The sequence below is a fragment of the Cryptomeria japonica genome, chromosome 7 (genome assembly GCF_030272615.1).
Source record: "Cryptomeria japonica chromosome 7, Sugi_1.0, whole genome shotgun sequence".
Classification (NCBI taxonomy): Eukaryota; Viridiplantae; Streptophyta; class Pinopsida; order Cupressales; family Cupressaceae; genus Cryptomeria; species Cryptomeria japonica.
Window position 1 is genome coordinate 789,933,763 of NC_081411.1, and position 128,483 is coordinate 790,062,245.

Below are 128,483 nucleotides of genomic sequence, written 5' to 3' on the forward strand. Positions count from 1 at the left end.
AAGAACAATGAAAGATCATTAATTGTGTGGTATGCTCTGCATGCAAAAGATGAATCGTAGGGAAAGGCCACTTAATGGTGAAAAGTACTTTATGATGCTTGTTGATGATTATTTGCAAATGACTAGGGTTACTTTTTTAAAAGAAAAATCACAAGCTTTAGATAGATTTAAGGTTTTCAAATCTATGGTTGAAAATGACATGGATGATCAGATCAAATGTTTTTAAGGTCTAATAAGAGAGGTGAATTTACATCAAACAAGTTTGAAATATTTTATGAAGAGCATGGTATTAGGAGACAATATTCTGCTCCTAAGACACCATAGTAGAATCAATTTGTTGAAAGGAGAAATGGGATTGTTCAAGAGATGGATAGAACAATGTTGAAAGATTCTAATCTACTGGATATTTATTGGAAGTAAGCTATACATATTGCAATGTATATGCTTAACAAAATGAAGGTGAGAGTTAATCATTCTATGACCCCTTGTGAGAATTGGCATAAAAGACCTACGGCTATCAAGTATTTGAGAATATTTGGAAGCAAATGTTATATCAAAAGAGATAAAGATGATCTTGTAAAGTTTGCTTCAAGAGTTGGGGAAGGAATCTTTCTTGTTATTCAACAAGAAGCAAGGCCTATAGATGTTTCAATAAAAGACTCGGGAAGATAGTTGAAAGTGCAAATGTCAGAGTAGATGAAGACTGGGATTAGATTACACTAGAACTTAAGGATTGTGGACTTGATGTTATTCTCTACACTAAAGAGGAATAAGAAGAAAAGAAGATAGAGGAAAAGGAATTAGAAAAGACCCCCAAGACTTCAGCAAGATATGTTCAAAAGAATCACTTTGAATATTAGATTATTGGTGACAAGAATGAAGGAGTGCAAACTAGAAGGAGACTTGCCAAGGCAAGTGAGCAGATAAATATTTATCCTCTATCAGAAGTTTAGCCGAAAAAAAAATTTATGCTTGCAAGGATGAAGGATGGATGAAAGATATGTTAAAAAAACTTGATCAGGTTGAGCAGAATCGGACATGGGAACTTGTTCCTAGACCTTCTAACAAGAATGTTATTGAAATCAAGTGGGTGTTCTAGAACAAATTGAATGAAAAAGGAAAAGTGACAAGGAACGAGGCTATATTGGTATGTAAGGGGTATTCTTAGGTTGGAGGCATTGATTTTGAGGAGACTTTTTCTTTGGTGGCTAGGATGGAGGCAATCAGAACATTTTTAGCTTTTGTTTCTCACAAAAACTTCAAGGTATATCAGGTGAATGTCAAGTCAGCTCTTCTGAATGAAGATCTAGAAGAATAATTCTAGAATGACTTGACGGATTTTAGTTGGAAAAGGATCCTGACATAATATGCAAACTCAAAAAGGCACTATACGGTCTCAAGCAAACATGGCTTGGTATGCTAGGTTGGATAGGTATCTACTATAGCAAGGCTCTAAGAAAGGTACAACTAATAGCAATCTTCATTTCAAAATTAAAGATAAAATTTTCTAGATAGTAGTTGTATATGTTGATCATATCATCTTTGGAGGAGAATATAAGGAATGTAAAATATTTTTTGAAGAAATGTAGAAGGAATTTGAGATTTCAATGATGGGTGACCTATCCTTCTTTCTTGACCTTTAAGTTGCTTAATTAGATAATAGAATATTTGTCTCTCAAGCAAAGTATGTTAAGGAGAACGGTAAAGAAGTTTGGAATGGAGAATGTTAAACCAGTGAGTGGTCCATTGACTACTATTGTCACTTGAGTAGGGATGATGGATCTCTAGAGGTTGATCAAACTCAGTATAGATCTATGATTTGTGGTTTGTTGCACTTGACTTCTTCTAGACCTGATATTATGCATGTAGTATTTATGGTTGCTAGATATCAAACAAATCCTAAGAAAGCAGTGGTTAAAAGGATATTCGGGTATTTGAAAGGGACTCTAGATTATGGTCTATGGTACAAAAAGGATAGTGATTTCTCTCTCATGGCTTAGATAGATGTTGATTGGGCTGGTTGTATTAACAACAAATGAAGTACTAGTGGTAGTGCATTTCTCTTCGGAGGCAGATTGGTCTCTTGGTTCAACAAGAAGCAAGATTTGGTCTCTTTATCGACTACAAAATCAGAGTAATTTTTTGTAGCATCTTGCTGCACTCAAGTGATGTGGATGAAGTAGACTTTGAAATATGTCACGGTGATTTATACTGAGCCCATTCCTATTATGTGTGATAATAATAGTGCAATATATATTTCAAAGAATCTTATGATGCATTCAAAAACCAAGCATATTACTATCGGGCATCACTTCTTAAGGTAAAAAGTTACAGAGAAGGAAGTCAAATTAGACTATGTGCCCACTAAGGATCAAATTGCAGACATCGTCACTAAGGTACTCCTAAAGGATACCTTTGAATATCTTTGATAGAAGATAGGGTTTATTGCCCCTCCTTCCAACTAAGATGCATATAATGGTGCATCCATCCAAAGGAGATTTTCAAGATATATCCTTAGTACTAGATTGATGTTGAGTGTTGCTCTCAAGGGGATAAAGTGGTTGGTTTATTGTTGTTATAAAGGTATAATGATTTAGATATATAATTCAAGGGGGAGAGATAACAATTAAGGGGAAAGTTATCTAATGTTGATGTTGGAATGATGACGAGGTGGTTTTGTGTGCCCTTTGTCCTTAATGTAAAAGAGGGAGAAATACCAACTAAGGAGAAGAGTTACTACTGATAGGGGGAGTTTATGCTAATATTTTTAATGTTATATATGGTATTGCCATCAATGACAAAGGGTGAGATTGTTGCCAAATTTATGTCAACTTGATGTCTAACAATATGGTTTCCTTGATGATGGGCAATTGTTGTGTGGGCATTGATGTTGTTGTGATGCTGTTGATATCAAGGGGAAAGTGTTGGCAATGTTATCATTTATTGTCAACCTGCAGTTTGTATTGGGTTGTCAGATATGTTTTGGTAAAATGTGAGAAGATAGTTATTGCTAATTGCAATTGCTCTGGGTTGTCGATGTCCACCTTTTTGGTGTCTAATGTCTACATTCAGTGTGATGTGTTAATGGTAATAAGTTGTGGATTTGTAGCATAATGATGATGGTTAGTATGTATTTTCCTTAGCCCTAACACTATTTTTCAAGCTAGTGTTGTTTCCAAAATGTTTGCGGTATGAGGAGATGTGCTATGCAGGAAAGAGTATTTAAAGTCCACATTTTAGAATTTGGTCTTATGGATTTGGACATGATTTTTTATGCTCTAAGGACATTGCACTACTATCTTTTCAAGTTCCTAGCATTGCAACTAATGTGGCTAGTGATTGTTGTTTGTTGATAGTCTAGTTGTTTGTCAAAAGTGGATTTGATTGGTCTAAAAAATGCTTCCCATTTCTCTACATTGTTGTTTCAAGTGCTACAACTTGGAGGAAATGTTTATAATTTTTGTGTGTTTTCTCAATTCCAATTTCAAGTGTTGAAGTGTTCTACAAGAAGATTTGTTGATGTTCAGGACTGTGTTTCCTGGCATTGTGGCAATGAAGTGTTATGTACCTATTTGTGTTGCACTAGCATGTATGGATGTGATAGTGAGAAATAAGTATTTGGCAATTTTGTTAGATGTTCTAGGAATGTCCTTGTGTGCTTTGCTTGGTGTTGGATGTTCAGGTTGGTGTTGCATTTTGTTTGATGTTGTCTTTTTCGGTAATTATTGTGGTTTGGTTGATATAGTTTTGTTTTCCAACTTGTGATGTGATCTTAATGATATGTGCTAACTTTGGAGAGTGTGTTAAATTGTATTTGGGTCCTACCTTTGGCATGTGGGGATGTGCATTAAGTTAATTTATCTAGATGATATATTTTTGGGTCAATTGATTATGTGCTACATTGTTTATCTACACATTACCTTTTTGTTGTCCTTGGATGATGTGCGCCAACATGTATATTATTTGAAGCTAATTAGAGATGTATAATATGATGTTTTATGTCCTCTCCATCTCTTGGATTAGACCGCATTCACCAAAATTATGTTTGGTGGCTAGCTTAATAGGGTCTATGCTTAACCTTTTGTTTTGGTCAACCTAATTGATGTTTGTAATGAAGAAGATGGTATATGTAGAAGATCATTCTGGAGTTGTGAAAGTGTGGTGTTGTGATGTGAGCGAATAAATCAAAGTATGTGTGAATGTGCTATCATGATCATATCACTCGTAGAGTTGTGTAATGTGAAGATAATGACAGTGCAGTGATGATTGTTTTTGGAGTTGGTTGCTTGTCATAATGGTTCAAGTGTAGCTTCACTTTGGAGAAAATTGTGCCATATTGATTCAGTTGTTGTGATATTGTATCTTTCTTTGGAGCAATGAGCTCTAGCCAAAAATTCCTTTTTGTATCTCGCCTTGGAGCAGTGAGCTTTAGCCCGCAAGTCCTTGTGTATCTTGCCCTAGGATAGTGTGGCATGCAAGTCTTTTAGGTGGCAGTGTGCTTCCTTGGTAGTGAGCCTAAAACAAATTTGTAATTATTTCATATATTGTGTGTTGACTCTCACTGTGATTTTTCCCTCATTGGGTTTTTCATGTAATTTGATGTTCTCTTGTGCAATATGTGTTCAACAATTGGGATCGAAGCCAAGTTCCTCTAGAAGAAGCTTAACCATTTGAGGTGGATTGGGGAGGCCACAAGATGGATCTTACAAGATTCTCAAGTTTGATGACACAAACTACTCTTAATGAGGATGGAATCACATCTTAACTCTATAGGTTTTGGGATTTGGAACTCTATTGTAGAAGGTTACATTCCTCCCTCTACTCCTCTTTCTACTCCAGATGAAATTAGGGCACATGTAAACAATGGAAAAGAAAGGAATGCAATCATTAGTGGACTATCTGATAATGAACTCTTGAAGGTAATGAACTACAAATTCGTCAAGGATGTTTGGAACAAACTTAGCAATATTTATGAAGGACACAAGAAGACAAAACAAGTCAAGTTTCAAAATCTCAAAAGCATATTTGAAAGCTTGAGAATGTTAGAAGACGAAAGTATTGATAGCTTTATGCATCAGGTCACTAAAGTAGTTATTGGAATCTAAGGTATTGGTAGAGAAATGAAAGAAGATGAAATTATGAAGAAGGTACTTAGTGATAGTTCTGATACTTAATATAAGTACAGATCTGATAGCCAACAAGATGAGAGGGGGGGGTGAATCATACAAACTTAATCATAAATGAAAACATCAAATTCAACCTCAGTAACATATATCAGTCATAGAATAAAAACTGTCAAACATGCAAACTCAAAAGCATATGAACAATATAAACCTCATAACACCAGATTTAACGTGGAAACCCAAATAGGGAAAAACCATTGTGGGATTTCGGACCCCCTAAGAAATATACTCTTCTAGAGTATGCTTAGTTAAAAGCCAATCCTGTTAAAGATTACAAAACACATTGCTAGATGTGACCCGGTTAAGGGATTTCCCTCAGATCTATTAGGATCTTCACTTTGTTAGAAGTGACCTTGTCAAAGGATTTCAAACACTCATTTAGAATGTCACCTTGTTAGAGGATTTACTTATAAGACTGTTAAGTCCACTCGGTTAAGAGATTTCCTGTTACTTTCACAAGCTAACAGTAATACAATCTATCTGCAACTTTACATCTAAAATGTTAAAGCAGATTCTTATTTGTTCAACACAATCTAGACATAGAACTAATCTTGTCTATCTGCTGGGCATCAATACTCTGTTATTCCAACAGGTCTTCAAGCTTTTGTGCTCGGTGATCACTATGTAGCATCCCTGTGCATACACTTTCCCGCATCCACTATTTATCAACAGTTCCTTATTTATAAACAATCATCTAACCGCTTAATCTCCTTGATCACATTTCCCATGATCAATCATAGCCATCAGATCTTCAATCTTGTCCAGGTTCATTGTATCTTACGATCTAAAAAATGTTTTACCCTGCCTTGGAACTTGCACAATCATCTTGGAACTTGTGTTAGGGTAATGCGGTTCGATCTGAGTTGTAGATCTTCTTGCCAACTTTCCATTGCCTTAGATTTGTTAACAAACTTCTTCCACGGCTTGCCAATCATTGATTCGCTCCAGCTCATCAACTTCTTTCATTAAATATCACATGTAAACATTTAATGCATTATGTTATAGCTCGGTTACAACTCGGTGAATACTAAACTTTACTCGGTAGACATTCTGTCTTCATTAACCGACTGCGATAACCTTAGGGTTTACCGACTAGGTTCCTTAGGGTTTACCGACTAGGTTCTTTGCCTGATAACATAGTGTAGTATTAACCTTTACATTTTACAACATATGTATGATGTTAAAACAATCTAAAACATCAAGATCTCATCATTGTCTGACTCGGTAGAGTTGCCCATTTATCCCTTTATTCATCATATTCTTTCCTGTGTCTTTACCAACTTCTTTATAATCTTCATATCATATTTCTTAAGATATGGCAACATCATACTGAATTAGAAAATCAATTTCTTGACATCAATGACAAAATAATAATATCAAGACAGTAAAACATCTTTAATCAGTTATGTCCATAATCATCAACAACCTTCTCAATATCCTTGTTATATTGCCAACAATCTCCCCCTTTGGCATTGATGGCAAAACCAATTGATTTGACCGTTAAGAATTCGGATTGTTGTGATTCTGAAATGCTAAAATGCTCTCCCCCATACATCAGACTTCTCTTCTGGTTTTCTCTCAATCTTCTCAGTTCTTCTCCTCCTTGGGTAGGTCTTCTCCCCCTGGTAGTCTTCTCCCCCTTTGACAACAATGCCAAAAAGAAAAGAACTAAAGCATAAGTTGTTTCTGTAAGAAGTTATTTCCTGCTGATGTGTATCAACTGAGTCTCGGTCAGAGCATTTGTTTACAATTCATGTTCCCTGTATCATTTTCTGTATTATCCCAATATTGTTCCAGTACACTTTCAGAAAAGCATTCTTAAAGTGTATCACTCCGGCATCAGCTCCCTAAAAGATATTCAATAGATTCTTCGAAGTGATGCTTTCACCGAACTCGGTCAGTGAGTAAGAGATAGGGGTAGGACCCCTAACTTACTTCTGAGATATTCAAAAGTGTCCTTTGGTAGTGGCTTGGTGAAGATGTCAACTATTTGTTCCTTTGTGTTAACATATTCCAACACCACTTTCTTTTCATGAGCTTCTTCTCTAAGATAATGATATTTGATAGATATGTGCTTTGTCTTAGAGTGCATAACAGGGTTCTTTGAAATATTAATGGCACTAGTATTGTCACAGAATATAGTTACTGGCTCGGTAACTTTCTCATTTATACCTTCCAACAATTGTTTGATCCATGCAATGTTGGTACAATTCAGTGCTGCAGCAACATATTCAGCTTCAGCTGTTGACTGAGAAACACATCCTTGTTTCTTGCTAAGCCAACTCACTAGTCTTTCTCCTAAGAAGAAAGCTCCTCCACTTGTGCTTTTCCTGTCATCAATGTTGCCTGCCCAATCAGCATCAGTATAGACTTTCAAATCAAAATCATTTCCTTTCTTATATACTAAGCCATAATCTTCAGTGCCTTTCAAGTATCTGAAAATTCTTTTGATTGATGTCATGTGTATTTCCTTAGGATCTACAGAGAATCTTGCAACAATACCTACTGCATGTGCTATATCAGGCCTGCTATGAACAACATATTGTAGTTTTCCAATCATGGATCGGTAGAGTGTCTCATCAACAGATGCAAATTCATCATTCTTTGATAGTTTGCAGTTTGTAGTCATAGGAGTACTTACTGGCTTTGAATCCTCCATTCCAAATTTCTTCAAGATTTCCTTTATGTATTTGGATTGAGTGATGAAAATTTCATTTTTCATTTGCAGTATCTGTAAGCCTATAAAATAATTTATCTCACTGATTAATGACATCTCAAATTCTTTGCTCATTTCATTACCAAAGTTCTTGCATAAAGAGTCATTTCCACAAAATATAATATCATCAACAAATATGGCTAAGATTAGTATTCCATTTTCATCATTCTTCATGTACATGTTCTTGTTCTCACTTGTCCTTATAAAACCAATCTTAATCAAATAAGAGTGCAGTCTTTCATACCATGCTCTAGGTGCTTGTTTCAGACCATATAAAGCTTTGTTCAATTTACATACCTGATCTTTATTATTGTCTTCAACAAATCCTTCAGGTTGTTCAATGAAAACTTCTTCTTCTAATATTCCATTCAGAAATGCAGATTTGACATCCATTTGATATACCTTGAAGTTTATGAAAGCAACATATGCCAACAATGTTCTAACTCCTTCAAGTCTGGCAACAAGTGCAAAAGTCTCACCATAATCAATTCCCTCTTCTTGGGCATAACCTTTGCAAACAAATCTTGCTTTGTTCCAAATGACCTCTCCTTTCTCATTTAGCTTGTTTCTGAAGATCCACTTTGTACCGATTACATTTTTGTCCTTAGGTCTTGGGACTAGTGTCCATGTGTCATTCTTCTTGATTTGATCAATCTCTTCAGTCATAGCATTTATCCAATCTTCACTGTTGAATGCCTCTTTTACTATTCTTGGTTCAAATTCAGATATCAAACATGTGTTTTGTCTCAGTTTGTTCCTTGTCATCACTGGATCATCCTTATCTCATATAATCTGACTTGGTGCATGATGTCTTCTGACATATTTGGCTAATACAGGCTCGGTAGGCTCTGTATGATCCTCTTCATCACTCGGTAACTGGATATCTTCCTCATTTCCTTCAACAGTTATCTCGGTAGGACTTTTCGGTTGCACATAGACAAATTCATCATAGTCTTCTGGTTCTTTGGAATTCCTGTCATCAGTTCTTTCTGGAAATTCATCAATTTTCACATTTGCACTTTCTACTATTTTGTTAGATGATTTGATCAGACATTTAAATGCTTTGCTTCTAGAAAAATATCCTACAAATGTTCCTTCTTCACTTTTCTGATCAAACTTGCCATTTCTATCATCTTTATGAACATAGCATTTGCTTCCAAAGATCTTAAAATAACTTACGTTAGGTTTCTTGCCATACCAGTTTCATAAGGTGTCTTCAAAGTACCTTTCTTCAATTGAACTCGATTCAAGGTGTAAACAACTGTGCTTATTGCTTCTCTCCAAAATGTTTGTGGAACCTTCTTCTCAATCATCAGTGTTCTAGCACAATCCACAATAGATCTATTTCTTCTTTCAGCTTTTCCATTCTGCTGTGGAGTCCTCGGTGCAGAGACTTGTCTTTTAATACCATGATCATTGCAAAATAGGTTGAACTCATCAGATGTGAACTCTCCTCTATCTGATCTAAATACATTTCAGTTGTCTTCCTGTTTCATTTTCAACTCTAGCCTTGTACCACTTAAACATTTGAAAAGCTTCTAATTTTTCTTTTAAAAACATTACTGACATCATCCTTGAATAATCATCCACAAATAATATGAAATACTTATCACCATAATAACTTTGAACTTTCATAGGACCACAAAGATCAGTGTGTACAAGATCCAAAATTCCCTTAGAAGTGTAGGACTTACTTGTAAAGCTGGATCTTGTAATCTTGCCCATTTGGCATCCTCGGCACATAGCATTCTCAGGTTTTTCAAGACTCGGTAGACCTCTTACTCTGTGCTTCTTACTTATCTTGATCAGATTATCAAAATTAACATGACAAAACCTTTTATGCCATAACCAGGTGTTATCAATCTTTGCATGCAAGCACTTGTTGTGAGTAGAGTCAAGGTGAAATGTATTACCTTTTGTTTGTGTCCCGGTAGCAGCTAACTTTCCATTTTTGTCATGAACTTTGACAATTCCTTTCTGAAATTCTATTTGGTAACCTGTGTTGTTTAGTTGTGCTACACTCAACAAATTATATTTCAAACCTTCAACCCAATAAACATCATTGCATCTTTCTTTATCAAGAAGTGTTATGGATCCTTTACCTCTTACCGGACATGGTGCATCATTACCAAATCTAACATAGCCTCCATCATAATCTTCTAACATAACAAACTTGTGTTTATCTCCTGTCATATGATGTGAGCATCCACTATCTATAATCCAAGAATCATTAGTGTTTATGTGAGATATTAGGCTTTTTCTTCATACCTTTCTTCATCTAATCCATCCTTGATAGCCACATAAACAACTTCCTCTATATCAGTCTCATCTGATTTATCATCTTCAGATTCCTCATCAGCAATTAAGCAGGTCTTTCTATCTCTTCTTCTGAAGTCTCGGTGACCTCTGTAATGATTATCTTTGTCCGTCATCTCGGTAATCTCTCTTTTCAGTGAACTCTTTGTCAGGAAAGTTAGAAGCCATATGTCCAATCTTATCACAATTGAAACATTTCAAGGGTAGTTTTCCCTTATACTTACCTTTGCCTCTTGGTAACCTTTTGGCCAATAGTGCTTCAAACTCTTCTTGCTTTCTGATTTCTTCATATAGTTTGTGTACCTCCTCCATGTTCTTCCGAAATCTTTCACTTGCTCCACTATGATCTCCTCCAGAGTACTTATACTTTCTTTCATTGTAATCATTAGATTCATTCAAATGAAAAGAACTAAATGCAGATTCAACTTTATTTACCGATGACCCATTGTTATCAAAATTACTTAACTCAAATGCATGTAGCTTACCAATAGTAGCATCCAAGGAAACTGGTATATTAGGTATAGGCCTCAATTCATTGATTGTAGAGACTCAGATTGCATAGGCAGGTAGAAGGGTTCTTAACAACTTACTTGTCACATCCTTTTCTTCAATAGTTCCTCCTGCTCCCTTGATTTGATTTACAATCTCCTTTAGTCTTGTACTATACTGGGTTATGTTCTCACCTTCATTCATCCTCATAGATTCAAGTTGTCCTCTTAGACTATCAACTTTTGCTCTTTGAACGTGTTCATCTCCTCCATATACAGATATGAGCTTAGGCCACATAGCCTTCGCATCATTGCAGCCTTCTAGATCATTAAACTCATAATCGGTCAATGCAGATGTTATTTCAATCATTGCTTGAATGTGTTCTTGCTTTGCCTTTATCTCTTCCATAGTCAATGGATAGGTGCTCGGTGTAACAAAATCATTCTCCAGATAGAATATAGCATATTCTCCAACTCTTGATAGATGTAGCTTCATCCTTTCTGCCATGTAGAGAAACTTGACTTATTCAGCTTAGGTGCATCCCTCTTATACATCTTTGGATCTTTAACTCAAGTGCCTTTAAACTTTCCTTTCGGAGTCCAAGGCTCTGATACCAATTGATAGTTCTGATACTTAATATAAGTACAGATCCGATAGCCAACAAGATGAGAGGGGGGGTGAATCATACAAACTTAATCATAAATGAAAACATCAGATTCAACCTCGGTAACATATATCAGTCATAGAATAAAAACTGTCAAACATGCAAACTCAAAAGCATATGAACAATATAAACCTCATAACACCAGATTTAACGTGGAAACCCAAATAGGGAAAAAACACTATGGGATTTCAGACCCACTAAGAAATATACTCTTCTAGAGTATGCTTAGTTAAAAGCCAATCTTGTTAAAGATTACAAAACATATTGCTAGATGTGACCCGGTTAACGGATTTCCCTCAGATCTGTTAGGATCTTCACTTTGTTAGAAGTGACCTTGTCAAAGGATTTCAAACACTCATTTAGAATGTCACCTTGTTAGAGGATTTACTTATAAGACTGTTAAGTCCACTCGGTTAAGAGATTTCCTGTTACTTTCACAAGCTAACAGTAATATAATCTTTCTGCAACTTTACATCTAAAATGCTAAAGCAGATTCTTATTTGTTCAACACAATCTAGACATAGAACTAATCTTGTCTATCTGTTGGGCATCAATACTCTGTTATTCCAACAGGTCTTCAAGCTTCTATGCTCGGTGATCACTATGTAGCATCCTTGTGCATACACTTGCCCGCATCCATTGTTTATCAACAATTCCTTATTTATAAACAATCATCTAACCGCTTAATCTCCTTGATCACATTTCCCATTATCAATCATAGCCATCAGATCTTCAATCTTGTCCAGGTTCATTGTATCTTACAATCTGAAAAATGTTTTACCCTGCCTCGGAACTTGCACAATCATCTTGGAACTTGTGTTAGGGTAATGCGGTTCAATCTGAGCTGTAGATCTTCTTGCCGACTTTCCATTGCCTTAGATTTGTTAACAAACTTCTTCCACGGCTTGCCAATCATTGATTCGCTCTAGCTCATCAACTTCTTTCATTAAATATCACATGTAAACATTTAATGCATTATGTTATAGCTCGGTTACAACTCGGTGAATACTAAACTTTACTCGGTAGACATTCTATCTTCATTAACCGACTGCGATAACCTTAGGGTTTACCGACTAGGTTCCTTAGGGTTTACCGACTAGGTTCTTTGCCTGATAACATAGTGTAGTATTAACCTTTACATTTTACAACATATGTATGATGTTAAAACAATCTAAAACATCAAGATCTCATCATTGTCTGACTCGGTAGAGTTGCCCATTGAATAACTTATCCCTTTATTCATCATATTCTTTCATGTGTCTTTACTGACTTCTTTATAATCTTCATATCATATTTCTTAAGATATGGCAACATCATACTGAATTAGAAAATCAATTTCTTGACATCAATGACAAAATAATAATATCAAGACAGTAAAACATCTTTAATCAGTTATGTCCATAATCATCAACAACCTTCTCAATATCCTTGTTATATTGCCAACACTTAGGACTCTTAAGTCTTTTGTTCCTAAGGTGTTTATCATTGAAGAAAATAGAGATTTGGATACTTATATTGTAGATCAACTTTATAGAGCCCTTGCTAAATTTGAGATGAAAGAGATTGAATTGGATAAACCAAAGAAGGAAGTTGCATTTAAAGCAAGAAAGTTTAAGATGATGTCGATCTAGATGACGCAAAACCAAACTTTGTGAGAAGATTATCGAAGGGTACTAGTAAATGGAATGGTAAGTTACCTTTGAAATATTTCAATTATGGTAGGATTGGTCATTTTGTTGCTAGATGTCCTTATAGAGAATAACGCAATAGAAGAAGAGATGATAGAAATAAGAAAATAGATGACAGGGATAATGGAGATAAGCCTAAGAGAAGTTCTTACTCCAAAGAGAGTACCTACTCATCTAAAGATGAGGACTATGATGATTCTATTGAAGAGACCTTGTTCATGGTTGTGAAAGTTGATGATGACGAGGAAACCAATTTCCTACAATCTGATGAGAACAATGAAAGATCGTTAATTGTGTGGTCTACTCTGCATGCAAAAGGAAAGTTGAATGCATGGGTGATTGACAGTGGTTGGTCAAACCACATGACATGTGATAAAAGAATATTTATCAATTTTAAAAAGAAAAATGGTGGATCAGTTAAATTCAGTGTGGTGTAGAATCTACTCAGGTTTGTGGCAAAGGGACCATATCCATTGATGGGAAAATCAAGACGGGATGTTCTATATATTAAGGGCTTGAGGCACAATCTTCTTAGTGTTGTTCAAATGTGCAATAGAGGATGCAAACATTTAATGACAAGGGTTGTGAGATCAAGAAAGGTGACTCTAGAAGACTGATTGTAGAAGGAACAAGAACTAATGGAAATATGTACTACTTAAAGGAAGCTATTGTTGATAGTCATTTAATTGCTCAAGGCAGTAATGCAAAGTAGGGGTATGAATGATGTAAAAAACTCAATCAACAACTTGGAATGGCATTTTGGCCATTACACAACGTACTTCCTTCACAAACCACCACTAGTCCTTGTAGCCCTCCTTAAGGCTCTATTCCCCCATAACTTTTGAGGCATGAATGATAATAAAAATGTAAGACCAGTTTTGGATACCCTTTTTGGCCTTATTTAACATATCCCACATTTAGGGTAGGTTGTTTTGTACAGACAAGCCCTAATTTTGATTGTCCTATTTCTTGACTGTAAGGCATGGTAGTAGCAAATTGGGTTTTTCGACCATTAAATTCAAACCAGACTTGATATCAAAATTATAAACATAGTCCTAGATACCCATTTGGATATTTTATAACATATCTTGAAATGGGTAGGGAGTGTTTGGAACAAAGGACTCAAATTTCAAGATATATCCTTAGTCCTAGATTGATGTTGAGTGTCGCTCTCAGGGGGAACGGGTGGTTGGTTTGTTGTTGTTATGAAGGTAAATGATGAAATTAAAAAGAGAAGAGATATATATATATTGGATCAATGATGACATGTATTTATGCGCCCTTTATCCTTGATGTCAAAGGGGGAGAGAAACCAGATGAAGAGAGGAGTTACTCCTGATGGGGGGAAGTCATGCAATGTTATATATGGTGTTGCCAATATATGTTATATATGTTATCATGCAAAGATGAAGATTGTTGGCAACATATGTTGTCATTGATGTCAACCCGATGTCTCACAATATGTGTTGTCCTTGTTGAATGTTGATGTTGATGTGGTCATTGTTGTTGTGGAGATTGTTGGCAATATGTGGAAATTGTGTTGTCATTAATTATGTTGAGGTTGTGTTGCTATGATTTGTTGAGACTGATGTTATCATGTTTGAAGAAGATGTTATACAATACAGATGGTTCATGGTTACAATTGCTTTGGGTTGTGGATATCCACCTCCTTGGTGTATGATGTCTACATTTTGTATGAAGTGTTGATGATAATATGTTGTGGATTTGTGGCATGATGATGGTGGTGAAGATGTGCTTTCTTTGGCCCTTGCACTCTTGTTGAAGTTAATATTGTTTTTGGATGTTTTTCAATATGAGATGTGATATGCATGAAAGAGTATTTAAAGTCTAGCTAGAAGAATGCTCTGCATTCCTCTGCATTTGAGAATTTGGTCTTGCAAATTTGGACGCAATGTCTATGCTTTGTAGACATTACACTTCTATCCTTTCAAGTTCTTGTTGTTGCAACTAAAGTGGCTAGTGATTGTTGTTTGCTAACAATCTAAATAATTGTTAGAAGTGGATTTGATTGGTTTGAAAAATGCTTTGCATTGATGTTTTAGGTGATGCAACTCGGAATACATACTTGTAATGCTTGTGTGTTATCTCAGTTCCAGTTTCAAGAGTTGAAGTTTTATGGATGTTCTATTGAAGACTATGTTCCTAGCATTCTAGTAATAAAGAGTTTTGAATCTGTTTATGTTGCGTAGAGGCCAATGTGATTATCTTTTATCCATGTCCAATCCATGTTGGCAGTCACAAGAATGTAACAGCTATCACTGTAAATGCTCTTGGCAAAGAATGACAATTATGTCATAATGCAACTCTTCCAATTTTATTGGCTTTTGGTGATTATGTTATTGCAGCATATGCATCCATTACCTCCATTATGGTTCGATTTCTATTTTATTTTGTGGTATTCTAATTTATCTTTCAATATGACTACATATTGTAGTGTGTACACACACATATATGAAGTTCAATATGTTTTAAATGATTATTTTATATTGTGGCACTTGCAATATCATAATGAATGTGCCTAGTTATATAATTGACTTCTAATCATCATGGAGCTTATAGCATAAATCATCATTGGTTTATTTGTATGGGCATGTGTAAGCGTGTATATACCATCATAGTGTACAAATATTGATTGCAAATGTGTACGTACAATGTGTACCCATATACTTGTATTTGTATGGTGATGTATCCATACCTATATGTGAACATATAAGTAATCTATGTATATTCCTAATATAAGAATAATGTATCACATTGTTATTTGCATCATATAGCATCCATGGAAAGCAGAGATAATAGCATATTTTCATAACACTCCAACATGTACCTGTCATCGAGCAAATGCATAAGGTAAATATAAAATATGTGCTTTATTTTTCTTTTCTAATTTATTTATTCATAAACATTAAAGTTCAAACCCATAATATTAAATAAATCAAAACATTCATTTGAATTTATATGCATGATCTACGTGGTGTGTGCTTTGATTCCCATCATGAACAATGTTACCCAAATGACTAGTACTCCTCTCCTCGACCATGTTCTCGTCTTTGATTTTTCCTACATCCACTTAAACTCATTTGTACATTAATAGGTCAGCCTAGAATAAAACAATATATATACATATACATTGTCTAATCACCATATTAACATTGATCATTAATAAATCCTAATTAATCATTTTAAATTGAACAAATTATCTTCTTTCTAATTGAACCCATAGATTATAAATTATCTAAATAAAAGTTTAAATCAATTTTTATGCATTATTTAAATAAGCAAAAATAGTGAGACGTGACAATTTGGGTGACTTGGGTGAGTTGCATGACCTCAAGAAAGTCAAAATTTGGGAACATGATGGGTCAGTGGTGTTAGGGTAAGGATTGGGGTCAAGTTTGGGGCCAACCTACGTGACTTTGGGTATCAAGCTAGCTTGGGAGACCTAGGTGACCTCGTGAGTTGGGTGACTTTGGTTACCTAGCTTAAATTCAAAAGATGGAATTCTTGCAAAAATGTTGGCAATCTGTTCAACTGCTTGCACTCATGGAAATCAAAGTTGCCCTATCAAACTGCACAATCAATCATGTCTTCCCGCTTGACAAAATCCCAAGTATCACGAATGAGAACAGAAAATCGAGGTCATCATCTATTCAAGAAAATATAGCAATATAAGCCAAGAAAGCATTTTGATCCCACACTATACATTCTTTTAATTGACAAAAAAAAGTGTATATGAATATTTGTAAGGGAAAATGTTGAGAACAAAAAACAGAAAATTTCTGTAAAAAGAAATTTTCGATTAGTCCATTGTTGTTTGAGCTAGGATATACCAGAGGAACCTGAGACTGTGGTTTAGACTAGAGAACAAATCATTGCTACATGCACGACTTGCATTACTTGTGCGGACAAGATATGTTCTCTATAGTTATACTGCCCATACCAAACTATTATATTATATATTCAATGGACCTCGAACCAGACACTAAAACAAAAAAGTTTAAATTCTATTCAAGACATTCTTCATAAGAGACAATTCAATGCTTAAGAAGGTCCATTGTGCATGTAATTGCAACCTAGTTCTCCTATAAGGGTGCTTGTCCTTCCCAAATAGTGAGATTGATCATCTTTGTGGGTTTTGCTGGTAAAGTCTCCATATTCACAGCACGGGAGGATCGTCATGCAAGAATAGAAGCATATGCTTCTATAAAGGAGGAAACGATGTTACAAATGGTTCAGTAACAACATGAGAATTGTAGTATATTAAACTGAGAAATCATCCATTTGATAATATCATGATTGGCATAAATGCATAACGTACATTAGACATAGATTGTTATATAAATAACAGCATGCGCTACTCAACAACAAGCTTACACGAGAAGTCAATGCACAAAACACGGTAGCACAGGTTTAGTCAGACTTTTTCAAGATTAATCTTAGGAACTACAGTTAGCTTGTCAATATAATAACTGTTGATTACAAGGGAAGAGATTATAAAACACATCCCTTAATCAGCAGTACGAACCTCCTGAAAATAACTTATTACAATTTCTTCGAACATTAACTAACTAAATAAAAATCAGGTCTGGTGAAATTTGTGTAGGGCCAAACATCTCAGATTCTGAACAACCTTGAAACTAATTTGAGATAATCAGTCAAGATAGTCTAATGTCTAGAAGCACTTAAAGCTTATAAGTTGAAAGTGAAAATTCCAGTAAATAAAAGGCTTTAAGTAGCCTATCCAAGGAATAAATAATACATACACATGAAAAAGATCATATTCATACATGTCAACCCAGAAAACTTTTTAGTAAAATGGCTAGACCAGTTCAATCGAGATGTTGATTACATTGACATCATTATCAAGCTGCATGAATGGAAGATATATCACCCAAAAGACTTAGTGTACAAATACATAACCTAGGAGCAAACAAGAAAAGGGCAACCATTTCATCAGAATAATAAAAAAGTACGTATCCCCTCATATTTGTGAGGCATGGCTATATTCTTTAATGAGTTGCAGTCTGCAGTATGAACAAAGAAAAAGAGTGAAAGCTCTATTGTCCTCACAAATTCATACATGTCAGCCCAGAAAACTTTTAAGTAAAATGGCTAGGCCAGTTCCGATTGAGATGTTGATTACATTGACGACATCATTATTAAGCTGCAAGAATGGAAGATACATCAGCAAAAACAGTTAGTGTACAAATACATGTCCTAGGAGCAAACAAGAAAAGGGCAACCATTTCATCAGAATAACAAAAAAGTACATATCAACCTCACATTTATAAGGCATGGCTATATTCTTTAATGAGTTGCAGTCTGCAGTATGAGCAAAGAAAAAGAGTAACAGCTCTACTGTCCTCACAAATCATATCAGGCAGAGAGTGTGTACCCATTTAAAACCCTCCTTGTCTTGGAAAGAAGCACCAATTTGGCTTTCGCAAATGTTTGCTAGTTGTGAAGAAATGACACAAATTATAGCCCCTGGACCATCTATCTGTGTGAAGAATGAAAAACAAACAGAAAAAATGTTAGAACTCTTACCTTTTTGATAAAGATTTGCATAATGGGCATTGCAAAGTAAAAGAACATTATTTTGCCTGTCATCCACATTTTACTGTTCTCGCTACTTGGTAGAATTACTTTGTCGAGCATACCTAGTAAATATCGATTAGCAAAATAGTGCTAAAAAAGCACACCCAAGTTTGACTTGGGAAAATGATACGACCATGATAAGTTTGCATGAACCACTTTAAACTGTTCCGTATCAACAACAAAACAAACAGTAACAAGGTGAGTGAAAATGTAGGGACAATAGCTGACTGTTTTACTGGTTTGGGCATGTAAAACCTTAAGGCTGAAACAGATGCAAATCTGCCCAGGCATTGTTAGTTTGATAGAAATATCCTTATCTTCTTCATTTGTGTTGAAAATGATGATACTTGAAATAAGATGAGAACTCCTACTTATGGATGGAATCTTGTAACGTCATCTAATACTTATTGAAAATGGTCATGATGAAATGACATCATATTTATGTTTATTTGAGTTTGATTTGAAAATATTAATACAATGATAAAAATGTGGGATGCAGCTTTATGATGAAAGATATGATGCATGAAAAGGGATGCTTGTACACAAGGAACAATGTTTCTTCAAGTTTCTGGGATGGTATACACACACACGCACACACAGAGTTCATCTTTGCCGAAAATTAGAAGGCTCTACCACAGGCGATACATTAGTCATTAACAAAACAACCACTAATATTCATTCTACTGTGGCAATTTCCAGCTTGGAGTGCAGATGAAAAGTCAATTTACAAGGAGAGTCAGTCATGGTTTAGCTGTATCACATACAATCAAGATGATAGGGATCCCAGCCATAGACAAAGATCCAAAATGCCAAAATGCTAAATGTGTAGGCATTGAAGTGTAAGATCCCGTGCCAAATGATATGCCAAATTTTCCATTATTCCAAATGCTCAAGATAGGTAATTTGTCAAACAGTTTGGATGAATACATTGTTTTATGAAGGGTTTCAGATTAAACCCAATGGTATTCAAATTACATAGAAATGGAAAGACATTACAAGATATCAAATTAAATGTTTTCATTCTGTTGGCATTTTTGATGTTTATGTTGTGATTGTCATTGATGGACACACACTTGTATTGAGATCCCCTTTATATGTATGAGCTCATGCTCAACCGGTATTTGTTCCAACCGGTATGTTGTATTCTAGTCTTTAGACTAGTAGTGATTTTGCAGAATGTGTTTCCCGGTCTGAAGCGGCATGTCGACCCCAAGCGGTTCGCAGATCACAAGCGGTACGAGGAAGCAAAGCGGCACAACACATTCTTACCAGTCTTCATTTTTGTCAAACCGGCAACCGGCATTTTTGATGTTTATGTTGTGATTGTCATTGATGGACACACACTTGTATTGAGATCCCCTTTATATGTATGAGCTCATGCTCAACCGGTATTTGTTCCAACCGGTATGTTGTATTCTAGTCTTTAGACTAGTAGTGATTTTGCAGAATGTGTTTCCCGGTCTGAAGCGGCATGTCGACCCCAAGCGGTTCGCAGATCACAAGCGGTACGAGGAAGCAAAGCGGCACAACACATTCTTACCAGTCTTCATTTTTGTCAAACCGGCAACCGGCATTTTGTATAAACCAGTAATACTCTGTGATGAGTTACCAACCGGCATTTTGTGATGAGTTACCAACCGGCATTTTGTGATGAGTCACCAATCCACCGATTGTTTGATGGTGTCGACACATTGACGGTGATTCTTGTGTCGTGTTACTAACTATGTCTAGATTCACTGAACCTAGGAAATTGTAATGTAATCCTATTGGACTGACATGAAATCAGATTCCTTTAAAAGGACATCATGTCTAGGGTTTTTGAGTTGTTGAAAAAGTTGCGAAAAGGGTTAATGTTGAGCTAGGGTTTAAGGTGGATGTTGAGTTGTTGGAAGAGCGATCTTATCTGAGAAGATCGAGTTGTAACTGAGAGAGATAGAGAAGACTGAAGTAATGCTGGAATGCATTAGCTATGAGCAATACTGGATCTAACCAAGCAGTTTGTGCTATTAGATAGATCAAACACTTGTTGATTACTCACATCTTTGACAAGTCTGTAGCCCTTAACCGGGTAGGCCTCAAAGCCTTTGTAAAATCCTCTAACAAGGTAGTCTTTAATCGGACTTATCTCCTAACAGAGATTGAGATTCCTAACAGGATCTATTCTGGTGAAGAACATTGTAAGACCTTAACCGGTCTGGTTTCTATTCTGCAGATAGTGACTTGTGAGTTCCATCTCACCATGGTTTTTCCCAGTTGGGTTTCCACGTCAAATATCTTGTGTTATGGTTGTATTGCTTTTGTGGGTGAATGTTTTATTCGCATTTTGGTTTGTATGTGTGGTAACCGGTTTGATTGTCAGACTGCTTTACTGGTTTATCTTTAGACTGTGTAACTGTTTTAGTGCAAAGATTTTTGGCATACTAATTCACCCCCCCCTCTTAGTATTCATCAATTGGTATCAGAGCCAACCTTTCTATAAGTTTAACCACTTGGAACGAGATATGGGGGAATACACCTTGAGGGAACTTACTCAACGGCTCACTAAGTCTAAGCAAGCCTATGATGATCTTATGGTCAAATACAAGGCATCTCAAGCAAAAAGAAGAGAACATGCAGAGAGGCTGATGGAACTATTTGAAAGTAGTTCTGAAGATGAAGCTAACATGGAAGCTATGATTGCTGAAGTGAATAAGCTGAATGATTCAAACTCCAATTTGAGAAAGGAGTTGGAAGGACTGACTATTCGGTTTAGCCAAGAGCTTGAGAACCGGAGAAAAGCTGAAGATCTAGTAAAAGACAGAGATCATGAGATTTCCAAGTTGAAACATGGGATTAGTGCACTAACTGCTCGCCTTCATGAGAGTAGAATGGAAAAAGAAGACATGCAAGGAGAATTGAACATTGCCATCTCTAAAAATGCAAGTCTTATGGAGACAAACACTGCTATCTCCAAAGAACTCTTTGAGTCAAAGGAAATACTTGCTAAGTTTGGCAAAAGTACAATCAGGCTAGAGCAAAAGCTTGAGTCATCTAGACCGGCAAAGAATACCGATGGTCTTGGTTTTTCTGGACATGAGGAAGGAGAATCCTCAGGAACAAATGCTGAAGCATCAAAGAAGAAACCGGCACTCAAAGGAAAAGGTAAGCAAAAATTCAAACCTGTTTGCTTTAACTGTCTTAAAGAAGGACACACTGCCAATGTATGTAGGAGCAAAGCCTACAATAATTTTCCTTATTTTATCAACAATGTACCTAGATCCAATAAGTTCAGTGGTCATTGTTATGCATGCAACAAGTTTGGGCATAGAGCATTTGAATGCAGGTCTGTAATGGATAACACTGGAAGATATCCTCAGAGGACCCAAGGAACTGGTCCTGAATCTTTTATGAACTGGAACCACAACCGGTTTAATATCTTCAATCATCAGTCAAGAAGCGGTGGTCATCAAGAGGCAAACGGATGGAGAGAAAGTTGTATGATCTGTCATGGTCATGGTCACACTGCTGCAACATGCAGAAGGAAGAATGGAAATATGTACAATGGACCTTGGAGAGCACCTGGACTTGTTTGCTATCACTGCAACAAACCGGATCACATTGCAAAATTCTGCAGAAGCAGAAAAAGTATATCTGATGATATACCGGTCACTCAGGAAGGAGAAATAGATGTTGAAAAAGTTCAAGGAGACATGAAGAAAACATGGAAGAAGAAACCAATATTATTGGAGGAGGAACCGGTTTCTGCACCTAGTGTGGAAATATCGGAACCGGCAAACTAAGCCACAAAGGCTTAGGGGGAGCAAATGGCAAAATGCTTTCGAACACCCAATTAACACCGGTAAAAGACATTAACCGGTATGCTACACCTGTCACTTGGCAAAAGACCGGAAACGGTAAAAAGTCAAATTAGGGTTTACGCCCTAATATAGGAGCATTAATGATGGTAGGTGAGAGACATGTATAAATGCATTTTTCAAATCATTTCTCACTATCTGTTTTCGAGCGAAGAAAAGTTTTCAAGTGCAGAGCGAAGAAAAGGCGATTTGAGCTTAGATTTCGAGAAATTGGAGAGCTTTGAAAGAGATTCAAATATAGTTTGCAAGCGGTAGTGGAGAACTCAAAGCGGTGATTTGGCATCCGATGGAGAGCGAAGTAAAGCAGAATTAGGAAGCCCTAATTTCGCGTTAGAAAGGTATTTTTCGTGTTCTTGAAATAATCTTCAATGGCTTCTGCATCTCATACCAGTTCAAGCACATCTATTGAGTCAGAAAGTTTTATTCAAAGGAAGGGCAAATATAATGCTTTGTCACAAGTTCCAGCTGGAGTCATAGTCGAAGAAGGAATTTCAAACTATATTGATTGCAAGATAGAAGACCTAGGGTTCTTAGCCATTCATACTCAATTAGGTCTATTTTGCGGAAAGGACAAAAGGATCAAACCGGAGTTCAGTATCTTAGAGAAGAAGAAACTCCATAATGCGGTGTATTTTCTGGAAGACTTCACAGAGGATCACATCAGGATCATCTTGAGCAGAGTCCATGGTGACAAGATGTACCTGGAGAGAACGCATGATATCACGCCTGAGGCAATTCATGCAGTCACCAGTTTTTGCAACACAGGGGAAGTGCCAACCCTGAGAACGGTAAGCAAAACGGAAATGACCAAGCTCACCGGTTCGACAAGTGATTCACGAGGTATGACAGTTAATCCTATCAAGGATGAAATGGTAAAATACGCCTGCATGGTGATAGGCTACAGAACATTCTCAGCCAGCAGGATTAATTCTGTATCTGCTGCAGCGGTAAATGCCGCTTACCGGATGATTATAGAGGATAAATCATTTGACTTATGCACCGGCATGCAGAGGCAACTCCTGTCAAACCTTAAGGCAATCAAAAAGGACAATTCACTGAAATTTAAGTTTGGACAACTACTGGTAGGGTTGTTTTTCTATTTCCAAGGCTACTTTCCGAGTGTAGGAGATGTCCAGTGGTCCCCTGACCAACCGGTAACCAAGCAGATAAAGGAAAGTGTGCAAGCCATTGGAACCAGCTACCCTGAGGTACTAAACAAATACTTTGATGAGTTCAGAAGAAAGATGAGTCAGAGGGTACGAATCTCAGGTGACATAGTGAAGAAGTATGAAGATGACATCTGTTTCACCATTCAGGTGGACAAATGTCTAATGGAGGCTGTTGAGCCTAGAATGGAGGAAGTGGAGCCTATGGGCTATGAGGTCATGTTTGACATGCTGGAAGGGTATGCTTCAACCCTTATTGCCTCGCCTCTTGATCCAAAGGCTAAGCGAACCGGAACCTACTTGGAGAGGATCGCACCGGTTGAAGAACCATCAGTGAAGAAGGGAAAAGAACCGGCAGCTAAGAAAGCTAAGGCAGTGCCTGCAGCTTCGGCACCGGCTACCACTACGACTCCAAGAGTGACCAAGCGGTCACCGGCAAAGAAAAAACCGGAGGTAACACCGGCAAAAGTCTTCGAAAGAAAGAGGAAGACTAAGGCAAATGAACCGGACTCCGAAGAAACTGAGTCTGATGAACAGCCAAAGAAGGCTAGATAGACCAAGAAGGTGAAGAAGAATGAACCGGCAACATCCGCCTTGATAAATATAGATATCTCCTCTTACAAACCTTTGACACATTGTCAAAGAACAGTAAAGAATATTAGGAGAAAGTTACTTCATGATTTAATTGATTTTTATGATGAATTCAATAGTGAAGAAAAAGATGAAGTACTGCAGGAAATCATTCTTTATTTATGTAAAAATGACCGGTCACCATCAGAGATTAAATCTCAAACACCGGATTCATTATTTAAAGCATTGGATAACAAATGGCGCATTGCCATTGAAAAGGAACAAGAGATTAGGGAGAAAGTTTTTGCACAGTACTTCCCCGAACTCTCAAATTCAGAATTATTTGATGTATTGGATCAAAATAAAGGTCTCTTCTTCACAAGGAGAAGAAGACTCTGGTTGTTGGAAGGGAGAGTTGATGGTGTAGAAAAGGATACACATCAACACATGGCCCATGCTATCAGCTCTCACAAAGCTCGAATGGCCAACCTCCAAGCGGAAAAGGAACCGGTTATTTCCAAACCGGATGAAGTTTTTGATGAGGAAGGAAACCTGGTGGAGGAACCAATCGACACCATAGATGTCAATGCCCTGGATATAGAAGATGTCACTCAGGACATACCTTCTGAGGGAACTGAACAGGGGCAACAGGCCGATCAGGGTGGTGAACAAGTTGTGGACACACAGCAAACGGCAAAAGAACAGGAAGAGAAAAAGAAGAAGGATGAAGATGAGAAACAGGAAAAAGAGGAAGAGGAGAAAAGAAAAGATCAAGAGAAGAAGAAGCAAGAAGAAGAAAGAAAGAAGAAAGAAGAAGAGGACAAGGAAGAAAAGAAGAAGAAGGAAGAAGAAGAAAAGAGAAAGAAGGAAGAGGAAGAAAAGAAGAAGAAGGAAGAGGAAGAGAAGAAAAAGGAAGAGGAAGAGAAGAAGAAAAAGGAAGAGGCAGAGAAGAAGAAGAGGGAAGAAGAAGAAAAGGAAGAGCAGAAGAGGAGAGCAGAGGAGAAGAAAAAGGCAGAGGAAGATAAGGAAGAAGAGAAGAGAAGAGAAGCGGAAAAGAAGAAAGTTGAAGAAGCCAAGGAACAAGAAGCGGCCAAAAGCTCTCAGGTGGAGACTCCGAAGGCAACCGGAAGTCAACCCTCACCGGTTGATCTTTTTAGTCCTATTGATCTCCAATCTGCAAGTGAGTCGGAACTTATGCAGACCATCAAGGTTGCTGAAGAGCGCCTTGAAATCATTCGCAGGAAAAAGGAACAGGACATCATTCAGGCAGCTGTAGACACACTTACCGGTTTAATCCCCAGTACTAATCTTCCTGACACTGATTCATCACTAGCACAACTCAAACTTTTGTGTACTTTAGTGGATGATCAAGTGCAGGGTCTAGAAGAAGTAGCAGAGGCCAATGTAAAGAAAGAGCACCAAAAGGCTCTTAATGTTGCTCTCGTGAAGAAATTAAATGAGCTTAGGACTGAACTGTTAAAGGATCAAAAGGACATAAGGAGTGCTTTGGATGAGGGAAACTTGTTACTCAGCAAAATCTGTCAACCTCATCTGTTCTGTGATGATGTGCTAGCCAAGAAGCAACAGCTTCAAACGGACTTACAGTCCTACTTAAGCACATTCAAGACTCCTTACGACTCCTTTGCAGCATATGGGCAAACCGTTCACCGGTTCCAGATCCAGTCAGCCAAGATAGAGCAAGAGATCAGCACAAGGTCTAGGGATTTGTAGGAGCTTCGACTGGTATTACTTCCACGACTGCAAATTCTCCAGAAATGCTATCTGAACCTAGATGCCCTGACAGTCACCCAAGAACTGAGCACAATAGATGCCATGGAGGAACAGGTATCACAAATGCAGACAGAGAAGGAAGTGGCGATCTCCCTACTTGAGTCCTGGTCTCTTTCCATGAAACAATTTTTGCAGGACTACAAAGTGGTTTTTGACAAGTATTATTCATTATTGTCATAAACTTTTTATATGTACATGGAAACAGTTTTTTTTTCAGCGGTACTTTGTCATTGTTGGCAAAGGGGGAGAAGTATATGGTTTTAAAATTTTGAAATTTTGATATATCAGGGGGAGAAGTATATCAGAGGGAGAAGTATCTGTTTTCAAATTTTGATATATGCTGTGATATATGCTATATGCTCTGATGATTATGCTCTGAATGCAAAATTGCTATACACTCTGTTGATTAAGGGATAGTATATATTCTTAAGGGGGAGCAATTTTGTTAACGGCAAGTTCTTGTTGTAAAACACTTAGATGTCAAAATTTTATTTTCCTAAGTGTTGCCATCAATGCCAAAGGGGGAGATTGTTGGCATTTTTGATGCTTATGTTGTGATTGTCATTGATGGACACACACTTGTATTGAGATCCCCTTTATATGTATGAGCTCATGCTCAACCGGTATTTGTTCCAACCGGTATGTTGTATTCTAGTCTTTAGACTAGTAGTGATTTTGCAGAATGTGTTTCTCGGTCTGAAGCGGCATGTCGACCCCAAGCGGTTTGCAGATCACAAGCGGTACGAGGAAGCAAAGCGACACAACACATTCTTACCAGTCTTCATTTTTGTCAAACCGGCAACCGGCATTTTGTATAAACCAGTAATACTCTGTGATGAGTTACCAACCGGCATTTTGTGATGAGTTACCAATCCATCGATTGTTTGACGGTGCCGACACATTGACGGTGATTCTTGTGTCGTGTTACTGACTATGTCTAGAATCACTGAACCTAGGAAATTGTAATGTAATCCTATTGGACTGACATGAAATCAGATTCCTTTAAAAGGACATCATGTCTAGGGTTTTTGAGTTGTTGAAAAAGTTGCGAAAAGGGTTAATGTTGAGCTAGGGTTTAAGGTGGATGTTGAGTTGTTGGAAGAGCGATCTTATCTGAGAAGATCGAGTTGTAACTGAGAGAGATAGAGAAGACTGAAGTAATGTTGGAATGCATTAGCTATGAGCAATACTGGATCTAACCAAGCAGTTTGTGCTATTATATAGATCAAACACTTGTTGATTACTCACATCTTTGACAAATCTGTAGCCCTTAACCGGGTAGGCCTCAAAGCCTTTGTAAAATCCTCTAACAAGGTAGTCTTTAATCGGACTTATCTCCTAACAGAGATTGAGATTCCTAACAGGATCTGTTCTGGTGAAGAACATTGTAAGACCTTAACCGGTCTGGTTTCTATTCTGCAGATAGTGACTTGTGAGTTCCATCTCACCGTGGTTTTTCCGAGTTGGGTTTCCACGTCAAATATCTTGTGTTATGATTGTATTGCTTTTGTGGGTGAATGTTTTATTCGCATTTTGGTTTGTATGTGTGGTAACCGGTTTGATTGTCAGACTGCTTTACCGGTTTATCTTTAGACTGTGTAAGTGTTTTAGTACAAAGATTTTTGGCATACTAATTCACCCCCCCCTCTTAGTATTCATCACATTCCATTTGAAGACTAGAATTGAGCCATGAAGAATTGACATTAACCATCCAGCATTACAAATAATAACAATATGCAGGTCTGACTTGTGCAACAGCATGGAGTAAATAATAATATTGATATTGAATGTCTTCTATGACTCAACCGTTGCCAAACAGATCCACGTTCCTCCAGCAGGTGTGTTCACCCAGCCCTAAAGACTCTAACATCTTGCCTAAGGCCTTCAACCTTCATGTCTGGGCCTAAATATGCTTCACCCAGCTTGAAAACCCTCACATCCAGCCACTTAAAGCCTGCAACCATCAACAAGACCTCTAAACACTCCCCTGGAACTGATCTGTGGTCACTAAAAAAAGTCGAACTGTCAGCAAGACCTCACGTCAATCTTGATTACAATGGAGGCCACCAAGGAAACACCTATTCGTCCACAACTCAGCCCTAACAAACTTCAGCAACAAATCATACCAGTAAATGGAGACCACACATCCCTCATAAAGACTATGAAATACTCACGTCCACCTTGCTTCTATTAGTAGACAGAAATGGCAAGTATTCTCTCATAAATACCAAGCTTCAAATGCCTTGTCCATTCCCTTCATACCATGGTGTTCATGTACTCTTGCTCCTAGCAGCTCTTCATTCTTTCACAGGCCCTGGTAATTTGTCTTGGTTAAAAGACTTCACAAATTATCCCATCGATTAATCCAAGCATGAAACCTGAACGACTCCACTTGCAATCAGCTAGGGAAGATATAGCACCACCGAAACTAATTTCCCCTGGGGTTTTCATCCTAGAGTTTGCTCCAGCAAGAAGCTCCAAATCCACAATAGAGGAAAAATAAAAAAACATACCAAATGAGCTCCCAATTCTGCTTTTTTATATTTTCCTTAGAACATTCCCAATGGGCTTTTTAACTTCCCGCTTAAAATAATTCATTAAAAGCACATTAATAAAGTTACTTTTTTAATATTTCCATTTAATTTCACTTAAGTCACTTCATTGAATTGATTAAAATAAAGCTATCCATAAAATTCATGGTATTGGACAACTTTAATTAATTAATTTAATTTAAACCCTAATATCCTGAAATTAGCCTACGAGAATTAAATAGGCTAACAAGTCATCTCCAACTACTCCTCAAAAGGGCACATTATTGTCCGCCCTTCCCAAAATTGCTTTTCCTCAATCAATCAAATATTCAGATGCTACAAGATTTGTTCGCCTTCCCAAGTAGCATCCTATAAGGGCAAGTCCTTCCATCTGATGAGATGCTCCTTGATTGCTCCACTCCTCAACCTCCTCTCTCTGACATCTGGAATAATATCGAAAACCAAACCAATCTGCCATCCTCACCTAGTGGCGGAAGCTTTGGTGATGAAGTAATATGTTGCCCAATTGCTTTTTGAGGTAAGAAACATTGAACACATTAAGAATCTTAATGTTTTCAAGAAACTCCAAATCGTAAGCTACTTCACCAACCCTCCACAAAAGCAAGGCTTCAACTTCTCAACACCACTCTTCTTCAAAGAAGATTGTAAGATTGTAGGTGCAAGAAGACTAAATCAACGACCTCAAAAATTCTCTAAACTCTATGCCAATCCACTTAAATCTTTTGTTGATTCTATGCACTCTAAAGATTATCCTTAGGTGACTAAAGGATGTCCCGACTCTCCCGAATCCAATCCTTTGCATTAAGAGCTTTGTTGTCCCCAAATGCCAAATATGAAAGACGTAGCATCATACCCATACAATGCTGGAAAAGGAGTCATCCCAATCCACATATAGTAGGTGACATTGCAGCAATGCTCATCCAAATGCAACCACCTAAACCAAGCCTTATGCTGCCCCAAAACATTATTGCATAAATATTCTTCCGCCCATTTGTTAACAATCTCCATCTGACCATCTATTTGGGGGTGGTAATTGGTGCTCGGGATCAACTTTGTGCCAACCAACCTAAATAGATCCTACCAAAAGACACCGAGAAACTTGCTATCCCGATCGCTGATAATGTTCTTTGGTAACCCATGGAATCGAAACACCTCTCTCAAGAACCTGAGGTGCCTTGTACTCAAATGATATGGCAAAGAAATGTGCATATTCGTTATACCTGTTAACTACCAATTGTGAGGTATTCACACATCGCCCCATCGCAAATGGGGACCCCCCCACTTTTTGCTTTCTAGGGTTAGCTCTTTTGGTTTTGTTGTTGGTCGTTTTAGCGTCTTAGCCTTTGCATTGAAGGGTTTGAGTTTCTCAAAGGTCATCAAGTCAGGTTGATCTCCTCAAGGTGGAGAGGAAATCAGGTTAGTTGGGTGATTAAGGGTTATTTAGATCATTCCTAGGGTTTTGTGTACTATCTGGTCAGGCTTCAAGTTGCTAAATCAAACCGTGGTTGAATGCATGGTGTCCTCCTAGGTCCTGTCCTTTACATCAAGGTCAGAGCAAACTCGCTTTACAAGTCTAGAATGTCATCCTGATCCTGAAATGCCCTCAAATTTGACTGTCTGGAAATTTGAAGGATCTTCCAAAAACTAGATTTTGCATTATAACTCCTGGAGGTCTGAAACCACTCTCAAACATCCTGACAATATATATGGAATATAACTTAAAGTATAAGAAAGAGAAAAGATATAAGGAAATGTCAAACAACTTCCTACCTTGACCTTGTCCTCAGAGAAGTCTTAGAGCGAATTTTGTCTTTAGGTACTGTCCTCCCAAAGGACATAGAGCAAAAATTCCATTGTAGGGCTTGTCCTTGGAGAGGACACAGCGAAAATTCCATTTTAGGGCCTGTCCTTGGAGAGGACACATAGCGAAAATTCCATTTTAGGCCCTGTCCTTGGAGAGGACATAAAGCGAAATGCATTTTAGGGCCAGTCCTTAGGCCAGTCAGAGAGTGAACTACTTGTTTCAGACCTTGATCGATCAAATCAAATGAAGCAATTTAATTTTGATCTTGTCCTTAGCAAGGTCAAGAGCGAATTTTCATTATAGGTCATGTCCTTCCTAAGGACGAAGAGCAAATTTTCGTTATAGGTCATGTCCTTCCTAAGGAGGAAGAGCAAATTTTCGTTATAGGTCATGTCCTTCCTAAGGACGAAGAGCAAATTTTCATTATAGGTCCCGTCCTTCATAAGGACGAAGAGCGAATTTTCATCATAGGTCCTGTCCTTCTTAAGGACAAAGAGCGAATTTTCATTATAGGTCATGTCCTTCCTAAGGACGAAGAGCGAATTTTCATTATACGTCTTGTCCTTCCTAAGGACGAAGAGCAAATTTTCATTATAGGTCCTGTCCTTCCTAAGGACGAAGAGCGAATTTTCATTATACGTCTTGTCCTTCCTAAGGACGAAGAGCAAATTTTCATTATAGGTCCTGTCCTTCCTAAGGACGAAGAGCGAAATTTCATTATAGGTCATGTCCTTCCTAAGGACGAAAAGCAAATTTTCATTATAGGTCCCGTCCTTCCTGTTGTGACGTTTTCACACATCGCCCCATTGCAAATGGGGACCCATGTTTTTTGCTCATTTTTGCTCGTTTTCGCTTTGCTTTTTAGGGTTTTGGTTTGAATCCAGTCGGTTTTGGGAGCTTTTTGAATTTCCTTTTCTAGAATGCAAATTTTGAATGCAATGAATTCGCCAGAATGGTCTAATTTTCAATTGGAATGTTGATGCAGAGCTTAAATTTGTCTAAGTGTTGAAGATGAAATGTGAATTTTTGTCCAATTGAATATTTTTTTGACCAAATTTTGACATTTTTTATTTTTGATCCTAGGCATTTCAAATGATTTGTTTTCGCCTTGTGAAGTGTTAAAATGTGTAAAATCATGTTATTTTGGCCTGTAGGAGCAAAATCGCTCCTGTCCCTCAGTGAAGGACGGGAGCTCGTTTTCAAATATTTTACTATTCCTGCAGGGTCAAGATGAATTACGAATTGGAAGTGATGGAGAAAGGCGAGATCTTTCCATTGAATATAAATTGAAGATTTTCATGAGCACAGAAATGCCTCCAGGAGAAAAATCGCTCCTGTCCCTCAGTGAAGGACCGGAGCTACAAATCCAATTTTGCTTTGTCCTTGCAAGATTTTAACGTCTTGACGATGTGAAAAGGTCCAAAGAGGTGCATTTTATCAAATGAATATAATTTGAAGCGCTGTCGGGGAGATCAACAGGGTGGCAAGTCCGGCTTGAGTGAGGTCCTGATCATGAAATTTGGCTAAGTCTGGAATGTCCTGACCCTGAAATTTGACTAAGTCTGGAAACTGAAAAAACCTCCAAAAACTAGATTTTGCAATATAACTCCTGGAGGTCTGAAACCACTCTCAAACATCCTGAAAGTATATATGGAATATAACTTAAAGTATAAGAGCCATTCCTGACCTTGTTTGGACGAATCGAGACATCAAAGGCAAGGAAAGAGGCGAAATGAACGCGTTTAAGACAAATTGAAGATTACCAAATGCCAACAAGGGACCAAAATGCCTAGGTTCGCTCCTGTCCCTCAGGGAGGGACCAGAGCGATTTGCATAGGATCCTTCATTTTCCTTCAAATGCATGTCAAGGCAAGTTTACACAAGATCAAGGACGTCCTTTAAGAGGCAATGAACGAGGAACCAAAGTTGAAAGATGACGCATTTCGGCTAGAGCTTCAAGATCGCTCCTGTCCCTCTCCAAGGGACAAGGGCGATGATCCTTCCAGACATCCATACGCCTTGTGGAAGCCAAGTAAGACAAGCATGGAATGAAGAAATAACACTAATGTTCGCCTTATGATGGAAATTTGAGAACAAAGATGCAAGATCAAGAAGAAACAATGGAGATCGCTCCTGTCCCTCAGTCAGGGACCAGGGCGATGAGGTACGTATTTTCCATTTTCAAATTTTGGCGTTCAAGCATATTTTTGAATTTATTTAAATGCTAGAAAAAAACGATATTTAAATTGAAAGCATTTAAAATTTGCATTTGATATTTATTAATTAATTATTTTTTTGCCTTGTAAAAAATCGAAATTGTTAAATTAAAAAACGTTGGCAAATAATTAATTAAGTTTTTTAATAAAAATTGAGTGGAGCGCTTGATATTTATTTGTTTATTTTACTAAAAGTCGGCCTTTTACTTTATTTTAAAATTCGCTTTTAATTACCAAGTCGGCCTTAGGGTGAATGATGAGAGGCGCTTATATAAGGGAGGTGAAAGATTTTTATTTTCACATTATCATTTTTATCATCTCAAGTGCGATTTAAGGAAGACAAAGGGAGAAGTGCGAAGTTGTGTTCAAGGAGGTGCGAATTTATATCCAAAGGAAGGCGTTAGTACTATCCAAGGAAGTGAGAACTTGTCCAAGGCATTGGAGATCACGTCCAAGACTTGAAGGGTGGCGAAGTTGATAAGAGGAACGTTCTTTTGAAGATCACATCAAGACTATCGAATTTCAATTTTGCCTAGGCAATTTTATTCATTTTGTATTCTAGAGTTAGCTCTCAAAGAGGTATGGCGATATGGATTTTTTGTTTTGATTTTGAGCGTTGATCGTCATTGCCTTAATTTTGAATTTTGAAATTTTGTTTTTCCTTAGCTCAGTCGTTTTTAGGAAATGATTAATAAAGGACTTATCATTAAGTTTCCTAAAAATTGCTCTCTAATTTATGTTATGTATTGCTAAATCATATTACTAATTTTGAAATGTTGTGTAGGCATCAAATGGAGGTCTCTTCAAGGAAAATCAAGCCGGATCAAGGACGGTCTTCGCCAGGACGGTCTTCGCCAGGACGATCAAGCCAAGACATGGGCGACCTCTTTCAATCCAGTGTTCCAAGGCGAGGTACATCATCATCCTGCACATCAAGGACACAAGGAGTTAGGACAAGAGTTAATTAAAGATAGCCTCTCAACGACATCAAATTGAATATCTAGCAAGCTACAAGTGTCAGATGAGGTGGCATCCTAGTCATCACGTCTCCAATCAGCGAGGTCCATCTCAGCATGTCCAGATTCAATGTACTTAACTCATGGAAGGTGGCACAAACTCCGATGTACCTACCCCGGCTATCCATTGGTCGATTTTTCTAGAAGGGACATGTGTCCAAGCAATACAATTTTATCATTGGTCAAGCATTAAATGTTATGTAATGGTTGTAACAAACCCTAATTAGGGTTTTCATTGTAAAATCTTGGCCATTGATCTTGAATTGATCTAAGCCATCAAATTGTATTGTGGGCACTATATAAGCCCAGGCATTTCATTTGTAAAGGCTAATAATTAGCAATTAGAGAGAATTGTAAATAGTTAGAATAGTTAGAGAATAGTTGGAAGCAATTAGAGTAGAATAGGAGGACAAGGCAAGAAATTGTTGCCATTGATTGTAAACAAACTCCATTTTCATTGAAGTAATGGTGAAATATGTCGTTTTCTTGCAATTTGCATGGTTTCTTGTTGAAGTCTTCAATCTTAGATGGTAGATAATTAGATGAATGGAGGAAATGTGCTTGATTAATGGTGAAATTCGTATACCCATACTACTAGCAGTTTGTTGATTGCAGACTTGCCTTGTGTAGTCAACTGGAATCGTTCAGCTCAAGCTCAATTTCAATTTGTCGCCTCTTCATTGATATGCATCAACTTGGATGGTATCTATGCCTGCGGTGATGATTTGAACATCATAAAGCTCCCTTAGAAGATCGCACTAGTCTTGTGTAGATGTTCCATTGATGTCAAAACAAGATCTAGTTAGAGTTTCATCAAAAATCAAATCATTGCTCCTACATTCTTAGTATTAGGAATAGATCCTCTCTTCACCCCCTTCCTTTTTCCCTTTTTTTAATCTAAGTTAGTCAGAGCCTGTGTCCAGCAAAGCAGATCGGAAGTTCAATCATCACATGTAAGTCCCCTTGTGATCCCAGCAAATCACATCATACCACTGGAGCTTGTCCACACGTAGAGACCCTACATCAAAGAACCTTGGAGTCTACCTAACTGATCCTTTACGCGAATCTTCAGCAGTTAGAGACTATTTTCTCAAGAGAGGATAAGATGCCTTTAGGTATTTTATTCTGTGTATGATGGTGTACAAAATACACGTCAACACTTCCTAAGGATGAAGAGCAAATTTTCATTATAGGTCTTGTCCTTCCTAAGGACGAAGAGCGAATTTTCATTATAGGTCTTGTCCTTTCCAAGGACATGGAGCGAAATTTTACTTGGACCTTGTCCTTCCAAAGGACAAAGAGCGAAATTCTCAAAGTCGTGTCCTTTTCAAAAGGCCTAGAGCGAATTTTTTGAAATCATGTATTAAACAAATTCCTCAAATCCAAGAGGTAAAGTCAGCCAGCATGGGAAAGATGGTTTGTTATTTTAAAGTGAGTTGGCCTTATACTCAAAAGACATGACCTTTACCCTAAGCGCCTATAAAGGAGAAGTTAGAACATTCATTCTAACCATCAACTCAAACATTCTCTTCTCTTCAAATGCGAATATGGGAGAATAATTAGCGAACTTCAGCAGAACATTAGTGAATTCCATCAGCATAAGGTCGAATTTCATCATTGGAGATGCAGGTCTAGTCTTTTGGAGCAGGCGAGATTCATCATTTGAGCACCAAAGAGAAGCGAATTTGCTTAGCCAGCAAGCTTATCAGCCAGCGAATTCACCTTACGACAGCCCAGATTTGCTCTAGGACATCAAGTTTGCCTTCCACACAGCAAATTCACTGATTACTGTCAGTCCTTTGATTAGATTTAGAAAGAAATCATCAAAAAAATCAAAGATTAGATCAAGTTGTATATCATGTGTGTTTGATGTGCAATTGTTCATTTTGCAGGAGGTAAGGAAAGAGATCAAATGGGCTAGGTTGAAGGAGGATCGGAACAAGGATCTCAAGGAGAGAATTTCAGCATCAAGGTCAAGATACAAGGAAGAGGCCTTCAAGAAGTTTCATCAACATCAAGAACACCTTGAATGTATGAAGAAGTTTCAAAGTACTACTAAGTTGAGAAACTTCAAGTGTTCAACAATTGCAAGCAATAGCGGGTTATCTTCAAGGTTTTCATCAACATGGAGAGATCATAAGATGGCGAAGGAGAGATCGTGCAATCACTCCAAGAAACACAAGGATGGAAGAAAGACTTAGCTATATCAATACTTCCCAACACTACTACTTTGAGCGAGCTAGATAATGTTCAGTATCAAGAGATATCTCTCAACATCCCTTCATGGTGACAAGTCAACTCTACAAGTGCAAGTTGAAGCAGTGTCCTAATCATCATCCTAGTCACCACTCACCAATCAGGGAAGGTCTACCTCTGCATGTCTTGATTCAATGTACCTGACTCACCAGTAATGGCACAAACTCCGAGGCACCTATCCCTGCTATCTATTGGTCATACCAATGTGTTGTAATTATCTAATTGGCCAAATTGAGTTTGTTGTAACAAGCCCTAATTAGGGTTTTCATTGTCAAATCTTGGCCATTGATCTCAAATTGATCTAAGCCGTTGAACTGTATTGAGAGCACTATAAAAAGATCAGACTCTTCATTTGTAAAGGGGTTAATAGTTGGTTAATAGTTAATAGTGAATAGCTAATAGCAGTAGTTAATAGATAGTCTAAAGAGAATAGAATAGCAATTAGAGTAGAGTAGGAGAAGGCAAGAGATTGTTGCCCAAAATTGTAAATGAACTTCATTTTCCATTGAAGTTATGGTGAAATGTGTTGTTTCTTGCAATACGCATGGTTTCTTGTTGGATCTTCATGTTAAATGGTAAATAATTAGATTGAATGAAGGAATTTGTTGAATGTACTTGTGTGGAATCCTTTAGTCCATACCACTAGCCTCTTACTGATTGTGAGCGTGCCTTGTGTGGTCAACTGGATTGATATGAGCCTAACTTCGAATTGTTCTACACTCATTGCTTATGCATTAACTTGAATGGTGATCAATGTGTAATGGTATTGATTCGAACATCTTCAAAATTCCCTTAGAAGATTGCACTGAGCTGGTGTCGAATTGTTCAGTTTGATGGTGAGACCTAGCCCAGTAGGACTCCACCTAGTCATTCATCTATATTCTTACATTCTAGGTCCTAGAATAGATTCTCTAAACCCTATGCTTTTGATATTTCTTTATCTCCCAATTAGTAGATAAGACTCAAGTTCCAGCAAATCAAACACTTAGGCATTCGAATGTAAATCCCTTTGTGAATCCAGCATAATCACATCATACCACAAGAGCTTATCCACACATAGAGACCCTACATATAAGAACCTTGGAGTCTTCTCGAATGATCCTTAGCAAATCTTCAGCATCCGAGAGATTTTGTTCAAGAGAGGATAAGATACCTTGGTATTTTATTCTGTGTTCGCATGTGCATAAAAAACACATCAACAAAATTGGCGCTAGAAGGAGGGTTGATCATTGTCAAGCCACGATCAGTGAAACTTATTGTCATATTTAGAGGAGTTATCCAGAGCTTTTTACCCTCCTCTCGCTCTCAACAAAATTGAAGCAGAAGAAAGGAGAGCAAATGCAAACTCTTCAATAGGTGAATCCAAGGAAGATCAGCGGATGAGTCACCCTCAACGCTTGACAGAATTGAAGCACAAGGAAGGCATGATTGTGGATACATGAATGAAGCAGTTGATGTTGGAAGTCACCCTTTGGTAGACTTGCGAAGAAAGGAAGCACTTTGCGCAGCTGGAACCAGTTGAGCTTTCAAGTTGAATCTGAGATATTCAAGATCTCTCTTACTCCAAAAAATCCAAAAAAAGTGAAAAAACAGAAAATCAAAAAAAAAAAAAATCAAAAAAAGTAAGATTTCTCAATGGAGCAACAACAGTCTCATGATGAGCAACAAGTTGATTTTCTTCAACTATGGTGGAGACTAAATGCACAACTTTACCCATGCCGCTTGTCCGAGTTTGCAAGGTCGCGGTAGTGTCGAATCCATGAGACAAATGAACATGATGAAATGCATTGCTTGAAATACTTATCAAGGATGGAATCGGCAGAACATGGAAAGATTTTCTTTTGGGATGTTCCTAGGCCAGAAGTAGAAGAAGGCAGTTTCAATGTCCCAAAGAGAAAGGATCCTCTTACGAGCTTTTTGTGGATGATCGAGAGTCAGCTTATTTTGAATGGTGAAATGCGTTTGGAAAACATATTGGTACCATTATGGTGTAGGATTCACAATGCACCTCACTCCAAATATACTTGTTCATAGTGCAAAATGGCTATCAATCAAGTTAGATATCAGTTTGGAATGCCAGCCTTATCCGAGGAAGAGTGTATTGCGAATGGATCGTGGAGTGCGTACCTTGCAGCTGAATTCAGAAGAACATGTGAACAAGACATTGCTACACCATCTAAAAGTGAAGGAAGGCAGTTACACGTTGATACCACAAGTTCACCTGATGATCAATGTAGTGTAGTGAATAGCTCACCATGCCTTGCACCTGAAGAAGAATGCCATGAAACGAAAGTTGAAGAAGCAGTTGAAAATGCTCAAGTAGGGATAAAGGAAGATCAAAGTGTTGAAATACAAGTCAAGGAAGACAATGATTCACATCCCTTTCAAGAAGAGGAATTCCTCAAAGAGTTTTCGTTCATCCTACAAGAGGAGATCCTTGAGAACGAATTGCAAGAGATTTCAAGAAACCTTGGAGAGGAAAACAATCAAGTGGAGATGTTGAATAAAGAATTACAAGTTATAACAAGTGAACCCGAGTATGAAAAACAATTCGAGGGGGCGCTTAGAGACGTCATCACCATCATACTATTCGAAGGGGCGCTAAAAGATCTCATGGAGGAAACACAAATGGAATCACAGGAAAAAAATTCAAGACAAACAAGTTAGGGTGAGTGATGTGATTCATCATCAACTTCGGCCTCCCGAGACAATGCTTGAAGATGAAATACCACCAGAGATTGTATTTGATGAACTAGAGGAGATCTTTGAAGATCAATCACTCAAGGAGACTCTCATTTTCAAAGATATGCTTACAAAATTTCATGAAGATGCGTGGTTTATGCATAGAAATGAGCAAGACGTTATTGAGAAAGTAAAGAAGGCCGAGCTATTCAAAGGGGCGCTAGGTTTGTTTCAAGAAGAGTTTGCGAATCAAGATCAACATGTTGTGAATGCTCGTGGAATGGTACATCACCAATGGCGACCTCCTGAAGCAGCTAGTGGTCTCGCTTCCAACAATGCACTTCCATTCGAGCACGAACAATGCCAGGTTGTCTCTTTCCTTAATCATAGTTTTGAAAGTTATTATGATTTTGATTATAGGGTTTTTGGGAAAATAACTTGCACTTGGATTGATCACGGACCTGATGAGTTGCCTCAGTGCTTATGCATTAACTTGAATGGTGGTCAATGTGTAATGGTATTGATTCGAACATCTTCAAAATTCCCTTAGAAGATTGCACTGAGCTGGTGTCGAATCGTTCAGTTTGATGATGAGACCTAGCCCAGTAGGACTCCACCTAGTCATTCATCTATATTCTTACATTCTAGGTCCTAGAATAGATTCTCTAAACCCTATGCCTTTGATATTTCTTTATCTCCCAGTGAGTAGTAGATAGGACTCAAGTTCCAACAAATCAAACACTCAGGCATTCAAATGTAAGTCCCTTTGTGAATCCAGCATAATCACATCATACCACAAGAGCTTATCCACACGTAGAGACCCTGCATATAAGAACCTTGGAGTCTTCTCGAATGATCCTTAAGCAAATCTTCAGCATCCGAGAGACTTTGTTCAAGAGAGGATAAGATACCTTAGTGTTTTATTCTGTGTTCGCATGTGCATAAAAAACATATCAACACTACCACACAGATACAATCTTTGTTCTACACTCTAGGAAGACCAATAATAAAATAAATGGATATACTTCCTCATTTCTACTCAAGGATTGATAATGGCTGCAATAAAACTATTGAGAGAGGTATGCTCTGACTTGTTTTGTTGACAAGTCATAAACTCACAAACATGTTGCAAGACATCATCTTTGAGACCCTTCCAAGAGAATCTCTCCCACCTGCCGGTAGTTTTTGAAATAACCTAAATATCCTGCAAGGGGTGTATCATAAATGACCCTCAAAATTTTCTCCTTCAATTTCAACTCAAGCACCAAATAAATCTTGCCCTTGTAGTAGATGACATCATCTACCACCTTGTACTTGACATCCAGAATCTTACCATCCATTAACTCGCATGCAAAATTATTTTTGGAATATTCAACTATAAGATGAGCCTTCCAATCAGCTGAAATCACACACAAGGCAAAGAGTGGGTTTCTTGGAAAGAACATCTACTACAATATTCCTCTCTCTTCACATACTCTATCAAATCAAATTTTGTTGATACATTTTTGTTGATGCTCATTCAAATCATTCTGCTCCATTAAGTATTTCAAATTGTTGTGATCTATTCTAACAACAAATTTCCCACCTACCAAATTCTACATGAACTTTGCCAACACATGCATGATGGCAAGTGCCTCATAATCATAGATGGAATACAATCTCTTTGCATCATAAAGCATCCTACTCTCATAGGAAATGGGTGCCTATTTTGCATAAGTATTGCTCTGATTCCTTCACCTAAAGCATCACACTCCAAAACAAAAGGCTAAGAGAAATCAGGTAATGCCAAAATATGACAAGTGTTCATTAGCTCCTTAAGTCTATCATGTGTGCCCTTCATCCACTTCAAAGCTCCCTTCTTAGCGACATTTGCAAGAGGTGCACCAAGTTGAGAGAATCCCTTCACAAACATCAGGTAGCAACTGCATAGACCAAAGTGTTGATATTAATTAGGGAAGGGCGGATTCATATTGCCTTGGGCAACATTGGAATCCGCCCAAAAAGGGGCTGGCCCCTTTTCCCTCCAACGTGGCCCTATCCCCCACGCTACATCAAATGAACATTCAACATGTTGTCCAATAGGGCCGACCCTATTAGCAAAGGCAGTTAGAAAGGAAATAATTAAAAGATTAATTAATTGAAAAGCCGACCTAGTTAAGGGGTTCGCTCCATATAAATAAAGATCAAGATTCATTTGTTATTCATCTCAAGCAAACATAAGCTCTCCCATCCTATGCGAAAATTCATATGGCTACATAGTGTGAACTTCAGTCAACTTCAAGCAGCAACCTCAGTCACCATTTGAAGATGCGAAATTCACCTTAGGGTATTTGGCAACATTCAGGGTATGCACAACAAACTGATTGGAGGTTGCACAGCAAACTGATTGGAGGTCTATCAGCCATCAATATCCAGCAAAGTACTAATTGAAGGACTGTCAACTTAAGGTCATACACAGCATAATTCTTAGAAGCCTACAATCTGAAGAAGAGAGCAGCAGTATCTATTCTGCATATGACAGCAAGTGAATATTGAAGGCACCTCCTGGACAGCAACATCTAAATCTTCAAATACAAGAGATAAGTGTTGTAATGATTACATAACTATAATCCATAATCAGATCTAAGGATCTTTTCTGGCTGGGTTTTTCCTCCTAGGAGGTTTTCCCAGGGTAACTGTGTCTTGCTCTCAATTTGTTCATTTCTATATTGTCATTTTCTTTCAGTAAACTAACTAATTAGAAACTAAGTCTAAATTCTAAGTTATATCAATCTGAAAGTGTTAAAATTAACATGGTATCAGAGCTATAGGCTAGATCAACTTTCAGATTTCAGAATTCAGTGCTCCTTTATTTCCAGATTGGTGTCTCATTTTCAGGTTAGGTCAATGGGGCTGAAAGTTGAAGATAGGCTTGATGAGAATCTCAATTTTACTGCATGGAAAGTTCGAATCAAGTTGGCCCTAGAGGAAGAAGATCTTCTCCAATTCATAGAAGCAAAAGAGCTAACTGAACCTACGGATGCAGCCGAGCTAAAACAATTCAAAAGGGATGCTGTCAAGGCCAGGAAGATTCTCATTGATTCAGTCAAAAACCACCTAGTCACCTCTATTGCCTCATTTACCACTGCAAGGGAAATGTTCAGCCATTTACAAGGTACATATGAAGTTAACAATCTCAATAGGGCAATTACTTTAAGACAACAACTACTTAATATCAAAATGGCAAAAGAAGATTCTGTTATTTCCTACTTTATGAGAATTTCAGAACTAAAGAATCAGCTAGGTTTAATTGGCCATAACATGGAAGATAAAGACCTTGTCATGATTGCCCTAAATGGTCTACCTCACTCATGGGAGTCATTTATCCAAACCGTAAGTGGCAGGACTAAGTTACCTACCCTTGATCACTTTAAAAATGATTGTATCCAAGAAGAGTCTCAACTCATCACAAGAGGGCAAACCAAAAGTTCCCATATAGATGATCATCACATGCTTGCAGCTCAATGCAAGAAAGGGGAAAATTGGAAGAAACCTTATCCAAAAAGAAATAGGGAATTCAGACCATTTAGTTCCCAACACCCTTGGAAGAAACCAAGAGATACCTCACGTGTCCGATGCTTTAGATGTGACAAATTTGGTCACTATGCTAAAGAATGTCAGTATAACCCTAACCAAAGTGAAGCCAACCTAAATGAAGTATCAGAACAAAATGATGATTTTTTATTCATCTCCGCTCTGTCTAGCAGCGTTCCTTCAGATAGCAATACTTGGTTGATTGGCAGTGGTGCCTCCAGACACATCACAGGCTACTGTGATCACCTTTCAGACTTAGTAGAAAAGGATACCAGCCTTCACGTAGTAATTAGGTGATGACACTCGTTATTCGGTAAGAGGTTCTGGCTCTACTTCTCTAAATTTAGATTCTGGTATTTCCTTGCACCTCAGTGATATCTTGTTTGTTCCTGGAATTAAAAGAAACCTAATTTTCATTTCTGCTCTAGAAGATAAAGGTTATCAAATTGCAATTTCTGAGAGAAAAGTTCTTGCATGGCCTAAGAAATCTAGTTTTAAATTTGCTCGTATAATTGGTCATAGATATGATAGTCTTTATAAGCTCTCTACTAACCCTATCCAAGCACTCATTAATGAGGTTCCTGAATCCTGTGAGTTATGGCATAGAAGGCTTGGACACTTGCATTATCAAGCTCTTCCATCCCTTGAAAAGTTAGTCAAAGGTATGCCTAAACTCAGTCAAATCCATGATAACACTTGTAAAGGTTGTGCTATAGGTAAAAATGTTAAAAGTCCATTTCATAAAAAGTGAAAATAGAGCTAAAGACAAATTAGAACTTGTTCACTCTGATTTATGTGGTCCTATGTCTATAGCATCTCCTAGTGGATTTCTTTATTATGTAATCTTCATAGATGATTTCTCTAGGAAAACTTGGATCTACTTCTTGAAATCTAAAGAATCTGATGAAGTCTTAAGTAAATTCAAAGAGTTTAAAGCATTAACTGAAAACTCCTCTGGTAAAAGAATTAAATGTTTAAGATCTGACAATGGAGGTGAGTACACCTCCGGTGGCTTTTATGACTTTTGTGTTGAGTCAGGAATTAAGAGGGAATTTTGTGTTCCATACAATCCTCAACAAAATGGTGTTGCTGAAAGAAAGAATAGGACTATCGTGGAGGCTGCAAAGGCTATGATTCACGATCAAGACTGGCAAACCTCCCTATGGGCAGAGGCCTCCAGAACAGCAGTATATATCCAGAATAGATGCCCTCACCGTGTTCTAAAGAACATGACCCCTGAAGAAGCCTTCACAGGATCCAAACCAGACATCAGTCACCTCAGAATCTTTGGAAGTCCTGTTTATGTTCATGTGCCCAAAGAAAAGCGAACCAAGTTGGATCCCTCCGAAAAGAAAGGCATTCTAGTCGGTTACAGTGAATCCTCCAAGGCAATTAGGATATACATCCCAGGTCAAAGGTATGTTGAGGTAAGTAGGGATGTTACATTTGAAGAAGATATTGCTTTTAAGAAATCAAAGGGTTCTTGTGTTATCAATGAAACTAAGGTCAATCAAGATATGAATGTTGATACTAACCCTGAGATTCAGAGGGAGCCTGCTGATCCTCCTCCTCAAGATGATCTTCATGATCCACCAGAGCCCATGAATCCCACTGATATTCCTAGCGACATTGTCGTTACCAAAAAGAGGCCTCTTTGGGTAAGAAACACCATTCAAGAAGCCGAAAGATTTGCAGCCCCCAGTGGCACCTTCCGTGAAACTAAGAGACCTCAAGTTTTCTCCAGCTACGTTGCATTGATGTGCAATCTGATCGAAACTGAACCTTGCAATGTTGAAGAAGCCTTGAGTCATCATTCCTGGAAGCTTGCTATGGATGAAGAGTATCAGTCATCATCAAGAATGATGTGTGGGATATTGTGCCCAGACCCAAAGGTAAATCTGTTGTTTCCTCTAAATGGTTATTTAAAATTAAGCATAATGCTGATGGTAGTATTGAAAAATATAAGGCTAGATTGTAGCTCGTGGTTTTTCTCAAAAGGAAGGCATAGACTATGAAGAAACATTTGCTCCTGTTGCTAGATATACTTCTATTAGAACGATAATAGCTATTGCTGCTGCTAAGGGTTGGAAACTACTTCAGATGGATGTTAAGACTGCCTTCCGTAATGGTGTCATTGAGGAAGAAGTCTATATTGAGCAACCTAAGGGTTATGAGATTCAGGATAAATTAACTCATGTGTTCAGGTTGAAGAAAGCTCTGTATGGTCTTAAACAAGCTCCTCATGCTTGGTATGAAAGAATTGATAAATACTTGTTAAGTCTAGGTTTTTGTAAAAATGATGCTAACTCTAACATATACTTTAAGGTAGCCAATGATGAAATGCTAATTCTAGTTCTATATGTGGATGACCTATTCCTTACTGGTAAAGATGAACTTATTATTAGATGCAAGAAAGAACTAGCTTCAGAATTTGAAATGAAAGATTTAGGTCTAATGCATTATTTTCTAGGTCTTGAAGTATGGCAAAGATCTAACGAAATTTTTCTAAGTCAAGGAAAGTATACTATTGACATTTTGAAAAGATTTAGAATGATGGATTGTAAACCCATGTCTACTCCTATGGAATCTAACTTAAAGAAGTTAAGTGTTTCTGCAGCTAACTCTGGTTTTGCAGATCCATCAGAGTACCGGCAGTTGATTGGATCACTGATGTATCTTGTTAACACTAGACCAGACATATGTTTTGCTGTGAATGCTCTCAGCCAGTTTATGAGCATACCCAAACATGTTCATCTTGTTGCGGCCAAGCACATCCTAAGATATTTGTGAGGCACAGTTGGTTTTGGGTTGAAGTATCCACTTAACACTCCAATAACCTTGGAAGGTTATTCAAATGTAGACTGGGTTGGAAGCATCAAGGACAGGAAAAGCACCTCCGGTATTTGTTTTAGCTTGGGATACGCAGTAATCTCTTGGGCTTGCAGGAAACAATCCTCAGTGGCATTGAGTACTACTGAAGCTGAGTATATTGCAGCAAGTGTAGCTTCTAGAGAAGCAGTGTGGCTTCACAAGCTTCTTGCAGGGCTATTTGGTCAGGCTTGGGATCCTACAGTTATTCACTGTGATAACCAGAGTTGTATTAAAATGTCCATCAACCCAGTGTTTCATGACAAGTCAAAACATGTGGAAACCCACTATCATTTCATTCGAGACATGGTGCAAAGAGGTGCTATTCAGCTGAAGTATGTCAGCACTGATGAGCAGGTTGCAGATATTCTTACCAAGCCTCTATCCAAAGTGAAGTTTGCGTACTGCAGGGACAGACTTGGTATTATGGAGAATGAAACCCTAATTGAGAGGGAGTCTCAATCTTAGTGATACGTTGTGTTGTATCAAACCACCCACTGCGGGCAATGTAAGGTGGTATTGTAAACTTCTCAGGGAGAAGTATAATTATTAACCATCCTCTGCGAGCAATGTAAGATGGTATTGTAAATGTTAAACCACCCTCTGCGGGCAATGTAAGGTGGTATTGTAAACTTCTCAGGGAGAAGTGTAATTAGTAACCATCCTCTGCGGGCAATGTAAGATGGTATTGTAAATGTTAAACCATCCTTTGCGGGCAATGTAAGATGGTATTAGTGTAATTGATTGACCATCCTCTGCGGGCAATGTAAGATGGTCGAAAAGATCCTCTCCACACTCTGCGGGCAATGTAAGGTGGATCCAGTCTATGCTTGTGTGCAAGCTGGAAGATTGTATTATGTAATTCCATTCCTTGCTTGTGTATGCAAGATGGAAGCTTATAGTTATGTTCTCCTCCCTAATTAAGAGGGAGTGTTGATATTAATTAGGGAAGGGCGGATTCATATTTCCTTGGGCAACATTGGAATCCGCCCAAAAAGTGGCTGGCCCCTTTTCCCTCCAACGTGGCCCTATCCCCCATGCTACATCAAATGAACATTCAGCGTGTTGTCCAATAGGGCCGACCCTATTAGCAAAGGCAATTAAAAAGGAAATAATTAAAAGTTTAATTAATTGAAAAGCCGACCTAGTTAAGCGGTTCGCTCCATATAAATAAAGATCAAGATTCATTTGTTATTCATCTCAAGCAAACATAAGCTCTCCCATCCTATGCGAAAATTCATATGGCTACATAGTGCGAACTTCAGTCAACTTCAAGCAGCAACCTCAGTCACCATTTGAAGATGCGAAATTCACCTTAAGGGTATTTGGCAACATTCAGGGTATGCATAGCAAACTGATTGGAGGTTGCACAGCAAACTGATTAGAGGTCTATCAGCCATCAATATCCAGCAAAGTACTAATTGAAGGACTGTCAACTTAAGGTCATACACAGCATAATTCTTAGAAGCCTACAATCTGAAGAAGAGAGCAGCAGTATCTATTCTGCATATGACAGCAAGTGAATGTTGAAGGCACCTCCTGGACAGCAACATCTGAATCTGCAAATACAAGAGATAAGTGTTGTAATGATTACATAACTATAATCCATAATCAGATCTAAGGATCTTTTCTGGCTGGGTTTTTCCTCCTAGGAGGTTTTCCCAGGGTAACTGTGTCTTGCTCTCAATTTGTTCATTTCTATATTGTCATTTTCTTTCAGTTAAACTAACTAATTAGAAACTAAGTCTAAATTCTAAGTTATATAAGTCTAAATTATAAGTTATATCAATCTGAAAGTGTTAAAATTAACAAACCCTTCCAAGAGAATCTCTCCCACCTGCCAGTAGTTTTTGAAATAACCTAAATATCCTGCAAGGGGTGTATCATGAATGGCCCTCAAAATTTTCTCCTTCAATTTCAACTCAAGCACCAAATAAATCTTGCCCTTGTAGTAGATGACATCATCTACCACCTTGTACTCGACATCTAGAATCTTACCATCCATTAACTCGCATGCAAAATTATTTTTGGAATATTCAACTATAAGATGAGCCTTCCAACAAGCTGAAATCGCACACAAGGCAAAGAGTGGGTTTCTTGGAAAGAACATCTACTACAATATTCCTCTCTCTTCACATACTCTATCAAAATCAGCTGATTGGAAGGCTCATCTTATAGTTGAATATTCCACATAAACATACACATAAGCTTGAATTTTGTTGATACATTTTTGTTGATGCTCATTCAAATCATTCTGCTCCATTAAGTATTTCAAATTGTTGTGATCTATTCTAACAACAAATTGCCCACCTACCAAATTCTACATGAACTTTGCCAACACATGCATGATGGCAAGTGCCTCATAATCATAGATGGAATACAATCTCTTTGCATCACAAAGCATCCTACTCTCATAGGAAATGGGTGCCTATTTTGCATAAGTATTGCTCTGATTCCTTCACCTAAAGCATCACACTCCAAAACAAAAGGCTAAGAGAAATCAGGTAATGCCAAAATATGACAAGTGTTCATTAGCTCCTTAAGTCTATCATGTGTGCCCTTCATCCACTTCAAAGCTCCCTTCTTAGCGACATTTGCAAGAGGTGGACCAAGTTGAGAGAATCCCTTCACAAACATCAGGTAGCAACTGCATAGACCAAAGAATCCATTGAATTCTATCAATTGCTTCACAGATGGCCAATCCAAAATAGCATGTATCCTCTTGATGAACCTTGACACGATCTACACTGATCACATACCCCAAGTAAAGTATCTTTGTCAACACAAACTCACACTTGCAAGCTTTAGCAAACAAGGATTGTGCCTCCATGATGCCCAGCACCTCATCAAGGTGACCAAGATGATCCTCCCAAGTCCTAAAATAAATGAAAATATCATCAAAGAATACAAGTAAAAACTTTCACAATTGTTTGTTGAAGATATGATTCATGCACGACTAAAAGGTAGCGAGAGCATTGGTCAAACCAAAGGGCATGACCAAAAACTCATAGTGCCCATAATGACACCTAAAAGTTGTTTTTTGTATGTCCTGCTCCCTAACTTTGATCTGATGGTATACTAAATGAAGATCAATCTTTGAAAAATGCATTGCATCATATAGCTCATCCATAAGCTCATCAATCCTAGAAATACCTTATTTTGATGGTCTTTTTGTTAAGTGTGCGATAATCAATGTACATCTACATAGTCCCATCCTTCATCAAAACAACTAAAGAAGCAAAGGGACGTGAGCTAGGCCTGATGTGTCCCATATCCAATAACTCAATTGTTTTTTATCTCCTATTTGAATCTCTTTGGATTTTAATTAGTAAGAACAGGCTTAAAGCCCTCCTCTATCTCAATCACATGCTCAAAACTAGTCTAGTGGTCTTCCTGGAGCAATGTCACTAGAAATCACATTGTGTTTGTTTAGAATGGATTGGATATCCACATAAACTACCCATCACGATCCGAAGGGGTTTTGGAAGAAATCAAACATTGTGCTGCCCAAGCAACCTCACCATGTTTGAAAATACTCTCCATCCAATTAGCCATCACAATCCTAGGTGTGTAAATGATGTTCAATTTACATTCAATATGCAAGTTATATTCTAGTTGATATTATCTTGTTCTATGTATTACTGATTTAAAATATAAATCTGACTATCTTCTTTTGTATGGCAAGTGAGAGGAGCATTTATTAATTTCGATGTCCTTTCTCATGAATGCCATTTGATATATATAGCAAACTGGGTACGGTCAAGCAATGCCTTGACCGGCCATGTCTTTTAGACATGGCCGATCAAGACATTACTTGATTGTGCCCCTTCGCTAATCATAATAATAATACACGGTGTTTATTTACCAACAGATATCAAACGGTGTGTGCTTATATTAACACCCGATAACAATCGGTGTATGCTTGTCTTAACACCCGATAACAATCGGTGTATGTTTATTCTACCACCCGATATTAATCGGTGTATCACTCGATATCAGTCGGTGCAAACATATGTTAACATCGATACTAATCGATGTATCGATGTTTGGTTTACTCGATAATTGTTTGTTTATCATTAAATAAGTTAACCGAAATAAATCGGATTGCAATGGTTAACCCGATTTACTAATCGGTGAACAAATAATGTAACCGATATTAAATCGGGATTCTATGCTATAGAATGATAATCGTCAGTTAAGCATTTTGATCGAACTAATTAGATTGATCATATACAAATAAAGAATGGTTTATCAAATGAAGGCTTGAAGTTATTCATCATAATTATCGATAGGATAAATGATTGAATGAGAGACTTCATTTATCTCTCATTCAATCATTTATCTTACCGAAGCTATCATGCATTAACACTCCCTCTTAGCTAGGTAAGATAAATGCAAACAATATATTCAAGCATCACAATTCAAATGATAGTTAGCATTCTTCACTCAATTTGACTCTCTAGAAAATCATATCACCTAATCACATGATATGAAGTATCACCTAAACACGTCAATCTTGTGATGACAGGATATCACCTAAGCATGTGATATCAGTATTGCCTAAACACGCAATACTTAAGGATAATCATATGAGAAGGATTAAATTCTCATCTTATCCAGGTTGTGATACGTGCACTAACACCTTATACAAATGTTTTATCACAACACAATCATGGCACATCCATGACACAACGGAGATCCAACAAGATAACTGGTTTGGACATCATAAGATCGACACCTTATAATGTCTACATACAAGTGTTCATTATCTTGAGAGATCGTCACCTCTTAGATATGAACCCAGGGGATAAAATCCAAAAAATGTCCTATCATGACAAAGAAGTTTACACATTAAACATCTTATAGATATGCAAATACAGATTACAAAGCAAATTACCTTTCTATTATACCTAAACCTTTTCTGAAGTGATCAACCTTCACTCTGGAAAGAGGTTTGGTCAGAATATCTACAGTTTGATCTCCTGTACACACATATTCTAATTGGATTGCATTCCTGTCTACCATATCTCGCACATAGTGGTATGGAATCTCAATATGCTTGGATCTGTCATGGAACAATGGATTTACTAAAAGTTTCATGCAGCTCTGGTTGTCACAATGTATAACAGTGGGTTTCATAGGTTCTCCAAACAACCCCACAAGCAACTTCCTAAGCCATACTGCCTCTCAGGCAGCCATAGAAGCTGCAATGTATTCTGCCTCGGTGAAGCTTTGAGCTACAGAAGACTGCTTCCTGCTGATCCAAGATATCATAGTTGAACCTAGACTGAAGCAACACCCTGAAGTGCTTTTTCTGTCAGTCACACTTCCAGCCCAATCTGAATCTATAAATCCATGTAGGTCTATATCAACTTTCTCATATTTGAGACAAAGGTTTAGGGTACCTTGTAGGTATCTCATAATGTGTTTTACTGCAACCAGGTGTATCTCATTTGGTTCACACATAAACTGACTTAGAGCATTAACTGCATAACAGATATCTGGTCTTGTATTTACCAGGTACATTAGGGACCCAATCATCTGTTTGTATTGAGTAGGGTCAATGGGTTGTGACTCTGTTGCTGCTTCTTTAAGTTTATGTAAATTGGTTTCCATAGGAGAGGTCATGGGTCTACAGTTTAGCATTCCGAATTGTTGTGACCTTTTCCACACATCGCCCCATTGCAAATGGGGACCCTCTCTTTTCCTGCTTTCTAGGATTTTGTTAGTGTCCTGTGACCTTTTGCTGCAGTTTCACCAAGCCTTGTGCAGTTCAGAGCATTTCAGGCCCTGACGATTGAAAGTTAGTTCTTGCAAGTTAGGTGATTCCAAAGTGTGAACACCACCAGAGTGCTTAGAGAGGCCAAAGGACGAAGATCGCAATTGATTTGGACGAATTTGGACAACTTTCTATTTTTAGAAAGTTTGCTTTTTTTTGTTTTTTCCTATTTTTTAGGAAGTTTCGTTTTTGGCATTTTTAGCCCGATCCCTGGTATGGCTTTTTTTTAGAAAGTTTTTCCTATTTTTTAGGGATGTCTGCTTTTTGCTTTTTCGGGATGCAAACCTAGGGTTTACACTTGCACCACTGACCAGCTTCAACCGGAATTCAAAAATTCCAAGTTTTGACCTAAAAAAGTTGAATCCCTAGATTTTAGGCTTTTTGCTTTTTCGGGATGCAAACCTAGGGTTTACACTTGCACCACTAACCAACTTCAACCGGAATTCGAAAATTCCAAGTTTTGACCTAAAAAAGTTGAATCCCTAGATTTTAGGCTTTTTGCTTTTTTCGGGATGCAAACCTAGGGTTTACACTTGCACCATCGACCAGCTCCGACCAGATCTCGAAAATTCCAAGTTTTGACCTGAAAAGCTAAAATCCCTAGATTTTAGGCTTTTTGCTTTTTCAGATGATCCACCTAAGCACGGATTTCAAATTTCAAGTTAATTCGGTTAAATTAGATTAAACTGTGAAATTTTGAAATTTCTTTGAAAATTCTTCTAAGTCTGGCTAACAAGGGTTTTGAAGTGTTTCTGCAGGTTCAAACCCCATCACGAAGGATGAAGAGGTCATGTGGGTGCCGAGGTTAAAGTCCGCCATGCTAATGGAGGTCATGTGGGCGCCTTGCCTAAAGTCCGCCATGAGTTTGGAGGTCACATGGGTGCCCACTCCAAAGTCCACCTCACCTAAAGAGACCATGGAGGAGCAAGCCCCACCTTAGGAGATCATGTGGGTGCAAGGCTTGAAGTCCGCTCAAGGCATAAGAGGGGCCACGAAGGAGCACTCTTCAAAGTCCGCCCAAGGTTGAAGGGGCCATGAAGAGACCACCAAAGTCTGCCAAAGTAAAGGAGGCCATGAAGGAGTTCTAGACAAAGTCCGCCATACCCTGGAGAGGTTGGCTAAATTCGCCAAAATTTGAAAAAGATGGAAATAAAATTCAAAAAATCAACCTACACATGGAAGGTCAAACAAAGTCAACATGATGTCACAAAATCCACAGAAGTTTCAAAATTAAATCCAAAATGAAGAAATATCTAAATAAAAAAAAAATCCTCAAAATAAATCCAAAATGGAATGTTTTTTTTTGAGAATATTGAGGGAATATTAAAAATTTATTGAAATATTAATTCAAAATGGAAAGTTTTTTTTGAAAGGGAATATTGGAGGATTAATGAATATCTTCAAACTTAAATCAAAATGGAAAGTTTTTTTTAGAATTAGAAGTATGAGTTGGATGATTTTAGGGGTTTTTCTTAAAACTTGTCTACAAATACTTCATTATTACATCAAGAAGTTCAAAATTACTAAGGAGAGCTTAGTAAAGTATGTCAATTTGAAGATCATCTGGAGGAAATTCTAGATATTGCTGGAAGTGGGATAATATTTTTTTTGGCAGAAGGCTTACAGATTTCTGGAGAAAGGCATTTTTTCTGAATTTTCTCAATATTTTGGAGAAAAGTCTAGCCTTATTCCTATCCAAGTCGGAGGTAAAACTAAAATTGTGAATTTTCTGAATATTTTCCGGAATTTAATAAATGATTTTTTTCAAAAAAAATTTTGGAGAAAGAAAATTCAATTTTTTTTGGCTAAGTATGAAAGTTTTTGAAAATTTTAACACTTGATGGTAACTTCAACTAACCTCAAGGCTGAGGGTCTGGAGGTGAAAATTCAATTTTTTTGGCTAAGTATGAAAATTTTCGAAAGTTTTAACACTTGATGGTGACTTCAACCAGCTTCAAGGCTGAGGGTCTGCAAGTGAAAATTCAATTTTTTTGGCTAAGTATGAAAAATTTTCGAAAGTTTTAACACTTGATGGTGACTTCAACCAGCTTCAAGGCTGAGGGTCTGGAGGTGAAAATTCAACTTTTGTGGCTAAGTAATGAGAGTGAAAAAAATGAAAATTTTCCAACACTTAGCCATTTCGTGGCCCTGTTATTTTTTTCGAAATTCTGCAGAACTTTTTCTAACTTAAAGTTTTTATCATTCATTTGCAGGTCTTGAGCACCATGAAGTTCCAGGTAGATAAAGATGCTCCTCCAGAGTCAAAGATGACTTCCAAGTGGAAGAACATCAACGACACCAACCTCGAACACATCAATTTGAGGGAGTTTAAGAAGCGAATGTTTGGTCTGGACAACCTTGTGCCTACCACCATTGAGCGGAAAATGATGAAGAGTGGTATCGTGCATGCTGCCGGCTTCCTCCCCACCATGCAGTGCAATGAACTAGTAGTTGAATGTGCCAAACACTACAACCCCATCAGTAAGGATATTGTTGCACCTGATGGAAGAGTGTTGGCGAATGTCAGCGATGAGGCCATCAGAGAGGCCTTCAGGATCCCTGAGTACCACAACACAGTATATATGACCAAGGATGAAGCTGACAATCTGTACCATGATCACCTGGAAGAATATGATGCCATAGTTGATCATTCCTGGCTAGACAAGCCGAGGAAGGGCACCTCTAAACTCCAAAGAAAAAGCCTAGTGCGAGCATACTTCAAGGAGGACATTGGGGACATGATTGTCTTACTCAATAGAATAATAGGAAATCCTCAGGGAGCTCCATTCGAACCCTGGATGTATTATTTCATTAATGAAATAATCAATGGAGTAAAAATGATAGACTGGGCCCGTATGATCAGCGACAGTTTAGACAGCCAGCTAAGGAATCTGGAGGCAAATAGGACTTTCTTCATGAGTTCTTACTTGTTCTATTCTTTGGCCAGGACCTACAAGTACAGAGGTCTCACTTGTAGAGGAGAAGTTGGGAACAAGGAGAACCAATTTCCGGTATATGATTGCTATCCCCAGCTCCATATGGAGGAGAAGTTCCATTTCAAAAGGGTGAATGATGCCTTCCTAATGCACATTACCCAGACCCTTCAAGGTGGCCTGCACCAGAGGCTCTCTCAAGAGTCTATCGACTTCATCGGTCCGTTCGGGTGTTGGTACATCCAATATCCAAAGTTCCCTTACCTCTGAATTCAAGGATTCTCTGGTCCTCCATACAAGCTTCCAGCTTACCCTACCAACCGAGTGGTGTTGCTCGAGGTTGTGAGACAATTGGAGGAGTATATAGTGATTCAAAGGGATAAGCTGAAGAAGGCAAGCACATCCTCACTTACAATTGGTAATGGGCTGGAAACATGTCCATCATCACAAGCTGTAGCTACCGCTGAGAAAGAACTGGCTTGGTATCCCTTTTACCAATACAAGGCAAGAAAAGATTTCGATCCATTCCAGAGGATAAAGAAGATCGAAGGGACAACATTTGAGCATAGACTGGATCTGGAAGACTACTGGGCTAATGCAGCCGATAGTTTCGAGATCCGGAAGAGGTTCTGGTCAAGAATTCCTTTAAGTATGGTGAGAGCAAAATGCAGTCGATAGTTTCGAGATCCGGAAGAGGTTCTGGTCAAGAATTCCTTTAAGTATGGTGAGAGCAACGGAAGTGTTCAAAGTTGCTGATCAGGTGGAAGAAAGCCTAGAACTTCAGCAGCCGAGTTTTGAGAAGATGAAGAATGAATCTTTAGTCTTGATAGACTGGACAGAGGGAGAAAAATCAGATCTAGCAGACCTCATGAGGTCGGTGGTTGAGTACTCAAGGTGGTGGGCGTCTGAAAAGATAAAACAGTTGAAGGCCAAAGGTGTGGTTCTAACTTATGAATTAATAGGAGTAGATGATACTCTGTTCGTCCACCCTTGTACCTCCGTCGGTGATGCTTGGAATCCGAAAAGTGTTGGATCTCGAAAGAGAAAGGAGTTGGGTGGAAGCTCCACAAAGTGCACAGGGAAAAGGGCTATAGTTGAGAGAAGAGAATCCAGTGAAAGTCACTCCATCCTAAGTGTTGCTTCCATTGCGCCTGATCAGAGTACAATTGGGGAACAAGAGATAAACATCTATGTGAGTGATGATGAAGTAAGAGTGCTTTCTCAGCCAGTTGAGGAGGTGATGGAGAAGGTCTTCCGAACTCCAGACAGAGGGCAGGATGAAGCCCCTATAATCTTCTTGGATGGCATACCAGCGAACCCAGGAGAAGCAGACGATGAGTTTGATCAGAATACTGTAGAACAGTCGACCATTCCTGATTGGCTCAGAGCAAGGATAAAGGCCAAGGTTCCCAAGGATGTCCACTCAACCGAGGAGGTTACCGCAACATTCCTAGAGAAGGTGAATGAACCCGCCGCAGCTAAACCGCCCAAACCAGCCAGGAAGTTCTCCCTGATTCAGAGAGACAGTGCCGGATTCAAGACAGTCCAGATAGCAGTGCCCAAAGAAGGGAAGACTAGGGACAATGTCACCACAGATGACTACAAGATCACCACCATAGAGATGGGTAAGCCTACCCAGGACCAGGAGATCCAATATTTTAACGACTCCTGTAATGTTCTAAAGACAAGGCTAGCTCATGAGAAAGAAAAGAGGAAGAAAGTGGAAGAAGAGACCCAGCAATGGAGGAAGTATGTTCTCCATCTTACCAGCCCGCTCAACCATGAAGTCCCAGCTACTCCACCACAGCCTCTTCAGCAGGGATCAATGAAGGACTATGATGAGATGAAGGGATCATACACTCAAGAAAAGGAGTGGATTTCAGATGCTATGATACGTGTTGACACCCTGGTAGAGAACTTAGTATCAACGCATGAGGCAACTTCTTTGTTGATTGATCGTATCTAGGATCTATCATCCAATTGGGAAGAAGTGGATGAAATTCAGAATGAAATACTCCCTCACCTAAAGGTTATCCGAGGCATGTCAAAGAAGAGCTTAGTGGATGCAGGCATCATACAGACAGGAGACAGGTACGACTTCGGCACATGGTACTATGCTCTGGTCACTCGGATTGAGGTTCTGAAGAAATCCGAGACCAAGTGTTTTGAGACAGAGGCAAGGGTTAGAGAGATCCTGGGCAAGGTATTCCGGGTGGCGTCAGAGATCTAGCAGAAGGAAAGCCTAAGGGAGAAGCATTTACAAGCAGAGAACCTGAGAGTCAGGATTCAAACAAGCTTCTTCCGAGATTCAGGGATGATTGACAAAGGCGATCTTTCTAAGATTGCAAACTTCCCCTCCATCGATGACAACTTCCTCACCCAAGCAGTGGAGTGGGAAGGCATCCTTGCTACATGCGCCGACGATGTAGATCTCGTTGACTTCCAAATTGGCGGTTTGCCAAGTGTCACCATGGAGGAGGTCAAGCTCGTGGTGTCTAGATACGTTGAATCTCTGAAAGAGGAAAGTGGCCACTCACCTCGGTAAAATTAGCAGCTGCGCCACTTGTCACTCTTTCATTTGCTTGAACTGATAGTATTTCGGGAAACCCTAATTAGGGTTTAGGACTTTCAATCTTGGCCCTTGATCACTGTTTGATCTCGGCCATTCATTTATTTTTGAGAAACTATATAAGGTTGCCTCCTCTCATTTGAAAAGGGTGAGGTTTTTGATGTATTGTTGCTTAAGGTCATTTCCAAATAATATATTGCATGTGCATTGCTTTGTAATCTCCATTATTTGAATGATTTGCATGGTTTCAATTGCCTCAACACTTAGTTAAAATTAACTTAGATTTGCTTTCATTATTGTTAATTTGAATGAAGGATTTGATAAGTATCAATTGATGGTGTATTTTTGCTCATACTTTTGGTAAATGGATGATTTCCATTCTACCGTACAAAGTTAGTCTGAGCCCATCCCCTGTGCATCCCAACATCTCGATCATAAGCACAACCCATTGAAGATTGCACCGGCCTTGTGTAGTTGTCCCTAGTGTGGCGAAGCAAGGTTTGGTTTCTCGAAAGCATCCAGTTGATACTGTCTCCAGAATTCGTAGGATTAGATTAGCCTTCCTAAACCCTATCTCTTTTTCCCTTTCTTTTGAAAGTCTAAATCCCAGAGAATCCCAAAAAAAAAAGAAGAGCCTAAAAATTGCTAAATCCATCTAAGTCCAGCAGTTCAAGAATACTTGTCAAACGTAAATCCCCCTTGAAATTTCAGCATACACTACAAAAGAAGCTATTCCACTGAAGTCGCTTGTTCGCACATATAGACCTTGGAATCAGTAGTGATTTTTCAGGAGAGGATAGAATACCTTCGGGTATCCTATCCTAATGTTTGGTAGATGATAAAATAGACACCAACATAATCTCTTCAAAATATCCAAGGTATACTTTCCTTGGTTTAGTATTAATGTTGTCAGAATTCTGCCATACTTCCAATCCTAAGAAGTAATGAAGGAGTCCCAAGTCCTTCATATCAAATTCTTTGGATAGATCTTTCTTGCATTGATCTATAAGGTGATCATTTCCTGTGATTAATAAGTCATCAACATATAAAATCAATATTAGCATATCACCTTTATTTCTTTTGTAGTAGAGATTAGGATCTGCATCATTTTTGGAGAAGCCTAGTCCTGAGAGATAGGTGTCAATTCTTTCATACCAGGCCCTGGGAGTCTGTTTAAGCCCATAGAGAGCTTTCTTGAGTCTACACATATGAGACTCTGCATCATGAATTTCAAACCCTTCAGGTTGCTCTAGGTAGACTTCTTCTGAGATCTCACCATTTAGAAAAGTTGTCTTAACATCCATCTGGTGTATCTTCCACCCCTTTGTTGCTGCAATGGCTAATACAGCTCTTACTGATGTATACCTGGCAACAGGTGCAAAAGTTTCTTCATAATCTATTCCATCCCTTTGTGAGAACCCTCTACCTACAAATCTGGCCTTGTGTTTTTCAATACTGTCGTCTGTAGCATGTTTGATCTTGAAAAGCCATTTAGATGAAACCACAGATTTCTTAGTTGGCCTAGGAACAATCTCCCAAACATCATTTTTCATAATGGACTGATACTCTTCAGACATGGCATCCTTCCATACTTGATGTTCAAGTGCATCTGAAACATTGTTTGGTTCGGCTTTACAGAGATCATTCATAAGGGCAACATAGCTAGTGAATTTATTAGGCCTTTTGCTTTCCCTGAAAGTTCCTAAAGGAGCAACAAACTTCTGAGCTTCTTCTACAGTCTTGGTGGCCCATAGTGGTCTTTTCTTGAGGTTTTCTCTAGGTGGACTTTGAGTTTCACTTATAGTTTCCTCGGGATTCTCCCTCTGAAGCTCAGGAGTAGGATCTCTATCTCTGCTAGGGGTGGGGATATAGACTTCAAGGTCTAGAGAGCTTTGGGCTCTTTTGAAGGCTAAGTCTTCTTCAAAGATCACATCCCTACTTAGTTCAATATTCTTTTGACCAGGTATATAGATCCTGTAGGCCTTGGAGGTTTCACCATATCCTACAAGGATTCCCCTTTTTCCAAAAGGCTTTAATTTTAATCTTTTCTCCCTAGGTACATAAATATAGATAGGGCATCCAAATATCCTAAGGTGGCTAATATCAGGTTTTGATTTAGTAAAGACTTCCTCAGGGGTCTTATCTTCAAGATGAGAGTGAAGACATCTGTTTTGAATATATACAGCAGTGCTAGTTACTTCTGCCCAAAGATTGACATTTAGATTCTGATCAAGAATCATAGTTTTGGCAGCTTCAACGATTGTCCTATTTTTCCTCTCAGCTATCCCATTTTGTTGAGGATTATAGGGTATTGTTAACTCCCTCTTAATCCCTGAATTTTTACAAAACTCTATAAAAATTCTGATGTGTATTCCCCCCCATTATCAGTTCTTAGGGTTTTAATTTTGTTACCAGAGTAGTTCTCTGTTAGTGATTTGAATTCTTTAAACCTATTAAGGATCTCTTCTGATTCTTTACATTTCAGAAAGTAGATCCAAGTTTTCCTAGAGTAGTCATCAACAAATATTACATAATACAAAAATCCCCCAAATGAAGGTACGGACATAGGTCCACATACATCAAAATGAACTAACTCTAAACTTTTACTTGTTTTCCTAGTACTATTCTGAAAAGCACCCTTAGTATTTTTACCTAGGGCACATCCTTTGCATGCCCCTGAATGATATTGCTTTAACTTAGGTAGACCTATGACAAGGTCTCCCATTAATGATAAAGTTCTAAAATTTAGGTGGCCTAGTCTTCTATGCCAAACTTCATTAGCATCTGTAGTTTCATGAATTAGGGCTAAGTTGGGCTCTGTGCATAGCTCATACAAGTAGCCTTGTCTTTGACCAATCGTTTTAGCTTTCTTGATGGATGAGTTCTTTGGCCAAGCCAATACTCTGTTGTCCATGAAGGTCACTCTGTATCCATTGTCACCCAGTGCTGATATTGAGACTAGATTTCTCTTAATGCCTGGTACATATAGTACTCCTTTAAATTGTAATGATATACCTGACTTTAGTTTGATGGTGCAGATTCCAACTCCTTTGACCGGATGTGTAGAGTCATCTCCAATAGTTACTTCCTCATCATTCTCCTCTTTCATGGAGTCTAGTACTTCTCTGAATCCTGTAATGTGTCTGGATGAGCCACTGTCGATCACCCAAGAGTTAACTTTATTAGATGCTTGGTTTGTGAGTGCTGAATAGAGTACATACTTCTCGGGGTCCTCTTCCCTTTTAGATTTTCCTGTTTTGGCAAATGTGGCTTGCTTAGCTCTTTCTGGGCATTTGGCAACATAGTGCCCAAATTTGTCACATCTGTAACATTAAATCTGAGAAAGGTCCTTGAAGGTGTTCTTGCCGTGACGACTTTTTCTCTTCCTAAATTGTTTCTGCTTACTTTTCTTGTTTGTGTTTGTATTTAGAACTTGGAGATCTTCATCTATATTCTTTTGCTTGATCCCTTTCTTATTTTGCCTCGATTCCTCCTGGAGGCAGTCAGCCTTTAGCCTATCGAATTTTGGAAATTCATCCCTTGCACTGATGCCTTGGACGAATGTTTCCCATATGTTAGGCAACCCATCTAGAGCAATGAGAGTTAATTCTTTGCTTTGGATCTCATATCCAAGGGTTGCCAGTTCATCCCTTAGGGCAGATATTCGCATGAAGTAGGCATTGACTGATTCTCCTTTGATCATGGCTATGTGATTTATTTCTCTTTTTAAAGCCAAGGTTCTACTGGCATTAGATATCTCAAATGCATCTTCAAGTGCTTTGAACATGTTGAAGGTTGTTTCATGTTTCCTTATGATGGGCATAATATTGTTTCTTACCCCATCAACTATGATTTTAATAGCCTTTTCATTTCCCTCTCTCCAAGTTGTTTTGTTAGGTTCAGTCTCAGGTTTTGCAGTTTCAGTTTTTACAAATGATTCAATTTTATTTTCTTTTAGAATCATTTGAATTCTGAACTTCCATGCTGAGAAGTCATCACCTCCTTCGAGTCTGTCTTCAAATCTGATAGCGCTAGCCATTGGAAGAATTGTGATGTTGAATATATGCTTGATTTGAATTTTCCGCAAAATTGAACAGCCTCAGGTTCGATTTAACCTGGCTCTGATACCATGTAAATGATGTTCAATTTACATTCAATATGCAAGTTATATTCTAGTTGATATTATCTAGTTCTATGTATTACTGATTTAAAATATAAATCTGACTATCTTCTTTTGTATGGCAGGTGAGAGGAGCATTTATTAATTTCGATGTCCTTTCTCATGAATGCCATTTGATATATATAGCAGACTGGGTACAGTCAAGCAATGCCTTGACTGGCCATGTCGTTTAGACATGGCCGATCAAGACATTACTTGATGGTGCCCCTTCGCTAATCATAATAATAATACATGGTGTTTATTACCAACAGATATCAAACGGTGTGTGCTTATATTAACACCCGATAACAATCGGTGTATGCTTGTCTTAACACCCGATAACAATCGGTGTATGTTTAATCTACCACCCGATATTAATCGGTGCATCACTCGATATCAGTCGGTGCAAACATATGTTAACATCAATACTAATCGATGTATCGATGTTTGGTTTACTCAATAATTGTTTGTTTATCATTAAATAAGTTAATCGAAATAAATCGGATTGCAATGGTTAACCCGATTTAATAATCGGTGAACAAATAATGTAACCGATATTAAATCGGGATTCTATGCTATAGAATGATAATCGTCAGTTAAGCATTTTGATCGAACTAATTAGATTGATCATATACAAATGAAGAATGGTTTATCAAATGAAGGCTTGAAGTTATTCATCATAATCATCGATAGGATAAATGATTGAATGAGAGACTTCATTTATCTCTCATTCAATCATTTATCTTACCGAAGCTATCATGCATTAACAAGGTGCTCCACTCAACATGCCTTTTAAAACCACTTTCTTTTCATCAACCTTAATTTCAATTCCATGGTCTACAAATTTTGAGAAAACTTCCTTAATGAGTGCAACCACTAAACACCACAAAATAGCATTAATATCCCCAATGTCTGCTATATTGAAATCATCTATGATAGTATAGTTGCCTACGGCAATGCTCAACTATGGAACCCATGTAGTACAAGTCATGGTGAAGCCATCTTCTACCACTACATTGAAGCCCTCAAAATCCTCTACTTGTAGATTCCTCTTGGCCACCAAGGTTGCATCAATGAAATTGTGTGTTGCCCCACTATCCACCAAGATAGTAATTCACTACCCTCATAATACTTCTTGTACCCTAAATGAGTTGTACCTAGGAGTAACTAAAAGAGTACTGCTGATTCCTCGTTTTACCTCCTTTGATGAATTCTCATCCATATCTGTTGATTCCCCATCTGAATCCTCTAGCTTACTACCAATAGCTCCTTCTGCCTTCTCTTCTTCACCGTTTGAAACCACCTCTATTTAATAAACCTTCCCTCCACCCATGCACCTCTGACTAGGTTCCTAAGGTTCCCTACAAGAGAAACACAACCTTTTCCTACGTAGTTCCTCTTCAGCCACTCATTTTGGAAAGGTTTCTTATCCTTCATTGGTGGAAATGGTCTGGATTGAAATTTGTTTTTAGGAGCTAAACTCTCCATGTTACAAGCCCTCTTGATGGTATCATGTAAAGTACTTGAATCAAATGCTTTGACCCAACTGCAAAGTGACTTTGTCAATCCCTCCATAAATAAAACAATCAGCCTGTGCTAGAAGACATCTATATGACCATGACTAAGAGTTTCTAAAACTCTGATATGTAGAATCAACTGACCCCACCTGTCTTAACTAACCTAGCTCTCTAAAATGTAGTTCAAGGTTCTTTTTCAAACTTGTCTATCAAACTTTAAGTAAAATCAGCGTATGACGTGATACTAACATGCCCCAAAGTGACCAACCCCTGGTACCACCACTCATGTGCCTCTCCATCTAGATGAAGTGTAACATATTTGATGGCCTCTAACTTTAGCATGGAATTAAGTTGAAAGTGTGTATCTAATTTCTACACCCGTGAATGTGCAGTACATTGGCTAGAACCATCATGGCTAGGAATGGTCAACTTGCCTACCTTTTACGCTGCAAATCCTGATTAGACCTGTGTCCCCCATCTCCTCTTTGCATGTTTCTGTACTTGACCTAACAAAAATCAGCTAAAGACATCGCTGCATCAAATTCATCTCCCGAGGTTTGATACTCCCTTAAGTATTATGCCCAACCTTCACCGCCATCCTACTGACCCACTTGATCTTTTGCTCGTGCCTGTAAAAACTCGGGCATTGAAGGTATAGGGTAGTTCTGCTGGCTGTCTTGGAGTTGTTTACCGAAATATTAATGTTACTCCCCTCTCCATGGTTGCCACCATTCCCATTATTGCCATTGTTCCCATGATCACCCCGGATTCTGTTGCTCATTGCATGCATCATTTGAGTCAATAGCTGAACTAGCTGTTGTTGTTCTCTAGCCAAATCAATTAAAATCTACAAGGTGCTAGGGTTCTGTTGTTCATGTCTATCCCCCATACTTCCTTCTTCAGAATCTGAACTAAGAACACCTCTTCTTCTCTTGTAAGTGATAAACTCTATATCCTCTGGATTCATTAATTAATCTCAATCATCAAGTTTGTCACATAACCCTCCAGGCTAGTAAGATTACTTGCTTTGATACAACTGCAAGATCCCGTGTCAAATACTATGCCAAATTATCCCTTTTCCAAATGTTCAAGATAGGTAATTTATCAAACAATTTGGATGAATACTTTGTTTTATGAAAAGTTTCAGATTAAACCCAGTGGTATTCGAATTACATAGAGATGGCAAGATATTAAAAGATATTACATTAAATGTTTTCATTCCATTTGAAGAGTAAAACTGAGCCATGAAGAATTAAATGTCCAGCATTACAAATTATAACTATATGCGAGTCTGAACTGTGCAACAGCAGGGAGTAAATAATAATATTGATATTGGATGTATGCTGCCCCTCAAATCACAGCCAAACAGGCTCACATTCCTCCAGCAGGTGTGTTCACTCATCTCTAAAGACTCCAACACCTTGCCTAAGGTCTTCAACCCTCACATCTGGGCCTAAATATGATTAGCCCAGCTAGAAAACCCTCACATCCAACCACTTAAAGCCCGCAACCAGCAACAAGACCTCTAAACACCCCCTTGGAACTGATTTGTGGTCACTAAAAAGAGTCAACCTGTCATTAATACATCACACCAGTCTTGATTACCATGGCGGCCAGCAAGAAGACACCCAGTCGTCCACAACTCAGCCCTAACAATATTCAGCAACAAATTGCACCAGCAAATACAGACCCCACTTCCCTCATAAACACTGTTAAATACCCACGTCCACCTTGCTCCTATTTGCGGCCAGCAATGGCGAGTATTCTCTCACAAACACCAAGCTTCAAACACCTTGTCAGTCCTTCATACCATGGTGTTCATGTACCATGGCTCTTGGCAACTCTTCATTCTTTCACAAGCCCTGATAATTTGTCTTGCTTGCAAGACTTCACAAATTATCCCATCAATTAATCCACAAGTGTGGAACCTGAACAATTCCACTTGCAATCAGTTAGGGAAAATATTGCACCACTGAAACTGATTACCCTTATGGTTTTCATCCTAGGGTTTGCTCCAACAAGAAGCTCCAAATCCACAATAAAGAAAAAATAAACAAGCATACCAAATAAACTCCCAATCCTACTTGGTTTTTATTTTCCTTAGAACATTCACAAAGGGCTTTTCAATTTACAGCTTAAATAATTCATTAAAGCACATTGACCTTTTTAATATTTCCTATTAATTTCACTTAACTATATTAAATTAATTAATATGAAGCTATCCATAAAATTCACATTATTGGACAACTTTAATAAGACAACTTTAATTAATTAATTTAATTTATTATCTAATATCCCAAAATTATAGGGAAATGAATCATCTCCAACTACTCCTTGAAAGGGGACATTACATGAAGTTTCCAAGGACTCTATATTAGAGCCACAGGCAGAAATTACAATAAGCACAGATCAAGCAAAATTTAAAGACACATATTCAACAACGGAAATTGTGAATACAAGTTATGGAATTTACCTAACTCAAAAACAAAGGCAAACAGAACAAGAATTGCAGCGAGCTTCAATGTTTCCCACTATGGAACATATGGAATCCCTAAAAATGGCATGTAAAATTTTGTATCAAGAAGCAACATGTCAGGTCACATGTACACCACAACTACTGGAATTTGGAAAATCAATGTCTCCTAGCATCAAATATGCTAGATACAACCATTGTGACAAAGCACTCGATCTCCCATGAAACTGATAGCATAAAACTTGCTATTCAACATTCTGAAGTCGATTTATCAAATGAAGTCCTAACTTCCAAGAAAGACAAATATACTGATCCAAAGACAGATAAGGCTACAAAATCAAAAAAAATAATCACTTTTAAAAAGGCAAAAGTAAATATCTGCATATTCAAGAGAATGAAGCTTCTAGTAATGATAAAGCATTAAGCAAAGCTGCAGTTGTTATGTGCCATATTTCTACAGCAACAGACTTATAATTTCTACTGAAAGACATAATATACTAGCAACACGGGATTGAGGAAGCAGAAACAAATCAAGTGAAATGAAGTCTAATTAGATCACAGAAAAGTTCTTAAGGATAAAAATCAAGATGTCCCCAAGACATCACCAAGATGCTAGGGACAGACTAGCATACTCCTAGGATTTCCTAGATTGAGGAAGCAGAAACAAATCAAGTGAAATGAAGTCTAATTAGATCACAGAAAAGTTCTGAAGGATAAAAATCAAGATGTCCCCAAGACATCACCAAGATGCTAGGGACAGACTAGCATACTCCTAGGATTTCCTATGAGGGACATTCCCAAGAGATGCCCACAATAAAGAGGGGACATCCAAAGGAAGCTCCCCATGTCCTTGGGACATCAGGTGTCCTTAGGACATCCCCAAAAAAATAAAAAATAAAGCAACGGAGGGTGAGGATGTAGTTGAGAAGGGGAGGGAAGCATTTTGTCCCTGTTCCCAAAACACCATTCCCCTTTCAGGAATGAGCAAAAAAACCTCTTGGATGCATTTAAATGATGGCATAAGCGGCTTGTGTGAGTGCAAAGAAAGCCCTTTATATCAATAATTTTCTTATACTGCATATATGGTGGTTATATTAGGGAGTCATACGTCATTTGAGCAAGGAAATGTTAGTCAACCGAAATAAGTCACTGTGACTGATAAATAGTGAATGTGTTCTTGTTACCCATACTTGGTAAGTATTGAAACACTAAAGTAAGATATTGTGTACTTCACTTGAACAAAAAGTAGTGGAGTGAACTATTCTCATTGGGAATGTAGATAATTGTAAAATTTTGTAAGCCAAAAAGATTTAGTGACTTGAGAATTTATCTTGAAGCACCTGTAGTGGATAGTTCACAATTATTTCTTACAACTAATCCCGGTATAACAACCATTCCACATAAGAATTAGCTATTATATCGCCATTGAAGTCTTGAGTAGGATTGCATGCCTTAAGATCATTCTAAGTTGACATAATAAGATGGAATATCCCATGATTATTTATTTATTTTTAATTTTTTTTATCTCTTACAGAGACAAATGGTTGAGATGTAAGCTACTATACGAAATACATAAGTAGAAAATAGAAAACAATAGTTAATCTTCAGATATGTGTTGATAAACTAAATTAAATTTGACATAATTGTCTCCATCTTTTGTAGATATTGACTTTTCTATTCTCTGAATCTCCTTTCAAGCATATGTGAGAAATTCAGATACCAGCCATCACATCAATGGAGTCTATTAATTTCACTTGAAACCTTAAAACACAGCTTCTGTGATTTCATGTAATGTCCCCAGTTTTTAAGGTGACATTTAATTAAATTGATTTTTATTAAGCTATCCAAATATAAATAAAATATTCATATGATGACTTAACATTAATTAATTTCATTAAATAAAAAAATATTCTAATGTCACTTTATTAAATAAAGTTTCCCAATTTTCAAGTCAGCCTTATCTTCTAGAAAGTTCACAAAAGTCTTTATAAGGAGGCTTGCTGGGAGTTGTAAAGCAGGCTGGATTTGATGAAACATTTTATGATTTCTGGAGACGGAAACCTTCAGGAGTTCACAGAAGGGTTGGACGAAAACCTACCTCTTCTAAAAGGGTGGATTCACAACGGAGTTTACATTTGGACCAAATTTGTGAAGTCTCCGCTGGAGACAAATCTGCAGATAAGTTGATATTTGCAATAATAAGGTTATCCACAGATCTCAGGAATTCTCTACCTATTTGAGAAATAAGGATATTATTCTAAGCCTAATGTGCCAGTGAGATATTGAAATATATGTACTCGATATGTATTCTATGAAATAAATAAAATGGTCAATGAATTGTGGCTTGATTGAAATAGCCAATATTATTATATTGGCCAACTTAGTAAAAGATTTCATACAAGGGAAATATTTGCTGAGGTTCTAAGGTATTAAAAGAGCTACTCCCAGAGCCGTGAAGATATACCGCAGAAAATAGAGAGAGGAGCCAAAAATATCAATCGGAACATAAGAGTTGATATTCGCTGCTGATGTTTTACTGAGCCAACTCATTTAAGGTTGCCCGCTATTGATTACATTCCTGGGCAGGACGACTTTTTAGAGAACGCTTGAGAATTCATATCTGCGAAGCAAGGGAAGGAGTGTTCGCTGATCCTGTGTGATTAGAATGGAAGACATGGGTTTTGAGAAGCAGTATTGAAGGAGATAATCGAGGAAGGTGATTATAGCCCTTGCCATGTCTGCAAATAGCTGGAGTCCTTGCAGATATACATGTTCGTGGCCCAGAATGCATGACAGCACTTGCGCCTTCCAACGCAAGTGATGTCGATTGATCTTATCTGGTGAAAGGCCTCTTTCGATTTTTGAATAAGTTGTAGTAGATATCTTTTAGTTCCAGGGAATGCATAGTGACAGCCAAAAGACAAATTCAGAAGACTGTTGAAGCATGAATGCAAACAGAATTATTATTTAATGCTTCTGATGATATTTACAAGCATAACAGTATTTTCTGTAGTTAATCTTTTGGGCCAAATTTTCAAAAATTGCATATCTAAGGAGTTTCATAAGTGTATTGCATTGCAAATTTCCTGTTCAACTAGCTGGGTATTTTTCATTTCAAGCAATTCTTTCTCTATCATATAAATATTCTGGGCTTTAGTACCAAGTGAGTCAAAAAAAAAATCTTTAATTTTCTCACAGCTTGCATTTTGAAGGACAAACTCTATGACAAATCTTTTGATTGGGAAATGCTCATGTTTCCATGTAATATATCTAAAGACTCAACCAAATCAGAGGTTTCTTTCTTGTTTTGGAAATGATGAGTGTAAACTTCATAAAAACATATAGACATAAAAATATTAGCACTTTATATGCATTCCCGTAGGACAGGCTTTATGAATAAGATTGTAAATCTATAATTGTGCCCCTTACCAGTCATGCATGAACTACAACTGCGTCTTCTAACTCATCAGTACCATATTACCCCAATTTACCCTACAACCAGAAATTCACAGACACTATAATTTAAGTTCAAGCAATGAGTTGCAGTGATTTTAAAAAAGTATGACAAATACACAGATAAAGCATAAAATATTTTGAAGAGGAAATAGTACTACATTTAACATTATGAAACAAGGCAAACAGACAATGAAATTTGAAAAACTCAAACATATTGCATTGAACAATGAAATATTAAATATCAATATATCTATGTTATATTCAAAATTCAAATACAATGAGCCAATGGCTCGATGCCTCAAATCATCATTCATCCCAAAGTCCACACCAAACTCCTCATCACTTGAATTGCTGGACTCCTCAAGCTCAAGCTCCTCCAAACCAATACCAACCAACCTTGTTTGTGTTGTATCTTCATCAACATGTACTAGCTCGGGTTTTACTTTCATTCCATTGTTGGACTCTCCTTGTACAAAAGCATGTTGCAATCAATGAAATACAAGGCACTATGTACAACTACAAGCTTCTATGCCCTCCTAGAGGTAAGCCAGTTCTTCTTAACAGAGTGGATAAAACTATAAGTAGACTAATTCCTCTCAGCAATAGAAGAACTTGAATCTTGGGATCGCAAACGAATTGTTAGTTTGGTTGTCAAATAGTTAGATTCATGCATAGTACACCATAGAATTGGATCATGCTATGCCATAGTCTTCCTATCCATCTTTGCCTCTTTTGGATATCCCCTAAGAGTGGTAAATTTTGTCCACTCAATACAAATGATATTGGACTATGTCGAATCATACATCTTATAAATGGCATTCATGAACCTCACATTTATCTTTGCATCTTATATAGGAGTAACTCTGTCAAGTCTTTGCACATACCACTTCGGGTTCACTGCATAGGCAATCATGTGCAAGGGAGTGTTGAGCTTCACCCATCAGCAATGAGTAACTGGCTGAATATGTTTATTGTAGAAGTAATATTGTAGAACTGTAATGGCCTTCATTTGGCTAAGCATACTATCAATGCATTCATACAGCTCTCCCAAGGATAGGTGGATTTGCATCCCCATTTCTAAACTTTGAAGATTGGAGTATTGATGACTACAATGTATCTCACATCATCCCAAAAAAGGTCACTCTACAAACATGTGAAGTATGGTGTTTGCATACAAACATCTACACATCTCTAGCATCATTAACCACCTTTTTGATCCATCTAAATTTGCTCATGTCCTTGAATGCATTATTCATCGCATGCACATGACGAGTCCACCAAATATTCCTATACGCTGCCTCAATTAATTTTTTGCGACTCTGCACACATATGCTACATTTCTCAGTACTTGCACCACATTCTCTGGCCCAACCTCCTGAATAGCATCTCTAGGGATTTGGAACCAAAAATCAACATCATTGTGGGGCCTTGAACAATGAATAGACCTAAGGAAGTAAGGGCCCTCTATGCATGCGACCATAATGTTGATGAATGGGCAATAGTTGATATCCATCCACCCACCATTAAGCATACAGCATCCACTAGTGACCAAGGTATCCTTCATTTTTTCCCTTAGAACAGTAATCTTGGAATAGTTCTTATCCAATATTGTTGTCTTCAACTTTGTCTCCCCTTGTGCACATAGGATGGTCCTGCTTTTACTAATTTTGCCACAGTCTCCTTATAATAAGGAGAACAAGCCATATGGAATGGAATATCGTTGACAAAGAAGAATTTTCCAAAGGCATCATCTGCCTCATCCCTACTCTATATATTGAATAATGCTGCCAGCATGTTTGCAATATCACTAGTGGTCATTCCACATTTCTTCATAGGCTCTGCTACCCCTAAATGATAAGGAAAAGTCTAAGTAGAATGAACTGAAACTTGTGGATCTTGGGCAGTCCCACTACTGATAGGAGTAGGACCCCTCAATGGTAGAGAAGTACAGGACTTTGATAGTCAACATATCTCCAAAATCTATTTATCTCAGTTCTTTTTTCAAGTGACAATGTCTTACATACTCTACACCTTTGTTTGTGACATAAGGAAGGTGTGCATAACTCTTGTAATGCTGCCTTGGAATTCAAGTTGAAAAAAATGGCATCTACATAGCCTAATGCCCCCCATTGCCCTAGGTTTTGCTTGCAATCCGGTTGCAAGTTGTTTTAAATGTGACTTCTTATCAAAGGGACCCTTGCCAAAATCCTCTAATAATTTGGAAGGGCAACTAACATATTTATCATGGACTTTGGAAAGAAAGCACATGAAGCATACCAACTAAAACAAAGTCGGTTGAAGACGTGTAGTTGATATGAATAATTATTGACAAAATGGAAAAGAGAGAACCAACAATTTCCTTACACACCTCAATAATATTTCTCAACACATAAAATTCACAATGGAATCAAGAGGGAGGAAAGAAGAAGAAACTTTCACATTTCCATTTATTGAGGTTCTTTTCGAGAGGGAGGAAAGAAGAAGAAACTTTCACACAGGAAGTCTATAGGAAGAAAACACACAAATCTCAACCTGCAAGCTGACTCCTTCAATCACCTTACACAAAAAGATGCTGTTTTAAAAATGCTAGCCACTTTAGCCTTAAAGATATCAGATGATGAATGGTTAAATAAGGAACATGCATACCGAACAAGAGTTTTGAAAAACAAAAGATAAAAGCAAATTAACTTTGCTTCTCAAAATATTAAAAAAAAAACCTGGACCATTAGAAATATGAGGCGAAAGAAGATTAACATAAATGAAAGGTCTTTATTTTATCTTACAGAAAGAATACAACAGACTAAATCACAAAACTACTCAAAATAAAAAAATCAAAATCAAAACCACTTTCCTAACCATCATCACCTTGCAATAAAAGCCGGTATTATAAAAATAACAAAGCCTTAAGGATATCAACACTTAATTAAAAATGAGAATACTGAACAAGAGTTTTGAAAAGGAATGGGTGCAAAGGAAAACAGATTAACTATGTATTTCAAAACATAAAAAAAAAAAACTTAGCCCACTGACAGAAAATGATGGGGAGAAAAGCAAACTTAAAGGAAAGGCCTTTTTGCCCTACATAATGAAAAGTAACATGATGAAGTAAAACAAAAGATGTGGAAAATGCATCTCTACAAATAATAAAAAGAACAAAAAAGTTCAGCAACTAAAACTAGACGCATATATTAACTAAGAGCATCTTTCATTTTTTTTTAAATCTACGCCTTACAATATTTTCTCTACTTTGTGCGACTTATGCATATACAATATGGAATCTAGAAATTATTTAGTTCCTCACAGAAATGAATATATTATGGTTAAATCAAGGCACAACATCATCTAAATGTAAACATTTTGAACTACATCGTCTGAATGTAAATGTTTTGGAATTTGCCATCTGAAATTTATATTTATCTATGCTTGGAAACAGAAAAAATTAATGTGTTCACTAGTAATGGAATTGATTTTTGGAATAAAAAAACTTACTTGACCCATAAGCCAACAAACACATGCAAGTAGCATAGAAGCGGCTAGACCAGCAAAAGTTCCTTCTATGCTAACAGCTCCTTCTGTTCCCCTAGGAACTACTGAAAGGGTTGTTATAAGGTACCTGTTAGAGAACCACCAAGATTTTGTTTCCACTTAATGAGAACTTTTACTACTGGATAGCATAATTATACAATAAAAAATTACTGGAATACACTAACTGAAGTAGTTCTAGAAAAAAACTATAAATTTTTGCTTGCATCGATGTTTTAGATCATATTTTGTGATCCATCATTAGGATGAAGATGAAAAGAATGGGTGTGTTGCAGATTTGACTCTAAGAAAGGCCCAAGTAATGTTGGAAATAAGAAGTTGAAACAAGAATTAAAGAGAATTGAATCATTGGCAGAAAAAACAGGGGGTTAGGGGGTATGTTAAAGGTGCAAATAAATTAGAAGGGTAAGGTGGTTTAGAAAGGAACTAGAAAGATAATAATAAAATCGATTAATAAAAAACAAAAATATTTAAGAAAAGTGTTGGAGGATATGTTGTGACGTTTTCACACATCGCCCCATTGCGAATGGGGACCCCCACTTTTTGCTTTCTGGGGTTAGCCCTTTTGGTTTTGTTGTTAGTCGTTTTAGTGTCTTAGCCTTTGCATTGAAGGGATTGAGTCAGGTGGATCTCCTCAAGAGGTCAGGTCAATTGAGTGATTAGGGGTTATTTAGATCATTCCTAGGGTGTTTTAGATCATTCCTAGGGTGTTTTTTGTGTACTATCTGATCGCACTTCAAGTTGCTAAATCAAACCTTGGTTGAATGCATAATGTCCTCCTAGGTCCCATCCCTTACATCAAGGACAGAGCGAATTCGCCTTAAGAAGTCTGGAATGTCATCCTGATCCTCAAATGTCCTGAAATTTGGCTAAGTCTGGAATGTCATCCTGATCCTGAAATTTGACTAAGTCTGGAAAATTGAAGAATCCTCCAAAAACTAGATTTTGCATTATAACTCCTGGAGGTCCGAAACCAGTCTCAAACATCCTGAGAAAGATATAAGGAAATGTCACTTATACTTAAATGTTATATTCCATATATGAATCTTGACGGAGAGACTAACATGTCAAATTTCGCTCCTAAACCTTCCAAAGGATCCAGAGCGAATTTCAATTTCACTCCTGACCCTTCTAGAGGGTCCAGAGTAAATTTCCTAATATCTCCCTTCCTAGTCTTAATTTGCCTCATAAACCTTGTCCTTATGGCGTAGTGAAGAGAGAATTGATGTGTGAAACAAAGTGAAGTGATAAAAAGTGAGGAATTTGGCCATGATTGTAAATTTCGCTCCTGACCCTTCCAAAGGGTCCAGAGCGAAATCCTCCTTATTGCTTATTTCTTCATTAAGGACATCAAATAATGGACTTGAATGGCAAGGAGGGGATTCAAGAAGATAAGTCTAAAGCATGATGAGTGAAAAAGGTCAAGAAATTTGAGCCTAAACTTGAATTTCGCTCCTAACCCTTCCAAAGGGTCCAGAGCAAAATTTCCCAAAGACCTAAGTCTTCACCTAAGTCATTGAATGGTTGGGAAAATTTGCAAGAGCATGGAAGGAAATGGATCCAAAATCAAGTCTAAGGCAAAGCCAAGAGGAAGAGAAGATGATTTGAGCCTAGAGGAGAAATTTCGCTCCCGACCCTTCCAAAGGGTCCAGAGCGAATTCCTCCATAAGACATTCTACCTTGCCCAAACCTATGAACCAATCCTTGTCCCAGGCATTATTGAAGGCAAAGCACTTGTTTGGATAAGGAAATGTTGGAGATAACGTCAAGATTTGAGCCTAAATGTGAATTTCGCTCCTGACCCTTCCAAAGGGTCCAGAGCAAAATTCTTGAATGACCTTATTTCCTCACCAAAACCTTGAAGCAAACGCCACTTTGAGAGCAAGTCGACTTGGTGATGATAGGAGAAGGCTTGAAAAGTTATATCCAAGGCAAAAAAACGGGAGGAAAGAAGTGAGAAGTAAGCTCAAGTGTGAATCTCGCCCCTGACCCTTCCAAAGGGTCCAGAGCGAAATTCCCATAACCTCTATGTTGCTCTTTGTTATGACCAAGTTTTTTGACTTCTAAGGCATGGTTGGGAAGATTTTGATGTGTACTTACCTTTGAGAGGTAGTTTGAGGCAATGGAGTGGTGAAAATCAACCTAAAACAAGAATTTCGCTCCTGACCCTTCCAAAGGGCCCAGAGCGAAATCCTCAACTTGACCCTCTATTTTGCCTAATGCATCAAAATGACCTTGTTTTGAGCTAAGTGGATGGCGAATTGACTTGATTATGGTGAGGAGAGATAGGTTTGATCAAGTTTGAAGTGAATTGAGGAGAGAAGTGTGAAATCAACCCAAAGTATGAATTTCGCTCCTGACCCTTCCAAAGGGTCCAGAGCGAAATTCTCCATAGACACTATTTTCTTCCTTGTTTGGACCAACATACTTGTTCCTTGGACATAGTGGGGGTAGATCGATATACTCTTGCCATAGGAAGTGATTGAAAGTGAAGAGGATGAAGGATTTTGTCCAAAATTATGAATTCAAACCACCTATTTTCTCCTTGGGTGAGGTCAAAGCCTTGGTTCCTTTGGTGTAGATGGAAGTGGAGTGATGTATATTTGCCTTGCAATGTAGATTGGAGTTCAATAAATGAAGGATCAAGCCTAGAATATGAATTTCGCTCCTGACCCTTCCAAAGGGTCCTGTTGTGACGTATTCACACATCGCCCCATTGCAAATGGGGACCCCTACTTTTTGCTTTCTAGGGTTTGTTTTCTAGGTCTTTTAGGGTTTTGTCTATTAGCCTTTGCAAGATGAGTGTTGTTGAGGGGATCATTGGATTACAGGCTTTGCTTGAGCCAGGGTGAGTCCACAGGGCCCCAGAATTAGGGTTTCTTTGAGAGTCTTCCTTAGGGCCTGGTTTTGCTCTCATTGCTAATTGTGTCTTGCTTTGTGAGTGGATATCATTCCTGAAGGTCCGAGCTAGGTCGAGTTGGTGAGTGATGAAGTCTAAAATGTCATCCTGATCTTCAAATGCCCTGAAATTTGGCTAAGTCTGGAATGTCCTGATCCTGAAATTTGGCTAAGTCTGGAATGTCCTGATCCTGAAATTTGGCTAAGTTTGGAATGTCCTAATCCTGAAATTTGACTAAGTCTGGAAAACTGAAGAATCCTCCAAAAACTAGATTTTGCAATATAACTCTTGGAGGTCCGAAACCACTCTCAAACATCCTGAAAGTATATATGGAATATAACTTAAAGTATAAGAAAATCTTTCTTCTTTCTTATACTTAAATGTTATATTCCATAAAATGATCCTGACAAAGAGTCCAAAATGTCAAATTTCGCTCCTGACCCTTCCAAAGGGTCCAGAGCGAAATTCTCCATAAGACATTCTACTTTGACCAAAACCTAGAACTAACGCATTCCCAGGCTTGAATGAAGGCAAAAGCACTTGTTTGAATGAGAAATGCAAAAGAATGAAGTCAAGATCATGGCCTAAGGTGAATTTCGCTCCTGACCCTTCCAAAGGGTCCAGAGCGAAATTCATATTTCCTCTATTTTTCTCCTTAGCTTGACCAAGTTTGTAGACTTTTGAGGCATAATTGAGAAGGTTTGATGCAACTTTGCCTTGGAGAGGAGATTTTAGACTTTGGGATGATGGATTCTAGCCTGGGAGAGGAATTTCGCTCCTGACCCTTCCAAAGCATCCAAAGCGAAAATCCTTATAACTCTCATTTTCCTTCCTTGTTTTGGATGGGCGTTGGTTTATTAGGCTTTGTGTGTGAGTCTTGATGTGTTCTTGCCTTGAGAAGTGTTTTGAAAAGTGAGGATCTTGTCCAAAAATAGGAATTTCGCTCCTGACCCTTCCAAAGGGTCCAGAGCGAAATTCTTCATAAGCCTCATTTGCTCCCTTGTTTTGGATACCAACCTTGTTCCATGGGTGAATTTGGGAAGGAAATAACATGTCTCTGCCTTTTGAGGTGATGGAACGTAGAAATGTGAAGGATTTTGGCCAAGATTAGGAATTTCGCTCCTGACCCTTCCAAAGGGTCCAAAGCGAAATTCACTATAATCCTCATTTGCGACCTTGAATGGGCTTAAAACCTGGTTCCTCAAGTGGAAAACAATCTATATTTGCCTCCAGGAGAAGATTGAAGTTTGAAAAATGAGCAATTAAAGCCTAAATCAAGATTTTCGCTCCTGACCCTTCCAAAGGGTCCAGAGCGAAAATCAACCTAAGACTCATTTCTGGCCTTATTTGACCAAATTTTGATTTGCAAGGCATTTTGAAGGGAAGAGTAGATATGTTTGGACGTTGGAAATGTTTGAAAGCTTTTAAAAAATGAAGGGTTCTAGCCAAGAAGGTGAATTTCGCTCCTGACCCTTCCAAAGGGTCTAGAGCGAAATTCCTTGCAAGCCTATTCTTTTGACCTTGTTTTGGCTTAAGACCTTATCCCTTAGGTGAAGGATGATGTTTAGTTACCTCTTGAGGTGATTTTGAGTTGGAAAAAGGAAGAATCAAGCCCAAATCATGATTTTCGCTCCTGACCCTTCCAAAGGGTCCAAAGCGAAAATCCTCCTAGACCTCATTTCCTTCCCTATTTGACCAAATTGTGATGTCCAAAGCATGTTGAAAGGGGAAATGGACATGATCTTGCCTTTGAGAGTGTTTGGAAGTTGTGAAAATGAAGGATTTTAGCCAGGAAAGGAAATTTCACTCCTGACCCTTCCAAAGGGTCCAGAGCGAAATTCCTTACGAAATTCCTTATAAGCCTACTTTTTAACCTTTCTTGGACATGAAACCTTGTTCCTAGGGCAATGAAGGATGAGATTCTACCTTGCAAAGAAGTTTCAAGTTGAAAGAATGATGATTTTGGGTCAAGAATGAGATTTTCGCTCCTGACCCTTCCAAAGGGTCCAAAGCGAATTTTCTCAAAACCTCTTTGCTATCAATTTTTTGCTAGATCAAGTGTGGGCTAAGGTAAATTCAAGGAGAAGTTGCCCCTGAGAGTGACTTTAAGTTGCTAGAAACCATGAAAGATGAAGGAATTGAGCCTAGAAATGATTTTCGCTCCTGACCCTTCCAAAGGGTCCAGAGCGAGAATCCTTAAAACCATCTTTTTTCCAAAATTTGAGCAAAGCCAAGCTTGGACAAGGGTGTGAGAAGGCATTTGGATTGCCTTAGAGTGGATTTTGGTTGCCAAGAATGCAAATTTTGAAGCCTAATGAAAATTTCGCTCCTGACCCTTCCAAAGGGTCCAGAGCGAAATTCTTAAGATCACCCTTTTTCCTTGCAAATCAAGTCAAGATTTTGGTTTTTATGACCTGGAGAGGAGTGAGGCAAGGTGTTCTAAGTCTTGGAGGTGATTTGACGTTGAAAGGATGGTGAAATAGCCCTAAAACAAGATTTTGGCTCCTGACCCTTCCAAAGGGTCCAGAGCGAAAATCCTAAAATCTACCTATTCTTTTCAAATTTATGCTAAGCTATGCCTAGACCAAGGTAAAAGATGCCCTTGTGATTGCCCTTAAGTCGATGGTTGTCTCCAGAAGTGATGATTTTAGGCCAGAAGAGGAAATTCGCTCCTGACCCTTCCAAAGGGTCCAGGGCGAAAATCCCTCAATCACCTATTTTGCCTTGCAAAATCAAGATAAACTTGGGTTGGATGAGAGAAGAAAAGTGTTTCCTTGCCTTGTGAGGTGGATTGAAGTTGAAATGATGAAAAAAATGAGCTACAAACAAGAAATTCACTCCTGACCCTTCCAAAGGGTCCAGAGCGAAAAACACTAAAACCATCCTTTTCTCCAAATTTTGTGCTAAGTCAGGCCTGGACTAGGGTGAAAAGCTATTTGGATAATATCTTTTTGTTGATGATTCAAGTTGAAAATGCTATGTTGAAATGAATTTATCATGTGTCCTTAATCATCTTTTGGTTTGTTTTGGCAGATGAAAGAAGACCAGGCCAGGACAAGGACGACCTTCTCCAGCCCAGCATCAACAAGGACGACCTTCTCCAGCCCAGCCTTATCAAGGACGACCTCTTCCAGTCCAACATCTGAAGGAAAGACAAGGTGGCATCCCAATCATCACTCCTCCAGTCGGGTTGGTCCAATTCAACATGTCCAGATTCAATGTACCTGACTCATCAAAGATGGCACTAACTTCGATGTACCTACCTCAGCTATCCATTGGTCGAATATTCCAGAGAAGACATGTGTCCAAATAATGCAATTATTTCATTGGTCAAAATTAAGTTTGTTGTAACTAACCCTAATTAGAGTTTTTATTGTAAAATCTCGGCCATTGATCTCAAATTGATCTGAGCCATTGAATTGTATTGAGGGCGCTATATAAGCCCTAGCTCCTCATTTGTAAAGGCTAATAGTTAGTCAATGGTTAGCTAATAGAGAATAGTTAGTCAATAGTTGATAGTAAGTGAATAGTTAGCTAATAGTGAATAGTCAGTTGATAGAATCGCAATTAAAATAGAATAGAAAGATAAGGCAAAGATTGTTGCCAAGATGTTGTTGTAAAAGACTTGTAAAAATTCATTGAAGAAATGGTGAAATCTATGGGTCGATTCAACAATTTGCATGGTCTCTATACTTCTCAGATTTGATTTCATGTTATTAGATGAGTGGAAGAAATGTGTTTGATTGATGGTGAAATTCGTATATCCATACTACTAGCAGTTTGTTGATTGCAGACTTGCCTTGTGTAGTCAACTGGAATCATTCAACTTAAGCTTAACTTCAATTGTCGCTTCTTCATTGATATGCATCAGCCTGATGGTGTCTATGCCTGTAGCAATGATCTGAACATCATAAAGCTTTCCTCCGAAGATCGCACTAACCTTGTGGAGATGGTCCTGGGATGTCAAGACAAGACTTAGTTAGAATTTCATCAAAGGTCATTCATTGTTCCTACATTCTTAGTGTCAGAATTAAATCCTTTCCTCGCCCTCATCCTTTTCCTTTTTTTTCAAAATCTAGGCTAGTGAAATCCTGCAATTCCAACAAATCAGACATTTAGGTCGTCAAGTGTAAGTCCCCTTGTGATTCCAACAAAATCACATCATACCACAAAGAGCTTATCCACGAGTAGAGATCCTACATAACAGGAACCTTGAAGCTTCTCCAATTGATCCTTCTGCGATATCTTCAGCATTCGGGAGCTTTATTCAAGAGAGGATAAGGTACCTTTAGGTATTTTATTCTGTGTTTGGTCGTGTACAAAATACACATCAACAGGTCCAGAGCGAAATCCTCAAAACCTTCCCTTTTCTCCCAATTTTGTGTTGAGCCAAGCATTGATCGGGATGAATTGAACTTGAAGATGTCCATAGGCATGTATTTGAATGGGTTGTGAATCCAAAAAGTAAGGATTTTGAGCTAAAGAATGAATTTCGCTCCTGACCCTTCCAAAGGGTCCAGATCGAAATGCTAAATAGGTCCTGTCCTTGGCCAAGGTCTAGAGCGAATTTCTCCTTTTAGGCCTTCTTGGGGGTCAAACAAGTGTTGCCTTCATGAGAGAGGGATCCAAAGGTGAGAATCAAGGGAAAATGAAGTAAGAAGGATAGAGCTAAGTGAAGGAAAACAAGCAAAGTATGAATTTCGCTCCTGACCCTTCCAAAGGGTCCAGAGCGAAATTCTCAAAATCCTCTAATTTGCTCATGTTTAAGATCAAGATATGGATTCCTGAGGTATTGGTGGGGAGTAGACTAGTATATACTTGCCTTGAGAAGCAATTTGGAGCAAGGAAGGGATGGAATTGTGTCTTAATCATGAATTTCGCTCCCGACCCTTCCAAAGGGTCCAGAGCGAAATCCTAAGGTAGCCTAATTTCTTGCCAAAAAACACTGTGAATTTGACATCACTTTGAAGATAATTGAGTAAGATTGAGATGGGTAAGACATAAAAGCCAGACTTAGAAGTGAGGTTGAAGGAAATGGTCAAGATTTGTGCATTTGACAAAAATCGCTCCTAACCCTTCCAAAGGGTCCAGAGCGAAATCCTTTGAAATCCCTATTTTTCACCTTGTTTGAGTTGGGCAAAGGGCTAATTGTGAGATCATGATAGGAGGAGGTTTGAAGGTTAAGTCCAAGATTGTGAAATGTTGAAAATGAGGTCTAATTGAGCAAAATAGCCAAAAATCGCTCCTGACCCTTCCAAAGGGTCCAGAGCGAAATTCCTATAGGGCCTGTCCCTAGAGAGGATCCTGAGCGAATTCCATTTTGATGCCTTCTTGTCAATGATTTAAGGTAAGAAATGCTATCTTGGAATAAATATATCATGTGTACTTAATCATCTTTTGGTTTGTTTTGCAAATGGAGGAGGACTTCAAGTGTTCGAGAAAAGCATTGAGAGATTCCAAGTGTTCAAGGATTTCCAAGCTATCCTCAAAGCCTTCATTCCACCACACAAAGGAACCACAAGATACCACAGAAGAAAGAGTAACTTGACAGTGAGGAAGCCTCATCAAGCACATAGGGAATCAAGGAGTGCATCATTCATCGCATCAAGGACAAAGGAGGATCAACTAAAATCAATACAAAGGTACATTGAAGAAGCAGATAGTTTCAAAAAAGTTAATCAAAGTTAAGCTTCTCATCAAATATCAAGAAATACAAGCAAGTACCAAACAAGGTGGCATCCCAGTCACTGTTTCTCTAACCAGATTGGTCCACCTCAACATGTCCAGATTCGATGTACCTAACTCACCAATGATGGCACAAATTCCGATGTACCTACCCCAGTTTCCTATTGGTTCACAAATATTAAATGTAATTTTCTCATTGGCTAAAGGAGTTTGTTGTAACAAACCCTAATTAGGGTTTCCATCTTGTAATCCTAGCCGTTGATTGTAAATTGATCAGAGCCATTGAATTGTAAAGAGCTCTCTATATAAAGCTCTGGCTCTTCATTTGTAGGGGGTTAATAGTTGGTTGATAGTTAAGAGTTAGTTCATAGAGGTTAGAATAGCAAATAGAATAGCAATTAGACTAGATTAGGAGGAGAAGGCAAGAAATTGTTGCCTAAATTGTAAATGAATTCCATTGAAGTTAAGGTGAAACGTGTTCTTTCTTGCAATATGCATGGTTTCTTGTTGAATCTTCAATTTTAGATGATAGATAATTAGATTGAATGAAGGAAGTTATTGAGTTATTGAATGCACTCGCGTGGAATCCGCCTAGTCCAAACCACTAGCCTCTTACTAACTGTAAGTGTGCCCTGCGTGGTCAACTGGCATAGAATGAGCTTAATCTCAAGTCGTTACGCGTCTATTGTTAATGCATTAACTTGAATGGTGATCAGTGTCTGATGGTGTACGATTTGAATATATTCGAAGCATCCCTTAGAAGATCGCACTGAGTTGATGTTGAGACCCAGCGAGTAGGACTCCACCTAGTCATTCATTCATCTTTTTGCATTCTAGGCCTTAGATTAGATTCTCCAAACCCTATAACTTTTGCCATTTCTTTATCTTCCAGCTAGTAAATAGGACTTGAGTTCCAGCAAATTAAACGCTCAGGCAGTCAAATGTAAGTCCCCTTGTGATTCCAGCAAAATCACATTATACCACAAGAGCTTATCCACACGTAGAGACCCTACATATAAGAACCTTGGAGTTGCCTCGATTGATCCTTAGGCGAAATTTTCAGCATTCGAGGAAACTTTGTTCAAAAGAGGATAAGATACGTTGGTATTTTATTTTGTGTTCGCATGTGCATGAAAAACACATCAACAGGATGGTACAGAAAGGACGGCAGCAATTAAGATTTTAGAGTTCAACGAATGATTATTTATCATGCTAGACTACCGGGATGACACCTTCATTATGATTCAGGATACGAATTCTCCAGATAGAAGCATGTAGGAGCTCTTAAATATCGGTCTCTGCTGTAATGCAATGCATTCTGCTTGAATTCTCTGCTCGATAACTGTGGAGTGAGGTGTGAAGGTGAGATGGACACACCTATCCACTTGGTGTCCAAAAAAAGACAGATGGCTTTTCTCAGATAAATTTATAATAAAAGCTTGAAATGCGTATTAAGTCTAATCATGACCTAGTGATCCACACAGTGAAAATGGTTCTAGGAGAAGAATTTATGAAGACTAATCACCGCCATCGCGTAAATATTGATATTTCAGCCATGTTTTTGGCCACTCTCCTTAACATAGGAGAATCCAAGGTGATGGAAAATTCTATCTGCCAAGGTCTGATAAGGAAGCAGTATTTGGGTGAGATTGGTGACATGATGGAGAATGTGGAGGAAGGCAAACGCATCCCACTCCCTAAGGACTATTATGTTGTTCATCGTCAGGACCATGAAATTGAGAGGTACGCTTATCACCTCAACAGTGACTACCTCAATTCCACGCAGAAAGCTTGCGGTGGAGAGGAACATCCTATTTTTAAAGAAGATTATGGAATTGGTACCAGATGACGGGGAGGGTTGGTTTCAAAGATATTTGAAAGATGAAGACCTGGTCGAGGTTGAGGATGAAGAAGAAGAATTCGGGGTGGAGATTAAAGAGGAGACAATGGACTTTGACATTCCTGATGTCTCTGAGGCGGAACTGGTGGAGCATGCAGCTTGTGGGCCCTCATGTCCAATGAAGGCAAGGATCTCGGCCAGAGCAGCAAAGCAATCAGGGTAGACTCTGCTGATGATTTGTTTCTTTGTCTTAGCAGTTTGTCTATAGTTAGTCTTTCCTTTATGGTGCAGTAGGAAATAGGTATATCGGTTGTAGTTGTGGTATGAAGAAATATAATGGTGGGTTCCGGTCTGTGTCTATAGTTAGTCTTTCCTTTATGGTGCAGTAGGAAGTAGGTATATCGGTTGTAGTTGTGGTATGAAGAAATATAATGGTGGGTTCTGGTCTGTCTCCTTTTCATCCCTAGAGACATTTTTGGGTAGTGTTATATTTGGTAGGGAGTATGTGATCGTATGATACTCTTTTTGACGGGTGGTTGCTGGCCAGTCCAAACAAAAGAACTTATTTCAAACAATTGTAATGCCTTTAATATTTTAATATAATTGAGTGCAGCCCCTTAGCTGCTTTTGACTGATCAAAAAAAATATATTTAAAAAAATGGTTAAGTATGATGCAAAAGTTAAAATGAAGAGGTGAAAAGAGCATTAGGGAAATGTCCTAAAGCAATGAGAACGATAACATAAAGGTGAAATAAATTGAGATAGAAACAAGTTAAAAATTAAATTAAAATGAACAAAGGAGCAGGAGAAAGAAAAACAAAATAACAAGAGGACGAAAAAGAAAGAGCCACAATAAAAAAGATAAACGAGGATTGGGAAGAGTGAGAGAGAGGAGAAGAGTGGAGAGAAAGAGGTAAACATGCAAAGGAAATAAAGAAGAATATGGAAAATAAGGAGGAAGTGTGAAGGTTGTCTAAGTGAGCTTATAACAATTGTCAAGAGAAACTAAGACCTCAAACCTCATCTCTTTAAGATTATGTGGATGTTTGTTGATTTCAACCACTTCACTCCTTCCTCTTGCAATAATTTCCTCTTTCACAAGGATTTTAGTAGCTTCTAAGAAAATGTGATGTATGGGATGGAGAGAATATTCAACAAGCACTAGTTTTCCAATGCACTAGTGTTTGATTTTAGTGCCATGTTCTTAGATCCATGTGGCAATGGAATGAACTATTTCACTAATCTATTTGATATACTCCCTAGTTGTGAGGAAGTGCCCTATAATCTTTTAGGAAGGGAGTAAAATTCATAACCTTCTTATGTAATTCAAACAAACATTTGATGAACTTCTTCCAAAGAATTTTCAGAATCATATAAAAAAATATCTCTCAAACATATGGAAGGAAAGCTATAGGGTTTTTAGGTGAGTTTCCCAGGCTTTTACAAATTTTGTGATGAGTTCTAAACTATGAATGCTCTAGCAATGTAACTATCCTCATACCCAGTCTTCTTGAGAACATTTGTCATCTAGGTGATTTCATGATCAATGTGCTCCTAGCCACAAACACAAAAGGCTCTAGCAATAAGGATCTTTAAATACCTTACTGCCAAAGCCTTTCATGTTAGTGATGAGGGGCACATCAATCCCTTGGAAGGTGCAAATACTTATAGCTCAATGGAGAACCATTCACATCATTATTTATGTGAAATGGGTGGATGGAAGAGGCCCAAAGAAGAATGGAGTGAAGAGTTTTTATCTTTTGCATGACTCGGGCAATTGAATCAGAAAAACACTTTATCCTAGCATGCAAAGCTTACAATGACACTTAGGCCAAGTATGACACTATCATTAAGCTTACCAATAGAAAATCAACAAGTCACAAAGCCAATATGGTAGGCTCTATTGTCCTATAAGCTATCTTTGGCCTTATGGATATTTAAATTTTTCTATTTTGTCATGAATTCACATTTGACCAATGTTTCACAAGGATGCATCCCCTCAAAATACTACATTTCAAAAACAATGGCATCCCCAAGATGCAAGGACACGGAGGAAACATCTCCCACCATCCTCCCATTACCAAAAGTATAGTGAGGGCATTCCAAGACGCCTTGTAAAAATAAGGAATGTCTCTAGATTTTCCGCCTTACTAGTGATGAGGATGGTTGGGAGATTCCTTGATGTCCCCAAGACAGCTAGAGGAATTTCATAAGCCCCTCAAATATCTCAAGGATGCAAGGAATTCCCCAAGGCCAAGGCAATATAAAAGCCAACTTTTTTAAATTTTTTTTTTTTAAATATAATTCACTATACTTAATTCTAAAGTGTTAATTGACCTCACCCAAAACCTTAAAAAAATTATAAATATATATGTCCACTCTCAATCCAAATGACCATCAACACTTTGTCATTGCATTGAACAAGAGGAAGAGGAAGACTTTAATTATCTTCATCAAACAACAGCGCAAAGCACTCATCAAACTTTTAAGGTAAGACTTCACAAATGCATACATTTTATTTGCATTTTATTGTTAAATTATATAACTTTTCTGTCTAATTTAAAAATTCAATTATATACTTCATAGAATCATATATGCAAATTATTTTTGTAGGGGCCCCTTAATGGGCCTTCTAGAGTTGATCCTAAGCCGGCCACGAGATCATGTGATCAATGAATACCACCTGAGTTAGACTGGATTACAATAAACTTTGATGGAGTTACACTTAGCAACCCAAGACAGGCTGGGGCTGGATGCGTTGCCAGGGATCATTAGGGAGCCACACTGGCAACTTGCTGTCAAGGCTTGGGAATGACAACAAATAACATTGCAGAAGTGAATGCAGCCAATCTTGCAATTCAATTGGCAAGGAGGATGGGGGTGAGGCACATGCATCTGGAAGGGAACTCGAAAGTTATAGTTCAGGCGATAGCCAAAGGGAGTGCGATACACTTGCAGATTGACAAGATGGTACATGTCATCAACAATCATCTCAAGGAATATCCTAAATTCAAAATATCTCATGTCCAAAGGGAAGGAAATCAAGAAGCAAATGACCTATCCAAGATGGTCGTTGATCTCGCACAAGGGGAGTACAAATGGAATGTTATTAGGGAGCAAGAAGTGGTATTGCATTGAACACTGTTTCTCTTCCTCATCGCAAACATTAATTACGGGTCGGAAACCAAGCTGTTAAATGAAGGATCATGATGAGACTTGAAGTTTAAGCAAGCGGATGAACTGAGAGGATTTGTGGGAGATGTGTAAGTTGTATCACCTAGTACGGTAGAAGGAGGTGGCAGGAGGAATATGCAAAGGAAGTATTGGATGGGAAATAGGCGGCATGTCGAAATACGACTCCACTTCGGCACATTAACTCCAAGCAATAAATCCTGGCCAGCTCACACATGGGAGGTGCAAAGCCCAAAGGTTACCGTATGGTGGAAATCATTCTTGGCCAAGAAAGTTGCCAAAATTAAATGGATGGACGGCAAGTGGGGAGTGGTTTTTAAGGCCAGAAGGACAAAGGATGAAATCATTCCCATCCATCTCCAGTTGGTGTGTCTAAGAAGATTGGTGAGCAGCGAAAACAGAGGTGTGGACATATGGAGGCCAATTTTTGTTGAGGACGAATAAGCAGCAGGTGGCATTCTAGGGTAGAATAACAAGATGAGAGGTTGGCAAATATCTTCGTGTTTGAAGACAAAACATTCATTACAAGGGTAAAGATAGTGCTGGGAGATGAGTTCCTCAATGCTGAGTTCAAATATCGAACAAATGCAGACATTGTCTCTATGTTCTTGGCGTGGTGCTTCGAGCTAGAGCCAAAGGACAGTGTGAGGAGAATCATGACAAGATGTGTAAAGAGGGAATGGTTACAAGGCTTGGACAGCTTGATGGCGATGGCTCAGGATATGAAGGGATTGGTGTGTCTAGGGGGAGTTTGGTCGCATGTCAGTGAATACAACCCGCCCCTGCGGCCATTTCTAATTTGGAGTACAAATTGCAATAAGGAGGTGAGAAGAATGTTAGTCGGGATTGGGATGCAGGGAGTGAAATTCTTCATAGATGGAGTGGAGGCGAGAGAGATTAGACTGGAGCAGGCGAAATGGGGTCTCTACAAGGGGTATCGAGCTTTGAATAAGCAGGAGGCTCGTCCAAAGCGCAAATGCGGGCGACCGGCAAAGCCAAAGAGGATGAAACGCGTCCGGACGTTGTTGAGAGGGGAGTCCTCGGGGAGCCAGTGCGAACCAAAGATTGTAAGCCCAAATGCAGCTCCAACTAATGAAGTGGATGGTAAAGGAAACGTGGTAGCAAAGGCAAGTTAGACAGCGGGCTAAGACCCACATTTTGATTACATTTAATGCTTGACCAATGATAAAATTACATTTTAAGGACACATGTCTTCTCTGGAAAATTCGACCAATGGATAGCTGGGGTAGTGTTGTGACCATTTCACACATCGCCCCATTGCAAATGGGGACCCTTGCTTTTTTTTGCTTTTTAGGGTTTTTTTTTGGTCTTTTAGGGTTTTGTTAGTTAGCCTTTGCATTTTGAGTGCTGTCGGGGAGATCAATAGGATAGCAGGTCCTGAAAATTTGGCTAAGTCTGGAATGTCCTGATCTTGAAATTTGACTAAGTCTGGAAACTGAAAAACCTCAAAAAACTAGATTTTGCAATATAACTCCTGGAGGTCTGAAACCACTCTCAAACATCCTGAAAGTATATATGGAATATAACTTAAAGTATAAGTGAACTTATACTTAAATGTTATATTCCATAAAAGTTATCCTGATAGAGAGTTCAAAAAGTCAAATTTCGCTCCTGTCCTTCACTGAGGATCCAGAGCGAATTTCGCTCCTGTCCTTCACTGAGGATCCAGAGCGAATTTCGCTCCTGTCCCTCTCCCAGGGACCAAGGCGAAGCGCTCCTGTCCCTCACCAAGGGTCCAGAGCGAAAAAGCTTAGTGGAGTCATTCCTGACCTCGTTTGGACAAATTGAGACATCAAAGGCATGATGGAGGACAAAATGAACGTGATAGAGCATCCAGACTTGATTAAGGACGATGAAATGATGGAGTATTTGTCTAGATAGGTAAATTCGCTCCTGTCCCTCACCAAGGGACCAGAGCGATTTTATTCATATACACATTTTTAGACCTTTTTTTGGACATTAACTTTTATTCATAGCATGAAGCAGGATGATATCTTCCCTAGCAAAGACATTTCATGGTGAAAAGTGAAGCATTTGGGCCTGGAGGACAAAAATCGCTCCTGTCCCTCACTGAAGGACCGGAGTTTGAAATCCAAAAATGCCTTGTCCTTGAAAGATTTGAACGATTTCGCGAATTGAGAAGATCAAAGGAGATACATTTTATCAGTTGAATATAACTTGAAAGCGCAATCATGAGGAAAATTGACCCTAGAAGCAAAATCGCTCCTGTCCCTCTCCCAGGGACCAGGGCGAAATTAGATGATAGCTCTCGTCCCTCTCCTAGGGACCAGAGCGAATTTCCTCATAGGGCAAAATTCGGGCGAAGATCAAGTAAGTTTTGAGTTTGAAGCAAGTAAAGGAGGTGTAACGAACCTGTTGAAGACAAATTGAAGATTGCAAGACGCCTGATGAACTCCATATTGGCCTAGGCGCTCCTGTCCCTCAGTCAGGGACTTGAGCGATTTCTTCCTTAAATCAATCTCTCGCCAAGATGAAGCAAATTACATGTCAAGGATGAGTGAAGGGGAGCATAGCGGATCCATTGAAGGTGGTTTTAAAAGTTAGCAAAGCATGATTGAGCCTACAATTGAAAGTTCGCTCCTGTCCCTCAGCCAGGGACCAGGGCGAACTCAAGGTTATTTAATATTCCCTCCAAGCTTAAATCACTCCAAGCTAAGACACAAAGGGGCAATGATGTTTGGAACGCCTCGGAGAGGAAGTAAAGTATCAAAGACCGTAAAGGTGATGGAAATGCCCAAGTTCGCTCCTGTCCCTCTCCCAGGGACCAGAGCGAAATGTTCAAGTGTGTCCAAATTTAAGTTACCACTCACATTTCAAGTGTTCAAAAGCGAGTAAGGAACATCATTTTACACCATGAAGACAGTTGCAAGTTGATATAAACAAGGATGAGCATAAGGAACAAAGGTTCGCTCCTGTCCCTCACCAAGGGACCAGGGCGATATTCACTCAAATATCAAATTTGCGTTGTAAAGGACGAGTAAAGTATGCATGGAATGAATGGATAACATTGTTACTTGCCTTGCGATATAAATTGGTGATTAAAGAGACAAAGACCCAAGGAAAAAGGCAAGTTCGCCCCTGTCCCTCTCCAAGGGACCAGGGCGAAAGCACTTTAAAGCTCACTCCTTCCACAAAAGGGACGAATTAAGCTCAAGATTTCCAATTAAAATGCTATTTTGGACGTCTAAGACAAGACTCTGAACGTGAAAAACATGAAAAACAAGGCCAAAATGAAGGAGCGCTCCTGTCCCTCTCCCAGGGACCAGAGCGATGTGGTTAGTATCCCTTATTCCTCCCAGGCTTAGGCGCTAATATTTTCGAATTACATTAAAATGCCAAATTCGCTAAAAAAAGTGAAATATTTAATTAAATTGGTATTTAAAAATAGCGCATGGACATTCAATAATTAATTTAAAGCCTTTAAAAAAAAAATCGAAGTTTTTAATTACAAAGGCATTTAATTAATTATTATTAAATTAAATTTTTAAAAAAAGGAGCGCTTGGGATATTATTTTGCAAGGTCGGCCCCCTCTTTTATTAAATTTTATTTGTTTTTTAGGCCTATTTTCCAAGTCGGCCTAGGGGCAATTATCAAGATGAGCGCCTATATAGGAGGGGTGTGTTGAGCATGTTAATCCATCATTCAATCATTTGTCCAAGTGCGATTTTGAAGGAGCAATGGAAGTGCGAAATCTCATCCAGGAAGGAGTGCCAGTTAAAGGCTAGAGATGGAGCGAATTTTCCTCAAGACGTTGAAGGCTAGAAGTGGTGAAGTTGATAGAAGAAGCACATTTTGAAGACTTCGATCCACATTTTGCCTAGCAAACTTGCTTAATTTTGCATCTTTTCTTAGAGTTAATTCCCAAGTGGAGGTATGGCGAGATTCTCCTAGTCTCAATTTTGAATTTTCAATTTTCAATCTCAAGTGGCTTAGTAAATTTAGGAAATGATAATTCAAAGATTTATCATGAGGTTTCCTAATTTAAAACTTAAATCCTCTTTCTAGTCTATATTTCCACGTTGCAAAATATATTGCTAATTTTGAAATGTTGTGTAGGTATCAAGATGGTGACTCCCAAGCTCGAAGGATCTACAAGTCGGAAGGTTCTCATCAAGGACGATCAACAAGGGACAAGGGCGACCTCCTCCAGCCTAGCATCGACAAGGACGGCCTTCTTTAGACTAACGTCAACAAAGACGACCTCTTCCAATCCAGTATTCCAAGGCGAGGTACATCAATCGTCCTGCACATCAAGGACACAAGAAGTCAAAGCAAAGGGTTCGTTGAAGAAGCAGATAGTTCCAGAAGAATTAATTAAAGCTAGCTTCTCAACAACACCAAGTTGAATATTTACCAAGTTACAAGTGTCAGACAAGGTGGCATCCTAGTCATCACTTCTCCAGTCAGTGTGGTCCACCTCAGCATTTCCAGATTTAATGTACCTAACTCATGGAAGGTGGCACGAACTCCGATGTACCTACCTGTTGACGTGTATTTTGTACACCATCATACACAGAATAAAATACCTAAAGGCATCTTATCCTCTCTTGAGAAAATAGTCTCTAACTGCTGAAGATTCGCGTAAAGGATCAGTTAGGTAGACTCCAAGGTTCTTTGATGTAGGGTCTCTACGTGTGGACAAGCTCCAGTGGTATGATGTGATTTGCTGGAATCACAAGGGGACTTACATGTGATGATTGAACTTCCGATCTGCTTTGCTGGACACAGGCTGTGACTAACTTGGATTTGAAAAAAATGAAAAAAGATGGGCGAAGAGAGGATCTAATCCTAATACTAAGAATGTAGGAGCAATGACTTGATTTTTGATGAAACTCTAACTAGATCTTGTTTTGACATCAATGGAACATCTACACAAGACTAGTGCGATCTTCTAAGGGAAGCTTTATGATGTTCAAATCATCACCGCAGGCATAGATACCATCCAAGTTGATGCATATCAATGAAGAAGCGACAAATTGAAATTGAGCTTAGGCTGAATGATTCCAGTTGACTACGCAAGGCAAGTCTGCAATCAACAAACTGCTAGTAGTATGGATGTACGAATTCCACCATTAATCAATCACATTTCCTCCATTCATCTAATCATCTACCATCTAGGATTGAAGACTCAACAAGAAACCATGCAAATTGCAAGAAACGACACACTTCACCATTACTTCAATGAAAATGGAGTTTGTTTACAATCAATGGCAACAATTTCTTGCCTTGTCCTCCTATTCTACTCTAACTACTATTCTATCAACTATTTACAACTCTCTCTCTAATTATTGCTAATTCACCTTTACAAATGAAATGCCTGGGCTTATATAGTGCCCACAATACAATTTGATGGCTTAGATCAATTCAAGATCAATGGCCAAGATTTTACAATGAAAACCCTAATTAGGGTTTGTTACAACCATTACATAACATTTAATGCTCGACCAATGATAAAATTGTATTGCTTGGACACATGTCCTCTCTGGAAAAAATCGACCAATGGATAGCCGGGGTAGGTACATCGGAGTTTGTGCCACCTTCCATGAGTTAAGTACATTGAATCTGGGCATGCTGAGGTGGACCACACTGATTGGAGGAGTGATGACTGGGATGCCACCTCATCTGACACTTGTAGCTTGCTAGATATTCAATTTGATGTCGTTGAGAGGCTATCTTTAATTAACTCTTGTCCTAACTCCTTGTGTCCTTGATGTGCAGGATGACGATGTACCTCGCCTTGGAACGCTGGATTGAAAAAGGTCGCCCTTGTCCTAGCTTGATCGTCCTGGCGAAGACCGTCCTTGATCCGGCTTGATTTTTCCTGATGAGATCTTCATTTGATACCTACACAACATTTCAAAATTAGTAACATGATTTTGCAATACATAACATAAATTAGAGAGCAAATTTTAGGAAACTTAATGATAAGTCCTTTATTAATCATTTCCTAAAAACGACTGAGCTAAGGGAAAACAAATTTTCAAAATTCAAAATTAAGGCAATGATGATCAACGTTCAAAATCAAAACAATAAATCCATATCGCCATACCTCGGTAGAGAGCTAACTCTAGAATGCAAAACAAGGAATTTGCCTAGGCAAAATTGATATTAGATGGCGTTCAACGTGATCTTTCCTCAAGTTAGCACCTTCGCCACCTTTTGGGATGTCCTTGACGTAATTTGCAATGTCCTTGGCAAGTTCGCTCAAGTGGAGACTAAGTTCGCACTCCTTTGATGATATTAGCGCCTTCCTTTGCTTGAAATGAAATTCGCACCTCTAACACACAATTCGCACTACCTTTGTCTTCCTCAAATCGCTCTTGAATGTGTATGATAATAACAATTTGCACCACCCTTTATAAGCGCTTACCTCTCATCACCATATAGGCCGACTTTTGTAATTAATAAGGCAATTTAAAACAATTTTTAAATAAAATAGTAGGCCGACCTTGACAAAATAAATAAATACTAAGCGCTCCATAATAATTAATTAATTTGCCATCGTTTTTAATTAATGAACTTCGATTTTTTTTTTACAAGGCAAAATAATTAATTAACATTTAAATGCAATATTTAAATGCTAATAAATTGAGTTTCAAAGCATATCGAATTTTAGCATTTAAAAATAAATTCAAACAAATTTGTTTGAGCGCCAAATTTTGAAGATGAAAGATACGTATCTCATCGCCTTGGTCCCTGACTGAGGGACAGGAGCGATCCATTACCTTGGTCATGATCCTTGCATTTTTTTACGTCCAAGGTCTTCATTTCTACGTTGAATTTGCCATTTTCCTTGGGATCTTCGAACTTGATTGATTTATCCTTGCGATTGAATGTCCTTTTGTGGTGATATCGCCCTGGTCCCTTGGAGAGGGACAGGAGCGAACTTCATGCTTTCTCCTTGATTTTGCATCTTCGATCTCCAATCTTCCTTGTGAGGGACAAACAATGTTATTCCTTCATTCCACTTTCGTTTCACTTGAATTCAACGAGGCGTATTTGATGTTAGGAGGAATATCGCCCTTGTCCCTTGGAGAGGGACAGGAGCGATCCTGAAGCTCTAGCCAAAACGTGTCATCTTTCATCCTTGGTTCCTCGTTCATTGCCTCTTAAAGGACGTCCTTGACCTTAGCTATCCTTGCATTGTCTTGATTTTGTCGGAACATGAGTGTTTTAGTAAAAATCGCCTTGGTCCTTGTCCAAAGGACAGGAGCGATATGAGTTCCTTAGCTTAATTGATAGCATTTTGACGTTTGGAACCTTTGTAAATCATCTTCAAATGACACCTTATACCTTGTATGACCTTGCAAAACATTGACTCAACGTGATTTTTGCATGAATTAGCAAATATATTCAACATCGCTCTGGTCCCTTCCTGAGGGACAGGAGCGAACTTCATGATTTTGAGCTTGTCATTACCTCGTTCAACTTGTCATCACTATCATCGTGCAAAATAAAGTTCCTTGATCCTTCGTGATCACTTGATGCTTGATAAACTTTCAAATTTTATGCCTTTATGCAAATTTCGCTCTGGTCCCTTCCTGAGGGACAGGAGCGAACTGGGATATTTTAGTGCAAATCTTTCAATGTTGATGACCTTTGATGCTTTGTGCTTGACGAAGATGCCTTAAGACGTCCTTGCCACCTTGTTCTTTGCCTTGGAGTGTCTTGAATTTGGAGGGTCGGCAATATAATCATCATATCGCCCTGGTCCCTTGGAGAGGGACAGGAGCGATCTTGGCTTTGTATGCTTCACTTCACTTTGTCACCTTCAAAAACTACCTTCAACGGCTTCGTAACGTACCTTTTCACTTATCCATGCCTTGGGATCCACTCAAACTGGGCAAGAAAATCATCTTAGACAAAAATCGCTCTGGACCCTTGGTGAGGGACACGAGCGAACTTAAGCATTTTGGTCCCTTGTTAGCGTTTCATAATTGTCAATTTATCTTAAACGCGTTCATTTCGCCTCTTTCCTCGCCTTTGAACGTAAAATTTGCTTGATCTTTGCCCAGATCGTACCTTATGAAGAATTTCGCTCTGGTCCTTCAGTGAGGGACAGGAGCGAATTTGACCCTCTAGGCAAAAACTTCATCATTTCATTGTTTTTGATCAAGTCTGGATGTTCTATCATGCTCATTTCGTCCTTCACCATGCCTTTGATGTCTCGATTCGTCCAAACAAGGTCAGGAATGGCTCAACTAAGCATTTTCGCTCTGGACCCTTGGTGAGGGACACGAGCGATTCGCCTTGGTCCCTTGGAAAGGGACAGGAGCGCTTTTCGCTCTGGACCCTTGGAGAAGGACACGAGCGAAATTCGACTTTTCGCACTCTCTATCAGGATAATTTTTATGGAATATAACATTTAAGTGACATTTCCTTCTATGTTTCTTCTTTCTTATACTTTAAGTTATATTCCATATATACTTTCAGGATGTTTGAGAGTGGTTTCAGACCTCCAGGAGTTATATTGCAAAATCTAGTTTTTGGAGGTTTTTCAGTTTCCAGACTTAGTCAAATTTCAGGATCAGGACATTCCAGACTTAGCCAAATTTCAGGATCAGGACTTCACTCAAGCCGGACTTGCTACCCTATTGATCTCCCCGACACTCAAAATGCAAAGGCTAACTAACAAAACCCTAAAAAACCTCAAAAAACAAACCCTAAAAAGCAAAAAACATGGGTCCCCATTTGCAATGGGGCGATGTGTGAAAACGTCACAACACTACCCCGGCTATCCATTGGTCAATTTTTTCAGAGAGGACATGTGTCCAAGCAATACAATTATTTCATTGGTCAAGCATTAAATGTTATGTAATGGTTGTAACAAACCCTAATTAGGGTTTTCATTGTAAAATCTTGGCCATTGATCTCGAATTGATCTAAGCCATCGAATTGTATTGAGGGCACTATATAAGCCCTGGCATTTCATTTTGTAAAGGCAATTAGCAATAGTTAGAGTTAGTTAGTGAATAGAGAGTAGTTAGAAGGTGATTAGAATAGCAATTAGAGTAGAGTAGAGAGAGAAGGCAAAGATTGTTGCCAAGAGGTTGTTGTAAAAGACTTGTAACTTCATTGAAGAAATGGTGAAATTTATGGGTCGATTCAACAATTTGCATGGTCTTTATACTTCTCATGTTTGATTTCATGTTATTAGATGAGTGGAAGAAATGTGCTTGATTGATGGTGGAATTCGTACATCCATACTACTAGCAGTTTGTTGATTGCAGACTTGCCTTGCGTAGTCAACTGGAATCATTCAGCTTAAGCTTAACTTCAATTGTCGCTTCTTCATCGATATGCATCAACCTGATGGTGTCTATGCCTGCAGTGATGATTTGAACATCATAAAGCTTTCCTTCGAAGATCGCACTAGCCTTGTGGAGATGGTCCTGCGATGTCAAAACAAGACCTAGTTAGAATTCCATCAAAGATCAATCATTGCTCCTACATTCTTAGTGTTAGGATTAGATCCTTTCCTCGCCCTCGTCTTTTTTCCTTTTTTTCAAATCTAAGCTAGCAAGAGCCTGTGTTCCAGCAATATTCAAAGCAGATCAGACGTTCAATCATCAAATGTAAGTCCCCTTGTGATTCCAGCAAATCACATCATACCACAAAGACTTATCCACACGTAGAGACCCTACATACAAGAACCTTGAAGTTTCTCCGATTGATCCTTTTCGCGATATCTTCAGCATTCGGAAACTTTATTCAAGAGAGGATAAGGTACCCTTGGGTATTTTATTCTGTGTTAGGCTGTGTACAAAATACACGTCAACAGGTAGGTACATCAAAGTTTGTGCCACCTCCCATGAGTTAGGTACATTGAATCTGGACACGCTGAGGTGGACCAATCTAATTGGAGGAGTGATGACTAGGATGCCACCTCGTCTGACACTTGTAGCTTGGTAGATATTCAATTTGATGATGCTGAGAAGCTATCTTTAATTAACTCTTCTGAAACTATCTGCTTCATCAACGAACCCTTGCTCTAACTTCTTATGTCTTTGATGTGCAGGATGATTGATGTACCTCGCCTTGAAATGCTAGATTGGAAGAAGTTATTCCTGATGATGCTTGACCGAGGAAGGTTGTCCTTGTCGATGCTAGACTGGAGGAGGTCGCCCTTGTCCTTGCTTGATCTTCTTGGATGAGAACCTGCCAACTTGTAGATCCTCCGGACTTTGGAGTCGCAATCTTGATACCTACACAACATTTCAAAATTAGTAATATATCTTGAAGTCTAGAAATTAAACTTAAAAGGAAGATTTAAGATTTTAATTAGGAAACTTCATGATAAATCTTGAATTATCATTTCCTAATTAACCATGTAATACTTAGATTTTCCAAAACAAATGTCCCAAAATCAAACCTTAAACAAGGGTGTCAAGATGATTTTGCCATACCTCCTCTTGAGTATTAAACTCTAAGAAATGATGCAAAAAATGGATTTTGCTAGGCAAAATTTAAATCAAAATTCTCCCCTTGGATGAATTGCGCCTCCTCTAGCTTCAAAAAGAATAGGCTCCACCCTCTTTAATCTTCAACACTTAGTAGAAATTCGCTCCACTCTAGCTAGATTTCGCTCCTCCAATTCGCACTTCAACCTCTGGATTTTGCTCCTCAAATAGCTCTCCAATTTCGCACTTAGGAAAGGATGAATGAATGATTAAACTTGAACAAAGCATCACCCATATATAGAGCGCTCACCTTGATTCCCTCCAAGGCTGACTTGCCAAAAGGGAAATGAAAATGAAATAAAATCCCCCTCAAAAGAAGGCCGACTTGCTTGTAAAAGCAAATAAATGTATTTGAGCGCTCACCTTCATTTAAAATTTGAAAAATAATTTTAATGCCTCCAAAGTGGATTTTTGATTATTTCAAGGCCTAAAAATTAATTTATTAAATTAAAATGCCTTTAATTTAATGCGAATTTGATTTAGCCCTCCAAAGGCCTCAAAGTTAGCAACTTGGTGAATTTTAAGGAATATCAACGCTCAATAATGTAAAAATGAAGGATATCACCAATTTCGCCCTGGACCTTCAGTGAAGGTCAAGAGCGATTTTTCAATCTTGCTCTTAATCCTTCATCTTTTGGATTACAAATTGCTTCCAAGACATAAAATATCATCTCTTCTTCCTATCCACACAAGATCTGGTCTCAATTCCTCAAACAAAGGAGAGAAAACTGGAAAATCGCTATGGGCCCTCTCTGAGGGTCAGGAGCGACTTTTTTATTTTAGGCTTGATTCTTCATCATTTTTTATTGAAACTTCATTCGTCATTAAGCAACGTCCTTCCTTTATCTACTCCATCCAAATCCGCTTTGTTGTTGCAAGGTAAAATGAGGATTTTCAATAATTTCGCTCTGGGCCCTCTCTGAGGGTCAGGAGCGATTTTTCGCTGTGGGCCTTCACTGAGGGTCAGGAGCGATTTTTCATTTTCTAACCAAAATCATCAAGTTTCAAAGGTAAAATAATATTCATCATGTTGTTGGAGGTCTCTTCGCCTTATCCTAACCTTGCCTTAGCACCATTTTGAAGAAAACATGCATTTTTTGAAAATCTTGCTGTGGGCCTTCAGTGAGGGTCCGGAGCGATTTTTTGGTTTTAGGCAAATTCCTTCATCCTTTAATCTTCAAATCACCTCCAAGGCATAACACATCACGTTCTCCTCCTGTCCAAGCAAGTTTTTACCTCAATTCTTCAAACAAAGGAGAGAAAACTGGAAAATCGCTATGGGCCCTCTCTGAGGGTCTGGAGCGATTTTTGTAATTGCCTTCAAAATTTTGATTCTCAACGATTTCTTTTCACTTCAAGGCTTTTCAAACATCATTTCAAACCCATGCCTAACCTTAGCCTTCCTCAAACTTGGATGAAAATTTCTCATTTTAGGTTTCTCGCTGTGGGCCCTCTCTGAGGGTTCGGAGCGATTTTTCGCTGTGGGCCTTCAGTGAGGGTCAGGAGCGATTTTTTCATTTTGGGTTGATTTCTTCTTGTGTTGATCCTCCAAATTATATTCAACGGATAGAACATGCTTTCCTTCATCCCTTCCAATCATAAAACATACTTTGATCTTGTAAGAATAATGCATATTTGAAAATCTCGCTGTGGACCCTCTCTGAGGGTCAGGAGCGATTTTTCTGTTTTCAACAAGGTCCTTCATCATTTCTAGCCAAAACTTCTTCAGGTGGGTGGAGAAAGTCATTCATTTCCCTTTCATGCTCAAAACTTAGTCCTTTTCCATTGCAAAATGAAGTAAATCAAAATCTCGCCCTGGACCTTCAGTGAAGGTCAGGAGCGATTTTTCGCTGTGGGCCCTCTCTGAGGGTCAGGAGCGATTTTTCATGTTTTGCTCAAATTTAGCATTTTTCAACCTCCAAAATCTCTTCAAGACATTTCAACTAGGCCTCCTCACTGACTTGCAAACTTAGCTTTGTCAAATTTTGGGGAAAAGGTGTGTTTTTGGTGTTTTTCGCTTTGGACCCTCCCTGAGGGTCAGGAGCGATTTTTAACTTTTTGAACTCTCTGTCAGGATAATTTTATGGAATATAACATTTAAGTATAGGTGATACTTTAAGTTATATTACATATATACTTTCAGGATGTTTGAGAGTGGTTTCAAACCTCCAGGAGTTATATTGCAAAATCTAGTTTTTGGAGGTTTTTCAGTTTCCAGACTTAGCCAAATTTCAGGATCAGGACTTTCAGACTTAGCCAAATTTCAGGATCAAGACTTTCAGACTTAGCCAAATTTCAGGATCAGGACTTCACTCCAGCAGGACCTGCTATCCTATTGATCTCCCCGACAGCACTCATCTTGCAAAGGCTAACAGACAAAACCCTAAAAGACCTAGAAAACAAACCCTAGAAAGCAAAAAGCAGGGGTCCCCATTTGCAATGGGGCGATGTGTGAATACGTCACAACAAGTTTCCATTTTTATTTTTTTATGTCTCAATTTCAAACAATTAATAATTTAATACTTAGTAATACCATTATAAAATTAAATTTTATATCAGACCATTAAATTTATATCAGCCTCTGTTATAAATTTTATAATTTTATAAATTTAACAGTTTGATTATGATACAAATTTTAACAGTCTGATATAAATAATAAATTTTAAAAAATTTAACAATCTGATACAATTTTAACAGTCTGATACAAATAATTAATTTAAGTTTTTAACTCGTTAAAAAAGTCCCTCTAACTATATTATCATTTTTTTGAATTTTTCTAATAAAATAACAAAGTATATATTTTTGGCATTTTGCAAAAAACTCTAATTCTAAAATCAATTTGTGCAAAAAACATCAGACCTGCTGGTAATAGTTTTTGAATTTTTTTTTTTTTGTCAGGTGGGGGAAAACAAGGCTTGCCCTTGTGGAAATATGTTGACCATGTTCCAGGGCTGAAAGGATCATGTGGAACAGCCACTATTAAATGTAAACTTTGTCCATTGGCATGGAAGGGGGAGAGCTCATTTCCTTCACGTACCAAGAAATAGTGTTGAAGGTTGTGCACATGAGTTAGAATGATAGGAAGTTGTGAGGGATCAAGAAAGGATTGATGGGAAAGTTCATAATATGAGCTCCTCTCATGCTTCAACCACAGAGGCAACTAGAGAGCCAGAGGTAGATTTGTTTTCTAGTGTTGTAGCAGCGCAACAGTCTGAGTCTCACAAGAGACCACATACTAGCAGCTCAAACCCCATTAGAAGGCTATTTGATGTGCAAGGTCAAGAAGCAATTGATGCAGCAATTGCACTCTTCTTTTATGCAAATGGAATACCATTTAATGATGTTCCAAGCTATCAATAATGGACCAGCTCGGTATAAACCACCTAGGTTTGAAAAGCTTGGCACAACTCTAATTGACAAAGAAAAAATTCAACTAGAGCAACGAACAACACCAATGAAAAGAGTGTGGTCTGCAAAAGGATGCAGTATAGTGATGGGTGGGTGGATGGATGCTAGAAATCATCCACTACTTAATGTCATGGTGACATGCAACAAAGGGCCTTAATTTTTGAAGGCAATAGACTGTTCAGGGCAAGAAAAGAATGCAGATTTTCTTCATAAACAGCTATGTGACAGCATTGAGGAAATGGGGGCATCACATGTAGTTCAAGTTATTGCTGATGCTACCCCTATTTGTAAAGCAGCAGGTATGTGTTGTGACGTTTTCACACATCGCCCCATTGCAAATGGGGACCCATGTTTTTTGCTTTTTAGGGTTTTTTTTCTAGGTCTTTTAGGGTTTTGTTAGTTAGCCTTTGCATTTTGAGTGCTGTCGGGGAGATCAATAGGATAGCAGGTCCTGAAAATTTGGCTAAGTCTAAAAGTCCTGATCCTGAATTTTGGCTAAGTCTGGAATGTCCTGATCCTGAAATTTGACTAAGTCTGGAAACTGAAAAACCTCAAAAGGCTAGATTTTGGAATATAACTCCTGGAGGTCTGAAACCACTCTCAAACATCCTGAAAGTATATATGGAACATTTCCTTCTATCTTTCTTCTTTCTTATACTTAAATGTTATATTCCATAAAAGTTATCCTGATGGAAAGTTCGAAAAGTCAAATTTCGCTCCTGTCCTTCACTGAGGATCCAGAGCGAATTTCGCTCCTGTCCCTCCCAGGAGGACCAAGGCGAAGCGCTCCTGTCCCTCACCAAGGGACCAGGGCGATAATACTTATTTGAGCCATTCCTGACCTTGTTTGGACGAATTGAGACATCAAAGGCATGGTGAAGGGCAAAATGAGCATGATGGAGCATCCAGACTTGATCAAAAGCAATGAAATGATGAAGTTTTTGCCTAGAAGGTCAAATTCGCTCCTGTCCCTCACTGAGGGACCAGAGCGATTTTATTCATATGCACATTTTTAGACCTTGTTTGGACATTAACTTTTATTCATAGCATGAAGCAGGATGATATCTTCCCTAGCAAAGACATTTCATGGTGAAAAGTGAAGCATTTGGGCCTGGAGGACAAAAATCGCTCCTGTCCCTCACTGAAGGACCGGAGCTCAAAATCAAACATCGCCTTGTCCTTCCAGGATTTGAACAATTTGACGATTTGAAGAGATCAAAGGAGATATGTTTTATCAATTGAATATAACTTGAAGTGCCTTCGTGAAGGAAAACGGACCAAAAATGCAAAGTTCGCTCCTGTCCCTCAGTCAGGGACCAGGGCGATATTCAATGTAGCTCCCGTCCCTCTCCCAGGGACCAGAGCGAAATTCTTCATAGGGCAAAATTCAGGCAAAAGCAAGCAAGTTTTGAGTTTGAAGGCAAGAAAGGAGGGTGAAATGAACCCGTTGAATACAAATTGAAGATTACAAAACATCAACAGGGGACTCAAATTGGCCTAGGCGCTCCTATCCCTCAGTCAGGGACCAGAGCGATTTTTGCCTTAGGACAATTTCTCGCCAAGTTTGAGCAAACTCCCGGCCAAAGATGAAGGGAAGGGGACACAATGAGTCCATTGAAGATAAATTTTGAAGTTAGCAAGTTGTGATGGAGCCTACAAGTACAAATTCGCTCCTGTCCCTCAGTCAGGGACCAAGGCGAGATGTTTGTTATTATGTCTTTCACTCAAGTTCAAACCACTCCAAGTCAAGGTGAAAGGTGGCGGGGACGTTTTGAAGTGTCTTGACGAAGAACGAAGTATCAAAGGTCGCCAATGTTAGGAGAATTGCACCAAATATCCAAGATCGCTCCTGTCCCTCAGTCAGGGACCAGAGCGAAATTCCTATGAAGGCTTGGGTTTTGAAGGTTTATCAAGTTTCAAGTGTCCAAGAGGGATCAAAGGACCTCATTCTACATGGTGAAAGTGATTGCAAGTTGATATAAACAAGGTTGAGCCCAAGATGCCCAAATTCGCTCCTGTCCCTCAGTCAGGGACTAGGGCAATATTTACCATATTGGCCAAATCCTTCAAAAATCACGCCAAGTCAAGGTTGTACAAGGTTGCACAGGGTCTAAGGTGTCTTAAGAAGATGATATGCAAAGAAATCAAACGTCAAAAGGTGATCAATTGAGCCAAGGAGACAACATCGCTCCTGTCCCTCAGTCAGGGACCAGGGCGATTTTCACAAGATCATCCATTTTCCTTCAAAATCATGACAAGGCAAGGATACACAAGATCAAGGATATCGTTTGGAAGGCAATGAACAAGAAACAAAGGTTACAAAACGACAAATTTAGGCTAAGATACAAGGTTCGCTCCTGTCCCTCACCAAGGGACCAGGGCGATAATCCTCCAAGCATCAAAGTGCCTTGTTAACGACAAGTAGAATAAGCGTGGAATGGAGGAATGACGTTGTTGCTTGCCTCATGATGAAGACTGGCGATCGAAGAGACAAAGGTCAAGGAGAAAACATAAGGTTCGCTCCTGTCCCTCACCAAGGGACCAGGGCGATTTCAACCTTAAAAGGCATTCATCCACAAAATCAAGTCGATCAAGCTCGAGGTTCCTAACAAAAATGCCAGTTTCAACATGGAGATGATGGTTTTGAACGTCAAAGGCAAAAGAATCAAGGCTAAGATGATAATTCGCTCCTGTCCCTCAGTCAGGGACCAGAGCGATATGGTTTGTATCTTTCCACCTCTCCAAATTTTGGCGCTAAAACATTTTTTTTGAATTTTATTAAATGCTAAAAATCGATAAATTTAATTAAATAGCATTTAAAAAATTGCGCATGAGTATTTAATTAATTATTTTTGCCTTTAAAAAATCGAATTAATTAAAGACGAAGGCATTAATTAATTAATTATTAATTTAAATAAAATCAAATTGGAGCGCATGGATTTAAATTCTCAATTATTTTGCAAGGTCGGCCCCCTCTTTTATTAAATTTTATTTGTTTTTGGGCCTATTTTTCAAGTCGGCCTAGGGGCAATTATCAAGATGAGCGCCTATATAGGAGGGGTGTGTTGAGCATGTTAATCCATCTTTCAATCATTTGTCCAAGTGCGATTTTGAAGGAGCAATAAAGGAGTGCGAAATCTGGTCCAAGAAGGAGTGCGAGTTGAAGGCTAGAGGTGGAGCGAATTTTCCTCAAGACGTTGAAGGCTAGAAGTGGTGAAGTTGATAGAAGAAGCACATTTTGAAGACTTTGATCCACATTTTGCCTAGCAAACTTGCTTAATTTTGCATCTTTTCTTAGAGTTAATTCCCAAGTGGAGGTATGGCGAGATTCTCCTAGTCTCAATTTTGAATTTTCAATTTTCAATCTCAAGTGGCTTAGTTAAATTTAGGAAATGATAATTCAAAGATTCATCATGAGGTTTCCTAATTTAAAACTTAAATCCTCTTTCTAGTCTATATTTCCACGTTGCAAAACATGTTATTAATTGTGAAATGTTGTGTAGGTATCAGGATGGCGACTCCAAGCTCGAAAGATCTACAAGTCGGAAGACTCTCCTCAAGGACGATCAAGCAAAGACAAGGACGATCAAGCGAGGACAAGGACGACCTTCTTCGATCCAGCCTAGCATCGACAAGGACGGCCTTCTTTGGACTAACGTCATCAAGGGCGACCTCTTCCAATCCAGCATTCCAAGGCGAGGTACATCATCATCCTGCAAATCAAGGACACAAGAAGTTAGAACAAGGGTTCGTTGAAGAAGCAGATAGTTCCAGAAGAATTAATTAAAGCTAGCTTCTCAACAACATCATGTTGAATATTTACCAAGTTACAAGTGTCAGACGAGGTGGCATCCCAGTCATCACTCCTCCAGTCAGCGTGGTCCACCTCAGCATGTCCAGATTCAATGTACCTAACTCATGGAAGGTGGCACAAACTCCGATGTACCTACCCCGATTATTCATTGGTGGAATTTTTCAGAGAGGAAATGTGTCCAAGCAATACAATTTTATCATTGGTCAAGCATTAAATGTTATGTAATGGTTGTAACAAACCCTAATTAGAGTTTTCATTGTAAAATCTTGGCCATTGATCTCGAATTGATCTAAGCCATTGAATTGTATTGAGGGCACTATATAAGCCCTGGCATTTCATTTTGTAAAGGGAATTAGCAATAGTTAGAGAGAGGAAATAGTTAGAGAGTTAGGAAGGAGTTGGAAAGCAATTAGAAGGATAGTTAGAGTTAGAATATAGTTGATAGAATAGCAATTAGAGTAGAGTAGAGAGAGAAGGCAAAGATTGTTGCCAAGATGTTGTTGTAAAAGACTTGTAACTTCATTGAAGAAATGGTGAAATTTATGGGTCGATTCGACAATTCGCATGGTCTTTATACTTCTCATATTTGATTTCATGTTATTAGATGAGTGGAAGAAATGTGCTTGATTGATGGTGGAATTCGTACATCCATACTACTAGCAGTTTGTTGATTGCAAACTTGCCTTGTGTAGTCAACTGGAATCATTCAGCTTAAGCTTAACTTCAATTGTCGCTTCTTCATTGATATGCATCAACCTGATGGTGTCTATGCCTGCAGTGATGATTTGAACATCATAAAGCTTTCCTTCAAAGATCGCACTAGCCTTGTGGAGATGGTCCTGCGATGTCAAAACAAGACCTAGTTAGAATTTCATCAAAGATCATTCATTGCTCTTACATTCTTAGTGTTAGGATTAGATCCTTTCCTCGCCCTCATCTTTTTTCCTTTTTTCAAATCTAAGCTAGTGAAAATCCTGTGTTCCAGCAATATTCAAAGCAAATCAGAAGTTCAGACATCAAATGTAAGTCCCCTTGTGATTCCAGCAAATCACATCATACCACAGAGAGCTTATCCACACGTAGAGACCCTACATACAAGAACCTTGGAGTCATCCTGATTGATCCTTTTTCGCGATATCTTCAGCAATCAGAGGCTTTATTCAAGAGAGGATAAGGTACCTTTAGGTATTTTATTCTGTGTTTGATAGTGTACAAAATACACGTCAACAGTATGATAGTGCAAAAAAAGTATAAGCATATATTTTGGACACCATGTTGTGTGCATTCGTTGAACAATGCACTCAAAGATATTGGCAAGTTCTAGTGAATTTCAGACCTCATAGAAAAGGCAGAAAAATACAGATATTCATATGTAACCATCACCATACACAAGCCATTTATCATACGTTTGCCAAGGTGGAACTTCTCAAACCAGTTGATACACGGTTTGCTTCCTACTTTAATCTTCTTGACCGCCTTTATTAAGTCAAAGGAGCTTTGTGTTCCACGGTTGTTAGTGATGCATGGGCAGCTTAGAGGCAATCTACATCAGATACTACAGTTGAGGTGAGAAATTTGGTCCTTGTTGACCATTTTTGGGCTAATGTGAGATTTGTTGTGGATTTTATTAGGCCCATATGTGAGGTGATTAAATTTACAAACTTGAACAAGCCATGTTTGGGGGACGTTTATGAAGAAATAGATTGCATGTGTGAAAGAGTCAAGAAAATAATTGATGCAAAAGATCCTTCTTTATATCCTTTAAATGAAGAAAAGTTACATGGAAGATGAAACAAACTAAACACGCCCCTTCATTGTGCTGCCTATGCCTTAAATCCTAACTGGCATAATACAGAAGAGACCAATAAAAGGGCTCCACATGAGGATAGAGATGTAATGAAAAGATTATGGGCTGCAGTAAAGAAGATTTATGGTCAAGATGAGGATGCCTCAATTATAAGGAGTCAATGGAATAAGTTTTCATGTGAGCAAGGTAATTTTTCTTCAGTGGAAGCTTTATATGATATGCAAGCAAAGAAAGATCCTTTGCAATCATTTGTAATCAGATTGCTCTCAGCTCTTCATCTTGGGAGAGGACTTGGAAGTACTTATGGTCTTATTCATTCACAAAAGAGGAAATAATTAGGGTCAAAGAAAGCAGAGAACTTGGTCTACATTCATAGCTCACTTTGTCTTCTCTCTTGTGTTGATCTTGGGTACATGGAGGGTCCTCCAACAAAATAGAACCAAATTGCACCTAATGGAGAAGTTGCAGCCATGGGGGATGAAACGGTTGAACCAAATGGCCTTAATGAATTGCCCCCAGTTCTACTACCATTAGAGGAACCTGAGTTAGAGAGTGATGAGTATCTGGGGATGATCCAAACATAGCATAGTAGATGATAGATTTCTGATTTTTGTTTTTCGTTTGTGTATCAACATTAAACTACCAATATTTTTGGATTTCAATATGTAACGATAATCTAATATCAAATATCAAATACGTAGTGTGAGTTTTGAACTCTATGACACAATGACATTTGACATTTGTGTATTTAAACTTGAAAGTGAATATTGATTTGTTAAACTTTGCCACTGTTATTGTTTTCAAAGTTCTATGTTATGATATTTTCGAAAATTATAAAATTATATTTAAAAAAAATTGCCGTCTCCAAGTACCCCGTCTCCTATTTTTGAAAATTTGTCGTATCAGTACTGTTAAGTTTTGGTGATCAGATTATACTTTCAAAATTATTTGTCTATGAACAAGTTTCTCCTCTTAGAATAGAACCTATACAGTTCAAACTTATGAGTTCTATCTGCCTTAATGATAATCTGCAGTAAACAGATGAATCACAACACAAGAGGTAGAATTCAATTGATTGATGATTGTGTAAGACAATGACAGAGATCACGAACTGTTGTTGATTCTGGACAGTTCGAATATGTAGAATGTGGGACTGAAATATTAACCTTCAATCTTCTGCACTTATCGATGTTTAGATGGACAGAGAGATCGAACTGAAATAAGTAGCATGATATCTAATCCTACCAACACTACTCTCTTAATTGTCACGTCTCCCTAACCATCACGTCTCTCCATAAGATCGATTAGACATAACACGTCTAAAGGCAGGTAAGATAATACCGATTAATAAAGAATAGAACAGGTGTTAATCGATTCATAGAATCGAACTAACATTAACAATATGTTAATCGATTCATAAACTAATCGATTTATATATATTAATCATTTCATAAATCGTATTATATCTAATTATTATTATATCATAACATTATATGATTAATTGGTCAACTAAGTTGTCTAAGGCCGATTAGACCACTTAGACGACTCAATCTGAGCAAATTACTGATCGACGCTATCCTTCAACACTCCCTCTTAGCTAGGGAGGAATCCCACTCAAGATTTGAGTCACAAAGTGATATTCACCATAGCTATTCTCAGAGAGTGAAACTATCATGGCTACATACATGAGAGAGAATGCAAGAGAACACAACTACCATGGCTACTCCCATGGATGATGAACAATTGGTTATCACCTCACTGTGATAACAAACATCATGGCATATCCATAGACATCACTTCACATGATATCCACCATTATGGATTATCCACGGATATCACCTCACGTGATATCCACCATAGAGATCTCCTCAAGTAATATCCACCATTATGGCTTATCCATAGATATCACCTCACATGATATCCACCATTATGGCATATCCATAGATATCGCCTCATGAGATATCAATCATTATGGCATATCCATAGATATCACTTCACGGGATATCCACCATAATAATATATACAACCATTATTGTGAGATCATCACCTTACAATAATGGTGAGATGTACGAGTGTTCATCATTGTGAGATCGTCACCTCACAATGATATTCACAATGGCCCATCCAAAGGGTAAACACACAAGTACAAGAAAATCATCACAGACTCTCTCACGTGATGTTGTCATGGCGCCACACACATGACATCCACCATGAACCATATCAGAGGGTGGAGATAAGGACTTAAACCTCAAGTTTCTCTCAAGGAGAAATGCATTAACAAGAGTTTACACATTAAACATCTTTTGAAGATAAGAATACATTAGTATATAAATAAACAAATATAAACAAATCAATGAAGTTGAGACTCAATCTCAGCTAGGGCTTCATTCTCCACCATACCAAGCTTACCTCGAAAGTACACAAACTTTACTCTGGAGAGAGGCTTGGTGAGAAAGTTTGTAGTTTGCTCATCAGTACTAATGTATCTTAGCTTAATAGCATTCCTTTCCACCATGTCTCTAACATACTGATATTTGATCTCCACATGCTTCGACCTATCATGGAATACAGGATTGACTAAAAGCTTTACACAACTTTGATTATCACAATGGATAATTGTAGGTTCTAAGGATTGTCCAAACAATCCTGCAAGAATCTTTTGAATCCATACTGCTTCTCGTGCTCCTATACATGCTGCAATATACTCGGCTTTTGTGTAGCTCAGTGCTACTGAAGACTATTTCCTGTTGCACCAAGAAATCATAGTTGAACCCAGACTAAAACAACAACCAGAGGTGCTCTTCCGATTAGTGACACATCCTACACAATCAGAATCGATAAATCCATGCAGCTTCAAGTTCATATCAGAAGAATATCTCAGGCCATATCCAATTGTGCCTTGCAAGTATCTCAGAATATGTTTTGCTAGAACTAGGTGTATTTGCTTTGGTTCACACATGAATTGGCTAAGTGCACTTACTGCATAGCAAATATCTGGTCTCGTATTGACTAGATACATGAAAGATCCAATCATTTGTTTGTATAGCGTAGGGTCCACCATATCTGAGGTAGTTGTAGCTTCTCTTAGCTTATGCAAGTTGGTCTCCAGAGGTGTGGCCATGGATTTACAATCTGTCATACCAAACCTCTTTAGATTATCTATAGTGTACTTCCCTTGACTCAGAATGATCCCATCAGATTTCTGCCAAACTTCTAAGCCAAGGAAGCAGTGCAATAAACCAAGGTCCATCTCAAATTCAGAAGCTAGCTCCTTCTTACATTTGATAATAAGATGATCTTCTCCAGTGATAAGTAATTCATCAACATAAAGAATCAAAATTAATGCTTCCCCATTAATTACCTTAAAGTACAAGTTTGAATCTGCATCATTCTTGGAGAAACCCAAGCCCATCAGGTAATGATCAATTCTTTCGTACCAAGCACATGGTGCCTGCTTGAGGCCATACAATGCCTTCTTTAGCTTGTAAACATGAGATTCCTTCCCATGTACCACAAATCCTTCAGGTTGTTCAATATACACTTCCTCCTCAATTATACCATTTAGGAATGTCGTCTTTACATCAATGTCGTCTTTACATCCATTTGATGAATCTTCCATCCTCTAGATGCTGCAATAGCTATAATGGTTCTGACTGAAGTGTATAGGGCAACCGGAGCAAAGGTTTCCTCATAGTCAATTCCCTCCCTTTGAGAGAATCCTCTAGCCACAAACCTAGCCTTGTATTTTTCAATACTACCATCAGCAGCATGTTTGATCTTAAAGAGTCATTTAGAAGAAACAACTGATTTACCTTCCGGTCTAGGTACCATGTCCCAAACATCATTCTTTAGAATAGACTGATACTCTTCTGTCATGGCATCTTTCCAAACTTGTTGACTAGTGGCTTCCTCAACATTGGAAGCCTCTGACTCAATGATTTGACTCATCAATGCAACATAGCTGGAGAACTTATGAGGTCTATTACTTTCTCTAAATGTATGTTTTGGGGCTGCAAAACCTTCAGCTTCTTGCATCATTTTCCTTGCCCAAAGAGGTCTTTTCTTAACAATCACAATGTCAGTAGGCCCATCAGTAGGATTCAAGGGCTCATTTCGATCATCATCTTCTTCAGGTTCATGAGTCTCCCTCTAAATCTCAGGAGTATGGTCTTCTTCCATGTTTTGAGGAGGCTCTTGATCTTCACTGTCCACTTCGGGGATGCCCTTGGACTTTTTGAATGCAACATCTTCTTCAAATATCACATCCCCACTCAACTAAATCAATTTCTGCTCGAATGTAGATTTTGTAGGCTTTTGATGTTTCTCTATAACCTACAAATATTCCCTTCTTGCCAGAAGGTTCCAACTTTGTCCTTTTATCTTTGGGTATATGTATGTACACTGGACAACCAAAAATCCTCAAATGACTTACATCCGGCTTCACCCCTGTGAATGCCTCTTCAGGAGTCTTATTCTCCAAAATGCGGTGAGGACATCTATTTTGAACATAGACAGCAGTTCTAGAAGCCTCAGCCCAAAAGAAGGTTTGAAGATTTTGGTCATGGATCATGGCTTTGGCTGCTTCCACAATAGTTCTATTTTTTCTTTCTGCCACACCATTTTGTTGAGGATTATAGGGAACACAAAACTCCCTCTTAATCCCAGCTTCAATACAAAAATTATGGAAGTTACCGAAGGTATACTCTCCTCCATTATCGGATCTCAAGACTTTAATCCTCTTCCTTGATATGTTTTCTACTAGAGCTTTGAATTCCTTAAGTCTCATAAGTACTTCATCAAATTCTTTACTTTTTTTAAAAATAGATCCATGTTTTCCTAGAGTAGTCATCAATAAAAATAACATAATACAAGAAACCACTCAAGGAGGCAACAGTCATAGGACCACATAAATCTGAATGAATGAGCTCTGAAATACATTTGGATCTACTTTCACTACTATGAAATGTGCCTTTAGTGTTCTTACCCAATGTGCAACCTTTGCAAGTTCCTTCATGCTCCTAGTTGAGTTTTGGAAGGCCTGTAACCATCTTCTCCATTGTAGGCAGTGCACGAAAGTGAAGGTGACCCAATCTTCTATGCCAAATCTCACAAGTACTTGATGAATCATGAAGTAAGGCTTGAGGAGGAAGAGTGCAAAGTCTATAAAGACATCCATGACAAACTCCAATGACTTGAGCTGTCTTGATATTTGATTTCTTTGGCCATGCAAGGACTTTCCCATCCATGAATGCAATTCGATAACCTTTGTCTTCCAAGGCTGATATGGAGACAAGGTTTCGCTTAATTCCCATAACAAATAGTACATCATTCAATTCCAAGGAAATGTCTGAATCTAGTTGAAGAGAAGAGGTCCTAACTCCTTTCACAGAGTAGCTAGTGCATCTCCAATAGTCACTTGTTCAATTGAAGTTCTCTCCACTAAACTATTTAGACGTTCTTTAAATCCAATAATGTGGCAAGATGCACCACTATCAATTATCCAAGTATTGTGGTCAATAGGCACATTCCTTGAAAGGGCTGAGTAGAATATAAATCCATCTAAATCCTTATGTGAAGGAGTCTCACTAATATTTGCAATGGAAGCTTGAAGCATAGTCCTAGTTGGACACTTTATTGCATAGTGACCATATTTGTCACATCTAAAGCATTGGATTTTTTGAATGTCCTTCCTTCTTTAGAATGTAGAAGCACCATTTGATTCCTTATCTTTCTTCCTTTCGCAGTGTCCTTTCTTACCCTTCTTCTTTGAGGAGTGTGAGGCAAGAACATGGATATCTTCATTTGTAGAACTTTGACCAATGCCTCTAATGACCAATCTTGACTTTTATTGAATGCGGTTTGTTTTTAATCAATCAAACTTGGGAAGTTTTGATCTTGCGCTTATCCCTTGAATAAATGCTTCCCAAGAAGAAGGGAGACCATTGAGTGCCAACATGGTTAACTCTTTACTCTCTATGGTATGTCCAATGGTAGAGAATTGATCTCTCAATTCTGTAATTCTCATGAAGTATGAGGTGATTGATTCGCCTTTTGTCATTTTGACATGGTGAAGTTGTTGTTTTAGAGCAAGAGCTCGGCTTGTGTTGTTTATCTCATACATCTCCTCTAATACTTTGAACATGCCATATGTTGTCTCCAACTTAATGATAATTGGCACAATGTGATCTTTTACCGAGTCAACCAACATCTTCATTGCTTTATGGTTCTTTCTCTTCCATTGAAGCTTCTCATCCTCTTCGGTTGGTTTTGGTACATCTTTCTTCATGAGTTCATCTAATTCATTTTCCCCTAAGGTAGGCATAATTCTAAACTTCCAAGATACGAAGTTTGAAGCTCCTTTAAGTCTGTCCTCAACTCTAATTCCATTCACCATCTTGACGTTGATAGAAATAGATGAACTTGAAGACAATAATAGAAGATAATCTCGCTTATATCAATCTGATCTGATCTTTGCTCAATCCTGCTCTGATACCATGTTAAGTTTTGGTGGTCAGATTATACTTTCAAAATTATTTGTCTATGAACAAGTTTCTCCTCTTAGAATAGAACCTATACAGTTCAAACTTATGAGTTCTATCTGCCTTAATGATAATCTGCAGTAAACAGATGAATCACGACACAAGAGGTAGAATTCAATTGATTGATGATTGTGTAAGACAATGACAGAGATCACGAACTGTTGTTGATTCTGGACAGTTCGAATATGTAGAATGTGGGACTGAAATATTAACCTTCGATCTTCTGCACTTATCGATGTTTAGATGGACAAAGAGATCGAACTGAAATAAGTAGCATGATATCTAATCCTACCAACACTACTCTCTTAATCGTCACGTCTCCCTAACCATCACGTCTCTCCATAAGATCGATTAGACATAACACGTCTAAAGGCAGGTAAGATAATACTGATTAATAAAGAATCGAACAGGTGTTAATCGATTCATAGAATCAAACTAACATTAACAATATGTTAATCGATTCATAAACTAATCGATTTATATATATTAATCGTTTCATAAATCGTATTATATCTAATTATTATTATATCATAACAATATATGATTAATTGGTCAACTAAGTTGTCTAAGGCCGATTAGGCCACTTAGACGACTCAGTATGATCAGATTACTGACCGACGCTATCCTTCAACAAGTACTAGTACCCATCTCCAAAGTACCCAAGTACCCCTGTCTCCTGGTAACCTTGATATATATATTCAAAGCAAAGGGGACATGTGTAATGTCCCCACTTTGAAATATAATTTAATAATAAATAATAATAAAAAAAAAATGTCCAAGGGGTTGAGCTTAACTGGTTAAAACACTGGGTTCTCACTGTGGAGACCCAAGTTCAATTCCCAATAGGGACATCTGAAGTGGAATTCTAAGCTGTGACTCTTGGCCTTCCATAGGATGGGGAAGGTCTTGGGGTCAATCTAATCAAACATAATAATAATAATAATAATTCAAAGATATGTAATGGGGATGGGGCCCCCTACTGTGTCCCCACTGGTTCATAGCTCCAGTCAAAAGCTATTCAAGCTTCGGCCAATTACCGATCAAAAAATAATAATTAAAAAAATTAAAATACAAAAAGAATAAAAATTAAAATTAAATTAAAATATAAAAGAATATAATTAAAATTAATGAATGGTCAAAAGGCATGAAATGATAAAATGTGATTCCCCCAAATATGAGGTATAAAAGGGAGAAGAATTCATTTGAAGGGGGGATAATTGGGGAATCAGAAGTGCAGATCTGATATAAATAAGAAGTTTAGATCTGATTGTGTAAGGTTGTGTCCCTTTCAAAGGGCAGAAATAATGAAGAGTTGCACTCTTTCAAGGGGTGTTAATGGTGAAAGGGTGTGTCTCTTGTCAAAGGGCATACATGATGAAGAGGTGTGACCTTTCCCTCACATTGAGAGATATAAAGGAAAGGAATCAAAAGCTTCCAATGATATCACCATCAATCAGAACAGATCAGAACAGATCAGAACAGCTATTAAGTTACAGGCAATAACATCCTTGTTCTTAGTAGCAGCCTCCAACTAAGAATTCGAACATAATCCAGGAGGAGAACAATCAGACCAAGGCAAGTAAGAGTTGGAACATAAATGCAAGAGCAGAACGAACAGATCAAGGCAACACATCAAAGAATCATCGAACTATTTTAGCAGGACATCCCACTGGATCAAAGGCTCGTAACCCTGTTGGAAAGTACGGTGATAAGAGAGAGACATCTCTCTTTCTACTAACACGTCTCCTTCCAACGAAGAGACATGGCCAATCAGGAGTTTAAGAGGGGCCATCGGGTGCCAAGGGGAGGACACAGAGATACATTTTTGTTAAGTCATCTGATTTTTGTGTTGGGATAGTACCACTTCTCCCTATGATCCGGATCTAAGAATGCAACAAACAAGAAAATGTAGCCTTTTCTTCCTTACCATATATACGATCTGGTCCTACAGAGAAAACTGCAGCATTGGAAGAAGTGGAAGTTCTCACGATGGAAGATCGATTTCAATCCATCTTCTTAGGATCTGTCTCCTCCCCTTTCAATCAAGAAGATACCTAAAAAATTAGCTTTTTGTATGGACATTTGTTTTTCTACGCTAAGTGGGTTCTCCAGGACATAGCCCTGTCACTCCAAGTACCCTATGAGTACATCTCCAAAAGGTACATGAGGCAGCAAGGCCATGCCCTTGCCAGCCCATCCATGCTCCCAACCCACTCCCAAACCTGAACGCATTCATTCCTACAACAGCACCCAAACTTGAGGATCCCAATAACATAAGATAGTCCTTATACCAATATTTTAGAGAAAATCAATTCCATTTTTTTTAACATTGAGAAATGTACAAGCATTTTATTTCTTCACAAATATTTTGACTTTCAGCTAACCATTCAAGTTATCAAGCCATTGCATTCATTTCGACCATATTAATCTTCATACCTCATTAAAAAAGATTCAGAATTGAAGTAAGAGACAGTTTTTTGTACATAATTAAATTGAATTCAAGTAATTGGTAAAGTAATGATGCTTTTCAAATATATGCTGTTATCTAGCATAGCAACTAGCAACTTAGTGAGATTAATCTTCAATTCTTAATGATTAATAGCCCAAGTTCTAAAAACAATTGTGTGGTTCTACCATAGGAATATCTAACCACCTAGATAAAATTGAAAGATTGGTACATGTATCAATATCACTCATTGACAACCATGACCCTAGGATTTTTTGATCTTTAAGCAATAAGTATAAAAATCTAAAGAAACCCATTGACAGCATAACCCCAAGGTAGAATTGTTGGATGTCTTGTATACTTTGATTGTGTTTATAGCGTACACCCTTAATGTACTGTATACCCTGCCACAATTGTTTTGGGGCATTGACCCAGCTAGGGAGTTTAAGAAGCCAGCAAACCCCTGAATGTAGGGGTACAAGAGCATCAGCCCCTGGGAAAGTTGGGCACTTTTTCAAGGTGGTTTCTGGCCCATGGTTTTATATCATTGTATAGTAATCCTGCTCCCAGTATCCTAGAATGATGTGCCTATAAATACTAAAACATGGATTAAGGTTAAGCACACGTGTGAAATTTCTTACCGTATAGTGAACAGCTGAGTTATTACAGTAAGTGAGCACCATCTTTGCCGAGCTTTTATTGAAAAGGTTTCCTAGGATAGCTGATCTTATCATATTGTGGGTATACAGTTATTTTCTTTCTACTGCATTTAAAATTCTGTTAGTGTTGCTTCTCTCACATAGGCTTATCAGTATTATTTTTCTTTAAGAAATGAATAATGCTATATTGGAGTTGTTTATTAATGATCTGAATGACATTAATATTTCAGATTCAAGAGGTTAAATTTCTAAACAGTTACCAGCATGTTCATCATGTGCAATGGCAGAATATATATTTGTGTACCCAAAATTCTTTTTGTGATGAATCGTACTAGTAAATATGAAAGATGCTACATTCTAATATTACTATATTTGTTGAATTGGAAAATCATGAATTAAAGCATGTGCAGCCATATATAAGAATCCAGATAATAGAGAAGAGGGAGATTTATACGTTGTTTTACCATAGGCCTTCCCAATTTCACTAGAAACAGTATCACTCAACTTGGTACAAAAGCTTGCAACAAATCCCAGCTGCCAAAGATTCACAAATGCCAACCCGCCTAATTCAGTTATAGCTGCTAATGCACACAAGCATCCTGCAGCTCCAGAACCAAAAACACTGCTTGGCCCTCTTCTTCCTTTCCTTTTCTCTGCAACTCCTTCAGCCTCTTTCTGCTTTAGCTTTAGTTTTGTAACTCCCGTGCCCTGTAGACCTATAATCATTAAAAATGGCAAGCATAATATATCCCTTTATACATCTACTACAACAAAATTCAATATATTCTCTGACACCTAACAGCTTACCACCTACACTACAGCACACCACAAACCATCCAATAGCTATCCACGGAAAAGCAAAAGCAATGAGCCAAAATTGATAGCAAAGTGCAGTTGAAAGTAAAGTCAAGTTATGATTTATCGGTATACACACCCAGGGACAGTTTGTCATTTCTGATGAGAACTACAATAACATGTAAAAATATGTTGAATCCCAAAGGTGAAGCAGCTTAGGCTATCACTAGTAAAATACTTGTTTCTAACACTCTTGCTCACCCTTCCTTGCTCAGGAAAGGCAATCTAGAGATCTCTCTCAAGAAAGAGTTTTGAAAGTTGAAGCAAGCATATATATGTAATAATGATACATGGATAGGAAAGGGGTCAAGACTCAAAATGCAAAATAGAAAGTAATAACGGTAAGAATTGAAAATGAAGAATAACAAAAGGGTACACAAAAGCAGCATTTGTAGCTCAAAAAGATAGCATTGTCTATCAAGACCATCCGATAAACAGATCTAGGAACTAGGAGAAACAAATTATTTCACACATGTTTAGAAGAGATCAATAAATGTCGGTTAACTTAACATTAAAATAAAAAAGAATTATGAATTACTTCAGTATAATTTGTTTAAGTCTCCTTCACATGTTCCATGTTCAAATTTTACAAATGTAAGTTAGGTGAAGAACAAGAAATTGGGAACGTTAACAGGGCAATCATAAAAGCATAGGATGTAAAATAGTGTCAAAGAGAAACCAAAAGTAACTATGAACTCTACACAATCACACAAACTAGAACTTCATATGCAGTACCCAAATTATTACCAAGCTTTGGCAACTTATAAATTATAATACATTGTTAACTGAAATAAATACAAAGTATAACAGAAATACATAAAGGATATCTGATCACTACTTTCATATCACACTTAACTCCATTCATGTTGGTGTAGAATGATTATACTGTAAATACAAAATCACCAAATCTGTGCTTGTATTCTACAAGATTAACTAAGATTAACTATAGACTGACATGATTCAGATAAATTATAATACTTAGTAAAATATCGTATCGTCATACTATGGATGTATGATCTTAATGAACAATACAAGGATATGATATTGTAGACACTTAAAAATAATTATTTTAATTATTTTTAATTCCTCGCATAATTAATTAATTAATTATGTTAATTCAAATTCCTCTCAATATTAATTAAATATAATTAATATTGTCACTATAGCATATGATTGATTAAATATAAATCAATCCCTTTCTTTATTCTTCTAAAAAAATCAAATCCTCACAAATCTTCCTCTTAGCTAATTAATTTCAATTAATTAGTTAACCTACATGATTCCTACAAATCATCTTCTTAATTCATTCTTCTAGAAACTCCCTAAACTCACTTAACATTATTCTTCTAATTTTTTATTCCCTCCACTCATTCTCTCTCCTAGTCAAATTCTCCTACAAATATTAATCCCACCTAACATTTCCTCTAATCCCCTTCCTAATGAGTCGTTAATGGTTAATCATCATGATTAGCCACAAAGTCAACTCTTTGTCCTTTTCATCCAGCCACTAGCTTTAAATGTTCTTTTCCTAGGTGAATATAAGATTTTTGAAATCACACATTCCTCTAAGCATCCCCTCTCCCAAGGAATTTTTAATTCCTTTTTATTCTTCCAATCCCCATGATATCCTTTTTTGGAGAATTTTTAATTCTTCCAATGCATCTTGTGGAGTGTGGAGATACGAAATGCCTTTAAGGCATATTTCTTGGTCTCCACGCCCTCTCTTGGACCTTGTGTGAGCTCACAAGTAAATCTTAGCCCTTCATCTCGAATTCATCCTAGCCATTCGTTTTCCTCTCCTCTTCCTATAAAATAGGGCTCCATCCCTTCATTCAAAACATCTTGAAATCCAATAAGTTTATGCTGCCCTTTTGAGCCCAGGAAATCATCTTGGCAACTTGATCATCTCATCCTTATCATTTTTCAAATCCATTCCATTTGTGCACAACATTGGAGAGCCATCCACATCCAGCAATCAAAGGAGCACATCAAGTGGAGCATTATCAAGGGGCGCCTTCACTTCATCAAGCTCAATCCGAAAGAGAAAGTAAAATAACAAGGTGAAATGGTCTTTTAATGATATTTTAGCATTCTGCATGTTTATTTCGTTATATTTTGATCATTTGACCTTCAAATCTATTTTCCCCTCTTCAGATATAGTCCTCAATAATATCATTAAATCCATTACTATGAGAAGAGGCCGAGTGTACTTTTAAAAGTTTCATCTTTTCATAGTAGTGAGTAGAATCTTTCCTAACTTTACAGCAGTAACTCATTCTCATTTCTTCTGGTTGTAAGATATTCCCATCAGGCTTCTCGCTAGTGAAAAAAAAAAAAAAACAAGAAACAAAAAAATTGAAAAAGCTTCTGCTAGAATCTTTTTCCTTTCTCATTAGAATCCTAGTTATTAATTAAGTCCTAAAGCCATAGGATAGATAATATTTCTTTAAGGAATATTGTATTCAACCACTTCTTGTCCTTTTGTGTCTGAAATTTACTTCCATTTAAGGAGATTTTGTACATAGTAAGGTGGCTTAGATTATTATTTATTGGTATTTTATTAATTTAGATTTTCCTACACCTTTTTAAGTCCAATATAGCAAGCGTTCCAAGATCATCACTTTCCCGAACTGTGACAAATTGATTCTGCAAGATTCCAGCATTCATATCCTGGCCTTGGATCAAGAGTTAGTTATATCCTTCCTTTGCATTTAATTTCTTAAAATGGTATTTCTTTCTGAATAGTCTAGCCCCAGCTCCTCATCACATTAATCTAAATTAATTTGTGTCTGATTGCGTGCATTTATTTAGTTAGCCTAGATTAACATTAGGGTAAGCTAAATCCCATCCCAGAAAGTCGTCTTGGAAACATATTAGGGGTTTCTTGGAAAATTCAAATCAGTTTAATTATATATGATTTTCTTTTGGCATAGAGATCACGTAAGAGAAATGATCACGAACTATATAACAGCGAATCCCTTAAATGAAGAACTCTGCTCTCATCGTAAATCAAAGTCCTCCAAAATTGATAATATCTGAATTTTGAGACAAAAAATATATATTCTAAATTAATCATTTATAATAAAAAGTGATCCAAAACGTTGATCACTTAAATGTTGCTTTTCACAATTTTTCAGCAAATGCCTTAAAAAAGCAATAAATTGCAAAGTTTTAACTTACAATTATGTAGTAAATAACTACGGTTAAAAAGCCTCTGCTTCCAAATGCCCGCCACGACAAGCTTCCGAGCAGAAAAGCGGCGCCGATGCCAGGCTTGGTAAGCCCCGCAAAAAGCAAAGGTGAACCGACCAAAAAAATTAGCGTATTGCTCAGTATAGCCGATTCCCAGGTCGGCGGATACAATTGGAATGCTTGCACTGCGTCTGCTATAACCCTGGGCAAATTTAGCTCTGCCTTTACGGCAGCCATTTTGATCTGTTTCCTCGTGATATCAATGGAATGTGGTTTATGAAGAAGCTTAAACTTTGAAATATTTGGCGATGGTGAAGGTGCGGAGAATCGAACCCGTAGCGGGTAGAGAGTGGATAAAGTAGCCATCACTAACACCAAGGGAATGCAAGAATCTTCTTGCCCGTTGAGATTGGTTATAAATAAAGGGAGTATCTAATTCGATTCTAAGGTTTGTCTGTTTTCATTTTATTGGCCACATTGTTGATTCTAAGGTTTTGTCTTACTTCTCAAAAAGACAATAAATTGATATAGTTTCCAAGTTCCTTTCTTTTTTCAAACATAAATGGTTCAAAAATATATTAAAATAATAATAGATTACAAAGTGGATCTTAGTATTAAAAGGTTTTTTAGTACATCAATTTTAAAATAATTTAAATAATCTAGGTGGATTATAGAAACAATCAATACAAGAAGGGAATCATTCAAATTTATAGACGAGTATAAGTTCTTGCTATTATGAAGATTGTTCATGTCATGAGCATAAAAAAAGTAATGTTTGTCTTTATGCTAAAGAAAATAGACTAAAAGGAAAGTCAATTAACAAAAAGAATAACAAAGTTGTTAGAAATCAAGAGAAGCATTGTAGTAGCATTCAAAAAATATCAAGAGAGGCATTGTAGTAGCATTCAAAAAATCACTAAAGGCTCCATAGATGTGTGGAGGCAAAGATGTTTAATTTTCAAGAGTGTGATATGGTGCTAAGTTGTTCTAGAGTATTATTATATATGTTAAGTTTTTATGTTTTTGTTTTTTTTAAGATGAAGATTTTGAGATGAAAATGAGGTCTCCAAGACAATCAAATAGAGATGAAGTCTCTCATATGTAATTATAGACACTTAAAATTGATCATTCACACTTGATTATTTTATCTCAGTTCTTCCTACTTCTAACTTATATATTAATTAAATTAATTTTCTAGTTATTTAATTAATATTTCCATCATCGCAATCTTTCATTTAAAAATCATATTGATGTATCCCCTAAAGTATAATCTAGGGTAACTAATTATTTTACGATTATTACCTATCTTGTATTCCCCCTTATTCCAAAAAAATAAATAATTTTCATACCAACTATATAATCCTTTTATCCATTCTCCATAACTTTTTTTTTAATCCACCATTATCCCCTAACCTTCACCTAATCATGTGTGCATGCCTAATCCAATGATTAAGTGAGGATTTGACCACTCCAAATCCTCTCAAAATTCCACTTGTCCTCCCATGTACATGATAGGCATTGGTCAACCTTAAATACTCTATCTTTAAAATACTCCCATGTACTTGGAAAGTATGGACAAATCCTCTTCAATTTCATAAATAGGAATTTTTAATTCCCTTTGTACCCAAAAAATAAGGTGGTGACAAAAGCCACCTTCATGACGAACCTTCCTAAGGTACTTGGAGGTACCTCCAAATAGCCCCTTTCCGTACCATCCATCCATTATTTCCCATGCACAATCTCACCACTTGGTTATCCTTAAAACTTGAATCTCCCTCTCACATCTAGCCTCATTTTAATACTTGGCATGCTATCCTTGCTTGAGAGATCTCAAACACTCTTAGTGTTTGATCTCCTCAATTCATCCTAGTCATTCATCCACTTACCCAATAATTTATAAATAAAATCATATCCTAGCCATTTTCACAATAAACAACAAAGAATACAATGTTATGTTGCAAAAATTTGAGCACACATCAACAATCAAATTGGGCACATCAACTTTTTAAATGCAGCCAAGAAGTCTAAGCGTGGATTAATTGATGTTATTTTATGCTCCTTTTTTGGATTTATAATGACCTAATATGAGTGTTTCTTTGTGGTTGTGTTGTTCAATTTAGTGTTTTGAATTGTTCATAATAAGCATAATTACTTGTACATATATTTTGCATGTCCAAAGGGACCCATGTCCCTATTCACTGATTAAAAAATTGACATTTTGTGTAGCTTTATGTCATTGCAAGCCCAATTCAATCAATACATGCCAAATCCATGATATCACTTTGTGCTTTGGCAAAAGTGCATCAGAGATTAAGTGATTGTGCAAGACCTAAACTCAACCATTTAACCTATCTAAATCACATTTCTCACCATTTTATGAATTTCATATTTATTTATTTTTAGACAAGGAATTGGTTTTTAGGGGGTTATGTTGCTTAATTCTTTATTTCTATCAATTGCAATAAATTTACCCATGTTTGGCTAACTTAATCGCATTTTATATGCAAGTAGCATATTTTAATGAATTTGTGGAAGGATTAGCAAATACATTGTGTAAATCAATGCAAACATAAATTTGGGGCTTTGAGAGTTTTGTCTACAAATTGGTGAACCCACTTTGTGCATCGGCAATTATGTTAGGTATAGTTGTTTGTCATATTTGTTGAATTTAATCCAAAAATTTTAAACTTTTTGGACTAAGAAACTAACTTGTCCTTTTCAATGATCTATCTAACATCATTTTCCACAACCTATCCTAGTCAAAAATGTCAAAGAAATAAACTACTAACACATTTGTTTGCAGCCTCAAAGTCAAAGACTTGATTTCCCACTGAATCTAAGAAGATTAAAAATAAAAAAGGGCTTAAATAGTTGTTTGTTGTGTTTGGGATCTTATCTTAGTGTATGCTCTCTCCTTGTAGCATTCGGTGATCTTTGTTGGGATAAGGTATTGTGCACCTTGCATAATGTTTAGTATTATTTATTATTATGTGTGTGGTGCACCTAGGGGAACCTAGATGGACTTGTATCACTAGGAATTAACATTCTTGGGGCCACTTTATGTGGTGTATGCAACATTGTGACATAAGTTATGTATTTATTTAATATTATGGAAAGTAATTTGATAGAGTGAAAACTTAGTACCCGATATTAAATGAGGGGTCAATGTATTGTATTGACATGGTTTTGTGGTACATGATTTTACTTTACCACTAGTTGTATTCTGTGTGTTTGATTTTATAAAAGCAAGCACATGTTAGTGATTTGTTTTGGTTGTTTGAGCGGGTTGTCATTATTGAGTCTTTCTAAAGGTTGCATATGTGAAGCGTGAGATGGGATGTGCAGATTTGTGTTTGGACACATGGAAGATGCATCGGAGAGGCTTGATGTTTTGAAAATATTCATTGTAACTCTGTAAGTACTTTGTATTGCTTTATTGTTGAATAACATGGAGTATGGATGAATTTAGACACTATTTTTTCCCTGGTGAGGGTTTTCCCAAGGTATATGTTGTGTTATCTTATAGCCTGTCTATTTGATATATGAATAATGATAATATTCTAAGCTTGTGTGCATGTTTTTCTCTCATGGGTTGTGTATGAAATGGATTAAATGTAACTAGGTTTGAAGGATTATTTCATAACAAGTGGTATCAAACCTTTCATGGTTGGATTTTGAGTTATAACCCTAGCTTGAATGGATAAGGTGCAAAGGTGAAGTCATGGTTGTGCATGGGTACATTACAAGTATGGAACACATGTGTGGAATGCAAATAAAGGGTTTTAGATTTGTTGTTCTAATGGGTTGTTGGTTGATTTCGGGTTCAAGAAATGTTGGGTCAAATGGGTTTCTTGGATGTGCTTTTATAATGAGGGTTTTGGGGGGAGGTTCACAAATAACCCACTAGGCAAAAGTGGACCTCACCATTGGATCCAAGAGGCCCAAGACATGAATTTTGACATAAAATTTAGCCTATTTTTTAAATTTTGAAAAAAAAATGCAAAAGAAAAAGGCTCAAACCATCATATGGCCCCAAGGATCTCTTGTATGCAGAAATTTTTTAAAAAAAAATTATCCCATCATCCTAAAAAAATTCTTGTAAAATACAAATTTAAAAATTGTAAGGGGATGACATTTTAATAGTTTTAGTATGAAAAGAAAATTCTAATATTTGGGGTCAACTGGGGGGTTCACAAACCTACCCCACTTGTACACCCATGTACCAGCATACTCTTTTCCAACTATGTCAACATATCAGTGTTCCTCACAAATCAGCATACCGACATTCCCCACCTTCTCGCATACCAGTACCAACGTACTCTCACCCGCCAACAATTACCCTCCCACTAATTGGTACTTAGTCGTCGGTAAAACTTAGCAACCACTGCTCCACAAATATTAAAATAAACCACATGTTCAAATTTTCAGTGTCGACCTAAACTCATAAAACAAAAACTTTTTGAATTAAAATCAAATTAAAATTTATATTAGCATCAGGTTGAACTCTTTCAAAACCACCAAAAATAAAAAAATTCAAAGTAGCGTTTGCAATAATGATGTTAGCATGAAATCACGTTGACAATAATGATGATGTCAGTATGACATCATGTTGGCATTAGTATCATATGAATGTTGCACGAATGGCCCCTTTGTCCCTTTTTGACTTCTTCTAGTCGTTGGAAAGTTGGTTCTAAGCACTAAATAGCGGTATAGGATTGGTCTATTGATTTTGCTATTTTGATCTTTTTTGGGGGATCGAAAGTCAAATATTTTTCTTAGACATGCATTTGTTCTCATAAATTTAACATACATAATCAAACTTTTCAATTTTGAATAGGACTCAAAGAACATTTGGATAGTACTACACAATGGATCATGTAGATTTTTTAGTTTTTGGTGCAAAATCAGTTTGGTACTTGTTTGAACATGTGTGGGCTCCCAAGAGTTGGGGTGTGATTGTGTGAGAATTCAAATTAGTTAAGAGGCAAAATCTTGAGGGAGTGCATGTTTTTATGAGATATTTATGATGCTATGATTGGTTATCACATTTAGTGATTCCTAGTACAGGTTTATAGGTGTATTTTAGTGTTGGACTTTGATGGTGACAAGTACACAATTTTTCCTTGGTTCGAGGACGTGTTTGGATATGGTTTGAGACTTGTAGCCTTATGTGGGTGATAGTTGGGTGCGGGTAAAATATTGGTATTGATTATGGTGTCATGGTTATGCAAGTACATTTTTTTGCATTAACACAACATAGTCAAGTTTGTGATGATTTATTGGTGATTTGGTTTGATGTTATGAGGTTTTTCTCATCTCTTTGATGGTTATTTATTTCCTTGACTATGGTGCTTAGATTTGGACTTGTTTGGAAAATCAGATGGGAGGGTGATTTGATGTTTAAGTCATTTGACCTATACATGATTATTCTCTTTGATAAATTAGTTTATTGTTTACTAATATGATGATGAGTTTGCACGTTTCAGTGTTTTATCTAAATTTTACAGCATCCTTCTTCATGCCTTTCCAAAAATATAGCAGTTTGACATTGACTGGAAGTTTTGTCACCCCAAGATAGCCTAAATATGGTGAGTGTGAATTTCTCTCCTCGCAGTATTCCTTAACTCTCCCGAGTTTGGAATGTACATCCTTCCCTTATACCCGAGGAAACCATATAAATCAAAATTGAATCCATCATACCTTGGATCTAGGGGGTTATCTAAAAATGATTTCTTGACTTGCTCATAATACTCGTTGCCTAATGAGTTGCACAAAACCTGATTCCTGAAGTCTAAGTGAATAGAGACCATGGATGAGATGTGTCATATATGACTCAGGGCATCCACCACTCTGTTCTCCTTACCCATAATATAGTTGAACTCAAAATCATAATAAAAAATCAGCTCCAACCATCTTCTTTGTCGAGCAACAAGATGAGGTTGGGTAAATAAATACTTAAGACCATGATGGTCATTCTTCAACATAAAAAAAATTCCTAGTAGGTAATGTCACCACATTTATAAAGCATGTACCAAAACTACTAGTTCTAGACCGTGAGGAGCATTATTTTTCTCATAAGTCTTCAACTTACGAGACTCATAGGCTATAACTCGCCCTTCTTGCACGAGTACTCATCCTAATCCTTCTCCTGATGCATCAAATATTACTACAAAAATGACCTTCTCGATCAGGAACTTTTAAAATTGGAGTTGTAGTCAACAACCCTTTCAAAATCTCAAACACTCTTAGGCACTTCTCTGTCCATTCACAGTAATTACCTCTTTTTTAAGAGAGGTAATGCGGTATGTAATCCTAGAAAAGTTTTCCACAAACTTCCTATAATATCCTGCTAAACCCATAAATCTCTTGACCTCGTGCACATTCCTCAGAGCAAGCTTTTCCTTAATTGTTTTAATCTTTATCGATTCCCTTAGCGAATATAATATGACCCAAATATTGAACCTTTTTGTGAAAGAAGGTGCATTTTGAGAGCTTTGCATACAAACTATACTCTTCAAGTTATTGAAGAATGAATCAAAGATGTTGAGAATGTTCTTCCTCATTCTTAGAGTAAATAAGTATATCATCTAAGAATACCAAGATGAACTTGTTTGGACAGTCCCTGAACACATTATTCATTAGGTTCATAACTCCAATTGGGCCATTTGTTAGTCCAAACGGTAAGATTGTGAACTCATAATGCTTAAATATGATTCTAAAGGAGCCTCAACCGGTGATATCCAGACATAAGATTTATCTTAGAAAACACAATCGCCCCATGCATTTGATCAAAGAGATCATCTATATGTGGCAATGGATACTTTTTCTTTAACATTTCCTTATTAATCATTCAATAATCAATGCACAATCGTAGAGTTCCATCTTTCTTCTTGACAAAGATAACTGGAGCTCCCCATGGCGACACATTGGGCCTAATTAGACCCTTACTCAATTTCTACAATTGCGTCTTCAATTCTAGTAGCTTCACAATAGCCATTTTGTAAGGAGCCTTGGAGATTGGTACTAACCCAGGCACAAGATCTATGGAGAAGTCAGAAACTATCTTTGGAGGCCTTCTTGTAAGTTCTTGGGAGGGCAAAATAGCGTTGGTAGTTTCCATTGTGTTAGAAAGCTTTGATCCATGGATTCTCCCTTGATTTTTGACATGGGAAGCATTTATGCTTTTATCATGATTGAGGAATAACCACTTCCATTATCCTCATGATTTTCTTAATTTTAAACACATAAAAATCATTCAAGTTCATGCATGCACATCATTTCGTTAATTGTTTCCATCATTCATCCTATGTGATTGTCAGGATCCTAATGATCGAGAATCATTGTCCCATTGAAGTGGAGATATGGTTGGTATACATTGAGAGTTTGTGGGGCTTCTAATGACCCTTTTGGACCTTTTGGTGAGACCTTCCTACGTACGTGACATGTGACAAGCAAGAAAGGTTCATTTGAAGGAACTTCGTAATATGACTTGAATTATTAGAAGATGCAACACGTGGTGAATATGAGGGGCTTCTGTTAAGGCAAACCCGAACTTTGAGGGGAAAGCAACTATTTGTCTCATGGTAACGGTACCTACCATACTGGTGCAGGAGAACCTAAGGGTGAGGAAATACCCTTTGCAATTTTGGCAATTTTGGCATAAGGACTAGTCCTAGTCCATTAGGTTGTATGTTTGGAGCTTGGAGTGCATTTTTGTCTTCATTTTTGAAAATTCATGTTTTCGGTGTAACTTGCCCCGATGAAGTCGCCAGCGGTTGGAGTGAGTCAAAACGAACCATTGGATATCGGCGGGAGTGTTTTCCACCTACCCCGATAGCCTGATGAAACCGCCAGCTAACGGGTGAGTAAGTCCCGGGTTGATCTACGTTGGTCGCTATACCGCTATGGCAAGCTGCACGAGGTTTATCGCCCACGACTTGGCGACCATGGTGGGACCTAGCAAGAAATCAGCGAGCGGAGCGACTAACGGATGAGCAAGTCCCAGGTTGATCTACGTTGGTTTCTATACCGTTATGGCAAGTTGCACGAGGTTTATTGCCCGCGACTCGGCAACCATGGTGGGACCCAGCGAGAAGGCAGCAAGCGGAGCGAGATGAAGTGGAGCTATCGGGTATCAATGTAACTAGTTTTTGCGCCGCCCGATAACCTGATGGGAAAGCATACGGTTTGGAGCGCACCATCGGCCATGGGCAGGAGGTGTTTTAGGCTATACCGACAACCCGATAAGGAAGCTTTTTGTTGAGAGCGCAGCATCGGCCATCGACAAGAATGTTTCGGTGCTAACCCGATGAAAATGTAAAGATAGTTACAACAAGAAACTGATTGTGTCGAGTTCAATCTCATCCGTTAGGGATGATTCATGACATGTCGTAGAGGCTATAAAAGACCCAATGGGCATGTTGTATAGAGGTTAGAAGGAGGTTGGATTGGGATTGTGTTGAATAACAATTTGAAGACCGTTTTCTGGTTTCTTTCTCAGAGTTGAATTTTCTATTGAAAACTGTAATTAATGGCTTAATCTCTAAATGCCAATGTGATAGAGTAGATGTTACTTTCCTGTGTTTTGTGAGTTCCATTTTGAAGTTGTGCCAAGCTCGGCCCTGTAGATAAAAATTGTCTTTCTGTTTTTGTTTTCTGTTGGTGACAAGTAGTTAGACATGGCTCTATCTTCATTCTCCACCGTGGGATCCACACGACTATTGGAGGTTGTCAAGAAGAGCCAGCCATGTACAGTAAAGTTCTATTTATGGCAGACTAGGGAATGGCGTTGGCCGTTTCAGCAGACTGGGCCTAGGCGAGCTTGATGATAGCCCGGTTAGGTATCCGTGACCAAGAGGAATCACTTGCCGGGTAGATTGGAATCTAGACTATTAGCCCCAAATCAGGGGAAGATGGGATCAATAGGAAGAAAGATCCGAGGATGAGGAGGAAAACAACTTAGGAGAAGTTGTAGGTATAATCCATGGTAGAGCAAACCCTGCAAGGTGTCTGGTTAGATTCAGTGGATAGTGAGTTGGTGGATCTATGAAAGTGAATTCACAAGGTGCAGAGTATCAACCCTCGGTAGTGAGGACTTAGAGTGGATTAGAGGAATAGAGAGAAGTATTCTCGGGTTAGGCTAGGAAGAAAGCCTTGGGGTGAGTCAGGCTGACTCAAGCAACTAAGATCCCCCCTATCACATACATTGCACCCAATGAAAGAATGGTGTTGTCATCTATAAATCAAAAGATCAGAAGAATGACTATTATAGAGAATTTTATAGTTCTAGAAAATCACGAGGGGAACCTTCACTTGTGAAGGTGAACCTAGTATCTTTGGTTACACAAACCAACTGCTTTATTCATCCGGCCTCCTAATAGTCCATATCGGATGTCTCAGATCAAATTTCAGCAACAAGCTTTGTCAAGGAAAACCTTCGGGAGCTCACTATGCCTACTAAATGATATTTAGATTCCCTACAACCATGGAAGGTTTAAACATAAGAACTTCATTTATCACACAAATCTAAAATAACATCAAACCTTTCATCAAATTATTTCAGATGGTAATTTGAAACAATCACAGAGTGTAAGAAATTGACTCGTGATAACCAGACCGCACGACAACTGTATGCAGAGATCTAGGTTCCCAGAGCAAAGATTACACTTCATGAAAGAAGGGACAACATAAATCCTATGTTTTAAGATAAGAGAAATATTAGGCATGAAATATTATTTCTACAATATAAAATTTAAGAGAGCCTTGATGTGTTCTCCAATTCATAATTAAAATTTTACACATTAGAAATCTGCATGTGAGGGCGAGCGACTCCGCTACTTTGGTGTGTGCACGTGATTAATTCCTTCTTCACTGTATAAGATAAGAAAGAGAGTATATGAATGAATTAATCTACATGGATGAACCCAGACTCCCATAGCTAACCAGATAGAGCCTTGTTGCCAGACAAGCATCTATAGCCTTGGCAAGGATATCGCCCTGATTTCCATCAAACATTGCTCTATTGCTAGACAAATGTTTATAGCCCCGATAGAGTTGCCTGCATCACCTCCATTTATTGTTATATATTTCTTTTTTTCTTGAATAGACCTTAACCTTTTGCTTTTACTTTAAAATGACACTTTAAAGCCACTAGTAACTAGGGTGGTAGTAGGAGCGACCTTTAGATTTTTCA

The 128,483-nt window shown here is 38.0% G+C and overlaps 1 protein-coding gene across 3 annotated transcripts; it reads right to left on the minus strand.

Moving 5' to 3' along the window:
• Nucleotides 1-17,861: 17,861 nt before the first annotated feature.
• Nucleotides 17,862-118,688, minus strand: LOC131068952 (protein VTE6, chloroplastic). Of its 3 annotated transcripts, none has more exons than XM_058004238.2 (5): nt 118,280-118,686; nt 114,699-114,952; nt 71,399-71,522; nt 18,473-18,577; nt 17,862-18,241 (listed from the first exon to the last, which is right to left on the minus strand). In XM_058004238.2, the coding sequence occupies exons 1-5, from the start codon at nt 118,655-118,657 to the stop codon at nt 18,161-18,163; spliced, it is 942 nt and encodes a 313-aa protein (XP_057860221.1). In that variant the 5' UTR covers nt 118,658-118,686; the 3' UTR covers nt 17,862-18,160. The 3 variants fall into 3 exon arrangements, 2 of the variants coding, with proteins under 2 accessions (XP_057860221.1, XP_057860222.1); XR_009112080.2 differs by having other exon boundaries at nt 17,999-18,241; nt 18,361-18,577; nt 118,280-118,687; XM_058004239.2 differs by lacking the exon at nt 17,862-18,241 and adding an exon at nt 67,883-67,945 and having other exon boundaries at nt 118,280-118,688.
• Nucleotides 118,689-128,483: the final 9,795 nt, after the last annotated feature.

Excerpts from the sequence above, each read along its gene's own strand:
- LOC131068952 (XM_058004238.2), bottom strand. The coding sequence starts at position 118,657 with ATGGCTACTTTATCCACTCTCTACCCGCTACGGGTTCGATTCTCCGCA. Across the intron at positions 114,953-118,279 it reads TAGTTATTTACTACATAATT|GGCACGGGAGTTACAAAACT; the intron begins GTAAGTTAAAAC and ends ATAGGTCTACAG. Across the intron at positions 18,578-71,398 it reads TTTGTTGGCTTATGGGTCAA|ATAGATGGTCCAGGGGCTAT; the intron begins GTAAGTTTTTTT and ends TTCTTCACACAG.